The sequence below is a fragment of the Pezoporus wallicus genome, unplaced genomic scaffold (genome assembly GCF_028554395.1).
Source record: "Pezoporus wallicus isolate ANWC-B61680 ecotype Strahan unplaced genomic scaffold, APGP_CSIRO_Pwel_v1 contig_7227, whole genome shotgun sequence".
In the NCBI taxonomy this organism is placed as follows: domain Eukaryota; kingdom Metazoa; phylum Chordata; class Aves; order Psittaciformes; family Psittacidae; genus Pezoporus; species Pezoporus wallicus.
Window position 1 is genome coordinate 1,624,447 of NW_026637191.1, and position 119,572 is coordinate 1,744,018.

General features: G+C 41.9%; 5 protein-coding genes and 1 non-coding gene across 15 annotated transcripts; 3 read left to right on the forward strand and 3 right to left on the reverse strand.

Moving 5' to 3' along the window:
- Positions 1–3,184: 3,184 nt before the first annotated feature.
- MIS18BP1 (MIS18 binding protein 1) lies at positions 3,185–23,878 on the forward strand. The gene is made up of 16 exons (XM_057403846.1): positions 3,185–3,737; positions 4,459–4,572; positions 5,525–6,033; positions 7,807–7,883; positions 9,756–9,886; positions 12,729–12,819; positions 13,027–13,190; positions 14,362–14,522; positions 15,219–15,327; positions 16,720–17,584; positions 18,335–18,495; positions 19,506–19,648; positions 22,017–22,165; positions 22,797–22,878; positions 23,476–23,530; positions 23,725–23,878. The coding sequence occupies exons 1-16, from the start codon at positions 3,185–3,187 to the stop codon at positions 23,820–23,822; spliced, it is 3,462 nt and encodes a 1,153-aa protein (XP_057259829.1). The 3' UTR covers positions 23,823–23,878.
- A 27-nt stretch (positions 23,879–23,905) lies between these two features.
- FANCM (FA complementation group M) lies at positions 23,906–98,469 on the reverse strand. Of its 6 annotated transcripts, none has more exons than XM_057403840.1 (23): positions 97,887–98,468; positions 96,970–97,142; positions 95,837–95,914; positions 94,998–95,156; positions 72,812–72,943; positions 71,628–71,760; positions 69,862–69,984; positions 69,278–69,379; positions 64,675–64,868; positions 63,794–64,000; positions 59,253–59,487; positions 53,851–54,008; positions 53,249–53,401; positions 38,229–40,164; positions 35,820–35,899; positions 35,645–35,710; positions 34,994–35,128; positions 31,370–31,526; positions 30,277–30,383; positions 28,310–28,870; positions 27,262–27,646; positions 25,469–25,760; positions 23,906–24,060 (listed from the first exon to the last, which is right to left on the reverse strand). In XM_057403840.1, the coding sequence occupies exons 1-23, from the start codon at positions 98,338–98,340 to the stop codon at positions 23,994–23,996; spliced, it is 6,087 nt and encodes a 2,028-aa protein (XP_057259823.1). In that variant the 5' UTR covers positions 98,341–98,468; the 3' UTR covers positions 23,906–23,993. The 6 variants fall into 6 exon arrangements, 5 of the variants coding, with proteins under 5 accessions (XP_057259823.1, XP_057259825.1, XP_057259822.1 ...); XM_057403842.1 differs by lacking the exon at positions 23,906–24,060 and adding an exon at positions 24,745–25,001 and having other exon boundaries at positions 98,049–98,468; XM_057403839.1 differs by lacking the exon at positions 23,906–24,060 and adding an exon at positions 24,745–25,001.
- On the forward strand, positions 80,197–89,455 carry LOC130596343 (heme-binding protein 2-like). Its single transcript, XM_057403844.1, has 5 exons — positions 80,197–80,465; positions 85,960–86,051; positions 87,156–87,297; positions 88,595–88,778; positions 89,216–89,455. The coding sequence occupies exons 1-5, from the start codon at positions 80,237–80,239 to the stop codon at positions 89,385–89,387; spliced, it is 819 nt and encodes a 272-aa protein (XP_057259827.1). The 5' UTR covers positions 80,197–80,236; the 3' UTR covers positions 89,388–89,455.
- An 88-nt stretch (positions 98,470–98,557) lies between the features above and the next one.
- Positions 98,558–103,223, forward strand: FKBP3 (FKBP prolyl isomerase 3). Its single transcript, XM_057403853.1, has 7 exons — positions 98,558–98,712; positions 98,795–98,896; positions 98,977–99,084; positions 99,469–99,604; positions 100,536–100,603; positions 102,455–102,552; positions 102,989–103,223. The coding sequence occupies exons 1-7, from the start codon at positions 98,602–98,604 to the stop codon at positions 103,041–103,043; spliced, it is 678 nt and encodes a 225-aa protein (XP_057259836.1). The 5' UTR covers positions 98,558–98,601; the 3' UTR covers positions 103,044–103,223.
- A 398-nt stretch (positions 103,224–103,621) lies between these two features.
- On the reverse strand, positions 103,622–118,967 carry PRPF39 (pre-mRNA processing factor 39). 5 transcript variants are annotated; one of them, XM_057403847.1, is made up of 14 exons: positions 118,851–118,967; positions 115,943–116,309; positions 115,546–115,671; positions 114,787–114,905; positions 113,845–114,012; positions 112,989–113,154; positions 112,250–112,357; positions 109,972–110,136; positions 109,529–109,655; positions 109,168–109,436; positions 108,361–108,545; positions 106,956–107,030; positions 106,228–106,348; positions 103,622–104,416 (listed from the first exon to the last, which is right to left on the reverse strand). In XM_057403847.1, exons 2-14 carry the CDS (start codon positions 116,282–116,284, stop codon positions 104,366–104,368), a joined length of 2,022 nt encoding a protein of 673 aa, XP_057259830.1. In that variant the 5' UTR covers positions 116,285–116,309; positions 118,851–118,967; the 3' UTR covers positions 103,622–104,365. The 5 variants fall into 5 exon arrangements, with proteins under 5 accessions (XP_057259830.1, XP_057259832.1, XP_057259834.1 ...); XM_057403849.1 differs by lacking the exon at positions 118,851–118,967 and adding an exon at positions 115,033–115,195 and having other exon boundaries at positions 115,299–115,671; positions 115,943–115,965; XM_057403851.1 differs by lacking the exons at positions 115,943–116,309; positions 118,851–118,967 and adding exons at positions 115,033–115,195; positions 115,299–115,367.
- Positions 109,005–109,091, reverse strand: LOC130596354 (small nucleolar RNA SNORD127). The gene has a single exon (XR_008971509.1). It is a non-coding gene; the product is annotated as a small nucleolar RNA SNORD127 (small nucleolar RNA).
- Positions 118,968–119,572: the final 605 nt, after the last annotated feature.

Below are 119,572 nucleotides of genomic sequence, written 5' to 3' on the forward strand. Positions count from 1 at the left end.
CATCTGTTAAAATGACCCCCCCAAAAAAGAGAAATCCTCAAGTATTTCCTGGAAAAACAAACGTGACGAAACATGCACCCCTCAGCCAAACAGCATGCAAAGTGTGCATTTTGGGTTCTTTCCAGTTTAAACCCACACTACAGATCTGGCTCTGAGGTTACTGGGCTTTGCAATCTACAACACACTTGACTTGGAATTGTGCAGCTGCTGCCAAAATAGCTTATATGAGACCCATCAGGAGAATGGCATTTTAGATCTTCACTGGAAACTAAACAGAGGCAGAAAGTCTGAAAATAATACCTCAGAAATCTCTTTATAATGCAATCATGATCTGTCCTGTGGTGAATCCTTTTCTCCATGAAGACTGGCATCAGCAGTCTCCAAGAGAACCACCTATCAGAATGCCAGTTTTCAGGTCCTTTCTCATAATTGCTGAGATTTAAATAGATGTATTCTAATTGGCAAAATACCAGGGTCTGCTTTTAAGGCCACAGCACAAACACCTGACAAGGTTACCAGGTAGCCTGCACTTAGAGGTGTGGCTTTAAGCTACAGAACATACACTTTCTGCCTCCAGCAGAGCAAGCTCTTCTGCGTACACTGCTGCTGCTCCAAGTATCCGATATCACGCTACCCAACAAACACCAAATTAGTTCTTTTTATTTTAACAGCTTTCTGTACTTAGTCTGGATTATTCTTTAATCTCTATATAATCAACCTGTTCTTTCTTTTATGGAGCTAAGGATTACCAATTATCCAAGAAATGCTATTTATGAAGCTCCATTGTTTCTGGTACCATGCACAAAAGAGGACTTGCTTTGCCCTATTAACAAAGCTTATAAGAAGTATGGGCATTGACAACTCTCTGAGCTATACCCCCAAATCTCACAAACCTCTCATACCAGAAAGAAGGAACTACCACTTACAAAATTTCTTGAGGATCCCATTTTCCACCCCCCATGCCCTTCCCCCAAGAGGATGCTTGTGCAAGTAACTGGAACAAAATAAATTTTCTTTGCTTTTGATTACTCTGGTGAAAGTTGATAACTATTTAATATATTATTGTAGCAGTAAGATATCATTAGAGATATGGATTAAATGTGGGCTGCTTCTCAAGAAGAACTGAACCATTACACTTCAACGCACACCATTAGAAGCTGACAGCATTACAGGGCATCAAACCAATTGCTTTTTCTTTGGCCTACCAGCACTGTGCTGGCTGGGCTGAGACCATGCTGGCTGTAAGGACAGTCAATTTTATACCAACTACCAACAGAAACACAACTAATGCAGAACAGAAAACACAGCCTTTTCTTGGCATTTCCATTTTAATCTTTTCCCCGCTCTTCTTTCATTTTCCTTTCTGCCACCTCCAGCCTGATTACTTCCCTCAGGCAGCCTGGCTCCACAAACTGCCATGGAAGGACCGGCACAGGAAGCCAAGGCCAGCAGCAGATACCACAAGAGCTGGTCCATCCTGAAGAGAATCCCTCTGTGACTGAACATCTTGTGGAACGCCTGCTCTTGGACCCCACGCATCCCGACACCACTGTGTAACAGGCAGTACTCGCCCAGCTCATTCACTCACAGATCTCAGTCTCCATAGCAGATGCTTTCTTTTGTTGAGGAGCATTTCAGAAGAACACAAAGCCCTCACAAAAAGGCTTCGTCGAGACCAACTCTTACAAAACATTCTGCTAACTGTACTACTTTCTTTACAGCTCAGGACACCGCTGCTCCCCAGAGGCACGCTTACCTTTGGCTCTTAACGCTGACAACTGCTCACCTAGGTTCTTCTCCTCAACATACGAATTCTTAAGATTTGGGTAGCAGCAAGCACAGGATCATTGTCTGATATATAATCTTGGCTACTAATTAGCATCTGCATTTCCTGTAAGAAGCCCAAACACTTGAATTATTAAAAAAAAAAGTCACAAAACACCAAAGAGAACCCCAAAATATCCACCATTACTAGGCTTTTTGATGTAGCTACTTTTTATTAGCAGGCATTTTGTAAATTACAGTAAATACCAAGGTAATTTCTTACACAAAATTGAACTTCTGGTAAGGCACTGGCACAGGGTGCCCAGAGAAGCAGTGGCTGCCCCATCCCTGGCAGTGTTCAAGGCCAGGTTGGAAAGGGCTTGGAGCAACCTGGTCTAGTGGAAGGTGTCCCTGCCCGTGGCAGGGGGCTGGAACTGGATGAGCTTTAAGGTCCTTTCCAACCCAAATCCTTCTGTGATTCGAAAACTACCTACAGGGGCTAATCTTTAATCAGGCTCACCTGATTCCACAAACTATTAACCATGCTTTCTTATTAGCTGGAACAGCCAGGCTGCTGGGTGAAGATGTTGATTCATTATGCATTTCCCACTTGAAGTACCTAACTCTACCACTTACTCTTTCTGCCAAGAGAGAACACAGCTTGTTTTCAGAGCTCCAATTACACTGAAGCTAACGGCTATAGACCGGAATCATTGCTGTCTTTGAGAGCATCTGCACGTAGTTACAGCTCGGGTCCCCCCGCAGACCAGATCCCAGCAGCGAGCCCGGAACTGCGCTCTCACCGTTACTCTCCCTCCTGCATTTCACCCTACCCCTGGCTGCGCTCTGCCCGCTGCCCCATCCCGCCGGGCCCGAAGAACTGGGGCCCTCCGGCCCGTGCCGAGCCGCCTGCGCTGCCCGCCGCTCTGCCGCGAGCCCATCAGCCTTCCGAGGCGGGCTCATCCTCCCGACACGGAGGTGCCGCGCGTTCTCCGCGTGTGTGCGGCAAACAGGGGCCCGCTCCGCTCGCCCTCTTCCCGCCAGCAGCTCAACCCGGCCCTGAGGCGCAGCCGCCGCACACAGAGCCCTCCTCGCAGGCCGCACGCACCAAGCGGGGCGCACGGACGCCCGGCGCCGGCGCCGCCGCCGTTCCCCTAAGTACAGCGCCGCGACACCCGCGCGGCAGCGCTCCGCCCCGCCCAGCGGGCAGTGACGTTGGGGCCCTCACCACCAATCAGCGCTCGGCGGCTGCACTCAAATTCCCTAACAGCTAAGGCGGGCTCCGCCGCGCGCGCGCTTGGCGCCGCCGGTGCCTGGGGAGGCGCAGGAGCGTTAGAGGCGGCGGGGGAGCAGCGAGAGACTGCGGCTGGGGCCGAGGCGGCCGTGAGGGACTGCGGCGGGACTCGACTCCTGCGGCGGGATGATCGTGACCCCAATCCGCGGCACCGGCGGCGGCTCCGCCCGCAGCCGGGGAGAGCTGCCTTTCCGGTCAGTGCCTCTTAGTAGCGTCCCCGGTATGCTGACCCCCCTGAAGGATCTCCTGCGAGGCCAGGGCTCCCACGGAGCCGCCGCGGAGCCGGCGGGCTGCGGGGAGAGCTGCTCGAGGGGGGCAGCGGCCGGCAGCGTCTTCCATTCCACGCTGCTGGCGGGCAGCGCCTCCGGCGGGCAGATTCTGGGTGTCAACGAGGTCAGCCCCGGCTCCGGTCCCGGGCGGTGGCTGAAGCGACTGGCGTGCGAACCGCCCGCCAGCGAGTCCCCGGTCAAAATCTTCCAGCGGATGAAAGCCGCGACCCGGCAGCAGAACCAGGACTTGGCGCCGCCCGTGGGAAAGGCTCCGCAGAGGGGCTGCGGCAGCGACCTGATCCTGACGCCGATCCAAGCGCAGGAGGGCCGGAGGCAAAAGGGCCATGCCTCTGCAGAAGGCTGGCGGAGGCCCGCCGAGGTGCGCGGTGCGGACATCCAGCCAGGAAAAGGTGCGTCCCGTTGCTGTTCCGAGAAAGCTGTCTCCTGTTTAACCTTTCGTTCGGTATGATCTCTGCATTTAGGTTATGACCCTTCCGGGGGCTGGGAGAAGTACCCAGTGCATGTTTGCAGGTGTAGAAAATATCGGTACCAGTTACTGGCTTTCCCTCAGCTGGTAAAAAAAAGTTTAGATTATGGGCTTCTTAATGCTAAAATGTGCCTGTGGCATAGTTGATTTCGCTTCCCCTTTCTTTAGCTTTGAAGAATCCCTTTCGTGGTATCTTCTCCCTCTTTTAGCTTGACTTTAACTGCTTCCTCTGTTGTGTTTGTGAATGAAAGGGGTCGACCCGTTGCAGTGTCTTGAAAAAACAGAGAATTACACTTTGTAAATGAAAAAGCCAAAGCAAGCAGTTACTTCTGCTACTTTTAAGACTTTATTAATGTGAAACACATCCCGCCTGTAGGGACCTCCAAACTCCCGTTGATCCGTGTGGGTTGGGTTACATCAAGCATACCTCAGGGTGTTTCTAGCATGCAGCTGAGGCAGTATGACAGCTACAATCCCTTGAAAAAAAAGGAAAGGTGGCATTGGTCATCCATCTTAAGAAAGAAAACGTGTTGTATAGTGGAGATTAGTATTTCATGAAGTATTTTTGTTGCTTCCACAGCCCCACATAAGAAAAGGCTTTGTTCCCCAAATTCAGAAATACATTTTTTAATACTGTTTTCCAGAATTACTTTGCACTCACATTCCTGAGCACCAGATCACAAAAGCTGTAGACCCTCTTCTGGAGACCCCTCAGAAATTCTTCTTGCGTATAAAGAAGAAACTGCAGCAGCAAAAAGGTACTTGGTATTGCTCTGAAAACACTTCAAAACTCTCTTTCAGGGTTTTCCCTTCTTGCTTATAATCTCTTGTGCGCTTTGGCAGGGCATCACTCTTTCTTTGTAGTCTGGACACAGTGAAAATGGATGAAGAAACTTGCAGATGGCACTGGGCTTGGTTTAACTGTGGCTTAGGTCTGTGGACTTCTGACCTTAAAGCTTGGCATCGTTAGTCCATTTGAGTGCACGGACTCCGCTAACACAAAAGCCAGCTACCTTCAGGCCCATGATGTGGTTAAGAGTTCTGTAGTGACTAGATATGATAGATACTTTGTCATTTAAATGAGAAACTTGGTGGAAAAAACCCTAAACCTCTTGTTTGTTTGCTCTGCAAGAAATTCTCCTGGTTTTTTTTTCCCCCATGTCGTTACTTGATAACAGCCCTATTTATGCTTCTGTCTGGTAATCCAGTTTGGAAAATGCAGATGAAGAAAATTATGCTTGTCAAAGTCTTAGTAGTGTTCAAAACTGAATTTATCTGAAAGCTCAAACCTGATGCTTGTGGCTCCCAGCCTAACAGAAGCAGGGTTGCAACCCCAGATCTTGTATTCTGGGAAGATGGAAATATTTGAGATTTGGGGTTTTGTGAAATGATTTTTTTGTTCTGCCAGGAGGTTCTATTAAAAAAAAGATACTAAGAATGGTAAAGAGATACTATTAATAGATATGGTGTGCATTCGCTTGGACATGGAACATCTGTAAGTCTTTAACAGCAGGGTATTGGTGTGGCAGTGAGGAAAAGGTAGTTTGAACAACTTCAGAGAAGGCTTCAATTGACACAGGCAGTGCTTTCACAGCTGTTGTAATGCTAATCAATACAGCATCCTCTTATTAAAAATACAGTTAATTTATGACCATGTTTATTAGTTCTCAAATATCACTACTTTCTTTGTTCCTTTTTTTTAATGGGCAGATTCAACACCTTCAAACCCAACCAAGCAGAACATTGCTCCTTCCACAACTACAGAAAAGCCATTAGTCAAATCTGCTTTTCCTGAGCAGCTTGGGAGTGATCCTTCAGAGTACCTGGCGAGTGATAAGGATGGTCAGGATAATTTCATTATGGAAGCAGTGGATGCTGATGATGAAATGTCTCAAGATACAATGATTAATTATGTGAATTTAAACTCTACCCCTTTTAAAAATGGAGATGAGTTAGAAAAAAGGTGGGGAAATGGAGAAGCAAAACGAACTGAACCTCACCAAGGCAGAAGAGGATTGCAGGCAAGTAATAAGCAAGCTGCTCATGGAACAGAAAAGGTGCAGGAGGCTAATTCTCAGAAGCCATCTCAGTGCATATGCAATATTACATGCTCTTCTCCTGAAGTCCACATTCTGCAGAAACAAAAGGCGAAAGAAGGCTCTAAAGTCCCTTTGGATAAACCTCACACAGACCAAGTTGCTGGCAAAACAGACAAAGAGGTAGGAGAACTTAATACTTCAGGGCAACTGATCTATTCTTGTGGGCTGCCTGTAGCTCTGAGTTGTGATTTATTGATTTAATTTTTTTTCTATGTCAAGAATAACAAGCACTCAGGATTCAGAAGAGAATATATGTTATTGTATTAGATCTTACTGGTTGTGGGTTATTTTTTCCCTTTTTTTGTATAAAAGAAGCCTTTTTGTTTTAGTGTTCACAAGCTACAGTATGGGCTGAAAGAGTTTTCCACCTGAAGGAGCCTCCTACATCATCTCTTTAATATGTGAACTGCTGTGTGTTGGTGTGATGGGCATAAAAACGGATCACTGGCCAATTCAGCTCTTGGCTGTCAATGCAAAGCCAAGGAGGAGAGATCATTCCTGGCTGTAGGCTGGGGATGGTTCTTAGTTAATTGAACCTGTACAGCTGGTGAGGAGGTAAAAATCTTGGCTTTCCTACAGGATATCCAAACTTTCATTAAATTAAGCAGGACAAAAATTTTCTAGGAGACTAGTCTGCAGATCTTTTCAATTGAAGACATGCTTGGCAGTATTTGCATCTTGCTGACTTAAGTCTCAAGGGAAGCAGTGGATTTTGAATCATGTTGCATCATCTCTCAGTGACTACCCTAGGAGGCTGGTGGAACCGTACCTTCCCAAGGGCTGAGTTTCCTTTCTTCCCTGGAGAAATCTGTGAAATTGCAGTCCTATTGAAGTTAAGCAGGTTAATTGCTTTGTTCTCCCTCACTTTTGCCAAGCATGTTTGATGTTTCCCTGTATTTTTATTTTTTTAAAGGAGTTTTGATTTAGATAAGACACTGGAACAGGTTGTCCAAAGAAGTGATAAATGCTCCACCCCTACAAGTATGGGGGTTGTGAATGGAGCTTTGTGCAACCAGGTGTACTGGAAGGTGTCCCTGCTCATGGCAAGGGGGTTGGAACTAGATGATCTTTAAGGTCTTTTCCAATCCAAACCATTCTATGATTTGTAGCTAAGTAGATGTTGGAAGAGATGTTGTTATTGGACACGATGGGTCTGAGCATCAGAAGGTGCTGTCTGTAGGGTTAAATCATTGGTAACATCTTCAGTGAGGCCAAGGTTGATGGTACAAGGGCCAGTGTTATTCAAGGCAAGATCAGGAATTGATTAACTGAAGTTGTGAGGAGAAACAGTGATGGTTTCAGATGTTAAAAATTTCCCGGGAGCTTTCTTTAAAACAAAGGAATATGCTTCACAGTTTTCCAAACTGACTCAAGTACAGCTGGCTTTTTACTGCAAAATGAAGGCTTTGCAGCTGTACATATGTCAGGAGTTTGCAGGATTCGATATAGCCGTTTCAATACCGTCTGAAATTTAGCAATAACGTAACTAACAAATACAATTTCATTTTTTCATGGATAATTTTGGGCAGTAATGGAGGACAGATGCCAAAGTGTAAGAGGTGTGGCATAGTGTTGGTATCTTTTGTGAGGAGCTTTCTGGATTTGCTAGAGGTCTTGGCCAATGACTTTGTATTCTGAAAGTCAACATTAAATTACTCAAAGTTTATACAATTTAAATTCCTGTCTTCACTTGTGCATTCAACTTCAGCTTGATTATGCTTCAGTACTTATGTGTATAACTGTGCAGTTTCTCTGGTCCGGAGGATGATGATGCCTAATATCTTGGTTTATGCATGAGTTAATTTCTATTTTGCTAAAGCCTTGGGGATGTTTCATAGCTCAGTCTAATTAAACAGTGATGTAATTATCTTTTTTTTTTTTTTTTAAAAACAGAAAAACATCTGCCTAACCAGCTGGAGAATTAAAGTGATGGATGGTAACACTGCAATCTGTGTTGAAGGAAAACGGAAGTAAGGAATAGTTTTTTAATTTAAATGCAAGGTAAAACATGCTGATGTGCTTTCAGCATCTGGGCTAGAAAGGTTGTGCTACCTTTCCCTGGCTTGAATAGCTGCTGGTTTGAGACTTGTATTCCTGAAGTATCTTGCTAACTGTTGGAAGCACTTCCACAGGTTTTTGCTGCTTTCCCCCCAGCCACAGGGAACATGGCCCTTTGCTGCATCTGAACCCTTGTGGCAGTGCTGGCAGCTCTTACTCTATCTTATAATCATAGCTGTCTAGCTTCTGGTTAAGCACATTGAACCCGCTTGCTCAGAGACTGCAGGATGGCAGAGCTGTGCATGAGGGATGAGTGGCTGCGCAGCTGGCTGCTGAGGAGTGCTGAGAGAAGGAGCCATGGTTGTCCTGGAGCTGTGCCTTCATGGAACTTATTGTTAGGCTTTGGTAAATACAAAGTGATGTTATCGCTTAAACTTCTTTATTAAGGAAGAAACTGATTTCATTTATGGCTGCCAGAGGTAGAGTGCCTATATTCAGGAAACTGTGGGTTAAATAATTATTTCAAAGTCCAGTCCCAAGTCAGTCAGAGAGCTTAAGAGGAATAAATGTGTTTGGTAGATCCCCCAAACTGGTGTTTATTTGGTGTCTTATGAACTTCTATTTCATTTCACAAAAATTGTGTTTTGTGGCTGCTTTAAGTCAAACTTGGTGTGGACTGCCATCAGCCAGGTATCCCCTCCATATTATTTGTGATGGCACCACTACTCCTACAGCAGCACCTGTTCCATCTGAAAACTGACGCTCTGGGGGTTTTTGTTATGGTTTTGGTCAGATTGTATTCAAACAGCTGGAAAACAAGTGTCAACAACAAAGAGTTTTAGTTTGCAATAAAGTTTAAAGACACTGAAAAATGAGGAAAGAGTATTCTACTCTTTCTGTAGTCAGTAACTATTTAACACTTATCTACTGAAAACTCAGAACTTAACAGCAGTAGCACTGTCAAAGGAAGCAATTCTATGGGCTTACTGAGGATGTTGGGAGGCTGCATGCCCTATGGTAGGGTTTGCAGCAGGAATTGACATTTGTTTCATGACTATCTGAAAACAACAGATCCTCTCACCCTACACCCTTGACTACTAGCAACATCTCTCTTTTCATCTGTGTGGGTTGTATCCGATGCATGCTGCTTACACATATTTCTTTCACTTACTTCACAGACTCCCTGAATTGGCTTGTGACAGGTTATGCAGTTGCATATTTTCACTGTCATCTTGGGTTTCAGTGTCTAATATTGTTCTGTAGTTTGATCTGTTGGTTACTGTTGCAAAAGTAGGCTTAAAAATACTCCCCAAAAATACCTCAAAACCCCCAAAATACAGATTTTTCTACTTTAAGTCTGATTTTTATTTCTCATGGAGAAGTCCCTTAATAGTTTCTAAACAGCTCTAATTTTTGTACATATTAGGGCTCCTTCTTCTGCTGTTCTTGTCTTTAAATGGGAAGGTCAGAAATAAATACAATATTCCTGGGGAAAATACGCATTTGAGCTGTTCTGTAATTTGCGTAATGGTATCACTGCAACAATGAGCTGGATGGAGAGAGCCCTTTAGTTCATTCTGCTTCTGCAGCCTAATGCTAAGCCCATATTCTGTGACTCACATTTGCAGTAGTGGACATGTTTGTTCTGTCTCCTGTCCAAGTATTAGACAAGGTCAGAACTGTTTCTCTTCCAAGTTAACAAGAGAAAACCTAGCACAGTGTCTGTATTGCTCATTACCTATGTTGCACTGCCAGTCTTATGTGGAATATTAATAGTCTAGATTTAAATTATTTCTTCTATAAAAACAATGTTTTATTTCTGTTCTTCATGTTATCTGTCTTAGAGATATGAAAGATGTGGTTTGGCATAGTGGTGCCATTATTGAACGCGTAGCACGCAACCAAGTTAAAACATCAACTGGCAGTATCTACTTGCTACAGGGAAAAATTAATTCAGCTTTGATGAGAAAAGAAGGTAAGAAGATGATTGTAACATTACAAACTGAGAAGAGCTTTAGATTTATGACTGAACATACTACTGCAGCGAATGTTTTGTCTTGCCCTGCTAATTGGGCTCGGTGGGAATTCAGCACATGCTGGGAAGTAACTCCACCAAGAGTTCTGAACACTATTGTTAATGGTAGCTGACAGCTTTAGGGTGCTGCAGTTATAGACAGGGCTCTCAGGGCATGAAGTTGGCTAATAAGTACGTTCTTCTAAAGAAGCTGGTTTTGCTAAGATAGACTTTATGTAATTTTAGTCAATATTTTGGCATTTAAATAGCACTAAGACATTCAAGTAGGGATTGTTAGACACTGGTGAGATTACTCCGGTGCTTGTGTTCTGTCTGTGACTTACTAGTCAGTAAATAATGACTTGTTCTGCAATGATACATGGTATTTCTGTTTGCAGGCAGTTCTGATGTCAGCGCTTTATAATGTAGTAAACTGACCCACCTTTAGGGTCTGAGTGGTACGTTACACCAAATCCAGCTAAGCGTCCTGCTCTAGATTGTTTTGAAGCCTTTGGAATGTTAAAGGAAACTTAATCTATACATAAAGTTAGGTCAGGCTTTACTCTTCTTGCTTCACATGCATCCTCTGTCATGTTCACTAGTAATTGAGCTGCCATATTAGTGCTTACAGGCAGCTCTGGGAATGTAAACATTGTCCATCTCATAGATGGAGTAAAGGTGTGCCTTGTGTGTGTGATCACACTCTTTAAAGGAGTGCATATGCACTCTTTGGTCTTTTGGTCCAAGCACTAGGCATCCAGAGATGTCTGTGGCTTTAATATTTTTCTTCTCACTTGCCTTACTGGGGTGCTTTCTGATAAATACCTGAATTGGCTGCTGTCTGACTTGATATTTTTTTTTTATTAGTTCTTCTGCTAAATACTTGTATTTGGTTTTATTTCAATATTTTGGGAAGGTAAAGTGTAAGCAATAGACTACTGAGCAGAGTGCTCAAGTACCACAGAGATTTCCTAAGCCTATGTGGTAATTGACTGCTGGGTCAATTCCTCTGATCTTTGGACTTACTGAAAATTGCCCTTCCTTCTCAGCTTCCCCTTTGTCTCCTAACATACCGAACAAACAAAACCCTTGTGGGGCTTGTGTGGAAAATATTCTGGAAATACTCTGAACAGATTCAGTATGGATATATGAATCAGAAGTTAAAGACAAGCTAACGTGGGTAGAGAGGAGAAGAAATGTTGCAGCTAAAGCCTAACGTGAGGATTTCCCTAAACGGGCAGTGCTGGCAGCCAGGAGAGGCTGGAGGGGGAAACAGTGGAACCATCAGTCTGTGAACAAAGCTTCTTCCCTGTGGAAAACATTTGACTGATGTACACCGAGATGGCATGTGACTCTTCGAAGCACTGAAATCATTAATGAAACATGTTGCAGTAACAGCACTAGCTAGGCACTTGCCTACTTCTGCCTCATTATTCAAAGTGCTGTTGACAATCTGGTGTTCCAGGTGTGCTCCCAAATCTGTCCGCTGGTCACTGTTGATGAAAACATGTGAGGGACAGCACAGGCTATTATCTGTCCATGCTCCGTTCCAGGAAAGATGTTGTCTGTGGCTGATATCTCACAGTCTGCCCCACAGCGGGGTTGAGGTACATAACCTCTGTGGTAATCACTCCATTCCAGGCTGTGCTTCTACAATGGCACTTGCTGTGCTTTGCCTAGAGCCTGTCCTGATCTTCAGGAAATGTTTTATCCAGTCTGTGTAAAGACCAAACCAATGTGCTGCTCTTAAGGGGCTGAAGGATGAAATAACTAGCATGTAACACCTCACAGGAAGCCTGCTTTGATACCTGTAGGCCTGAAAGGTGGCTGATACAAAGCTTTTTAAGAAAGTTGTTGTTTCTCAAGTCCCTTGAAATTAAGGAATGTGGCATTTGGCATTCATATAGGGTAAACCAACAGAAACTAGTATTGTGTGGGATTGATGGATGTATAGTGAGATATTGAGGCAGACATCTACACAGGTCATATGGATGAAGTAATAACTCACAATGGTGAAAGACTACTATGGCAGGGCCTGTACACTTTGGGCCTCCAGAAAGACTTCTGGGAAGATTAGTAAGGATAAAAAGTATTGATGTGATGAGAAGGAGGAGCCTCTGTGGGTTTAAATAACCATATAAAATGGGAGGAATAAAATGAATTTCATAAGCATGTGGGCTGTGGAGCAGAAAAGAACATGAGCTGGGAAGCAGCAGCTGTCGCCTCATGCTGCTAAGTTTCTCTGGGTGGTAGGGATGAGTGCCGGCCACAAAGCATGTTGTAAGAGCTTTTGAGAGGCCGTTCAAATTATGGCATTCAGTCTTGGTAAATGTAAAATGTTGCACGAGGTGGTGGGGAAGGGATATTTTTACATCTGTCACAGAATGGTTTTATAGTTTAATATGGGAGGGAATGTTAAAGATCAGTTTAGTCCAAACTCTGTGCAAGTCGAAACAGCTAAGATGTAACTGGAGCCTGAAAGCCTCAGGCTTTCTGTGGGACTTGCGGTACTCTGCCAAGAAGCCTTGTGTCAATACAGTGAGATGAACAGGAAAGTGTATGCTCCTGGTACCTGGAAACTCGAGTGCTGTCTCCAGAGACTGACACTTGTAACTAGTGTAATTAGTCAATTCTTGGTTAACTTCTCTATGCTGTTCTCTGCAGCCTGTGTCTCTGGTGTGTTTAAAGACGCAATTTGCTTCTGAGGTACTTACAAAACCATGATTGTATTGGATATTATTGCTACTTTTTGTGATTAAAAGTATTGCTCAGCTATTTTTAATGCTGATTTTATTTCAAACAGGATTTCCCTACCATTTCATCAGAAGATTTACATATGGTTTTTCCCAAAAATGGAAGGAATACATGGAGGAATTTCTTGAGGAAAGAAGAAGGTATTTCTTCGGAGATTCCATTTCATTGCAATGTTCTTTTTAGTATTCATTGAGATTTTGCTTTTTAAGAATACTGTACTAGAGGAGTATAAAAGATTATAGATATGGGCATGAAGACTATGTTCCAGGCACATACTTATTGCTTCTTTGGAAGGATACCCTTTTACCTTTAAGATGTTTTATTATTTCTTTCCTCCAAATCGTTAGGAAAGAACGAAAACAAAATAGTGCTGAGAATGAAGATGAAGAAGGTGACTCAATGGTAGGTGCTGATGTGTTGAAAAATGGAAAAGACTCAACAGGAGGTGTAAAGACACCTGAAGCCAGGAACACCACCTATGAAGTATTACCGAAGAACAGTGAAAACACTTGTGAGTGTTTAATAATCCTGTCTTCAGAAAAAAAGTTGGGGTGCTTTTGAGAGCTATTGTCCCCATCAGAAGATTATCTTGTTAATCGGGCTGTATGGAAGTGTAACAGACTAGTTGGGTGGAGTTTTTTATTTGTGTTCCCTTAGACCACAGTGATCAAAAGTGTCTTCTTATTTCTGGTATGCTGCCATACACCAAGTGAGTCGGGGCTGCCCTCAGGGTTGACCCTGGGAAAGAGCAGCAGCCTGGTTGGTCTGCGGTAGCTGAAGGCAATGACTTCAGAGCCATTTATCCTGACAGCAAACTTGACTGATTTTTTTTCTAGTTGCTATTTTGTATAACGTACTCTCTTCTTGGTCCCTCTGGGGATGCCTGTGGGATTTAATGTCTCTATCACAGCTCCATCCTTGGACTCCTCCCTGCAGTGCCCTTTTCATCTGGGGTAATTTTAAATCATCTCAAGTCCTCGAGCAGGTTTGTTTTATGGCATCTTAATGTTTTTGCCACAGTGGAGATACAGGGAGTGCTAACAGTTGGGTATGGATGGAATTGATTATGGAAGAATTCATATCATTGGCTTTGTTTCCAAGGGAAATGGGTGTAAAGCCATAACCTGTTGATCCTCCTGTTTTTTCCTTTGCCTTGTAATGCAGTCTCAGCTTTGTTCTGGACACAAATAGCTTTTAGGTTAAACTTTGACTTGTTTTTAATGTCCTGTCATAGTTCCAGCAAGACTTTTGCCAAACTTCCTGGTACTATTTGTTAATACTGTAATCAGGTTTTCTTGCTAACACTATAAAAGCATTTTTCTTTTATTTTTTCTCTTGTTGCAGTTAGGATGTGTTCAGTGTGATAACTTTTCTTTATCATTCTACTCCCCTGTATGACTTCTACAGTATTTATAAACTTCTAAACAAAATAAAAAGTTCACAAGAGTAAATTCTATAATTTGTGAGGATTATAAATTCAATCATATTAAGCTGTGCTCAGTGCTAACCTGAGCACTTTTAAAAGGACAACAGAACACTGTCCTAAGTTTTATATTTTCTATGTAGTCAGTGCAAATAGGTTGGTTTAAACGCAACATTGCTGCTATGCTTGTGAAGTCCGCAAAGCTGAATTTTCAATACAATACTGGGGACAAAACTAGATTCCTTGTTTCTCCTTGCAGTTACAACACCAAACCAAAAATCCATAGTGAGTGACCAAGTGTACACTCGGAGTGGCCGTCTTGTTAAACCACCACTGAGTTTTTGGTGTGGGCAACGCGAGTTTGTTGATCAGGAGCTAAATGTTACTATACAATATGGTGGAACTGATTATTTGAGCATGGTAAGACTCTTTTGTTTATTATTTACTTAAATGTATTTTAAATATAATGAATATACTTGGCTAGGTATCTCACAGGAAGAGTCCAGCTCTTACAAGTACCTGAAGAGGCAGGAAAGCTTGAAAGCATTATAGAAATATTTTAAAACAAAAAATAGTCTTAATCTCTGTATTATCAGGTATTGTTGTCTGTAGAATGGAAATCATTGGGAATTACTTCTGGCAAAAGTGTTCTTTTTTGAAAGATAAATTTTTCTGAGAGGAAGTTGCAGATGGACTGGTTTGCTTCATCAGGGTTCACAGGTAAAATGTTTCCAGTAGTACCATAACACAAACTCCCTGCCACAGGGTTGTCAGTGCTGCCATGGTGCACCCCTCACCATGTGGGGTTTCACATCTGTTAGGACCAGATATTTCCTCAGTTCATTAACCACCAACTCAAGCAGTTCTAGGTCTTGAGATATTAATTTGGGGGTTTAGGATATTTAAATTTAAAGGAATCCTGGCTAAGTTGCTTTGGCTGTATGCATTTGCATAAGCATCTGTGTCCTTCACATAGTATTTAGTAGATACCAGTCAATGTAGGTGACTTTTAAATCTACAAGTCCTTGTAAACATTTTGTGTTTTCAGATTTGGTGTCAGTTGGCTTGATATGTAAACTCTTGCAGAAGTTTAGATTAAATTGTTTTATTTTGAAGCTGTATAGTAGTAAAAAATCCCAAAGACAGATGAGCTCCATCTCAAAGAAGAATAAAAGAAAGAAACTAACGAAGGCCACGAAAGAAATGTCAGAAAGACAAAGTAAAGGTAAAAAATGTTTTGTGGGTTTTTTTTTTGTTGTTTTTTTTTTTTTTCCTTTAAAGTTGTTGAATAGAATCAGTGGGATTATGAGTTGGGTGCTGGAGTGGTATGGTGATGTCCTGTTAATGCAAAGCAATTATTTTAGTCTTTTAATGTTTATAGAAGCAGCAGTCAACCAATTACCAAAGTAGTGTAAATGCCCAGTTTTACAGCTCCAAATATAAACCATGTTTGTAAATCATGTTATTTACTAATGGGAACAGACTTCTTACCAGAAACTGGAATGAAAGGATTATGAGTGTTCTGAAGTTCCTGCTCCTGTAGTTTGGATCTGTCAGTGTGACTGTTACATAGCTGGAGAGAACCTGAAGAGAAGCAGAGTTCACCAGTCCTGGGAACTGCTGCTCTGGCTGTACTTTTTAAGTTGGATGAATTTAAAAAAGAAAGCCTATGTAGGCAAAAAAAGTATATTAACAGAGCTTTAAAACATTTAATAGAATTTGGGAAGTAACAGAATCCTGAAAACATTGTAAAATATAAAGCAGAAGTTTCTCTCATAAAGCAACTGTCATGTTCCCTGCAGAAAAGTTCTTTGTGGCACAAGTAAAGTTTTTGGGATGTCAGTGTTTGCTCAACCCCAGCCACTGCATTTTAGCAACATTTTCTGTTTACTATTTTATTCTCTATCTCTTAAAAAACTTCACGATTTAGTGTGAGGTGTCCTTGCCCATGGCAGGGGGGTTGGAACTAGATGATCTTAAGGTCCTTTCCAACCCTAACTATTCTATGATTCCCTTTTGAAGCCTTGATAATCCTAATCCTTTCAGTCATCTGGGGGCAATCTCTCATGAAAATGAACTGGGCAGGTAGAAGATGTCTCCTGTTGGCGAGGAACCCTCCTGCTGCTAGTTGTGCTCCTTCTGAGCAGAGGGACACTTGCTCAGTGCAAATCCAATGCTTATAACCAGTTTTCGGTGATGTGCTCTTTATAAAAGTTGTGTAAATGGCTTTTCAGTTCTTGATTGCCATGCAGTGGACTGGCCTGCTTGCCGGGACATGCTGTCACGTCTGTCTTGTGTACCTTCTTGTTCCTGAAAAACTGAATCCCAGATACATTGGAGTGTATGTGTTAGGGCAGAGGCCTCTACTCAATCCTTCCAAGATGCGTGTATGGGAAAAGAGGTGTGGTGATCTCAGGAAGCTTCACTAGGTGCTGATTTTACTGAGTCATGTTTGATAACACTAGGGGCTACAGCCTGTTATAACAGAAAGCAGTTGGAAGATTTAATGAGCGTGGGTTTCCTGGTATCCTGCAACAGGCTAGTCTTTGCTGGCCTGAGAACACAGTAATGGTTTATGTTACAATGTGTGATGTTATACTGACATCATCTCTTGTAGGGAAAAGCAATGAGAAAGGGGTAAGTTCCAAAAGAGAAGCCAAACCCACTGGGAGCAATACGGCCAGGCACTTTGTTTCAGATGATGATGCGAGTGATAGTGCAGTCAACAGTGCAAAAACTAAACAACAGCTTTCTGCTAAGCTGACTCCTTTAAATGCTGGAGCACTAAACAAACATAGTAGCAGAACCTCAGCAACATCAAAGGAAAACAGAGGAGCGGAACATGGAGAATTGACTATGTATCAGGAGGCTTACAAATACTCTTTAAGGTCAGCCCAACATCGGCAAGATAAGCACTTAACAGAAGAACCGTCAAGCAAAGATGAGGAAGAGGAATCCAGTGAAGATATCCCACTGTCTGTCAAAAGGAAAACTAAACCTTTATTGAAACCAGAGATTCACAACTCTAAACTTTCCTCTAACTGTAGAAGGTCACAGAATGATGCAAACAAGGTGTCCTGTGAGCAAAGGTCAGTAAAACACATGACTAACACCTATAATGTGCTGTTGAGGCAAAGTGTACCCAAATCCAAGGATGGTTCTGATATACTTGAAGAAGAAACAGCTACTAGTTCTAGAACTTCCCACCTGCCTGGTAAGGCAGTGAGGACAAGAGACAGAATCAACCTGCCAAGGTTGATTGAACCTGACACTGAGTCTGAAAGCAGTGAAGAGGAGTTTCATATAAAAGAAAAGGATTTAAAGCTATCTGATAGAAAAACAAACTACAAAGTTTCTAACACTGCCAAGCCTTCAGCAGCAAAATCAAGAGAATCTGAGAGGGGAAAGGTGCAGAAACCTCTACAGCTTTTTCCAAGGGCAGGTGATGCTTGGTCTGAAAAGGAATTACAGAAGCTCTACAGGCAAGTGGTTGTGCTGTCCTCACAAGACAAAGGTTCTCTTGGGCATTGGGAGGTATATGGTGGGGGGGGTGAGTGATCTGCATTTGGGTTTTTAGGATTCACACTGTAGATGTGTGAGCCTAAACCAGCTCCTTCCACAGTGATCAGTGTGAAGTGAGAGGAACACAAGATATTAGGTGAAATTTTGTCAATCTACTCCTCTACCTGTTTTTCAAAAATTGTACTTGTTAAAAGTAATAAGCCTTCCTAGGAGTAAAATTGAAAAAAAGTAGGCGAATAATAAGTGAAAGTGTTCGTATTTATGATTTAGACTGTATGTCAGTGGGAGTGTATTCTCTCCCCTAATGGAATGAAATGTTAAACATGATGTGTTTATGTATTTAAGCTTTGTAAAGGAGAGATTGGCTGCCAGAATGTTTAATTAAAACATCATCCAATTACTTAAACTCTTGGGCAATATTTAATACATACACCAAGTAGTAAAATGACCAGTTTGAGTTTGTTTCTTTTAGATTAGAAACCTGAAAAGGCATGAACTCCTGTCTTGTGGGGGGGAGGCTGCAAATACAGGAGAATAATAGGTAATGGCACCATTACCTTAAATGGTCCCAATAAATCTGCATTCTGAAGAAGATACCAGAGACATCAGTGTCCTTTCCAGGGAGGGCAGCTGGTCTCTGGATGCTTTCCCTGCCAGTGCTGTGCCGGTCCTGCAGTGTGCTGAAGGCTGCGGCTGTGTTCTTTTGGCAGGGCCATTGCCTCATTTCCAAAGCACAAGAATGGCTTCTGGGTGGAGGTCGCCATGGCGGTGGGGTCTCGCTCTGCTGAAGAGTGCCAGCAGAAATATGCAGAACAACAGGAAACAGGTTCCAAAAGGAAGGCCACAGCTTCAGGAAAATCAGAACAGAAAGGTACTGACCTCTTTGGTTTTGGGTATTTTGTCATTTTAAAATAATCTAAAATTCAGTATTTATTATGAAATGACAGATACAGACATAAATGCTCATCAGGGTCTGACAGTGAAGACTGTTATCTTCTGCAGTGTAAAGCTTTGTTGCAGAGCTTGGAGGGCAGCATAAATGACTGCGAAGTAACAAGAAGACAAAGGATGTTCTTAGAATTTTTTCAATTTCTGCATGATGGGAAGTCTTATGGGAAAGACTTGTCACCTATGGGAAAACAGCTGTTTGTACCTTAAGAGATTCTTGGAGGCCTAGTAGATAATGAACTACTTGTAGAGCTCTCAAAAAAAGATAAGGGGCACTTGGATGCACTAAGAGCAACGCAGAGTAAGAACAGCGAGGTTGCGTGCTGGGGTATCTGGCACTGACATGCCTGTTGCTGTTTTGTGTCCAGTTCTGAAGTTAGTAGTTCATGTTTACAGAGAGCAAGTACACTCCAAAGTGAAAGGTGTAAGATCTTCAGTCCAGTTCTTTAATGCAGGGGATAAGTGCCTAGGGAAGGAAAGCTGTTTGATAGCAGCTCCTCTTACTGACAGGATATAAGCGTGTATGCTGAAGCCTGATATGAGCTTTCCATAAACCTTGTGCTGAGGACACTAAATTGATCTCTGTGCAGCAAAGCCTTTGTCTGAGCACTTTAGTCCTCTTGAAACAGGTGACAAGCCTTAGGATCTTTTTCTCTGAAATGCCAACGCATGGATAGTTCTGTTAAAATCATAACAAAATGGCTGAGGTATGACACTTGCAACAGCTATGTAAGGCTCTGGAGTAAGCTTCCACTTAACATATAGTAGAGAAGTTCTTTTTGAAAGCATAAATTGTTTAAGAACTCAAAGGATCATAAAGAAGCTGAGACATTGCCACAGAGGACAGACTGGACTCTTTATCACTAGCATTGATTGTATTCAGTGAATTTTAAAGCGATGTCTTTAGAACAATTACTATTTTGATTTGTGTAGATAAGAAAGAGCCGGTTACAATAACTGCCAAAGTGGGAACACTGAAAAGAAAGAAGCAGATGAGAGATTTCCTGGACCATTTGCCGAAGGACAACCATGACGATGTTTTCACTGCAACACCCTTTCAGAATAGAAAAGTAAAGGTAAATCTGGGAAAAGAGTGTATATATGAGTGTGCTTTTTTGGTTGGTGTTTCGAGAGTGTGTTACAAGTCTGCTGGTTCAGCTCCATTGATCTTGTGAATTTGGGGAAAGAAGTTTATTTACTTAGTTTGTTATTGTAATATTCGAATTGCTGGCAGTGGGAATGTGTGGCTCCTGCAGACAAGCATTGCTGCTGAATGGATGTTTAAATAGGTCTGTGGTGGGGGGGGGGGGACACTTGTGCCTCTGTGTGGGAGGAACTTGTGCTGCTGGAAAGGTTGGCTGTGCAGTGATACTGCTGTCCTGGGAACAGCAGATGCATCCTTGTGCCGCAGAACCAGGGACTTTATAAAGTCAGGCTGATACTGAGCATGAAGTAAGGTAAGATCTTCTTTCTTCCTCTTCCCAGAACATCTAGCATTCAAAAACTCTTGATGCTGCCTGGGAGTGGGTTTCTCTGTGGGAGTTCTGTTATGCTGTTGTCCTGGTCCTTGCCTGTTTACTTCTTCTCTCCTGTTTGGGCTGAAGGAGCTGCCCTGTTTCCTTGGTTAGGTTCAGTTTTAGCATCCAGTGCAGGCTGGGTGTGTTTCCACCTGCTCCATGTGCAGCCCCCAGCTGCACCAAGCACCCAGTGCCACAGCTGGTGAGTGCTACGGTTTGTGATAAGCCTCCACTTCACTGTGGTGAAGTGTGAGTGTGTGCTCTCCCAGAGTCATAGAATAGAATCAACTAGGTTGGAAAAGACTTTTAAGACAAGACTTTTAAGATCATTAAGTCCAACCATTCCTCCAGGACTGCAATGACCACCACTAAACTGTATCGCTGAGGGCCTCATCTACACATTTCTTGAGCAGTTCCAGGGATGACGATTCGCCCACTTCCTTGGGCAGCCTGTTCCAATGCCTGATCACTCTCCCTGTGAAGAAATTTTTCTAATACCCAGTCTAAACCTCCCCTGTCACAGCTTGAGGCTGTTACCTCTTATCTTGACACTTGTTACTTGGGAGAAAAGACCAATCCCCACTTCACTACAACCTCCTTTCAGGTAGTTGTAGAGAGCAATAAGGTTCCCCCTGAGCCTTCTCCAGACTAAACAACCCCTGTTCCCTTAGCCATTCCTCATAAGACTTGTACTCCAGGCCCTTCACCAGCTTCGTTGTCCATCTCTCAATGTTAGTTAATCCTGTTTTCATTTGTAAAGAGAAAGTCACTTAATTAGCAAGAGAACCATTTTTTTTCTCTGTAGGGAATTCTTTACGTATAGTCCATGATGCATCTTTGCTGTTCTCTGCCCCAGCTAGCTCTGCCTATTAAAGCTAGCGCCTCAGCTCCAGACGGACACAACAGTACCTCTGTATCTCCTCATATAGTTGTTTGGTGGTGGATTTTCTTTGTAGCAGCGGTGCATTTCTTATTCTGGAACACATCCATAAGTGGACTAACACTCATGGGGAAGTTAGATTTTAAGCAGTGGTAATTGCATTGCTTTCCATAAGCAGTGCTGTGGAGAAATCCCCCATGGATGAGTATGAGTGGGTTGGCCACAAAAAAGGCCATGCATCCTTGTCTAAGACACCCTGGTTCTGCAGAGGGATTCTACAGGAGACCCCTCTTGTGGCAGAATACAACTTCAGCCAGTTGTTCAGGAGTTCCCCCTTTTTTTTTTTACTTTAATCCTTTCCCTCCAAAATCCATTTTTCCTGGCATGTGCCATGTTTAAAATTAGGAGTCATTTGTGGATGGATTCCTCTTCATGTACAAGGCCAGCTCCTCCTTGAACCTGTACAGCCTCTTTGCACCTGGCAATTTCTGGTGCTACGTTCCAGCAGCTCCTGAGTGGGGGAGCTGTTTTTTATCATCATGTCTACTCTCTGAGCCTTTCCAGTTCTCTCTCTTCAAAATTAAAGAAGTTCACTGACTTATCCTGAAATCCTCCTCCCAAGTAGTGATGGTCAGCTTTGAGTTTGTAATTTTAACCAAAAATTATTTTTGAATGTGTAGTCACAGCCTAAAAGGCCAGGAAAGTGTTGGGCATCAATGAGAGAAGTATTAAGTGCTGGACAGAGGCATTGTGTGGCCACTCTGTCCAGTCCTTGCATACCTGTGTTCTATCTGCTGTGCACATTGCTGGTTTCTGCATCTCCAGATGTCAAAAAAGCAGCTGAAGTAAGCAAGGGAACAGAGCAACTGCCTGTTGAGGAGAGAGTAGAGTCTGGGGCTCTCTGTGGGGAAGAGGGACACCATCATGGTCCATAGTGTTGTGCAGGGCCTGTGGCCTATGGCTGCTGAGCCAGACCTGTGAGGAGCCTTTTCAGCAGACTTCTGTTACAAAGGGCAGGTCATTGATTGGTCTGCTGTGACTTTGTAGTTGCCAACATTCTGGGGAAGCCAAGATGATGACGATGATGCTTTTGCACTTACGGACAACCCAATCACACCTTCCTCAGCTGTTCTCCCTACGGCGAAAACCCCTCAGTGTGACCATATCAGCCCTGGTATGCTGGTACCCATCAACAGGTAGGAGCTCCTGCAGCTGGCTATTCCTCTGCTAATGTCTTCCTTTCTCATTTTCCCCAAGATTGTTTTTTGTCACCCAAGAATATCACTCTTGGAACTTGGACACCAGTTCACTTTCAGATGTGGAGCACACATAGCAAATCCTATGGTCCTTGAGGGATTTGTTTAATGAAAGCCCTTTCCTCTGGCAGTGTGTGCCCTTTAAGCTACTCAACTAAGCATGCGCAGCAAAACCTATGTCAACAATGTGTCCTTTTACTCTTGGAGAAGGCAGTGATTTGGGCTTCAGCCTCAGCAGTGGTTTCTCTGTTCATTTTGAGTCTGACCCTGTTAACCCAGGTGCTTCAGGCTTTTCTGAATCAATCATCTTGAAACTTGCTGTGTGAGTGGTGTTTTATCTAATGGACAAGAAATGAACCTCACCTGGGGAGCTGGTGAAGCTTTGCCTGGTACTTGCATTTAGAGATCTAGCATGTGATCTGATCCAATGCTGCTGTGATATTTAATTGCCCAATGACTGTTTTTAATGGCAGTGCTGAATTAGAGTTGCATGTGTAACATCTTTAACTGTGTCCAGCGGATTCTGTGGTCAGCACAGTGGTGACACTAACTTGCTCAATTACACCTGCAGGAATGATTACGACAAGTACGTGTTCAGAATGCAGAAGAACACGCAGGGCAGCAGAGGCACCTGGGACAATGTCAAGAAGAAGGTGATAAGCCTGGTTTCCTTGAATGCCACCTAGTTTCACCCTAACAATGCAAGGTTTAGCTAAGCAATAGGCAGGAGAATCCCAGGACCACAGACTAGTGTCTATGTGCAAGATGGAAAACAGGAAACTTCCCCTACTTCCTCCCAAACTGCTGGGTTTTGTATCTGCTTTTCTCAGAGAAAAGTTCTTTTTGTTAGAAAAGAGCTATTTATTGTCAAATGCTTTTCAGGATTTGTAATGGTGATCTATAGGTACGTATGAAGTTCCTGTTACTTTTTATTACTGTTCTTCTGTACTGTAGGAAACAGTAATACTCACTTTGTATCAGTTCCTCAGTTTATGTACTTATTCCTTCACTATCCTAAACTTTGTTATTTCTGACTTTTCCATGAAAAGCTGAGATCCCAGAAGCCAAGAAATGTCAGTGATAGAATTTATGGAAGCTGAACAGTTCAAACCTTTAGGTGAAAATGTAGCACAGCAATAGGGCAACTGAATTCCAGCACTGTTCAGAACCTGCGTCAGCAGCCCTGAGGCTGTGCTGCCCATCCCGTGCTGCACTGTGGTCTCACCGGGTCCTTTCTGTCCTTCTGTCAGGCTGGAGGTGTGCTTGGTACGCCAGCATCCCGCAGGACCTTCCCAATCCATACAAGTAAGTAGCTGCCATCATTTCAGGCTCCTTCACCTAACTTTCACATTTCTGCTGGCTTGTTGGGTTTCCCCAATCTGTGTTTAATAATTTTTCTGCAGTCTGTTTCTCATAAGCACCTTTGCTTTTTGGACCTTCTGTAGCTGCTTATTGAGCTTGGGCACACACACTAATTAATAACCCTGTTTTTCTTACAGAAGTGACACAGCCCTCTCTGCCAGGGAAGCTCTTTGTGACGGAGGTAACAGACTCATCAGATGAAGAACAACACGATGATTCCTCTTTTTCTTTTTGATGAACTTTGTGGATTTCATTAGCTCAACACTTACTGTCCTTCTCATATGCAGCAAAGGGTTTTGGCCACCCCTCTTCAGCAGCAGCATTCCTGTGATGGTACAACTTGGCCTGCAGTGGTTTTATGTGTTTTAGCACCAGGCTTGCCTTACTGCCTCTCTCGCACCATGTGTCATTTCCCAGCTGTACACAGTGTCTCTTCTTTGCCCAGGCTCCTCACTGCTGTTGCCCTGTTCCTCCTGAGGGAGGAAAAAATGTACATGGATACCAATTTCTATCAAGTTTTCGTTAGTTGTAAGTTAAAATATGTTCCTGAAATACAATACATGTATAATGGTAACTAACTGGAATTGCTTTTTAATTTCCTCTGCTGAGAGTTTGAATTTTTACATTTCCTTAATGTAATAAAAATGACAAGCTGATTTTACTCACATATGACCTGGACTCCTTTGCACTCCCTGGAAGCTTTACAAGCTGTCTGTCAGTCAGTCTTGTTTATCTTGTTACCCCAGTCTGCAAGTTTTCATCCCCTGTTGTTTTTAAATAGGCATTAATGGCTGATAAACAGCCTGCTACTGGTCTGTTACACCCACACAGGTCATCTGCAATTAGGTTATTTATCTTGGTTCATTTCCCTCACTTCTGCACATGCTCCCAAACGTGATATGAAGACAGAAAACTGTTCCTTTGCTAGGCAGCCACAGTGTGGCAACAAACTGCCGCCTGTCCCACAGCAGCCAGGCTTCACCTGGGGTGTCTACTTCGATCACCACAGTTATTTTAAAAGGAGTTTTAGAGTGATCAGACCCAGATCTGCTCAGAGCCATGTGTGTGGCACAGCTGGCAAGGGTAGGAGGCAGATGGGACACAGCCTTCCATGAAGTAACAATCAGAAGTGGAAGTAGCATGCCAAAAGCCCCCCCTCATTGTTCTGCAAGGATTTATTTACATATTTTACAGTAAATCGGAACTCAGTAAAGTGCAATTAAAAAATAAATGGCCTGGGGCTCCAGAAGGCAACTTCCATTCCCCTCAGCTCCTGGCAGCTGCACCACTTTTCCCTTTGGCACAGAGGTTCTCTGGTAGCATCTGCATGTCAAAACCACAGTGGAGGTAGCGGTAGATCTCCTCGGCCTTCTGCAGGCTGACCTGAGCAGCAGTGGCAATGTCGATGGGAGAGCTGTAAGACACCACAGCAGGACATCTCACCTGTGGCTCTGGAGAGCAGCAGGGCATGCCTGGACAAAAGGGGAAACTGCCAGTGGGGAAGAAGCACCCACTGTGAAGAGAGCAGCAGGAATGCTATGTGCTGCTGGCAGTCACCTCTCCCTGCATTTCTGAGGACTGTGAGCACACCAGGCTAAGGAAGCCAAAGCTGCAGTGAAAACAGGGAATGCCAGGAAGGGAGAAAGGAAAAGGTACAGCAGTAGGAGGGATAGTGGAAGCACAGCCCAATCCACTTGGCTCAGAGACAGAAAAATGCATAAAGAGCAGGACTGATGCAGGGACAGGAAAACTAGGAGCTGGTAGCAACAGAAACATGCAGAAAGAATCCACCTGAACAGCTACACTAGCAGGAGGCCCTGGAGGAGAGAGGAGTGAAGGGGAAGTGAGGCCTCAGCACCTGGTGTACATCGTGGCTGTTACCTGTTGGCCATCTTCTTCACGGAGTCAAAGTAATGGCACATATTGAGAGCAGCAGGGTAGCTGAGGTTGGGAATGCTCAAGTAGAAGTTAAGCATTTCCTTTTTATGACCCTCCAGCTCCACTGGCACACGAATGGCAGCGTGTTTCCTTTGCTCCACCAAAGCCAGGTCTTTCAGCAAACTGGCAGTTTCCTCTTGGCAAGAGCTAAAAAGAATTCGGATGCCAGCCTGGACAAAGGCTGAGAGCATGCTGTCATAGTACTGCGTCCTCTGGAAAAATCGGGAGGTTTCTCCTGCAGAGTAAAAATACAAAAAAACTCAGTGAGATTTAAAGGCTAAATTACTGTGAAAAAAAGAACATGAATTACTTGCAAAGCAAAACGGCTCAAAGATCCCCTGCTTTGAGAACTCGCAACCAAAAACAAGATGAGGAAAAACAATGAAGCAGGAGGGAGCAAAGAGCAGAATTTATTCAGTCTGCCTGAATAGAGTACGTAAAGGTACTCTAAAGGTTGAGTTTAGGAAGTAATACTGAAATTGCAAATTAAATGCCATTAGGAGAAACACATGATAGGTGACTGACCAAGTCAGAAGAGGTTTGGTAAAGCTACAAACATAAGAATGCACTTGAACACTGTCAATAACAAACCAGCAGCGCTCTGGAAACTGTGTCATGATAAAAACTGGGCACAACCAATGAAAATGGATAAGAGCCCCAGCAATGGGGAAATAAAGCAGATCAAGGGCTCATCTCCAACCCCTCTGAGAAGCTACACCACCAATTCTATCATTGTTTTCATATGTGAACTAGTGATAAATTGAAATTGGATTTATGTCACTAAACCAGAGCTGCATCCACAACAATGTGATTTCAAGTAGTGGAGTTTTACTCCACTAGAACATCTGTAATTTAATTGGCGCTGTGAGCTCTAGTTCCCTATTCTGCAAAGCAGGTGCAAGCAAGGCACCTCAGTTATCTTCTACATGGCACTGAGAACAGCAGCGTTAGTAAAATGGTTTGATTCATAATTCGGATTTTAGGATTAAAACAAAGGGCTTGTCCAAACTATACAAATTCAAGAAACAGTCTTGAATTTTCCACAAATGTTTAACCAAGACAGGAAGTGCCTTTGTAACTCTGTTCTGGGCCTTGTGATGCAAGGTGATAGCTCAGCTGCAGCCTTCCCAAAGTAACTCCTTGTAGAAGTGCTGCTCTTTTCTTCTAAAAACTGACTTCATTCAGCTGATTGCCTTTTGCTTGTCCAAGCAGCAGCCAGCATGTGGTTTGGTGTCTCCGATTTGGAGGTAGGGTTATTACACGGTGTAGGTGGTGTGCCCAGACCAGCTGTCATTCTTACTGGGTCTGGACTGTGAGAATGTTCCTTTTCAGTGTGACAGAGAACTCACTTTTCTTGAGTCCACTATTATTTTAGGACAGAGCATGGAAAAAAACTGTGCTTGTTCCTTTATTCTGCTGTTCTCACCTTGGCTGAAATCTGTCTTTAAGTTGGGGGTTTTTGGACTTATTAATATGGTCCGAATTAACTTGCTTTTCCCTGCCTCAGCAACTGGTAAGCAACATATCCGGCTGGATCCAGTGTGCCTCTATTAAATAGCCCTCAAAAGCAAAATTAATTTTAATCTTCAGCTGGTGATCTTATTAATGTAATGCTGCTACAGAGACTACAGTACAGGGTTTCAATCTGCTTTCTTCCTGTGCAATACACAAAGCCAGTGTAGCCAGTGCAAGGCTTGAGCAGACACTGGTGCATCCCCAACCCTTGGAACACCTACCTGGTTTTATCCTGTCCGTTTCCACAACCACACACGTTCTCTCAAACATGCTCTGCAGGCGCTGGATCCTCTGGGTGACTTTAGTCCTGTTCATAGAGTTCAGTAATTCTGACAGAAACATCCTTTCCACCGCCATGCGGTTGCTCACAATGTAATCGCTGCTGCTCAGAGTGCAAACCTGCACCTTCACAGCATGAACTGCCTTCAAGGAGGAAATCACCTCTGCTCCAGAGGAGATCTCACGACTATCTACCAGAACACAGAGTGAGGGCTTTTTCTCCAGAGGGTCTCGTGAAAACAGAGCTGTAGCTGAAGACAGGGTTTTGGAAGCAGAACAAGATGGAACTGAAGTGCTTCTACTGGTGTTCTTCAAAGAACTCGCCACCTGTAAATGATGCAAAACACACTGTATTTCTCAGAAATCACATAAGCATAACACCAAAGAACAACATGCCCATAAAGAAAATATGTTTTTCAAATACTGATGCTTAACAGATACACTTTTTTCTTTTTAATCCAATTATTTGGATTAAAAAGCTTGAATGTCAAAAAAAGTCAGCTTGAATGACAAAAACATGCAGCCTTCACAGAGTCATAGAATCATTTAGGTTGGAAAAGACCTTTAAGATCAGTTCAACTAAACCTGAATCCTGTAAATAATAGAAGTCAGGCAGAAAAGTGTAAGAGGTCAGGAATCCAACCTCAGACTATGAAGGTTGTTCACTTAGGACAGCAAGCAAGTATTTTATAACTACAAAACCCAAATAATTAGTGGACACTTTTTGCAATTTGAAATAGATCCATATTCCTCCATGATTTTTATTACTGACTGCTAGGATACTCTCCAGGTCACCATGTGAGTACAAATGCTTCCTGTATCACAGAAAAGGGAGACTGTGCGAAGCAGTACAAGCAGCATAGTTCTGCTCCTTCACCACACTGCTGACAGCCCTCAGAACAGCAGTGCAATACGCCAGGGTCCCACCAGGGTTGCTTCTTTAGAAAACATGAGGTGAGAGGAAGGCCCTTGCATTGAATTAACACCAACCTCACTGGAAGCCTGGAGATTCTCTTTCCCCAAAGCAGAGCTAGTGATGGCTGGTGAAAAACTCCTGACTTGATGGTCTGGGTGAAAATCCAGCCGTTCAGATACTGAAGCTTTCAAGCCAAGAAGCATCTTGCTTTTATCATCTGTAGAATGATGAACAGTGCTTTCCTCAGCAATTTCTTTGTGCTGCACAGAAAAGACTGAAGGAAATGACTTGGGTAACTTAGCATTTTCCTGTTGTGCCCTGACACAGTCTGTTTTCATAGGCTTTTCATTGCTGACACTTGTTTCTTCCCCACTAGAATCACTGAGAACAATAATTCGGGATAGTTTCTTCTTTTGCATTGGGGCTGAATAGTTCTCTTCCATCCTGGCCTGGTTTACTTTTTGTCTGCGTCGAGTGAGGTACTGTTTTCTTCCATTAGCAAAGTTCTCATTGTTTAGGAGATCAAAATTAATGGACACTTCCTCCTCACTGGATTCACTTTTTTTGCAGGTTTCCTCTTCCTCCTCTACAACACAGAAACTATCTTCTGCATAAGCCTGGTCTTGCTCAGGAATCTGTGGGGATTAAAAACCCAAACCCAGTAAGTTTTGAAATACTGTAATGATTTTGCTCCTCCTCTCCATAAAGCACGTTGCTTATACAATCCATAATGCACACAAGTACTGCGGAGCCTGGGGGCTTCCCCACCTCCCAAACCCTCCCTTGCTCTGCAGTTCCTGAGCTACTTCCCAGAAGGGCTCAACATACCCTTAGCTGAGCCCAAAATGAGCATACACTCAGATTTTGATCAGGCCAAGGATTCATCACCGGAAACCTTTTAATTGTAATATTAATTGTAATATCACCAATGAAGCAAGACTTGCTCACTAGCACTAACACCAAACGAGCTGAATTACAGACAGGAGTATCTCCTTCGCACATGTCTGCACAGGGGGAAGGACACTGAGCCACTGCTCCTGCGCAGGAAGGCTGAGAGAGCTGGGTTTGGTCAGCCTGGAGAAGAGAAGGCTCTGGGGAGACCTTACAGCAGCTTCCTAGTACGTAAAGGGGCTGACAAGAGAGATGAGAGGGGCTTTTCACATGGGCATATAGGAATAGGACAAGGGGGAATAGCTTTAAGATGAAAGAGGGGAGATTTTGATTAGATATTAGGAAGTTCTTCCCTGTGAGGGTGGTGAGTCATTGGCACAGGTTGCCCAGAGAAGCTGTGGCTGCCCCATCCCTGGCAGTGTTCAAGGCCAGGTTGGACAGGGCTTGGAGCAACCTGGTCTGGTGGAAGGAGTCCCTGCCCCTGGCAGGGGTTGGAAGTGGATGGTTCCTTCCAACCCAAACCATTCTGTGTTATTCTATGATCTATTATTTCGGGAGCTAACTTTCTAATTGCTAGACAATTGTTATCTCTTGTCACTACTGCCTGTGTGGCATCAAGAGCACAGGGCAATCTTGTCATACAACCATGTAACATCCAAACTGTTACACCTCCATTTGGGGTTGCTTGTTTCACCAAACTGGGAAGTTGGGTGAGAGCCTCGAAACATCACATGCTGGGTCAGAGGCTTCATCCTTAGGATGTGGCAGTTGACATCCTTTGTGGCAGTGGAAGACAGTGGAGAGGGGGAGATACATTGCCAAACCTGGAAGGACTGTGCTGTCCCACACTGATCAACAATGATCACCTTCAGTGAAAAGACAACTAGGGACTGGGATGCTTTTGCTTCAGACTGATGGACAGCCTCCCTCCAGCTGAAGAACAGGGCGTGTATGCTTCTTATCAAAGCATCAGTGTCTGCACACATTAACTTAAAAACCAAAATGAAGTCAAAACCAAATGAAGTCTTGTGTTAGAACTTATTATTTATCAACTATAGGCTGCAAACTACACTTCAAAGTAGGATTAGAACCTAAATAGAGTCACACACCATAAGAATTTCACAAGGACAGATGTAATTTTGTTTCATACCTGTGAGAAAATCTCCATGGCATTGAATTCCCGATGAACCATTTTGTATCTATTGCCAAGAGCTGGACTACGCACAGATTTCAGGTAAATTCCTTTCATCTCAAAGTCTGCATTAAAACAAGATGATAAAAGAGAATACAGTATTATTAAGGATACATCTTTAATTCATCATTATTACACTGTTTTCTATATTAAGTAATTCCTTTATAGTCTCCCACAAACCTGGAGAATTTGCAATTCTCCAGACAACTCTTAAAATCCTGAAGTGAAGGACTAGGTCTACCCATGGTGCTGTCATGAGGACTGCCACGGAGAAGGTTTTCTCAGCAGGCAGACCCTGGGATGGCCATGGCAGAGACAAGAGTGATATCTGCCACAGGAAACCTCAGTCATTCAGTTTTCCACATTGCAAGTCTCTCCCAGAATAAACACAACTTATTTCAGAGACTGTATGGGAAAGGGATGAGTGTTTTGAAATCCACACAGGGTCTTACAGGGAACAATTCACAATTTCAGTGGAGGGAGGAATTTCTTAGCAACATCTGGGAATCTTAAACGGTAATAAGATGATTCCATCATGCAAATATCTCAAGGAAAGACAAGGTTCGTAACCACAGGGTAAGTAAAGCATCTCAGCCAGAAAGCAGCATTATCTTCTCAGCTCTGTCAGTACCAACACTGTAATGTTATCTATTGTTATTTCATACCATATTTTAGGTTTCTCTTTAACAGAACACCTGAGAGGCTCAGAAATTTCTATGTGAACTGGCAAATTATGTTCAGTCACAATGGCACGGGGGGGGGGGGGGGGGTGAGGTTTAGTGAGGGTGATCTCCTGCCCAACAATCCTCAAAGAACTGATTCCAGCCTGCCCAAAGCTATCACATAGTAGAGACTCCAGTGAAGAACTTACTACATAAGAAACCTATGAGAATAAAAGAAGACAAGGTACAAACATATAATGGAAAGCGTCTGATTTACCACAGCTGAGGAGGTTACTGCTAATTAGCTGACTGAATGTCTATGCCTATCACACACCACTTTTTAAGCAACACCCCTGATCTTAAAAGCATAAAGAGCTTTTCTCATTTACCATTTAACACTTGTGTGATTTCTACATCATCATTCAGGAACTGAACAAGTGAAGAGTTCAGCTCATTCTCTGCATCATCAGTCTCATCAGAAGAAACACAGTCTGCATCCTGCTGGGACAGCTCAGCTTCTTCATCTAAAAACTGTCTTGCTGCAGTCTAAAAAAAGAAAAAAAAAAATCAATTTTTAGTTAAAAGCTGGCTCCCAATTAACTAATATTGCCTGTGAGACCTCCGATTAAATCAGCTTATTACTTCACAGCATCAGCTGCTTCGATGCTCACAGATATCAGGCTCCTGGCTTTGAAAAGAGAATCCATAACTGGGAGAGCTGATGTAAAGAACATGAAGTTCTGTCCAACAAAGGACAGCACACAAACATCTGCCTACCAGTGCAGGAGGGTGAAGCTGGTTTCCATTTCAAAGCCCTGGCCAAAGGTAACCACCGTGTGCAGCACTGCCTGCTAGTTAACAGCACAGGCAGTTTACAAACGTAACACGTTGTAGCTGAGCTACTCCAAAATACTAATTTATTTTGTGACTTACAAGTGTAGTTTTACTTGTTTTATTTTCTTTCAAGAATCTGATTTGATTTTGAAGTGCTGCATTACTTTGAACACAGGTCCTCTAAAAACTTCAGATACAGATTTCACACTGGTTTGCTCTTTTCTGTTTATGACTTGGGATTATTTCATAAATTCATAAAACAATGCAACTCATTGAAAAAATGCTTGTCTTTCAGGGAAGATGAGGCACTTCACATGTGAACTGCAGCCCAGGAGACAGGATATAAACCTTGGTACCTAATTCCATCAAAACTAGACAACAAAACGCTCAATAGAATGCACATGGAAACAAAACGAATTCAGGAAGATGTTTTGTTAGAGAGACTTTATATTCAGCTAACAAATTTTTCTGTTACGATTTCAGCTATAAAGTACTAAAATAAAACATGAAAAAGAAACCCCAAACCATTATGTATCCTAATTACTCCAAAGGAATAATTCTTTGCCTTCAAAATACTTTGAATATAAAGCAAAGCTGTGAATTTTAGTTTAGTACATGGAAGACTGGCGTAAATTGTGCTACAGTGACACCTCTGATTTTCAGTTTTTCCAAGTTTTAATTATTTGCTTACACCAATTAACTAGCCTGAACGACAACCATTATTACTAACTCCTTTTCTAGAACAGTTTTGACTATTCTGAAACACACTGGAGGTCACCTGTTTACAGGAAAGAACTCTCAATGTTATTGCCAACTAGTCTTAATCCTTCTTACTTGTGAAGGACTACAGAGGGGACAAACCCTGCAGTGTGAAAAGCCCTGTGGCACCAGAAAAGCACTGTGACACCAGAAACTGAGAGTCATGAGTATGATCACACCTGGGAAACAAGTTACCACATTCTTCTATTATTTATTGAACCTCTGAATTCAGTGCCAGTCACTATTTTAGTCACCTAGGGCTTCTCATAATCTCTGTTATTTTAACTGCAGATCTCTCCTGCATTTACAACTCCATTACCTGAACTTCTGACAAAACACTGTAACTGGTGTTGGACTGATCAGAATGATTTTGATGTCTTGAACCTTCTGTGGATCTGGAATTCTGATACGTTCATCACTGTTGTTTAGGTAAGGCAATATGCCTTCATATATCATAAAGAAGAGATTCAGAGCAGCCCTGTGGAGAAGGACTTGGGGGTGTTGGTTGATGAGAAAATGAACATGGGCTGGCTTCAGTGTGCGCCTGCAGCCCAGAAAGCCAACCGTATCCTGGGCTGCATCAAAAGGAGAGTGATCAGCAGGTCGAAGGAGGTGATCCTGCCCCTCTACTCTGCTCTCGTGAGACTTCACCTGGAGTATTGTGTGCAGTTCTGGTGTCCTCAACATAAAAAGGACATGGAACTGCTGGAACAAGTCCAGAGAAGGGCCACGAGGATGATCAGGGGACTGGAGCACCTCCCGTATGAAGACAGGCTGAGGAAGTTGGGGGTGTTCAGCCTGGAGAAGAGAAGGCTGCGTGGAGACCTCATAGCAGCCTTCAGTATCTGAAGGGGGCCTATAGGGATGCTGGGGAGGGACTCTTCATCAGGGACTGTAGTGAAAGGACAAGGGGTAACGGGTTAAAACTTAAACAGGGGAAGTTTAGATTGGATATAAGGAGGAAGTTCTTTCCTGTTAGGGTGGTGAGGCACTGGAATAGGTTGCCCAGGGAGGTTGTGAATGCTCCATCCCTGGCAGTGTTCAAGACCAGGTTGGACGAGGCCTTGGGTGATATGATTTAGCGTGAGGTGTCCCTGCCCATGGCAGGGGGTTTGGAACTAGATGATCTAAAGGTCCTTTCCAACCCTAATTATTCTATGATTCTATGATCATCTTACCTAAACATCGGTATGCTTAGGTAAGATGATACATGAAGGCAGAGTAGAACTTTTTAAGTATACAAGGCTCTTTTTCCATGAACCTTTTGGGCTCACATTAAAAATACGTTTAAATAAAATTGCAAAATGGACTTTTCATCTACCTCTTTCTTTGTATTCCAGAATATAAAATACTGATGCTATAGGGAAGTCTCCATAATGAAGATTAGCTTTAAAACATTAAAAATATCCAACATAATGTGCCCCAGAGCCCTGATTACGGTAATTTTTTGCCCAGCAGAACCACATCTATGCATATTTAAGAGCTATTATAGGATTCTGTCCTACATCCTCTCCTGCATCCAGTCCTGTGGCAGTGACAGATTAAAGTGTAAAGCACTAAGTTAAGGTTCAAGCTTTGGGTCGAGGGACCATCTCTGTCTTAATGTATCCAAAGGTGAAAACCACTAGAGTAGGTGGCAAATCCATATGATTAAGTATCCTAATAGTCTAAATTCTGGTCAAGAACCTGAGCTTCCCGAGTTTGACTACTCTTTGAGTTCTACTTGCAATGTAGATTGTTATTTTGCTTTTGATTATTATGCAGATTCTTCTGAAAGTCAGGCAATGGATGTGAGGGTTAAGACCCTTTGTCTAGTGTTTCAAGATTTCACATCAAATGTTTGTAAGAAGCTTGTGTAAAACAGCTCTGAGCCTTGATCCCCCTAAACAATGTCTTAAAACCAAACAACTGCCCAACTGCATGCATACTATGATACAGTTTTATCGTGAGATCCTACAAAGGCCATAAAATAGACAGAAGCTCCATTTTTTAGGCCATAAAATACATATGAGCTCCAGAATGAGTCACCCAATGACATGTTAAATTCTCACCTTAAGTATCGCAAAATCAGTGCTCAACATTTCTGCCATTTTCATATTTTGTTTTGTTGTCTTTTTTTTTTTAAAGTTTAAATATAGACAAATTAGAAAATATTTTAAATTAATTCTTGCAGTTCAGACATGAAGCAGAATTTCACTATGTCTCCTTCTGTCTCTTTTTTTGTTTTGGTCGGTAACATGAAGTGCTGCTTGTGTTCAAAGACCAATTCTTCTGACTCAGACTTTGTAACTTTGCCAACGTGCACATACCTCCACAGACATATATAAGACAGCGCGTAGCCATTATCTACGTTGCAATTTAAACACAAACCACTTCAAATACAACCTTCAGCATATTAAGAGAGACTTAATGCCACAGACCTTCTTTGTGAAACTGCTCTTGACCTTTGGCCGTTTTGTACTTCTCAGCTGGTTTTTGTTAGAGGCTGTGGAGTTATTTACGGTCCTGTGCAAGTTCTTGTGAAAATCCATGCTGTCATCACTGGACATGTCTGACTAGAGGAACATTTCACAAACACCTCAGTAAATAAAGACTAAAGCAAGCAATACTTTGATTACACAATCATCCTTTGACAACTGGGGGTTTTAAGCAATACCTAATTTTTAGGTGGCTGATCTGCTATGGCAAAATAATGCAATCATGCTAATCACCTTAATAAAGACAAAAGGAACAGAAAAACCAGGTTAATTGGAAGAAAAAACAGGTCAAATGTGACATGAATTGTTATTTTTTTTCCTCAAAGCTTTGCAGCAAAGGTTGCTTTACTGCCTTCCACAAATGGAGAGGCACAGCTCTCCTGCCTATAACAGTATTTCACTGCCAAAAACCACCTACAAAGTCATCTTTGGAGACCTTGAGAAAGAATTGAAGGAAGGCAAGCAATTACATTCTAATACTCATTAGGACAAATGGTATAAAATATTTTTATAAGAACACTTGCCTAGTGATTGAGAAAGTAAATGTTTAAATATATACTCCAGAAATGAGCCTGCATTACTTCTCGCCCTTACCATGTTACGTGGGTGCCGACGTTTTCTCGCGCAAATTGGTGATTCAAAGTCACTGTCATTCATAACCTGTGTAAACAGAAACAAGTACAATTGCAACGGGGGGTTTGGGTTTGGTGTTTGATTTGGCATCTTGCTTCTCTTTTTATTTTCTTTTTTTTCTTTTGCTAAGACTCACATCAGGAGACTTCAAAACATTCTTTTTTCTCCTGTTTTTCCTCTGGAAAACTATCTCTTCTTCACTCTCACTGCTGATTCCTACAGAAAAAAATAGTAAACAGCATTCACAAGAAAATGCATTGTTCAGAACGCAGGATTTCTATAACTGAGCAATCAAAATCAAAATCTGTCTCTCTTAAAGAAGTACCTGCAAAGGAGATTACTTATTGATTTATGTGGCAAATATTGTTCTCTTTAGCCTTGTTAATCAAAATAAATAACCTCCAGCTGAGATATACAATAAATCCTACTTCCCTGGAAAGTCTCCAAGTGAAAGTGATTATCCAAGGCAGTACAAACACAGGAAAAGGTGTCTTGAAAATAAGAGCAAAAGCCCTTTAAAACTGAGTAAGAGTTGCACTTCTGGAAGCATTTTTTAACCCTTTTGAGTCCACTGAACAAGACCAGAGCTCACAGAAAAGTCCTCTTTCCAATTCCTTTTCAAATGACTGCAGCCTCTTTGGTTTTACAAAGGACTGCTTTTATAAAAGCCAAGATCTTCCTTTGTGCACAACAAAGCTCCAGTTCTGATGGAGAGACCCTGGATTTAGTGCAATAGATACACTGCCTGTTTAACATCCTTCCCACCCCAAAGCAGGCTTGATGCTACTTGCACCTACAGCATTCTGTCTTATTTTTCTGTTTCTTCAGGCGTATAGCAAGATAGGGAGGGAAAGAGAGCTGGTTCTGACTGAATCACTCAAAGTTTTAATTTCTTTAAGGAAAAGTACAAAATACCCAAACTTTTCACTTCTACAATAACATATATAAAAAATAGTAACTATAATAACTATCCATTTCAACAACATACATTGCCTGGAGAGGTTTTCAAGACCTGACTGCACCAAGCTCTCTAACTCAGTGCCTGCCAGGCCACACCTGGAATACTATGCTCAGTTTTGGTCCCTGCCCTGCCCCCCTATAAAAAAGATGCGGACAGGCTGGAGAGGGCCCAGAGAAGGGCCACAGAGATGTTCCAAGGACTGGGAAACTGTTTGAGGAAGGGCCAAGAGAGGTGGGCTTGTTCAGCTTGGAGAAAACAAGGCTCAGGGGAGATATGATCACTACATTCCAGTATTTAAAGGGTGGCTACAAAGAGGATGGAGACTTCCTTTTACAAGGAGCCATATGGAAAAGATGAGGGATAATGGGCACAGGTTAGTCCCGGGGAGATTCTAACTGGACACAAGAGAAAAATTTTTCACACTGGGAACAATCAGCCATTGGAATAATCTCCCTGGGGAAGCGGTGGATTCCCCAACACTGGATACTGTTAACATTTGACTGGACAGGGTGTTGGGATATCTAGTCTACGTCACGCTTTGACAGAAAGGTTGGACCAGATTCCAGCCTTGAGGTTCCTTCCATCCTGGGGTTTTATGAAACAACCTGATCCAAGTTCACTATTAACCCTGCAACTCTAAAACAGCAATTTGTTTCTTTTTGTAGTTTCAGGGTTTTGTGTGGGTTTGTTTTAAATTTATTATTCTTGCTTATTAAATCAATTACAATTTTTAAATTCAACAAACTAACATAGTCATTCGAAGGTGTGATGATGATTCAGGAAGAAAGGTGGCATTCAACAATCAATCAACTTCAGAAAATACATTATCAGACAAATTCAAAGAGAAGGAGATGATGTTTTTACCACCAAAAGGACTGTTTCTGCTTTGTTTCAATGTCTAAGGACAATAACAAAGCCATTCAAAACACCTCTATGTGCCTTATGAATCAGACCAAGTACCATTATGTCTCAATTATTTTGAAAGCAATTCAAGTTTGTTAAGAGAGAAATACAACAAAGGGTGTGAATATGATCTGTAAGTGACCTACAAGTGAAGAATGACAGACACTTATATATTGGCAATACCTGAATATGTAATACTTTTTTTTTATGGTATGTTGGTCCTAAACCAGAGAAAGACAAAAGTGGGGGAGAAGAGGGAGGAAATAAAAATAGAATAGAGCCTACAAACAGTCAATATCTTTAAGACAATCCTGGCTTGTGCTGAAGTTATAATCAGAAAATTTTGAATACAAGTCAATTGTCAACAAAACAGAACTCAGTAGCTTTGACTCCTCAGGAACAACGATAGGAAATTATGAAGGCATGGATTTGGGGATCAGAGTACAACAGATCCAGGTGATTACAAATCAGATACTGAGAATATTAAGAAACGGCTTTAGAGGCAGCTAAAGTGGAAAGTCTCCCCACTGACCCAACTTCTTGTATTTAGAACAATTTACATTATTCCCTTTCCCTTTCATCCTTCCCACCTTAGTCATAAAACTAAATTGAGGATCCAAAAACTATTGGATTCTATTAATTTAAACATGAAAGTACTAACAGTACCCTTGAAATCCCTACCTTCAGCAGGAGACACATGTGAACTAGGAATGTTGGTGTGGTTGAGGTTTTCAGTTCTTCCCAAATGGGAATGAAATGCATCCACAGCTGAACTCCCAAAGTTCTGCTTACATAGGCTTTTATTTGCTTTATCTGTAAGAGACCCCTCTGCAATTTCTTCCCTGGCACTAGAGAAGACATTCAGAGCAATTCTTCTGTTAGCTTTAATATTCATAACCTTTCTACGTGGGGTAGAAAGTGCAGGAGCTGAAGCTTTGGGTGATCCACTTCTTTCACCTCCTGACTCCAGGAAAGGCACCACAGCAGAAGCACCCCCAGCTCCTTCTCTGCCATTCAAGCTCCTACTCTGGAATGGCAATGGTGTGGAAGCATCTCTTTTCTCGAGACCTTTGCAATCCCACTCTGGCGATGTCTCAAGTTTGGCGCTATCATTCAGTAGTTTTTTTTTCTCTTCAGTGGATTTAACATCTGTATGACTCCGTAAGGCACCATTCGATTTTCTGGTATTATCAGTATCTATATTTTCTTCAAACATTTGATTCTCACACTCTTCAATGGAAAATCCCAAATCAAAATTAACAGAAAATAGTTCTTGAGAACAGTCATAAAGATCATCGTTATTCAGAGACTGCTCACTCACACTAACATCACCTAGCATTTCCATGGCTGTGGTTTTACTGCTTCTCAGCTGCTCCTCACAGGTTGTATCAGTGCTCCTGCAGCACACCTTGGAAGAAAACCACTTAGAGCCCTGCTCTGCAACTGGCCCAATAGCACTCTCACCTGAATCTGACCTGACTAAATGCTTATTGCTTGTAGAAAAACTTCTATTATTTGTGTCATAAAGGTGTTCATCTTCAAATAAATGTATACTCTTCTCTTCATCCACTACTACTTTTTGCTTGTCAAGTTCAATATCTTCTTTTTGAGCAAAATACTGATTCTCTTGAATTTCAGTGAATTCTTCGTTGTCAAATAGACTATGAAAGCTGTCATTCCAGTGAAGTTCCTCTTTGGCTTTAACAACAGTGGTCTCAGAAGATGACACAGTTTTTGAAAAACAGGTACTTAAAGAGCCACACAATTCACTGGTGACCCTCTCTTCAGAATTTTCAAGGTGCAGCAGTGTATAATTACCTTCTGAGGGTGCAGGGAAGCCTTTGGACTGCAGTCTTGCTGAATAACTATCAGAAATAGCTTTTTGAAACGGACGTATTATTTCTTCATTTCTCACCACATTTTCAAAATCATAAACTTTATTCAAAGAGGGAGGAGATTGTGATAAAAGCCTTTTCACATTGGAACATGCTTGTTTTAACCAAGAAGGCTCCTCAAGTGGTCTCACAAGTGCAAATGAATCCACATAGGATTCTGGAAGATAAAATAAGTCAGAGGACACAGGTGATTTCTCAGCTGTGAAGCTACTGTAACTCAGATCTGTGTGGTTTGTCTCCAGGGACCTACAAGCTTTATCTACAGTTTTGTTTTCATTCATTGCTGCACTTTCATCAATTACAGTACTGTCACTGTTGTCACATAGGTCAATAAATCCATTTAAGTCAAATGTCACCTCTAGTTCCTTATCCTCTTGACTGCCCTGGTCAGCATTTTCAACCACAGCAAGCCTTCCTGCTGAGTAAGAAGCGGAAGTATTAGTATCTGTAGTTAACACAGGCACTTCCAGATTAGATCTGGAAGTTCCTTTTGGAGTCTTTGGCTTTGTTATTTTAAATGTGGTGAAGAATTCACTCTCATTATCATCTGTATCAGGTAAAAATGGTTTTACTTTTGATCTGTGTGCCACCTCTTTTCTAGATGAGCATGCCTTCTGATCAGATGTGGAGCTGGTCACGAAGGGATGATTTTTATTCCTTTGAACATTAACATCTTCAATATGTAAGTGAGGCTGAATCTCCAATTCATAGTGGCAATCTCCCTGGTGACAAACACAGTATAATATTTACTATAAACAGATACAGGCTTACAAGGAGTCATCATAAGGATATTGAAAACAAGTGACAAAGGTTTTCTTACTCCTACAGGTTATTAGAAAGGAGGGAGGAAAAAAAATAAAAATTGTGTTTTGTTTTTTATTTAAAGTCACAACTTGCAAATACAACATTTGCTGGCAGTAACTGCAAATCCATGCTTGGGTTGTCAAGCCTAAATATGTTTTAGAAAGACTGAAGGACACCATGTGTAAATAAAGATGGCTTTTAACAGAGCACCAACACACAATATTCAGTACTGGACGACTGTGCCGTGCACAGACCTAAGATGCAGTTCTCGGAACATTAACAGCAAGCAACTTCACTAATGAAATGTGCAAGGTACTGTGTCCTCAGAGAGGCTTTACCAGCTGTACTTCTGGGAGGACTAGCAAATAGAGGAAGGTGCTTTGAGCAGAAGAAACCCTTATTCAAGCACAAATAAGCCTGGAGTTCTCCATTCTCTTTCTACTATCATGTCTAATTTGGCCATTGCCATTGATGGCCCATTAAGAACTTCTCACTTACATACTCTGAACTTATTTTTCTTCCCCATGCATGCTTATTAATCTTCTGTTCAACACTGACCTAGGCAACTAGCTTTTTTCAAAATACACTTGAAAAAAGCACAATAGACTTTGACATCATTCCCAGTTAGGTATCCATACAAGGACTGTCTGGATTGAAAAGATATTTTATTTACTTATTGTCCTTCTCTCTTTTAAATTAAGATCTCAGAATGAAGGCATGCAGTAGATAAAGCATACCATCCAGTATTAACAGTGTTTTTTCACTCTCAATAATAATAACAGTTAAACAAATTGCTATTTAAATTTGATCACTAACTTCATACATGCCACCAAAAGGATGTTTTGGGGTCAAGGATACAGCTGTTTCCAAGTCCCGTTTACAGCAATGCCACTTGTGTCTCGGTGACAATGTGTGCAGTCTGTGTGTGATCAGCACCAGAGTTGTCCAGCAGGGGAAGGAAGTTCAGCTGCTAGAGACTCATCTTTAAAGGGCTCTCAAACACCTACTCCGTATGTCACTACAGAAGATGCTACTCACCTGCTACATACTTAGTGCCTATGCTTAGGCTATCCATTTATAAACGCATCCAAAGTAACTAAAAGTAAAGATTTTTAAAAGAGATCTCCAAGGAGATCCTCACAGTATACCAGCTGACTTATAAGAAGTCTGAAAACCAAAATAGCAAAGAAAACAATGCTATAAGAGCTTAAAGGATGAGTTCCATACATGTGGTTTCTAAATAGTTTCCCTCATGCTCAGTCAAAATACAGCATCAAGATAGGAAGGCTTTGGAGGAAATCAAAGAGGAGTAACCAATAATAACCAACACAACTTGGTCTAATTAACTTCACAAATGTAATCTGAGGAGATTACACATTTGGTTGACAGGATAACGGCATTAATAATGATATGTAAGTAAGGACTGAATGTTGTGCAACATTTCAATTAAAGCATGCAAGCACTGTAAGAACACTATATATATTAAATGGATTAAAGACTGATTAGCTGTCAAACCACTAAACCTTATAAAAAGAGAGTAGGTGATGTTCTTGCCCACCCAATACTTTTAAGAGATGCACTGCAGATTATTCATGGCCCTAAATTGTTCTGCATTTTTTTAAGTAACCCAACATAAAGCAACACAAAACTCATCAAACATGAAGGAAAAGAAGAGGGCTTTGAGTACATAAAAGGACAATTCAAATCACAACTGAACCAGAGGCAAAGCAGATAAGAGCAAATCTTATGCTGGGCCTCCCAACATAAAAAGGACATGGACCTGTTGCAGCAAGTCCTGAGGGGGCCATGAAGATGGCTGGAGCACCTTTCCTATGGAGACAGGCTAAGAGAGCTGGGGTTGTTCAGCCTGGAGAAGAGAGGGCCCTGGGGAGAACTTAGAGCAGCTTCCAGTGCCTAAAGGGGATAAGAAGAAAGATGGAGAGCAGCTTCTGACAAGGACATGCAGGGATAGGACAAGGGGGAATGGCTTTAAACTGACAGAGGGGAGATTTACATTAGATATCAGGAACAAGACAGATTTCTTTAGAGACCAGCAAGAAAAAAAAACATTGAGGTGCTCTCATGCAGACCATCCTCCAGCTTTCTGACAAGCCTTCAGAAAGTCCCTGCCAAAACCTTTAAAGAAACTTAGAGAGAGCAAAACAGGAAATTTTTTTCATGGATAAATAAATGAGTGCAACACAGAAAACAGGAGGAACGAGGAGTTCTTCCACTGAAGAATTTCATTAGGCCACTGTATATACCCACGATTACGTTCTAACTTGACAGGGGAAAAGGAAAACAAAAGTCTAGTAGAGCTGCTGTGTGTCAGGACAACAGTCCAGAAGACAAATTTAGCATCTAGGACGAACTCCAGTAACCTGATTTCAAGCTTACATGGAGTTACATAACTGTTCTAGTTCAACTTAGTCATTCAACATACTTTCTCCCAAACAAAATACTTTCTCCCAGTGAGCTTAGTTAATACTGATAGAGTGAAAGGTCAGAATTATAATTATCACATTTTAGCCTGAATGTTACAAATTGCAGAATCTTACATTTCCTGATCAGCTCTTCTATAGCCTAGCAAGCTCCAGTGTGTACCAGCTACTCAGCAACTAGGTCATGCAAGAATAGAAAAACAGGCATCTCTTATGGTACTAAATCAATGACCTTGCTTAGAATTACTGTTCAGCTTAAAAAGCAATAGGGTTTTTTAGTATCAAAAAATAAAAATGAAAAAGTAAACAAGATATTAAAATTTTTATTTTGAATATATTAATATACATATAAATGCGCACATACAGAAGCATATTCTGTTTTCAAGCATTTTAAATTAAGGCAACTACCAAAATTAAAATTAACCTCTCTCCTCATAAGCTGCTTTGCATGTACATTTTCTAATGAGATTCAGATGTCTGCCAAAACCCTGGTGATTTTGCTATTTAGAAATGAAAAGCTAAGTCTATAAACACATACAATATAGATTTTTAACAATTAGAATTTCTTTACTTGAAAGCTTGATTGAAATGGAGGTAAAACTGCTGAGCCTCAAATATTCACAGCCATGACCATTCTCCCCTACTCCCCACAAATGCTTTTTTAATGTTTACAAATATGTCCTAGGCTATAACCATTGCTTTTAATATACTGGATACATTAACACATACTTGCTAAGGAAGCTAAGCTGCACTTCAACTGCATTGGAAGACTTCTGGAGGATAGAGAAATCGAAGTGTGCAGTCCTCCTCCAGCTCCTCTCACTCCTACAAAGAGAGCTTCTGCCTTTGGAGGAATCTTGCTCACTTGCCTACAAACTGGGTTGTAGGCACTAAAGTACTGTGTTCCTCTGTGAAGTGGTTTAACATCAAAGTGTGTACTACAAAGTATTTATCAGTGCCCAGTAGTAAGACTGAAGCACAAGAATGCAAGATGACAAACACAGCTGCTGGACACAGGCTGCTTTAACCCAGCATGTTTCATGAGACCAAAAATTGAGAAAAGCATAGAAATAAAGAAAAGACAGAACTCTCCTTCCCCAAAACACATCCCTGTGCCCACCTAGGCCACTTCATGTGAACTTACACTGGCTAGACATCTCATCTACACCAATAACTGTAAGAGCAATGGATGAGCTTTCACTATACACAAGATATGGGCATACAACATATTGTGGATCTCATACAATGCTTTCTGTTTTATTTTATATTCCTTTCTTACTGACTTCTGAAATTCTAATCAATTTTTTGAGCAACAGTGATCACTAATGTTTGCACAGAAGTACCTACAACAACTTTTTCCTGGCTAAGGCAGCTTTCTCCTTCCTTCAACTTTGAACTTACTGGGACAGAATTTAATTCACCAGCTTTTTAGATCTTGCTCACAGGCTATTTCTTTAGAAAATTTTGTCATTCTTTATGACCATCTTTTACTATCAAAATAATTTTCCATTCCTGTAAAAATTACTACTTCCCCAAACCACTTACAAACAGGTTAAACATTTTGATGCTTATGTGATTTCACTGCTTACCTACCAGCCATCTGAGTACAGGTCACTGTTTATACCTTTCAGGAATGGGTTAATGAATAGAATAATCCATCCATCCTATTCCATGATGGCTTAGTTTCCAGAAGATACTCTAGGGGAAGGACGACTGTCAAAAACCTTTTTTGGAAGTTCAAGTGCATTCTATTAGATGACATTTCAAAATGTGTGGAGCTGATTCACAAAAGAAGTTTAAGGGCCACAGAAACCACAATTTCCATCTACAAAAGCAGTAATATTTCTCTTCCTAACACATCACATTATTGATGTATCTACTAATTATATTGCTTTTTTGCTTTCAGGCAGTTTGCCTGGAATGAATCACAAACAATCTCATGCAGCCACCCAACACCTTTCTTCAACCCCCAAGTCAGTGTCTGATACCTTGTACTCCTGACACCCAGGCTGATCTATGCAGCTGACAACTCTTGAAGAACCACCATCTGCTCCTGCCTAGCAGCAACTGGCTACTATTCCTCTATCTGCTTGTTCTTACCCTGCTGATGCTCTAAAATTTGAGAGAGTGTCTGACTATAGCAAACAGCTACACAACAAAAACACTCGAAAGATCCCTGTAGATTTATTAGCAAAACATGGGCTATGTACCCCAGTAATTACAAGAATGGCAGTCATTAAAGAGGCTAGGATGTTATAATGTAAGGAGTGCTTGTTCAAGAACATCTGAAGTGTCAGAAAATAAATTAATCTATGGTTTAGTAACTGCTTATTTTACAAAAATTCCTGGATAGAAGTGATAGCTAGTGAGTACTAGAGGTGTCTGACCTGGTAACTGCAGATTATTCCGTTATTTGACATTACAGATAGGTGAAAGCTGACATTTCCTATTTGACTTCCTTAGCTTTGGATGTCCCCATGCTAAGGGTTATAAAAATGTACAGAAGGAGGAGGGAACCCACCACATTACAGAGAGATATAGAGCAAGAACCTGGGTACCACTATGTAATTTCCATGAAAATACGAACAGCAAAACATCCCTGAATCCCAGTGACTATTTCTTAAACTTACTGCATTTCCATGCCAATACTAAAAATACAAGCAGTAACAGCTAGATCCAAGCAGATAGCAGGACTGCTGCACCTAAAAGCAGTTTTTCAACTACAGTAACAGTTCAGTGTTCTAAATAAACATGATTGCCACCAATGCATTATTATTATAATATTAAAAACAATTTTAAAATACTATCCCTCTCTCAAAACATAAAGACATATGGTGTAGAGTAGCTCCTGCAAGAGTTCCAAGACTATAAAATGCTGGCTTATACATGGTACCCTTATTGTAAAAGCTTGCCAAATCAGTCTTCTGTAAAAGCTTAAAAGAACAACCAGCCCATTATTCTCATCCATAAATATGTTGATGCTTTGTGAAAAGCAGCATACAACTATTTTACATCCAGAAAACTAAATGCAAAATACCTGTACACAGGCAGACACCCCTAAGCAAATCAAATAACAATAGAGCAAACCCAAGAGAAGTCAACAGTAGCACAAATTGATATGTACTCTGGCTGACTGCAAGGAGGGAGGTGGGGAGTGGACACCTTAGCAATAAAACCCCACAAAGGCAGGCAGCTGTATACGAGGGTGTTAGATACACCACACCACAGAATCCACACCAAGTTTCTCTTGTCCATAGATTTAAGTTGGCAACCCTATATCACATACTTAATATTTCCTGTGGTTTCCATAAAATGTAATATTATGCCATGTTTCTCAGAAAACTGAGATCACTCAGCCTGGGAGGAAGGAGTATTTCTGGCTGGTGTGACTGAACCCTGTGGCACTAGGGCCATTGGAGGCTTTCATGAGGTGCTGTACAGGAACACTGAGTCACCATTAAACACAGCAGCTACTCAACACAGCTAAGCCCTTCCAGGTGCCACACAATCGGCTCAATGCCCTTGTCCCTTGCACATGGCTGACACCCCAAAATACTTTGCCTAATTACTCTTACTTCTCTGTTCCCGCTGTGAGTACAAAACCCTGCAGGATCATTAAAAACAGAAAGCATCTGCAATTAAAGGTCTGAACAATCTAACACAGGTCTCAATTAGCGTTCGAACTCAAATCACTTGTCAACAAGATCAGAAGATCAATACAGCACAAAGAAACTATTTTAATTGGAAAGCTGAGACTTCTGGTCTTTCAGGTTCTCCCTGACAGCCTTGCCATCTAAGAAGAAACATCTTTCATGCTTCGAAGCATGTTCCTGTTGGGTTTTGCTGGAATAAAGAACAAGCTAGGCCACCTCTGCACCACTTTCTTTTGAGAATCCCAAGAGAGAGTATTTGCTTTGATTATCTGCTCTCAGATGTTTAAGCCAGATTCAGTGTCCCACAGTCCAAGCCAGCAGTTCCACAGATAAATTAGTCCACCTGTCATAAACACCTTACCTAAATGCTATTTCCTGGCTTAAATTACCCCTGAAAAAATGCACTTGCCTTTAATATTTCATTTTACTTATCCTCAGAAGCCTGCACAAATGTCATTTCAATAACAACAACTACTTTGCCCTGACCTTGTTTACAAGCAGTCTGATTTAATTTTCAAAAATGCCTAAAAGCTATTGAATTATTTTGCATAAGGACAACTTGATTTGTTACCATGTTACACAGAAAATCCCTCCTCATAGCTAGTACAAAATCCAACCCCATCTGCCCAATTCTTGTTGCTGTAGCAATAAAGCCGCACAGGCATTAAAGGCTTTTCTGTCATGGATGTGCTTATCACAGGGTTCATGTTTGGGATTTTTTGTACTTTTTTATTTTCTTTTGATTGTGCCAATTTCCTAAAATTATTAAGAAAATATAAATACAATATGTATATAAAAAATATGAGCATTTTCACTTTATCTATTTAAAAATATCTAAGCCTTTAAAATTACCTTTTATCTATTATGCAAAACACAACTGCATAGGACGCTGCTTAGTGTCACTAAATGAGTACAAGGAAAGGGAAGCTGCACATCAGTGAATTCCTGAGCCTGCTTTTGTAATAGAAAACACCCACAAGGAAAACACAAATACCTCCTGAGTTGGCTCGTATAAAGTTATTACGAATATCTAAATAAGATTCTTCCCAAGAAGTAATTAGTTTCATCAGAAACTTCCAGATCATTTGCTTATTCCTAGTAAAACAATGATTTGCCTAATTTTATATTTTTATCCCTCACTAAGAAAATAACCAACAGAACTGTGGTTTGAGGTTCAATATCTTATTTATTTAAAGAAATAGCTTGAATTTTCTTAAATCCCTCTGCTGTTAAGAACTATAAATTAACATTGGACAGATTAGCATGGTATATTTGTCAATAGAACACTTCTAGCAGGAACCTGGATGCACAGCGCATTTATGCAAATCGCTGGATTCACTGCTAAACCAACTACTCCTTGCACCCACTTATTTTCATACACGAATGACATTTTAGGAAGTTTTTAGAGGCTTAATTTCTGCTAAAGGTAAATTTTTCAGAGGCTACAGTAATATCCCCTTACGCTATCCTACTGTTTAATGACGATGCTTTCTACAATTTCAAACCACATCTAAACGCTACGGTAAAGCAAAGCTTCTGAAAGTTTACACTTCCTATAGAATTCAATTTCTATAGAAAAAAATCTTCACCAAGAATGCCTAGGTCAAAGTAGTCTGTAAAAAAATCAAACCTGAATGAGGAAGACCCCAATCTGTGTATAGGCAGTACATGTAACTCTGCTGGGGCAACATTAATCCAGCACAGCAGAAGCACACTAAGCTAGGTCAGAGGCAGAAGCAGCCTTCTCCCTGGTCTGCCTGTGCTTTGAGCAAGAGCAATGGGTCAGTGGGGTCTCACTGGGAAATGGAGCAGGACACTAAACAGAGTTAAATTAAAATCCAGCAGGAAAACATGACTTGAAACCTCATGGTTTTCACAGTCTTAAGCTGAACTACTCATGAAAAGAAAAGTGGCAAAAAGCCTGGGGAGCCAGTGTTATATAGCCCTGCACTTGCAAATACAGGCAGATACGGATGTGAACGTGTTGGATTGAAACCAGAGTCGTCCATAAAGATACTCGGAGGGCTGGAGCACATCTCCTACAGAGAGAGGCTGAGAGAGCTGAGGTTGCTCAGCATGGAGATGAGAAGGCTCCAGGGAGACCTTAGAGCAGTCTTCCAGTACATAAAGGGGCCAATGAGAAAGCTGGAGAGGGACTTTCACAAGGGCATGTAGAATTATGACAAGGGGGAATGGATTTAAACTGGAAGAAGAGAGATTTAGATTAGGTATATGGAAGAAATCCTTTCTGTGAGGGTGGTGAAGCACTGGCACAGGTTGCCCAGAGAAGCTGTGGCTGCCCCATCCCTGGCAGTGTTCAAAGCCAGGTTGGAGAGGGCTTTGAGCACCCTGGTCCAGTGGAAGGTGTCTCTGACCATGGCAGAGGGGTTGGAACTGGATGATCTCTTAGATCCCTTTGAATCCAAACTATTCTGTGATTCCATGATCTTTCTGTCAGGGGAATTTCACCCTTACAGCTACTAACACATATACACAGCATCAGACTCAGGAACAGAGTTGAGACATACCCACCTAAATAAACATTACATATGTGTGTAAAAGTCAAAATGTTATGTACAAAACTCCAAGTTCCTTTAATTTTGCTCTACTTTTGCATTTTTAATCAATATTTTCTTCTAAGAACAAGCACTCTATAGTATGAAAAAGAATCAGCGTAGTAGCTACTGTTAAAGTAAACCATCCATGCCTCCCCATAGGTGTGGCTATGGGCAATGGAGCATAATGAGGTTTTGGCAAAGCTTGCTTCATTTTAGAAAGATCCTGACAAACAATTTTATATGCATTAGTGTTGGGAATACTATATCACAGGGAAAATTAAATGTGTGAAATCAGAATGCTACATGAATGTGTAATGTCTTTGAAATTTAAGTTTAAAGTACAAACTTCAAATCAAACTAGTAAGAACACATTCCAGTTTTCATGAGAATATCCCCAAAACATGCAGAACCCATAAGGATCAAGAATTCAAGACTGGCTTTCATGAAGATGTAACCTGCTTTGTGGCAAGAGAAGTGCAGTTTACCTTGACTTTAGCAAAGTTTCTGGCACAGTCTCATAGCTACACTTGTGAGATGTGGTTAAATAAGTCAACAACTGGCTGGACCTCTGTGATTAAAATGGTCTGAGGACTGGTATGAAGTCCAGCCAGTGGCTGGTTGCTAGGAGCGCTTCACAAAGGTTTTGAGTGCTTAACGTTTTTATTACTGATAGTGATTATAGTACAGAGTGCACCTCCAGTAAGTTTGCAGATGATACCAGGTGAGGGGAAGCATGGTTGAGGGCAGGGCTGTGGTCCAGAGGGTCCTCAGCAGGAAGACAGAAGCCTCACAACAGAAAAATGAGACAGCAGTGTGCCCTTGTGGCAACAAAGATGAGCACACTCAGGCTCCATCAGCAATACAGCTGCCAGCAGGACAAGGGAAGGGATTATTCTCCTCTCTTCATCATCTCTGAGACCATACCTGGAGAGCTTAGTCTAGGTTTGGGCTCTCAGTACAGTGTTCAATGCCAGGTTGGACAGAGCCTTGAGCAACACGGTATAGGGTGAGTCCCTGCTCATGGCTGGGAGTTAGAACTAGATGACCTTAAGGTCCTTTCTAACCCTAACTACTCTATGATTCTACAAAATATCTTAGACTGGATCAAGTCCAGCAGAAGCAGCCAAAATTGCCACAAGGCTGGAGCACGAGGATGTCCAAGGAAGACAACGGAACTCTGTTCAGTCATAAGAGAAGATCTTACTACCTAGCTTCATCTCATTTAAAAGCAGAGTGAAGGCAGAGCCAGACTTCCCAGAGGTATGCTGAGTTAATGCACACAACACAAAACAAGAGAAATTTCCATTAGATATTAGGAGAAATTTTTCTGCCATGTGGGTGATCAAATGCTGAACCAGGGGTCCAGAGAAGTGGTGGGATTCCAGCTCTGGAGATCCCAAAGACTTGACTTGTCAAGGCCCCAGCTGCCTGACCTACACAGGTCATGGACTGGATCATAGCTCTCAGGTCCAAACTGAACTGCTCTGTGGTAATAGTGATGGCCTTCAAATAACCATTGACTAACAGAAATGTTTTAGAACAGATTTTTTTAGAAAAGAAGATATTTTATAATGAAAGTTTCTATGGTCTGATTCAGTCTATAATTATACTCATTTTTCTCTGTATGACTTTTCTGATTCACCAGAATTGAAGCTGTAAGAAGACTGAATTAAGAGATGACTGGTGGTTACAGGAAACCAAAACTACCTCCCCACACTCACATATGCTCTCCCATTAGCAGTATGGAAGATTATTCTCTGCAAATTGCAGGGCAACAAATTTTTGCTGGTGTAATCTGTATGATGAGTTAGGACTGCCACTGCACAGCAACTGCTCCAAGGTAATTACACTGTAAAAATAACATACATCATTCACTTTCGTTCCCTTTGGTGCATTTCAGTGGGAACATATCTTGCCTTGGGAAGACTGCCTGTGCATTTCCAAGAAGTCAAGGATGACTTAAGAAAATATTAATAACATTTGCAAACAAAAAATCCCCCGTCCATGCTGACAAAATAGATGAAGACATGTTGCATCGTTGTTTTTTGTGAAACGATTATGGTGAAACTTTGATGTCTTTGCACCTTGACAATTTTTATTTAGATAAGAAAGAAGCCAACAACTGAAGATTAAAAAGTGGGTGTCAGTGCTGATTACAGCTTCTATCTTGTCAACCATGTCAGATTACTGCTAGTGCTGTTTTTTCCTGGAAGGATTCAACAGGCTGGAGTGATGTGTCATGTTGCAACCTCTCTTACTCAGTGGAGTCATTACAAGGTGACTGTGGTATGCCAGTGACATCCCAATTATAATTTCTCTAACAGATGAAAAAGTTCAGCATCTCCACCTATGACTAGTTAAGACCGACCAGAGAAAGCTGGCAGGAAATCAATCCAGATAATGTCTGAAACTCTGAGCTGGGAGGCAGTGGAACAAAAATAACAGGCAGTCCCAGTCTTTCGACTGTGAAAGCATTACCTACAATATATCACAATTAAATTGATGTTTAGCTGTTACATTAGAAATAGTGAAAGGCAACTGCTTATCACTTGTTATCAATTAATAGGTGCACCCCTTCTTTTCTGACACAGATCTTCCAGCAGTTTGCACTGCTGTTTGAACGCTCTCTGCAGCACTGCAGCAGGCTATAAGCAGGACTGCCCTGCAGTACTCAGGATGAGACCTTGTGCGCTACTGTGGCACATCAGCAGGAATTCTGAGCAAAGAGCTACACAGAGAACACAGCACCAACACATCCTGCTTGTGCTTGCTGGCCATTACTGAAGCTAAGCAAAACGTAAGGTGATGACCACAGTGTGAAAAGCCATAGTCTTGGGCCTCCCCATAGTTTTGGGATGGAACAACCTCTCTATTCACTGCACAGCAGAGAGAAGAGGTAGGTGAGCTGAGCTGAGCTGTCTCACTCCCATGAGGGACAGTAAGTAGACCTACCTCTGTAAAAGTTCTGTAAATGCTTCCTTGTGAAAGTAAGCATTTGATATTCTGCTTTGCTTATAATTAATGGCACTTACTTTGGCAGAGTTTGGGGGAGAAGACTGAAGACTTGCTTGGTGACTAACATATTTGGTCTGTAAATTATTTTAAGGTGATGGATGTTGGTTTAGCATCTATAACCCTGAAGGTGCTTGGGAACCTGAACAGACTTCTGATATTAATGCAGTTTCACAAAAGGAACTTAAGTTACAATTACTTCAAGTGCCTGATTTGGTGGTGGGGAGGGGAAGTCCTCAATTAGAAGAGCAATTCTATATTTTGTAATGATTGCTTTACCTCTTGACTTCTCAGTTCTCCATAGCTGAACTGTCCCCAAAGTCCTTGCTCTGGCAGTATGTTCTTGACCCTAGCTTGGGAACACAGACTCTCAAAGAAGTCAAGAATGCCACTGTTCTGTGATGAAGCAGAGAAGCTTATCTTAGCTCTGAAAGTTTTATTTACAACCTTCCATTAATACACTTCCCTAGCGAGAAGTACAACTACAATGTCGCTATTCTCTTCCTTGATTAGTCTTGTTATTCAGGAAACTGGCAGCTTAGCAACAGCTCCTGATGACCTAAAAAAATTCTACACACTAAAAAGCAGTATTTGTGGCACACAGAAGAGACAAACTGGAGGAAGAAAAGAGCGTGGTGAACAACTAAAGTCTTCAGGCACTGTCAACAGATCCAATCTCTACACACATTTTCTTGCCTGTATCTTTCACTACAAAGGCATATCTGCTATCTGTAACTGTTAGTAAACAAAATTCTCATCTCCCACATGGTTTTCATCCATGTTTGTTTGACTGCTCTCCTCATCCTTTAATTCTTAGAAGCACTTAGGTTTTTAACTAAAGCTTTCAAAGAAAACAAACCAAAAAGCATCAAACCACAACTATGTTCAAACATACAATACATTCCTGAAATATTTTTATGGAGTGCATTTGATGTACATACAGGATACAAAATTATTTCCAATTCCCATTACACTCTAGAATAGTTTTAATAGCCTTGGTGACTTCACTCCTTGACATATGTAGTTTTTTTATTTAATGTCCTTTGTTAAAAATTGATACTTGGATCCATTAAAGAAGGGATGATGTGGGGTTTTTACTGTTTTGAAATAACTTCTGTGGAAAAAATTAGGAATAACAGAATACCACTGGGAGATATTTCAAGCCAAAATTAAATACACATTATTCACTTCACAATTACTAACTTAGTCCCACACAAATACTTCCCCACTTTTTGTTTCAGTTGACTAGACAGAACTAGAGCATTCATTTCTTAAATATTCTAATTATGCATTAAAGACTCATGCATGTTTACAGCCAGCCAAATGTAAAACCCTTACCTGTTCATGTCTCATCAGTTCTATCATTTCCATAACACTGATAAAATGGTAACAACGATCCGAATGATCAACCACACATGTAGGAAAAGGACGACTCTGCCAAATTCTCCATTCAGATAAGGAAAGTTCACGCGTAGCCTCCTCTTTGGGCTTCTGCAGTTTGAAATTAAGATGGGTTAGGAGATTTTAATAGGAAACTTTTTCACAAAACCATTTCCACCTCTCTGAATCAGAAAAGAGCTTGTAAAGCTTGAGGTTTTCTTTCAGTAACTCTTCTACACTTCAGTAAACAAGGGAATGAAAAAGTGTTGATACAATACCATCACAAATACAGCATCCTGCATGAAATTCATAAAAAAAGGAACAAAAGTTTAATGGATACTGAAAGACTTCTTAATGTATTTTTTTTTTAATTTACAGATCTAACCTCAAAACCCCATTTCAAACATTTAATCCTAAATTCTTAGCCTCAAAAATTTACATATAATTCTGAAAATTACATTTTAATATAGACCTCCTTCAGCTTCAGGGTTAATTCTGTTACTTAGAGTATCCTTTAGGCTTCATGTCAAAGGAAACCTCACATTTCAGTTAAAACTCACTGGTATTTCTTCCAGGCTTTCTAAGGTTTCAAACTGAACTTGAGGTAAGACTGGTTCCTTTATTCCATCACTTTCCTTAATCCTGTAAAGTCTGTCCCATATTTCATATTCCTCAGACGACAGAGACCAGTTCTCATGACAATGCATTTGCTTTTGGCCTATGCGGGGAAAAATAACAAAAGAAAAATGTTACCTGCTTTAAGAAAAAGAGTACATAGAATAAAAAGAACTTTGTATGACACCAGTCAAAAGAAAAAAAAATACCTTTTCTGTGCAACAAGCAAAACCAGATACAGATAATCTGACGTCAGAAACAAGTATCAACACAGTGTTGCATGTTTTATGTGTTCTAATTTTGATAAATTTATCTATTAAGTGATTGTTTTGGGGGCAGGCATCATATAAGCAAAGATCTAGACAGACAGATTTAAATAGATATGTCGAATACATAGGCACTGAAGACAGTGCAGCAAACAGGTAAAACACATGGCTCGAATTTCTAAACATGTGTTTATACAGGAAAGCAACATTAATTTGTTGTGGCAAAAACATTTGTTAGTCATTAGGGCAGAAACAAAAAGAGTACCAAAATTCCCCAGGAGCAGGGAAAGAAAAAAACAAATCTCACGAGTTTTATTTAGACTCATATGTGCAAGTGGGAGTATAGGTAAAACCAAGATAAGTGATCATATGGAAGCTGCAGACAAGGGTCTGAGCAAGTACATTCCAACAATGATGAGGAAATGAAGTAATTTTTGGCAGTCTCACAACAAGCCTTGATACCACCACTATCCAGAAAATGACAAACCCCTCAAAACAGCCATCAGTGTGAATAGCAAAGGACTGTCCAAAGAATCAGTGTTAAGAGCAACTAAGAATGTGACTGCATTCAGCCCAGATGTATGAAGCTTGGAGTAAAATAATGAAATTAATTTTAAGTCACTCTGCTGACAGGATTTGGGATCAATCTGAAGCCAACACCCAATTCTGAATTAATGTCACGTAAAAGGAATTGGCCCGTACCTCTCAACCCTCTCAAGTTACAGTTGCCAGAGACTGTGTATCCACAGGATAGCATGACAATGTTTATTAGAGACTCAGAAACAGAACCCTGAGAGTTCAGAGTACTAGGTTTAAGTCCTGCTCAGAAAAAGACTTTCACTGCTGGAAAAAACTAACCAACACTGAAGTTCTATTAAGGCCATCATTAAATAAACAACAATAAAACCAAACACTAAAAAAACCAAACAAACCCAGAAGATCAATATTGCTACTAGGATGATTTTGACTCAAGTCTAGGAGATAGTACACTCCTTTATAGCTAACACACTGTTCAAGGACCTGGTAGAGGAAAAAAGAGACATGAAGAAAATGAAAATTAAGAATGCTTATCAGAAAATAGCCTTTCCTATTGTTTGTAAGGACAGTTAAGTATAAGGTCTGCTCCAGCAGTTAATATTCAGCACCCACACACCAAGACAGAGTATGTCAATCTTGGATTAGCCTGGATATCTGGACAGTATCACCTGGACAAGGTAGAAAATAAAGGCCAAAAAAAAGTCCACAGTTGTAAACAAAAACTAACACCCTTGACCAGTTCAAAGCGACTTCTGCTGCTTCACTTATCTTAAGAGAAGAGATTCAGAGCAGCCCTGCAGAGAAGGACTTGGGGGTGTTGGTTGATGAGAAAATGAACATGAGCAGGCTTCAGTGTGTGCTCACAGCCCAGAAAGCCAACCGTACCCTGGGCTGCATCAAAAGGAGCATGACCAGCAGGTCGAAGGAGGTGACCCTACTCCTCTACTCTGCTCTTGTGAGACCTCACCTGGAGTACTGTGTGCAGTTCTGGTGTCCTCAACATAAGAAAGGACATGGAACTGCTGGAACAAGTCCAGAGAAGGGCCACGAGGATGATCAGGGGACTGGGGCACCTCCTGTATGAAGATAGGCTGAGAAAGTTGGGGCTGTTCAGCGTGGAGAAGAGAAGGCTGCGTGGAGACCTCATAGCAGCCTTCCAGTATCTGAAGGGGGCTATAGGGATGCTGGGGAGGGACTCTTCATTAGGGACTGTAGTGAAAGGGCAAGGGATAACGGGTTAAAACTTAAACAGGGGGAGTTTAGATTGGATATAAGGAGGAAATTCTTTCCTGTTAGGGTGGTGAGGCACTGGAATAGGCTGCTCAGGAGGCTGTGAATGCTCCATCCCTGGCAGTGTTCAAGACCAGGTTGGACGAGGCCTTGGGTGATAAGGTTTAGTGTGAGGTGTCCCTGCCCATGGCAGGGGGGGTGGAACTAGATGATCTTAAGGTCCTTTCCAACCCTAACTATTCTATGATTCTATGATCTTCACAACCAAGAAGCAAAAAGATGGCCTACCAAGGAACCAACAATGTATTTTCAAACAGCAAGTTTTTAGGTAGTTAAAAACAGAGAGTAGAGGAAAAGCTTTTGAGACAAACAGATCTGATTTGGGTTCTGTCTTACTCTTAAGGACAGATGGTAATCCAGACAGTGTATCAAAACTTTCCCAACTGCTGCCATCCAGACATGTTCAAGGAAACACCAAGAACAACAGATAGCTTCAGTTCTGTGTTACAGCACTAGAGGACAAGAACTTTTGACGAAAACAACGGGATCCTGCGATAGCCACAGTGCAACACTATACAGGCATGAATACCTCCAGCAGCTGGCAAAATTCAGTAACAGGTTATTTCTCAAAAGCTCTGGGCTTTCTGCTTCTTTTTCTGAGCCAAGCAAGTATTTCTGGCTGTCAAGAAAAAAAGACAGTACATGAAGAAAGCACAACAGATCTCCCTGAGGGGAATGGAAAGAAATTCCCCTGGCTGGTGAAGCAGACAAGCAATGTGGTCAAGCAGGTTAATGCCTAAATTACAGGTTGCTCAACTTTTCCCTTCACTAGAAACAGTAATTTCTTGCAGAGCAGAGAAAGATATTTGGCTAAAGTAAGAAAAGCAGGGACTGAACTCTACTTTAAAACTCTTTCAGTCACATAACCTAGTTGCTGTTACACAGGGAGGGAAACTAAAGCAGAGCTCACACTGAAGGAAAATGATGTTTAAGCAAACTGTTCTGCAAGTTCTCACACATTTTAACTTTTTTAACCCTCGCCATTGTTGCTCTACTCAAATGAGGAAACACATTATAAGGTCTGACAGGACTGAGGTTGTACATCAAGTGAAACCTAACAAAAAAGAAGAGACCGGGACCAGAGACAGGCAGAGAACTTACAATAATGCTAAAAATGATTATCCAGACTTCCAGCACTTTCACCTTTTCAGTTATATTGTGGGATTTTTGTTCTCATTTTATAAAGAAAAGATGAGCATAAAAACCATGTCCTGTCTCCAAAGATACTTGTCCAGAGATCTTTCCTCCAGTGAGTACAAGCCATTTTAAGTATTAAGTATTCTCTCAAGTGCTTTTTGATTTTACTGCACTTACCAAATATGCTTCATTTTAGCAAGCTCTTTAGAAAAACACAGAGAAAAGAATCTCAGTTTAGAAGAAACAATGTAAGAGGACTGCCAAGTAATGGGATTTTTGTTTTTGTTGCTGTACTCTTTACAGAAAAGCTCCTACAAGTGAAGAACACACTGGGTTAGTGATGGGGCAAGCCAAGAATAATGTGTCCTTCTGGTACTGACAAACAGATACAATTTATGAAAGGGGCTTTGATTGAAGATCAGCTGAACAAGTGAAATGTAAGACAGCATAAATAAAAACCATATACAGCTTATTCAGTACCACTACTTCAATTTTCTAATGTGGAAAAGGGCACTGAAATAAGGAGAGAAGAAAATGCAGAAAAAAAAAAATAAAAAAAATAGAGAGCTTTCTCTTTTTTTTTTTTTTGAGATTTATCTCGAATATCATTAAAACCAGAAACAGACCCTTCATACACTAATGAAGGAGACTTCAACATGAGGCTGGCGCTTAATGATTTACACTCACATAACACGTTTGCAAGATGGGCAGTTGATAGTGTTCACCTTTGGCAGCTGATAGATCTCCACACACAATACGCACTTCTGCTGTGGCAGCTGCCTGCCTCTTTCACACAAAAAGAACCTGGTAATTACAGGCTTGGAAATGCTCAGCAGGAAACATGCTCAGCATATGATTTTTTTTATGTTCTTACTGCCTCTCATTTCTGTTTTCTAGGACAGGCTTATTTTAATTCCATGTTTTCCTTTGTTTGTTTTCTTGCAAGTTGTGTCTGTTTATTCCACCAGTTTTCCTCACTGTCCTCCATCTGGGTTATGCAAAAAACCCAGATAAACATGAAGGCACCAGAGGCATATCAGAGACAGCATGGGCAGGATCACCATCACAACCATGCCACAGCTGTGTCTCCATACATGCATACCTGTGAAGAGCTTGGGCTGAGGATGGCATGGACAGATTGACTTATCAACACTAATTCTTCCCCATTACATTTCTACCCTGCAAAATGGGAGATAGCATGAACCATTTTGGAGGCCAAACGGGAAGTGGATTTTTTTCCTGCATGATTTTGTAGCTTGCTTCCCCTTTTTATGTTGTGATCAGAAGCATTTAAAAACCAGGAACTCTAAAGTCTAACTACTCAGATACCAAAATACAAATTTTCCCAAGGTTTTCAGGAGTTTCAAGAGGTTGCCATTGGTCTTTACAGAAAACACTTAACCAAAGAGATCTGGCATGTGGACTTCTAAGCATTTAAAAAACTTAGCTCTTTCCTCCTATCTTTTAATTTTGTTCCATTTACTGAGCATTTCAGTGCCATGCAACTGCATCAGCAAAAGAACCATTTCTCTTTTTAGATTAATTTTCCTCCAAGGATATGTGCAATGCATAAATATCCTACCCTCGATTTCTCCTTTTCCTCCCCTTAAAATCTTTTAATTTTCAAACATTTCTGCTTTGTTGTGATTTACAAAGGTATAAGACATACTTTTCGTGCATTAAACAAACCCAAACATTAAGCATAACTGTTAAAGCTCAAAACCAGGTTTGGTATATAATTATCACAAAATATTTAAGTGACAATGATACCACCTGGCATAGATACAGCAAAAGTCTTCAGAAGACATCATTTATACTTGCCTCTTCTGTTTTTAGCTAGTTTCTGACCTTCAGTCATTGACTCCATGAGAAGCTCAATAAAGACGAAACACGTCTGATTTGAAGTACAGATATTTAAGGACTGAACTGTGATTTTAGGACATTAAAGGATGAGGAACTGAAGCAGCAGCCAGCACACTATCACAGCTGAAAGGCTACAGCTGACAAAACCAACATTTTTGCTAGAGAACCAAAACTCGCATAAGCACACAGGTTTGATATAATGACATAAGATAGCAGCTTACGCAGTACTTAGGAAAGCGTCATAATCCTCTTACCAGTGACACAGGAAAAGAGAGCAGATTTATGCTGGAGGGAACTAGATCTTCTCTCTTTGGAAAACATTCTTGAACTGCTTGGTTCGTATTTTTCAGCAGTAATAAACATTTTATGCATCTTTGGATTTATGCCTTCTGGAATCATACGTGGGCTATGCTGGTAGAAACGAAGCATTTTGTTCCCTGAAATAGCTTTGTCGATGCTCCTTTTGTTTGACTGGCTTTGATTGTAAGTCTGTAAAAGAGAAGACAAATCATATGCTGTGTGACTGTTTTTCCACATGCCTTAAGCAAAAGTAAAAGAACACCTGAGTGTCTGTGGGGCACCTCATTACTTTATGTTCCCCCATCAAGATGGTTTTTGGTTTTGATTTTGTTCAGGTTTTTTGTTGTTTTTCGTAGAATCATAGAATAGTTAGGGTTGGAAAGGACCTTAAGATCATCTAGTTCCAACTCCCCTGCCATGGGCAGGGACACCTCACGCTAAACCACATCACCCAAGGCCTCGTCCAACCTGGCCTTGAACACTGCCAGGGATGGAGCATTCACAAGCTCCCTGGGCAAACCATTCCAGGGCCTCACTACCCTAACAGGAAAGAATTTCCTCCTTATATCCAATCTAAACTTCCCCTGTTTAAGTTTTAACCCATTACCCCTTGTCCTGCCACTACAGTCCCTAAAGAAGAGTCCCTCTCCAGCATCCCTATAGGCCCCCTTCAGATACTGGAAGGCTGCTATGAGGTCTCCACGCAGCCTTCTCTTCTCCACGCTGAGCAGCCCCAACTTCCTCAGCCTGTCTTCATATGGGAGGTGCTCCAGTCCCCTGATCATCCTCGTGGCCCTTCTCTGGACTTGTTCCAACAGTTCCATGTCCTTTTTATGCTGAGGACACCAGAACTGCACACAATACTCCAGGTGAGGTCTCACGAGAGCAGAGTAGAGGGCAGGATCTCCTCCTTCAACCTGCTGGTCATGCTCCTTTTGATGCAGCCCAGGATACCGTTGGCTTTCTGGGCTGCAGGCGCACACTGCCGGCTCATGTTCATTTTCTCATCAACCAGCACCCCCAAGTCCTTCTCCGCAGGGCTGCTCTGAATCTCTTCTCTGCCTAACCTGTAGCTGTGCCTGGGATTGCTCCAACCCAGGTGGAGGACCTTGCACTTGGCATGGTTAAACTTCATGAGGCTGGCATCAGCCCACCTCACAAGCATGTCAAGGTCCCTCTGGATGGCATTCCTTCCCTCCAGGGTATTAACCGAACCACACAGCTTGGTGTCATTGGCAAACTGGCTGAGGGCGCACTCAATCCCACTGTCCATGTCAGTGACGAAGATGTTGAACAAGACCGGTCCCAACACCGATCCCTGAGGGACGCCACTCGTTACTGGTCTCCAGCCAGACCAGTTTTTGGTTTTGTTTTATTCTCTTCCCTAAACACAACTAAATAAAATACAATGCAAGGCCCTGACAGCCAACAGTACAGTTGCTTCTTCTGTGAATATCATCAGTTAGGTCAGCATATCTGCTGGTTTAAGTTCTTGAACTTGAAGTTCAAGACCTGCTGGACGACTCCACATTATGGTAACCAAAGCAGAGAGGGCAAAAGAACTGAAGGACATAGAAGAAAACAACAAAGCAACGAGGTTGGATTGAAAATCTGGCAACAAATACATTAAAATATAGCTACTAATTTCCTTTTTTTTTTTTTCTTTTTGAAGAGCTTCCATACTCAAATATCTCAGTCAAATTCTATTTGAATTATCACGGGTTTGTGCCTAGGGAAAAAAATTACAGCAAATATACAAAAAAGCGAGGAAGTACCAAAGAACAGCAATTGTTCTTTAAGTTCCAAACAATACAAAGTATAAAACAACATACAGCTTTTCATGCTCTGTAAATAGATCAGAAGTAGCCACAGCACCTGAGAGAAAGGAAACACAGCCCTTGCCTTGGGGAATGTACACTCTGCATCAGATATAAGGATGATGTAAATTAGATTACATAAGAAACAAGGAAAGGAGGTCAAGGAAAAAAAAAGCATAAGATTATTTGTTGAAGTCATATGTGCTCCAAATCCTTTCAATTACACTCTATTTTTATTGCACAACAGAGACACCAAGAAAAAGATGGAGAAACTAGGGGAAGAAACTGGTCCCCCCTCTGAAAGTGTCTCCCAGCACCACCCTGGGTATTTCTTGTCCTAATACTCTTGTCGAAGTCTCTCTGACAGGTCGCCAATGGGTTTGGTATGCCCAGTCAGTCTGCCTAAGTTCTTTGAGTATGACAGTATGGCAGCTATGTTCTTTTGAGAGATGATCTTTGGAAGCTGGAATTAGAGAAGGACACAAAAAGATGCTCTCTGACTAAAAGAGGTTAACAGCTAGCTCTAATGAACCATCCTTCAGGCATTCCAATAGATGTCTTTTTAGTCCTAGGAAAGGCAAAAGGGTCTTTTTTTTCTTTTTTTTGGCGGGGGGGGGGGGGGGGGGGGAGGAGGGATGTATTACCTAGTGCATTACTTAAGAGAATTGCTACTGTGCTGTACAGACCGTATGTTTCCTTTTCCTTTGTTTCGGGGAATGTCAGCTGGGCCCAAGAGGAGCCTGAGAGGCTGTGAAGTTCCTATGCCTCTGAGCTCTTCCCTTCCTACCAGTTCAAATAAGCAGCTAACAGCTCTCTTCCAGGCTGATGTACATACACCTGAGCTTTCACAAGATGTAAAAAACACCCGAATCAAATGCAGCATATCTCAGAATACAGCTGAGGTAGAAGGTTCATAAGCTGACAGCTCAGGGAAGCAGGGTGCCACTGTGTGATGTGCAGTGCGTGGCTGAGACACAATGAGCTTCCGCACAGGATGGCTGAACCAGGTGCAGAAATGCAGGGACCAGAGCAGAGTAATAAACACTTCTGTAACAGAAATTCTTGTCAAGCCTCAAACTTCCAGACCTGCATTTGTCAAATTTTTCCAATAAAATGTCTTCAAAAGCTTTATAATTGAAGTGGTTTGATTTAAAACAAACAAATTCTCATGAATTAACATGAAACCATCAATCACTTGGCTGCAAATTATATGACAGGGAAGAATCTCCACATTGACAGATCTGAAACATGACTCCATCAAATAAACAAAAACAAAAAGGAAAAAAAAAAAACCACCAAAAAACCCCAATCACAAACCTCCCCCAAAACGCAAGCAAAACCAGTCAACCAACCAAAGCCAATATTGTTCAGCAGCTACATTTATTTCACGATCTCAAAAAAAAAAAAACAAACAAAAAACAAACCACAAAAACTTCCACCTAGCCTAAAATTACTAACCTACCTAGGCTAAGGTTCTGCTTCAAAGATTTCTGAGAAAATCTGAAGAGCCCAATAATCCAACTACTTAAGCCAAATTCCAAGGTATTTAAGGGGCTATTTTAATATCCCAGTACAGGGCAGAGCTTTCAGTAGCAACCTGTCTTCATACGCAGCATCGGAAAACACCTATTTACAAATACCATTCATTTTTTGACTTTTCATCCCTTCAAAGCAACTTTTCTTTTCCCCTCAGGCAGGACTCTTTGGACACTCATTTAGAACTAAATCCCTGCTGCCTACACATTTAAACCACAGGCAAATAGAGACTAGAATAAATTAAATAAAAGCAAGACTCTGAAATCTGGGGTTTACAACTAGCTTACACAGACCTCAGACTTCTCTGTCATGAAACCTGATCCAACTCAGAACTGACCTCACTAATAAAAACCAGCAAAGAACAAAATCAGCCTGCAGCCAGAACAGTGAGGTGCACTCTAAAAGTGCCTTGCATTCAAACAGGCATTGCATGACAAAGCTGTAAAGATGCAGGTTCATATTCCTCTGCAATCACCCTCTCCAGAGCTATGTCAGCAAGGATTGCCTCCTCCTACCTAAACCCTGCCCTGCCTGCTTCGCTGGGTCAGGCTGCAAGATGAAGCTGGGCAGCAGCCTGGTACAGCTGAAGATCGATTCCCGCAGTTCACAATTCAAGGCTTAGACTTCCACTGGTACATTGATTTCCCAAGGGGCAGCCTGCACTCAGAGATGATTAATTATACTCCAAGTTGAGTGCTGAGGTTCAGGAATTTAGCAAAAGTAGATTTCCACTTAAGCTGATCTCTTCAGACCTCAGATGCTGCAAGTCTGCTACCACTAAGTACTTGTCTAAAAGCATAGCGTCATCAGCAGTTCAGGGCGAGACGCTTCCAGCCCTCCTGTGCTCAAAGCTCATCTCTATCTTTTCCACATGTCACACTGCACCCTTGGCAAAACCCCTGTATATTCTGAGTTTCATTTTATCATTTACAAAATAAGCATTACTAAGAACAAAGGCTTGAAGCCCTTCACACTGAGGAAGTGCACATGTTTTTAGAATAGTGTGGACTATTACTTCCCTATAGGACAGTTAAAATGTTGCTAGGAGTGGTCAGGATTGCTGTGGGGCTTAATGCACACTGTAGATTTTCCTGGAACAGGCTATTTTGTTTTCCCCAGTGAGAAGCAAGCTACACACTCACCCGTTCCTCCCGTCCCTCAGCGAGGATGACCACAATCCTGCCTTGCCGCCTGCGCCCCGTTCGGCCCATCCTCTGCACAAGGCGGACTGGGCTTTTCTGAGCGTCAAAGCAGATGATGAGATCAACTTCTCCAATGTCTAAGCCTTCTTCCCCAACACAGGTAGAGACCAGAGTGTTATACCCACCTTCACGAAAGCGTTTCACCACCTGAACAAACAATTAAAATTAGATTTAGCAGGAGAGACAGAAAGCCCTTTATACACACTTTGCAATCACAGAATCAATATTTCTAGCTTGAGACAGAAGTTTAAAAAATTAACTTATATTTTAAAACTGCAAAGCTTGGCGTTTCTGGATTTGTCGCATGCTGATGTTAACATCAACGTATCAGTTCTTCAGTTCTAAAATAAAGGAAAAAAAGCACACCTTATTCCAATTCCAACCATGGCATCCTTCTAAAATTGATCTTCCCAACTTTGCAGTTAAATATTTGGGTTGATTGTTTTTTCTTTGGTTATAGGGGTTTTTGTTTTGTTACTTTTTATTTTTCTAGATCAAAATTTATGGATGTATCTTATTTTTTCTACCTAAAAAAAAAAAATAATCCCCAAGTATGAGTATTTCTCTAGCTTCTCAAATACATGAAAGTTAGCAGTTACTAATACAATGTAATACAGAAAGTATTTCTATTTCTACATTCTGTTCAGTGAGTAGAATTTTGGAAACTCTGAAGGCAATTGAACTACACAGAAAGTCACTAATGATACTTTAAAGTTCAGTCACAGCCATACTATCTCTATTGATACTAATGTAGTAATTTACACATTTAATATGCGTATCTTTATCACTATTTCCTAATACAAGTCTCATCTTTTCTTTACCTCAAGTTGTTCCTTCTGTGTGAAGCCTTTTGTGCTCTTGCCTGTGGAGTGGCCAACAAACGTCATCACTCGAACCACCGGACAGAGCCGGGAAAGCATTTCTGCAATTTCTTGCACACTGTCCCGAAATGATGAGAAGATCATCACTCTGGTACCCACAGCATCCACAGATGGGCTTCCAGTCGTCACTTGGTCTAGTTCATTTAAAAAAGCCAAAAAAGCATTTTTATACACAATTTTAAAATAATCATAGAATCATAGAATAGTTAGGCTTGGAAAGGACCTTAAGATCATGAAGTTCCAAACCCTCTGCCATGGGCAGGGACACCTCACACAACACCATGCCACCCAAGGATTCGTCCAACCTGGCCCTGAACACTGCCAGGGATGGAGCATTCACAAGCTCCCTGGGCAACCTATTCCAGTGCCTCACTACCCTAACAGGAAAGAATTTCCTCCTTATATCCAATCTAAACTTCCCCTGTTTAAGTTTTAACCCATTACCCCTTGTCCTGCCACTACAGTCCCTAAAGAAGAGTCCTTCCCCAGCATTCCTATAGGCCCCCTTCAGATACTGGAAGGCTGCTATGAGGTCTCCATGCAGCCTTCTCTTCTCCAGGCTCAACACCCCCAACTTCCTCAGCCTATCTTCATACAGGAGGTGCTCCAGTCCCCTGATCATCCTCGTGGCCCTTCTCTGGACTTGTTCCAACAGTTCCATGTCCTTTTTATGTTGAGGACACCAGAACTGCACGCAATACTCCAAATGAGGTCTCACGAGAGCAGAGTAGAGGGGCAGGATCACCTCCTTTGACCTGCTGGTCACCCTCCTTTTGATGCAGCCCAGGATGTGGTTGGCTTTCTGGGCTGCAAGCACACACTGCCTGCTCATGTTCATTTTCTCATCAACCAACACCCCCAAGTCCTTCTCCGCACGGCTGCTCTGAATCTCTTCTCTGCCCAACCTGTAGCTGTGCCTGGGATTGCTCCGACCCAGGTGTAGGACCTTGCACTTGGCATGGTTAAACTTCATGAGGTTGGCATCAGCCCACCTCACAAGCATGTCAAGGTCCCTCTGGATGGCATTCCTTCCCTCCAGCGTATCAACCGAACCACACAGCTTGGTGTCATCAGCAAACTTGCTGAGGGCGCACTCAATCCCACTGTCCATGTCAGCAACAAAGATGTTGAACAAAACCGGTCCCAACACCGATCCCTGAGGGACAGCACTCGTTACTGGTCTCCAGCCAAACATTGAGCCATTGACCACAACTCTTTGTGTGTGGCCATCCAGCCAGTTGTTTATCCACCGAGAGGTCCATCCATCAAATTGATGTCTCTCCAATTTAGAGACAAGCACGCCATCCAGGAGAACCTGCTCCAAGATTTTGCCAGGCACAGAGGTGAGACTGACTGGTCTGTAATTCCCTGGGTCATCCATTTTCCCCTTCCAGTTGTCGGGAACTTACCTGACTGCCACGATTTCTCAAATATGATGGCCAGTGGCTTAGCAACTTCATTTACCAGCTCCTTCAGGACCCACGGATGGATTTCATCAGGTCCCATGGACTTGTGTACATTCAGGTTTTCAAGATGCTCTTGAACCAGATCCTCTCCTACAGCGGGCCCAAGGTCATCATTCTCACAGTCCCTGCATCTGCCTTCCAAGACTTGGGTTTTGTGGTCAGAGCCTTTGCCAGTGAAGACCGAGGCAAAGAAGTCATTCAGAACCTCAGCCTTCTCCAAATCCTGTGTAGCCAGTTCTCCCGAGAGCTTCCTGAGGGGGCCCACGCTGCCCCTAGTCTGTCTTTTATTTGCAATGTACCTACAGAATCCCTTCCTGTTAGTTTAATTCTACCTGGGCCTTAGCTTTCCTAACCTGGTCCCTAGCCTCCTGGACAACATCCCTGTACTCTTCCCAGGCCGCCTGTCCTTGCTTCCACCTTTTATAAGCCTCTTTTTTCCTTTGACTTTTTCTCATCAGCTCTTTATCCATCCAAGGAGGTCTCCTGGCCCTCCTGCTGCACTTCCTTCTACTTGGGAATCATAGAAACACAGAATCATAGAACAGTTAGGGTTGGAAAGGACCTTCAGATCATCAGCCCCACCCTCGCTGCCATGGGCAGGGACAGCTTCCACCAGACCGGGTTGTTCAAAGACACGTCCAACCTGGCCTTGAACACTGCCAGGGATGGACCAGCCACAGCTTCTCCGGACAACCTGTCCCAGTCCCTCACCATCCTCACAGGAAAGAATTTTGTCCTTATATATAACCTAAATCGCCCCTGTTTTAGTTTGAACTCTTTAACCCTTGTTCTATCACTACAGTCCCTGATGAATTGTTCCTAGAGTCCCTCTCCAGTATCCTTGTAGCCCCCCTTCAGACACTGCAAGGCTGCTATGAGGTCTCCATGCAGCCTTCTCTTCTCCAGGCTGAACAGCTCCAACTGTCTCAACCTGTCTTCATACAGGAGGTGCTCGAGCCCCCTGATCATCCTCATGATCCTCCTCTGGACTTGTTCCAACAGTTCCACATCCTTTTTATGTTGAAGACACCAGAACTGCACACAATACTCCAGGTGAGGTCTCACAAGAGCAGAGCAGAGGGCCAGGATCACCTCCTTCGACCTGCTGGTCATGCTGCTGCTGATGTGGCCAAGGACTTGGTTGGCTTTCTGGGCTTTGAGCACACACTGCTGGCTAATGTTGAGCTTCCCATTAACCAACGCCCTCAAGTCCTTCTTTGCAGGGCTGCTCTGAATCACTTCTCCACCCAACCTGCAGCTTTGCCTGGGTTGGGCACAAAAGTACAGGTTTTGCTCAAATGGTATCATCAGAGGTGCTGTGACAGAGTGACTAAGAAGGCAAATAGAGAAGTTCACAGTGCCTCACTATTTCTGTCTGGTGCCCAGTGCATTTGGGTTGAACATGCATAAGCTTAGTTACTAGAATGCCTGCAACTCTGATCAGACTGTGAATTGTAAAGTGCTTTCTGGCCTTGCTTTAGACACAAAGATATCAGGACTGTTTGTTTGTATTTGCTTTAAATTTAACTGCATACATCTAGAAAACCGTGGTCAGAACATTGCCTTGTATTCCCTATGGCCTTGCCTTGCATATTAGTTATGAGGATGAAAGAGGTTACAGGGATCAGAAAGAAGGAGAAGAAAAACCTGACATACCTAGCTCAAGGTATGACGCAATATGCTACCTTAGCTCCCCCATTATGCTATAAAAGTTGATGTATTTCTTCCTGCAGTTACTGTAATTTTGTATTTGGAACAGTAAAGATTTATAGTTCATGCCTCCTCACATCTGAGGTTCATGCACACAGACACAAAAAACAAAACTGAAATATTTGTTACTTATTACCTGTTAATAATACTGAGACATGTCTGACCAACATTGCAAGGAAAAAGCATACCTGATGGGATTCAATGACAGCAAAATCCATGCTACCAAAAGAAGATGGAAGAGTATTAAATATGAAACTCAGTTAAAGTAACTCCAGCACAGAACACAGAATTTGAGGCAACAGCTTAGAAACATGGTAGGGAGGCAGAACAGAGACAGGGCAGACAGAAAGAAATATGAATGGGAAGAAAGGATGGGGAAGAAGAAAGTAATTGGAATAAATACATTTGGACATATTCTAAGGTAACAAAAGCAGAAATGAGGAAACTTGAAGCTGCCTACTAGCACGTAGAAGTCATTTAAAGTGTATTCTAACAATCAAGCATCTGAGATAGGGGGAAAAAAAAACGAAATAAAACCAAAACAAACACACACCCAAACCCTCACAAAACAAACAGACACCAAAACCAAACCGACAAATAAAAAAAACCAACCCCAAAACAAAACAGAAGGGTGGGTCAGAAATTATCAGAACTTCACAGAGTACAACAATCCAAACAGACAAGGGAAAAAGTGAAGAAGTTGCAAAACAAATTTATAGGTACTGCTGCCATCGTTCCACAAGCAATAGCTGGATCAAGAAGCTGAAAAGATGTTTCAGCAACAGCTGAAGCTTTCTAAAACTACAGACATCTGAATGATTTGAATTCTTTGCTTCACAATTTCATACTAAGGTATGACATATTTTTGTTCTCCCTTTCAGTCAAGATGAACACAAATGAAAAACAGACAAATGTAATCAAAGGTTTTAAACTTCAAAAGAGTGCCTCAGTTTGTTATGCTTGGCAACAAGGCTGGATATCAGAACTTTTATCCTTAAGATCTATAAACATGTTGCATCATAACTTTTCAGGAGGCGGTGGCAGCACTGAGCAAAGTTTCCAGAAAAAATTAAATGACTATGGAAATCATGAGACATAGTAGCATTAGGAATGAGTTTACTTCCACTGTTTTACTAAGCTGTTAGAACAGTTTGCATGAAATGAATAGGGATAACTTACAGAATGTTTTTCTTAAAGAAATGTCATGGTATAGTTCTTCTCAAGAGAACTTCTCCACACAGAAGATACACAAACATACAAAACAAAGAAGCACTTGAAAAAATTAGAAAATAAATCAGTAGGAAATTGCTAGTTTTCATCCACAGGTTCAACTGTTCAGATACTTTTTCCCGAGTTGTTGTACTTACCAGAACATCCCTTTTTCCAGGATTTGAAATGTTCTATTACAATTTCCTCCAATTTTTTCAGTTTTGGATGGCTATAGATAAATTCTTTTTTATTTGCGAACACTGAAAAGGAAATAAAGCCATTAAAGATGTAACTAAACCTGCAACAAGTATGAAGGCTTAGTGAACTTCATTTCTGAGTCAGACGTAGAAATTCCTGCCACTAGTTCTTATTGCATTCCCTAAGCATATTAGTAAACTACTCATGAAGCACATTTGTTAAACCAATTTTCTGAGAAAGTGTGGCTATTCTTATTATAGCCGCACTGCAAAAGATGCGTTGTCAAACAGTACTATTTTAACCTTTCATCTTAAATCAAATTTAAAACTTCAAACATAGTAAACTAAAACCACCAAAAGAAGATGGATACATGGATGGACACTTGGATACAAGTCTGGGGAAAACAACCTAGAATATAGAATACTAGCTGAAAATATCACAGCAAATGCATTCCTGTGTCTACAAACTATGTAGAGGTTAGAGGTATCTACTGTTTCATTTAAACAGAATGTAAATAGTCTCCCTCTGAAAGGGAAATACTGACCTGTTTTATTCTTGTAAATATTTCCATTCGCTGAAGATTTGTCTGAAAACATGTCTCTGAGCTGCTGATAAAGCTTCATGAAGTCCTCATTACGACCAAGTTCATTCTTTGTGCGGGTTAACCCTTTGTAAAAAGTTGAAATAATTTAGTATTTAATCTCCAGAGTGAATATATTTTTTCTATTCAAAAGAGAAGCTTTCTCAAAAGCAGCAAGCTCCTTTCACGTTAGCTTTAGAAAATAACATTTTTTGGCACCAATTTTTTTTTTTTTTCCAGGGAAGACCACCAGTACAGAATTTAAACATGAAATTAACATGAAAACATTAACTTAAGCATGAAAAATGTAGGTATAGACAGAAGCCTAATCCTACTACTGGGACCAGGTAAACTAAAAAGTGTTACATCAACCATTTAGCACTAGAAAAATCATACAATCCACAGTGAGGCCAGTGATGCACTGGCACAGGTTGCCCAGAGAAGTTGTGGCTGCCCCATCCCTGGCAGTGTTCAAGGCCAAGCTGGACGGAGCTTGCAGCAAACTGGTCTAATGGTAAGTGAGCTTGCCCATCGCAGGTGGGTTGCAACTGGATCGTCTTTGAACTCCCTTCCAACCTAAATCATCTTTTGAGACTATGAAATGCTGCCAGATACCCAAGAGCTTAGTTTACCCAAAGCTTAAATTCAGAAGTTTCTTGAATTATTTTATGTCAATGTTAAAAAGAATTTCATCCTGCTTAGACCAGAAACCAAACTTAGTAGGACACCAGTATAGAAGACCCACTTATTAGAACTATTTTCCAACAGTCACCTTTCAGTTGCAGAGAGCGATTTTAAGGAATCTCAGAAACTAGGAAATTTGTTGTAGGCAAATTAGCTTTTTTAAGTTACCACACAGTTACACAGTGAAGTATAAATCAAAATGAAGCAAGAAATCAGACAGCCACAGCATGGGCTAATCTAAATAGCTGGAACCTTCCCCTTCCACACTCAGTGTTTAAAAGAAACTTGCAGTTGGACTGACATTGCCATGTTGAAATTCATCCCCTTGAAAAAGGTATCAGTACCAAACCAGGTCTTCCAGGGAGCAATGACAACCCAACAGGTCTAAAAAAGACGGTGGAGAGTTGCAAAAGACTCACAATAGTCAGTGATAGAATTACGAAAATAAACTGAGGCCAGAACAGAAAGTACCTTTGCATCATTGTATGAATTCATGCTGTACCCACATCTGGAATAGTACACACAGTTTTCGTTTGAGAAAATAAGAAGAGGTACAGAAAAAGATCACAACAACTTTATTTTTTGCTTAGTGAACATGGAAGATGTTGCACATCTGGGACAGAAATATCTGGTGTGATGTGACTAAATCTGTAGTCTTCCAGCAAAGATGCTTAAAACTCATGCATACATGAGTTTTGCTGCAGGGGGATGAATTGCTTTACAAGACCAAACAATTTCTCAGTTTAATTGTTTAATGGTTATTCTCTATCTCGCCAGAGATATTACTGGTACTTCCTCCAAGTCCAGTTTGTGCCTTTTTTTTTTTTTTCCAGAAATGCTGCCATAAAAATACATTTACTATCTCAAATGTACTCTGACATTGTGCTAACACATTTCCTATGGGGATGAATGGGAACAAAACATCAATCACATTGGCAACCCACCTGTTGTATAAGCTGTTTTGTGCAAACCTAGCCATGCAGATGAGGTAAATTAAATGAGAAGGACTGGAAACAAAAGAAAGGATATTTCAAAAGACAACTCACCTTTTGATCCATCCATAATTCCACAAAGGTAGATAAATAAAGACCGTACTCCCATTTGTAGTAGCAGCTCATAACCATGATATAAACTGATACAAAGTGCAAAGTCTCCTTCAATTATGCCTTGATGTACTCCCTGTGAAAAAAAAAGACTCATCATTAAATCAGGAAGTCAATAAGCAGCAATAATCATACCACAATTCTCCTGAAAAAAATGACTGACATCTGAAAAATAGAGCCAAAGCACAAACTAATGCAGAGAGAACAGTCATAGCATCATAGAATGGTTTGGTGGAAGGGACCTTAAATATCACCTAGCTCCAGTCCCCTGCCACAGGCTGGGACACCTTCCACTAGACCAGGTTGCCCAAAGCCCTGTCCAACCTGGCCTTGAACACTGCCAGGGATGGGGCAGCCACAATTTCTCTGGACAACCAGTGCCAGGGCCTCACCACCCTCATGGAAAGAGTTTTTCCCTAATGTCTAACCTAAATCTACACTCTTTCAGCTTAAAGACATTCCAAAACCTTCAGAAAAAACATTACACAATTCTTTATAATCAATGAATACAATCTTTTCCCACCTCCAAAATGATCTCCACAATACCTGTATTATCTTCCAAGACTAGCTCATTACTTTCCAGTGTAACAACACTGAAAATCTGACAGCTGAAGCACCCATCAGTATTTGGCAAAACCAGAAATTTCTGACACAACTACCAAGGCTACAGAATTTCAGTCAGAAAAGCTGGCTTGTCTACTTCAAAGTGTATTTCCCAATGTTCTTTTTAAAGCACTCTTTTTTCTTTTTTACTTTTATTTATTTTTTAAGTAATACTCTTTAAATTTGAAAAATCTGAACACTCTTGAACAAACAATTTACAGAAAAATGGGAGCAGCAATGTAGTTTTGTACGGAAAAGTTTAAACTTGGCAGTCAGTAACTACTTAAGAAAGTAATTACTTAAGTTCTCAAAACAATTTCAGTTTGGAAATGGAGTTCTTTACCTTTTCCTTAACTCCACTGAATTAGCATGAAGAAATGTGGAAAAAGTAGGCATATTTTGTTGTATATTTTATTTGAGAGCTAAAACCAGAATGTTACAAAGGAAATCTAACTTAAAACATTCAATGAAAATTTGCACACTATTTATTCATTACTTTAGTAACATGAAATAAAGAGATTTACCGCACTTTGTGAAGAAGGGTTTTTTCTGTATTGATCTCTTGCTAGAATTATCTGGTACTTTGTAAGGCTGGGAATATTCCGCCTTGCTAAAACTCCTATTCTAATCAGGCGTCCAGCAAATGTTTCTAGTACCTGCAAACAAAACACAGAAGAACACAAAAGATACGAAGGAATGCATATTTAGCCCATTGAAGGAGTTTTATTTTTAAAGATCTTACACAACAGAACACAAGCAGCAGCTCATTTATTTTATTTAAAACACAGAGGTTTTCAAAACAAACTGCACTGGTTTCTGAAAAATGTGTTACTGTACCAGATGACACCCGGTGTCCCTGTACCTCACTGTAACATTCTCCAGTATCAGGAGGTTTCTAGGATAGTTTACAAAATTCTTCTAAGAGCCGTAGAACTATCACAGCTCGGTTTCCTAAATAAGGATTTGTGCCCTCTAATCTACAGATAAATATGCTCCTGCCCCTAAGATAACCCTGCATCAATCAAATAACTGAGAAGTGGAAGCACACACTGTGCTTCTGTAATCGCACAAGTACCGACAAAGCAGGGAGGCACCAAAATGAGATGGGCAGCCAGCTACTGAGCTCCTGCTGCAGGTGGCTCTTAGACTGGCAACCCTAACTACAATGGCACTGGTGTCAAGAAAACCTGCACTGAGCTTTGAGAAGTTTAAATTATCATAGGCAAAGGACTAGTCAACAGGTTAGAAAGTTGTGTGGGGAAGGGACAGGAGTCAGGAGAGCTGAGCAGAGAGGACTAAGCGCCCAACAGCAGCAAACCCTGTTTCCTTTGGAAACCACACCAAAAGACAATTTGCTTTTATACATCACATGTACCCGCTTTCCACATGGGTGAAACAAGGAAACTGACCTGCACTAATTCATCTTAATCCTGTTTTTCCTTTTTGTTTCTCCGCCTTAGGTGGTCAGGATTTTTTTCACAGACCTAGTTTTGCATGACTGCTAACTCTGTAATAATTGGAGTAATCAGATTTGTTCTACAAAAATTGCTTACAATCTGTTGGCCCACTTGGCTAGTAGCCCCAAAAACATCTTGGTGCACAACAAGAAGCTTTTTCAAAGGCAGTCTTGACATAGTTTGACAGCAGATGGCTCCCCATAGCTGCTTACATCCAATGCATTTCCCAAGTTTTCTGGGTATTTTAATACCGGTTCAGCTGAACTGCTCAAAGGCTATAGCATAACAGATGCCTAATCCGTTTACTGCTGTTCTTCCAGCCCAGTGACAACCAAGTCCAACTGAAGCAATAAAAACAGGTCTAACTTTCAGGCCTCAAACAATACTGACCTAAGTAGGTCTTCAGCTTGCAAAGACAAAATAACAGGAAAATAAAGCCAACTGTGAAAGTGCAGTGTGTTTATACACGAAGTGACAACACTCTGTTTGTCCTCTTCCCCCATATGCTGGGTTATTAGAGCCTGTCAGGATGCACAAACATTACAAATAACCACATTCTACTCATACCCTCTCAGTGTAGCAGCAGCTTACTTTGTGTCCTGTGCCTATGTGGCATTAAGTGGAAAATACTGTGAAAAGGGTGGGGAGAAGGGATAATTGCCATCATCAATTACCCCAGCATTAATGCCCCAAAGAACCAAAAAGCAAAGAGAACTTTGGAATAGTGAAAGAAAACTTGTGAAAGCACCAGCCAAACTGGGGAAACAATGTGCTGGGGAATTTCCACAATGCCCCCAGCTCCATGCCAGCAGGACTTTGGAAAACAGCTAGCTGAAGTCAGCAGGCTAAGCTGATTATAACAGATAAAGGCTGATGAGAAATAACAGAAACAAAGCCTAAATTATGAATGCTTTGGTGTGTCTCAGGTTGCTCCTCTTCTCTACTCTGGGCCTCCCGACTGGCAAATTCCTGCTGTTGCTGAGAGGAGCCCAGCTCAGCTCACTGCTCCTGGCTGAAGGGGATGGGAGATGCCCACGGGAGCAACGTCAAAGGCAGGATGATGCTGAGGATCACTGCCCACCCCATGCATGCCGGGACAGTCGTCGTCAGACCTGCTGCAGGGGCTGAACATCCATCTGCAGCTGAAGTGCCCCCGGGCACTTCCAACCACCTTGATCCCCAGGAAGCCTGGTGATGGCCTCAGGCAGCTCCCCAGGCAAAGCAAAGCAGTCCCCAAGCACCCCTTCTAATTAAGACTAATGGATTAATTAGACCAAATAAAGCACTTGTACCACCACCAATAAGCAGACACAAATTGGAAACCACAATATTGCTGGGAAATTTCCAGAGGAAAAAAAAAAAAGAAATCTTTTCTTAAAACAGAGTCAAAAACTTTCACTGAGCCACTTGGAAATCTAAATGCACAATAACTTTATTTCTCATACTTGGTTTAGTGTTAAGAATTTGAAATTCAAAAGTTCATCTTTTACCAGTTTATTATGTTGTTTTTAAATCTGGCCTGTATCTGAAAAGTCATTTTAAAAAGGCAGAGATGGAAATACCTATGCCAGCTTATAAAAAAAAGTCATTTAATATAAACAAAAAAAGGTTAACCATGCAAGGGATAACTTAGTGCTCTTTATTTTAATGGGATACCACTGACATAGCTCTCTAACCTCCCATCAAACCCTAAAGAGCTAGACATGAGCACAACTGAAATGCTGAAGATGAAGCTTAAACTATGCCTCAAGTAGTGGAAATGGATCCAGTCTCTGAACGCAAAGATGTTTCTCTAGAAAAGAAATTAATGTTTTCATCGAAAAGTAATGGCCACATAAGTATAATGCTCCAGACCTGGTTTATTATTTCTTGTACTTGTTGCATAGCTTTTTTAAAAAAGAAATTTCCATTACATGTACTTTTCTGTTTCATCCCTTGACCTAGTTTATAATATGTAAGAAAATTACATTGTCACTGTTCACTCAGTGTACAGCCCTGTCTGATTTAATCATCTTCTGCAAAACAAACCAAGGAAGACTATTATGAAAGACAGCAGGATCCAGTCACCTGGAGCTTCAAAACTAATAAGGAACAGCAAACATAACCTACTTAGGGGAGATACAGAAACAAGCGCTGCTCAGAGTGATTGCATTTATCTTGCCTCCATACCTTTATTTTTAATTAAAAAGATAATACTTCTGGAAAGTCTGCTCACTTTTTCCAAAACATTCAAGTCTTATGTTACCTATTTAAAAACAGAAATGTAGAATTCATTTAAATTAATTGCTTAGTAGGACTCAAGGCTTATCTCTAGTTCTCAGAGTTCAAAAAACTGACAGATTTACTACCAATATATAAAAGACACCTGGTAGAGTTATCCCATACTGCACTAAACTTGCAAGAACATAAGGGGGTTTGCTGAATATCTTCCATAGCAAATCACACTGTTTTTTTGAAACTTGTACCTGAGATTAGCTTAGGACCTGCTGTTTGGAGCTACATTAGCTGAGGAGCACCATGTGTATTACAAGCACAACTGGCAGGGCAAAGAACTGTTGCTGTTTCAGCTACACCTCACCAAAAACTGCTGTTAATTGGCACAATAAAAAACAAAGGCTCTAAACAAATGACCCAGACTAATTATTTCACTGCAGGTTTGCAAGTATTCTGTACCAAAGACAAAAAAGAAATCTGCCAGGCATAAACAACCGTTTTATTTCAAAGTGGGGGAGCAGGATGAGAGAAAACAGCCTCTACGTAGACTGTTCCTTCGCAAAACAAAGACTCAGAAGGTCCACTTCTGTCCACAGGAAAGGCAAAGTGCCAGGAAACTTTCTGAGTGCTCCGACTGGCAGATCTGACATGGGGTTCATACAGTCACACTGTACGTAAAAAGAGCTGCCATTTTCTTCACCTCCTTCCCCCGCTCTCCCAGCCAACCAGCTCCAGTGTTTTCAATGCCCAAATAGGCCACAGACCCCTTCCAAATGAGCTGGACAAGGTGCAGAATTGGTGTGGAAGAAAATCAGAATCACCGACTGTTTTGAATTGGAAGGAACCCTAAAACTCATCTAGTGCCAACCCCCAGCCATGCACAGAGACACCTTCCACTAGACCAGGCTGCCTAAAGCCCTGTCCAACCTGGCCTTGAGCACTACCAGGGTTGGGGGAGCCACAGGTTCTCTGGGCAACCTGTGCCAGTGCCTCACCACCCTTCATAGGGAAGAAATTCTTCCTGGTACCTAATGCAAATCTCCCTTCTTTTATCTTAAAGCCATTACCCCTTGTCCTGTTATTATAGGCCCTTGTAGAAAGTCCCTTTCCAGATTTCCTGTTGCACCCTTTAGGTACTGGAAGGCTGCTAAAATGGAACTGGTCTGTGCATTGGTGAGGTAATGTCAGACCTATAGCTGTATGGGAACGTCAACATGCCCACTGGTCTGACTTAACAGAGGACCATTAAAACCAGGAGTAAGGAAATACTTTCCTCACAGGGAAGAGCTTCTTCCTTATATCTAACCTAAGCTTCCCCTGTTTCAGTTTGAACCCATTACCCCTTGGCCCTAGCGCTACAGTCCCTCATGAAGAGTCCCTCCCTGGCATCCTTAAACTCACTTTAAACAACAGGGAGGAAAGTGCTGTTTTGTGTGAGCATTCATTCTATTGACACTTTCTTACCTTTCCAACGACAAAAATAAAGTATCAGGGACACAGCAGGGTACACCAGTTTTAAGCAGATACTGGAACTCTCCCAAACCAATACTGATCAACCTAGTAATGATCTCAGTGCCTTTGAAAGTTTTGTTGCTAAGTTTATATTCACTTCTTCATCCTTCACAGTCTTTCCACTCCCCAGGGAGCTGTTCACACTGAAGATACATGGCTCTTCCCTAGAAGCTGGCACTTATCAAAAAGATACGATAGTTTGGCTTCTTCTAGCATCTGCTTTCTCTTATTACAACATTTTTCACTTCTTAGAAGTTACAGAAAAAGCAGGCTTGCACTTTTTACCTTTCAACTAATTTCACTGAGAATATTTTTACTCTTTAACTTGCAAAGTTGTAAGAAGGAAGTGTTTTTTTCTACATCCATCTGCCACTCAGGAAATGTCATCACTTTGCACAGCACAGAAAGCATCGTACTGAGGATGTTTCATATCCTCAATTTGCAAGGCTGAGTATTTGTTTTTCTTTTATGTTCAGCAATAGAACCTGCCAGGAAAGCACAAAGAATACCAAACTACCAAAACCATATTATGTCAAGAGTGACTATCAGCCAACAGTCACACATGAAATTACAATAGCAAATGGCTTTGTTCAACTCCTGTAACAGTTACTCTGTTATCTGAGCTGAGAGAACATCTTCTTCAGTACTCTATCAAACACAGCCCTTTGCCTGTAATTACTAAGCATATCACAAACCAAAGGCAAACAAAATACACACACACAAAGATCTACTGTGCCAGTAGATCTTTAAAGCATGATCTGAAGCTCCCACCAGTCTCTTTTGCACAGGTAGCCAGTCAAAACTTGGTGGCATTTCTCACAAATAGAGAAATTTAGCTGTGATTTTAGACAATTCTTCTGGTTGTTGTTTTTTTTCCTGAGTTTTTTCCCCCATCTCCACAACAAGGCTTAGCAATCCTCTCAACAGAAATAATTAGCAACTATCCATTTGCACAATTACTGCTTGAACAAATGAGGTGAGGCTGTTTTCTATGAGAAAGTGCCAGAATTATTTCTGCAGGACAGGCAGCAGAAGAGCCTCTACAGGTTGGCCTCAAAAGGCCAGCTCTTCTCAAAAAACAGTTTCCTGGAAGAAATCACCCAGAGCCAGGGTGCCCTTACTTGGTAGTAATAATCCAACTTCCAAAATTGCATGAAAAATACCTTTCCCACAAAAGTGAAGCCACTGTTTGCACTGTACCAACGTGTGATTAGACATTACCTGTGACACGGATTGATTCCCATTGTGCCTTCCTTCAAGGTACCTACCCATGGCCATGTAGCTGCTCCACAAGGGAAGTTCAAGGAACTTCCTTTTGCAAGGAAAACCAGGTAACTGTCAGAAAATACAGTGCTTCAGCATGATTTCAATGAATCCTGCAATTCTGTACACTAGGTAGTTGACCTTGAAATCAAATCATAACCCAACCAAACCCTAAAGCATTATTGCCAACATTTGGCAAGGATTTGCCTTCTCAGTGAATTTCAGATCAGAGAAGCGCCTGTGATGCTGACAGACTGCCCACAGATAAGAAGCCAAGCATCCTTGCAGTAGAACTATCTGCTTCACCTGCTGCACCCAGAGCATCCCACTTTTCTGCAAAACATACCCACATGCTAAATCCACTAGGTTAAGACTGTTCTCTCAAGATGTTCCGACTGGTAGTTGCTCCTGTATTTCTCAAAGAAACAACAGTCCTTGGCTGGTCAGCTTTGACTAACAGAAGAAACACTTCATAGGAACGGCAGGATTTCAACCTGTATTGTCAGAAGTGTGCAGTCAGGACTTGCACAGCTCTGGCTTCTGGGGCAATTAACACTTCATTTTCACACCAGGATCAGGCTCGGGGAACCTCAGCTGAAAGATACTGGTCAGAAAAGAAAATAAAAGTGGAGGGGGAGAGATTAAGGATCACATCACAGTTATACCCCTAACCCTTGGTATCCTCCTGCAAGCATCTCACTAGTGGACATGAGAGGACTATTTTCCTATTATCCTAAAATTCTAAAAGCTCAGAGGTTCCCTTTTCCTGCCTGCCCACTTATTTCACATGAAAGTTGTAATGAAAGACAACTACAAATAGAATTACAGACTCCACATAGAGCCCTGATTCAAATTCAGATCCTACTTTAATTGTCATAGCCATCCACAGGACAGGTCTGCTCATGCCCCTCTTTCTCAGAGAGGTTTGCCTCAGCAATGGCAAAATCATGTAGCGCTCGACTTCCAATAATGAAATGACCCATGGCTTTTGCACTCCAGGCTGAAGCCAGTTTGGTATGACCTCGCAGACACTCCCAAAGTGAAAAACTTGTATTTCAAGCTTTATTTGAAAACATTAAAAGAAAGTCACAATAAAGAAGGACTAACAGGACCTGATGAGCAGCAGGGAGAAAAAGATGATGAAGAAAATAGCTAAGAAAGAGACTTAACAGCGAAAAAACATACGAAACAAACTTCGAGATCTACACTGCTTGGATCCTACAACACCAAGGGCGAACCTACAGAGCATCAGGCTGGCTGGCAAAGTCGCGCTGGCAGTGCCGTGCTCTGCCAGCCCGCGCGGGAGGGCAGTGCGGGGCCAGCGTACCTCCCTCCGTCCATCCCTCCCTCGGCGGGGGCCGCCCCAGCGCGTGTCAGTGCTCCCCGCCCGCCCGCAAATCCCAGGGCAGGGAGAGCCCTTCATAAGGCGGCACGGCGGCGGCAGCGCGTCCAGGCCAGCCCGGACCAGCCCAGCTCGCTCCGCTCCCCTCCTGGCCCGGCGCGATGGAGACGGGAGGGTGCCGCATGGGCACCGCGGAGCCGGGCGCCCCAGCGATGATCACGCTGGAGGACCTGGACGGGATGGCGGAGGAGAGCGCCGACTCGGCGTACCACAGCAACGGCAGCAGCCCGGACGAGGAGGCGGCAGAGCGCATGGAGGACGAGGAGCAGGAGCGGCTGCTGAGCTACTGGCAGAGTGTGGGCAGGGGGCACCAGGTGGACGTGCCCCGCGGTAAGAGACGTCCGGGCCGCGCCGCGGTCGGGCCGGGCTAAACCGCTTACGCCCTCAGCAGCCGGCGGGGCTTTAGGGGTATTAGGGAGGCGGGATTTCTGAGTTTACCTGCCGATACCGTAACCTTCCCGGCTATTCCTGACCTTCAGCCGCTGGGTGTCCCCCTCTAGCCCCGTGCGAAACGCTCCTAGGCGGGAGCCCCGCGGCCGTTGCGCGGGGCACCGGACGGCAGTGGTGGAGCCTCTGCCAGCCTCCCCGATCGCCGCAGACCAGGGGAAGCTTGTCCTCGGGGCCGGCACCCTGCTGGTGGCCCCAGAGAGCTGTGGGGAAGGGCCGGGAGCAGCGCGGGGCAGCCGGGCACGGCTGGTACAGGGGGATGCGCGATCCCCCCGGGGAGGGCCAGGACTGAGGGAGATGACTATCCCACTGCAGGTCTGTACGCTTCCGAGGCATAAAGTCTGAGCAAAGCTTTGCGCGGAGCAATTCGAGAGGCTTTTCCGAGAGAAGTAGATGTAGTAGGTGACTGACCTATTTATACTTAAAAGAACTGATGTGAGATTTTAGTCTGAATATTTAAATGACTACCTACAAAACCATTCTTCTTAATATTTAATCACTACCCGAAAAAGCATTAATTATTAAATTGACTACATGCAAAAACATTCTTAAGAGTATCTCCTGCACCTCTCCAAAACGTTAGTTCCAAAAGTTAGTTGGACCACTTTATCTTCGAGGTCCTTTCCAACCTCAATCTATGATTTTATGATTACTGAGTTTTTTAAAGATGATTGAACTGAAAGACAGTGCAGAGTAAACAAGTAAAAGGATTGACCTAGCTTTCTGACAGTAAGCCTCCCAGGCTTGTCTAATTCGGAAATGGTTTACTTTCAATTTAAGAAAAACTTAAGAATCTGAAAGCCTGTAACCAGTCAGATAACTTACAACAAGCAGCAGAGTAACTGGAAACTTAGCTCACTGGGAGTCCTGTGAGTTTCCAAGTTACCTTGTGTCCTGCCCAGAAGCAAGAGGTCGGTTTTCAGCATCTCCCCTGTTCACCTTCTCAGAGGCCAGGAAGCAGTAAAGCCTTGAGCAACGTACTACTACATATGACCACCGTGAAACAACTGTTACTCAAAAAGTTTTTCTATATCCCAACATAACAAAGAGGGTACAGCCTCCTCTTCAGTCATGCCTAGAAGCCTTATCTTCTCTTTCTAATGTTTTAACAATGAAAATTAACACCCCATCAGGTACTAAAAGAAAGTCTGAACAGAGTTCACTGGCTTGCCCTGCTCTCCCTGCCCCCTGAGGAGGGGTCTTGGGCTGCCCCACAACAGTGGTGTCACCCCATGGAGTTCAAATACACACCCCAACAGCTGTGGGTTTGCATGTGACCAGTGCATCAAACCTGACAGCTTCACCTTCTAGGAAAGGAGAGGGGCTCCTAATTTAATGCACAGATAGGCACTAAGCTGCTCCTCAAGAGCAGCTTTGTGTATAAGAAAACCAAATTCCTTCCCATAGAACGATCTGATATTCCAATACATGAAACGAGGGATTGAAATTCCCAGTATCTATTAGACAAGATCTGAACTCTAGAAAACACATCAGAAGTAATATTTTATCACATTTTAGTTACTGTATTATAAAAGGTTTACTTTGTAATGCTAAGCAATCTTTACAAAAATCTAAACAGATTTTCCTTCAGCCTCTGTTCAGGGCTGCATGTGAAGAGCTGGTTACATCTCAAGTGAAACTAATCTGGCAAACCCTTAGGCTGTTCACATGTTCCAGTCAAAGTTCAAGTAATTTGTTAGTATCTCTGTTTAGCATCCAGTCAGCTGTAGTGTAGTTGAGCCTCAGGGAACAGAGAGGCAATAGGACTTTTCAGGGGAGAAATCCTCCCTGGCACTCAGGAGCAGGCAGCCACTCTGGACTAGTGTGCCCCAACCAAGCTGCTGGACTCACAATAAGAAAATACAAGAAATCTACTTGGCTATTGACTGCCAGTCTGGTAACTGCAGACTCACATCCTGTTGTTAACGTCTCAAGTGCTGCATCTCCTGTAGTCTAGTGGTGAAGTCTGCAAAACAGGAACACTGCCAACCCTCTCATCAATAGTTCCACACTGCCACAGGCTTTTATACCCAATTCATTCAACAGCATACCTTTCAAAAAGGTGACTTGCTTTGTAGCTTGTTAGCACCTTTTACAGTTAACAGCAACACTGCAAGCATTCTAAAAAAATAAAAACCTAAGCCTTTGGGAGATGTGAACAACAAGAATCTATATGGCTGCCATTGCAATTTAACTCTGCTAACAGGATCTTAATCCTGTTAAGACTGACCAACCTATGCCAAACCTTGCAACAAAAAGGTAAAAAAAAAAAACAAAGGGTGCAGAAAGGTATAACCTAACTTTCTTGGCTTGAAAACTCCATTTTATGTATGTAGAGTATGCAGAAAACATACTACAGTGGTTACTTTTAAATTCCTTAACTCTAGTTTCTACACAAGAACATTCATTAACAAACAAGCTCAGGGAAGTTGCTGCAGGAAACGTGCATGGAAGGAACGGAGTCTCCCCCCCTGGGTCACTGCACTGAAATCCAGCCCCAAGCCTGCCGCCACACGCACCTCTTTCTCTCCAAGGTGCAGTTCTAGCAATTCTCTTCAGCATGAAGATTTTGGTTCTCTGCATTACAAAGGCTGTCTTCTTCTCTAGAATCACAAAGTTCTGTATGAACTTTGTACATTATGTACATTATTAAGGGCACATCTGACAAGTACATCTCATATCAGTCAGACTCCCAGCAGGTCCAATTAGACATCAATTAAGATACGCCACAATTTAAACACTGCTCAGTCTTGCTGCTATGAACGTGTCTTGTCAAGCATGCCTCACCTATATATATCCCTTTGTAAAGATTTGCCTCATTCGTAATACCCATAGTAGCAACTGTCATTACAAGTTTGAAATGTAATTAAATCAAGCCTTCACCTACCTACATGGCTACAACTCCCCTTGCCTTTTTAGTCACACCAGTATTCAAGTTTGCAAGCGGGGACTGACAGATGACATGTAACCAAGCAGCTCATTTGCTTTTGGGCAGTATAATCTCAAGTATTTTGCAGGTTAAAATATTTCTAATCCAAATACTATACTGTTGTGCCTGACAGACACGGATTCGCCAACTGAAGAATAAAACTCCTGAAAGGACTTTAACTGTAATCCCCCTATCCCATGCATTAATATGGAAGAAAAAAGGAAAAATATAACACCTCCCCATATTTATTGGTAAAGGAATATGAAAATAGAGTTAATTGTTCTAGAATCCTAAAGTGTTTACTAGTTCTCTGCAGAAAATTCAGTGCTGAAGTCTAACCTACTTTCAACTTTCAGTTATTACTTACATTTTAGTCAGTTATTACTTACATTTTAAAACTTTCCCAATGACTTAAAAAAAAAATAAAATTAACTGAAGTGCAGCTTTCTCCCCTTTATTAAAAGGATCTTTACTACTCCAAATTGTCTTAATGCTAAAACCCCTGCACTGAATGCCAGGGGATGTAGGTTTGATTACCAGCTCAGCTACAAATATATTAAGCAACCAGGTTAATTCTACTGCATCTTAATTCTCTTCTCTGAAACATGGATAAGGCTTTCTTCCTCCAACATCCTGCCTTTTCCACTGAAAACACGGAGGCAGTTAAAACACCTAAGAGAAAGGCTCTTATTTCATTGAATGTATGTCCAATATATATCACAGAAATTCACCTCCGCACTTTCAAACACTACACATGAAGATTCAAATTTCTAATCCTCTATCAAAGTACACAAATGTCTGTATTACTTCAACTTTGACAAACAAGGGACTAACTCTTCTAGAAGAGAGGCTTTCCATTCTTAAGACTAACCTTATATTCAGAGTTTCAATGCCTGTCTGTTAGGGATCAACTTTTAAGCAGAATTTGTTTCTGAGTTGCAGCTAGAATTGATGTCAGGGCAACCATAGTTGCAAATACACTAACCCAATCATATTTAAATGACAAAACTAGAAGTACTAGAATAGGCTAGTATCATCTATGCAAGTATAATATACTTGCCCCTTCTATCCATGTGAGTTTGGCTGGGAAATGTAACGGTTAATACAGACAGAAGCATTGCTAGCGTGACTACACCTGGGAACAGGAGAGATTTGCTCCTTCATTTCTTATAAAGCGTGAGAATCTTTCGAAAAGTCACTGCACATTTCAGCTCCATCCCAGTACTGGTAAGGGAGCATGCAGGTGCTTAGATTTCTTCAGTAACAGTCAACAATTAATACTCTCCTTTACCTAATGATCCGCCACCAAAATGTGCACATTCAGACCACAGGTGACAATACATGTCAGACTGTGCTCTTGAGTCCTTCTTGCTCCAAGGAGCAAGACACCAGGCAACAGCAAGCATAAGTAGCATGCAAAGCAGTGTCCTTATGAGCCAAATAATGTTGCATCCCATTTTATCTTTACCAATGCTTTATGGTGACTGTGACTATTTGAGAATTTTGAACCGCTCTATGTTCTTCTGTTACATGCAATGGAACCTGACAAAAAGAACACTGAAACTTGTTTTGCTCTACTCCCACCTTTATACAAGTTATGCTTCAATTTTTCTAGAATGTTAATATTTATTCTAAGTCAACAGTCTTCTGTCCCTTCCAAACAGAAATAAAACCTTTCATCTAATGTATTTGGTGTCTAATCAGACAGTACGTAGGCATAAAACTAATTTGTAACAAAAAGCAAGTAATACAAATCTACGTTCTATTTTTTTTTTTTAAGCATTCACGTATCTTTTTAAGATACGGTTCTTCAATGAAGTATACATTGAGGAATTTCAACAGGACACTTCTCCCCTCCCTCATCTACAGTTTCTGCACTTCAACCCCCCCCCCCCCCCTTCACTTCCTCCCCACCAGTGTGAGCACATCAGGTCTTCCCAGCCCCTCCTATGCTTCATCCTGCCCTAACCAGTTGGGTGGCCCTCCACTGAAGTGACACCAGATGATTAATGATGAAATGTGCATAATACCAAATGCTGAAGTAAAATACTGGGCATAAAACACCATGTGGAAATGCAGCCTCCACAGTAGTATTTCTTTGAACGTGTGAATGAGAGCAGCAAACTCAATTTACTTCCTCATGTGGATACACATGAATCCAACACTGAAAGAGTTTCTGAAATGGGCAGCATCATCTGCACAGATCCAGAAAACCAGTCACTGCCAAAAGCTTTCCATGGATGCCTGTATAATTGCAATAAATGAGGAGTGGGAGAGTGAATCTGTTCCTAATAGCACAGAAACAGAAGCCAGTTAACCTTTTCTATCAAAATTGAACTGAAATTGTTACAAAGTCTCCTGAAGTTTAGCTAAGAGAAAGAATGGAATGCATTTCATCCTTATTTCTCCAGCCTGATGACTGAAATCAGAAATGTTATTTTGTTGCAGAAATGGCAGAGCCAATTCAGCAGCTGACTAGAAATAACAATCCCCAGGAGAGACAGACTATCCCATTTACTCTGATCCAGCGCAAAGAAAAGGTACTGCTTCCCTCCCCAGCAGAAGTTTTTCCAGCGTTTTCAGTATGCATATCTAGTTTCCAAAAGTATGTTTCTTTATAAAGTTACTTTAACCATTTAGGATGTTTAAAATCATAAGTGCAAAGCATTCTAACTCTTGGGAAAGCCAGAAGATAGTCAGGAATTACAGTACTTGTGACATTTTCTAAATAACTGAACCAAAAGACACCTCATATTTTTATATTCCTGTTTCCTTCATTTAAATCAATACATTTGCTTCTTTACACATTCATGTTAATAAAACATTAGCAAAAAGTACTTGAAAAAGATAAATATCTGAATTTAAAACCAAGCACGTACTTTTGCATGATGGGTTATAACCAAACAAAGCAGCAATTTGTCAACCCATCTTACCAAAACAATCTTATCCTCTAATGAAAACAGAAACTGGTGCCCAGCAAATTTTTTACCTCTCAGGAAGTATGCAAACAAGTGTCTATCCTTAAATACATGACAAAACAAGAAAACCTTTACTAACCATATATCAAGTTTTCTTGTCACATTTATTGTAAATAAATCCATGTAATGCAAATTTATAAATATCTCTATTTGATTGAGTGTATTTTATCTAAACAGTTTGGGACTCCTGACTGCTGCAATTAAATTCATGCAGGACAACACTATAAGTCCAAAAGATGACAGTTCCTTATATTAAAGGAGAACTGCCTAGAAGTATGTTGAAATAAATTCTGGACCAAAATCAGCAGTATCTCCCCTCTCAATGTGTATGAGAAAGACTTAAAATTCACATCTTCCTTTCAAGATCGTTTCACTGACAATTGAAAAAAGATGCAGTTACTCTTGTAAGAGACACACACTGCATTAGTTTTGGATGCACACTTATGCCAGCTTGTAGCTCGAAATGAAGCACAAGCAAACTGTTAAAAAGTATGCACTTAAGGTAGAGGCTGGCATAGACTTAAAATCATACTCATGATGGTCATACACCTAGAGAAGCAGATGTCTTGATGCTGTAAGTAAAGCACTGAAATACTAGTTGATTTTTATTTGCTCAGGGGGTTAGATTATTAACTTCAATTAAAAATTATCTTACTGTGTTTGCAGCTTGGAGATCTGCTTTATGAAAAACGTCAGTATGGAAAAGCCAAATGGGCTTGTATAAAAATGAAAGAGAAACAGTACGAACAGAGCATATGCCTTGGATTCATGAAGCTGATGAGATACATTTGTGAGCAGAACTCTTCAGGTAACTAGTACCACAATTCCACATTCATGTTAAAATGTTATGTTTATGCACTACCTCCTCCTAATCTGGGAGACTTTTATGTGCTTTTTCTAAATACCCCATCCTGTATATTGGGACAGTTCCCTGTAACAGCCTCTGCAGCAGAGTCTTAACCAAAGGGCTGCTCCCTCTGCGTACAGACAAGAAGCAAACATATGTGGGAAACCATCCCTGTTTCTAGGGTATTGCCACCACCACAACTGTCTGGGAATTGTCACTGGCTATTTCTGTAGGCTGTCAGCTATAAATTAGGTCTTTGTTATGGAATTTTAGTGGGTTAGTTTTCCCATCAGTGCTGAAATCGTCTATTCTAAGAACGTATTCAGAGCATAAGACAAAATAGACCATAATATTTTGCATCCTTATTTTACTTTATGATTCTCCAACTGTGCGTGTCTGAGTGGACACCAAAAAAGCATGTGGTTGCAGCCTGTTTTCAAAAAAATAACCCAGTTTTAACTCAAGTACTTTAAAACAATAGCAAGTCCACCATGTCTTTGATAGCTTGTGCCTGCATGACAAACATGCACCTAGTTTCCAATCTGTCTTAATCTAGTTTCAGCTTCCAGACATCACTTTTTTCCCCATTCTCCAGTTGATTCAGAAGTTTTGCAACACACAGTGGTTTGTTCTGTAATAGTACATGTGCTGTAATCAAGTCAACCCTTTATCCTCTTTCCAAGAAACCAGAAATACCGATCACACAAGCTCTTCCTTAGTTAGGTATTTCCCCCACTCTCCCCATTCTTTTAACACTTTGATATGGATTAAAAGTAATTTTGGCAACAGAACATTGCAGTTTTGTTCTCAAACTGTGTACAGAAGCAAAGTTCCCACTCCTAGTCATCACTGCTATTGCACAGGCAAAACAGTCAACCTTCTCTTACAGCTTTGCAAAAATACAACAACATTTTTAGGTAACTGCAAATCCTAAATGAATTCACAATGCAGCCCCCTCATCTTACTTCCTATGTTGTTCTTTGCTCGGAAATATTTAAAATGCAACACAAGGTCAGTTTACAAGATAAACACAACCATCTCCTGAGGGAGAAACAAGTCAAACTCCCTGACTTACATGAAGACAGGAATGTTCACAAAATACTACTTTCTATACACACAGGCACACATATTTGCACATGTAGGTTTTTTACATCTATATACACACAAACTACAAAGCATAATAAAATGCTTGTTTCAAGTTAGAATACACAACTCCATTTTCTAAAACATCCTACTAAATTCCTGTCTGTCTCCTCAGGACTGTACTTGGGGATAACAATACCCATTGTGACCATAGTTCATACAAACGAATCTCAATCTGAGATGAGACAGTCAGTGACAGTAGCATACTACCTGCCCGAACTGCTGCAGGATGAGCCACCTCATCCTTTTGACTCTGACATAATCATTGAAGAATGGCCTTCTACTATCGTTTATAGTAGGTAAGAAACATTTTAATTTTGTTATAGTAAAATCAGTAAAGAGATGCAGTTTTCAATTTGGGCACATTACATCTTCTCAGTCAAGTTCTAAAAGCTAACAAACAGTAAAACTTGGCTTTCAGTAATTGTTAAAAGCTGCCTGCTTTATGAAACAGGGATATTCAGGAATTAATGGTTACCAGCTTACTTGATAAAACAATGCATATGTAAATGTGAGCTATAACAGCATGTCAAAACACAGACTACTCTGCATAACTGGGAACAAAGCACCTGAGGTATCACTGAAATTTTAAGAAAAAGCTGTTTGCTGTTCAAGATCAGCAACAGTTAAGTAGTATCACGTGTAAAACGTGACTAATTTAGAACAGACATTCCTATACCCTGGAAAAAAAACTGTGGATTTTAAAAAGAACTTGATATCCAGTTGATTGTTACAGGAGCTTCAGAGGAATCACCAATGAAGACTCTATAATGAGAGAAATAAACCTGTTGGCGGAAATTCTGGAGAGCCCTGAGTTATGCTTGCAGGATACATTCATCATTGCAGGATACACAAATCCAGCTGCTGCCAATCGGCACAATGAGATATGGTTCCTTCAGAGACCATAGCCTCCCATTCCTGATGCTTGTCAGTCACAAGATTCAACTCCGATTTACTGGCAGAATCTTACAGGTGAATTACAGGAGACTAAATATCAAACCCTCAAAGATTTTACAATGTGTTTTTTAGCCAGGTTAGCAAGGTAATCACTCCAACCTGATAATTCAACAGAGGTAAACACCCAAAACACACACACTTTCCCATGTCTGCTTTTACAGTTTTTACACTATTTTTATGGAGATCTGTAGCACTTTAGAAGCTAGTTCACCTTATTGTTTTGTCTTTTTTTTTTTTGTCTTTTTTTTTTACAAGATAAGGGAGGCAGAGACCTCTCTCCTTATCAATTTCTAGTATCCCTAGACTGCTTGGGGCTTGGGACAGCCCTCGGGAGCCCTTGGCCTGCTGTGGGCACCTGGTACTGCATCAGCTGCACAGAGACCCTGCTGGGGCTGCTCATGGGACACATGAAAGCCACCTCATATGTGTAGGCTCTGCTTTGGAAAAAGAGCATTCAGGTCTTCATTTCAGAAGAGAACTACCAGGTTTAGACCACTGGGATTAAACCAAGGACTAAGAGTAGGCCAGTACTGACTGCTCTGAATGTCTTCATCTGTGAAGCAGATATTCTTAATGCTTACCTCAAAAAGCATTCAACCAAAGTACTTTTAATCTTGAGATGAGACTGAGGTAGCAGAATAGCCCTAATACTCATTAAAGATTTGATAGCAAAGGTTACAGGTTACCTTAATCACACACTCAGAGTAATCTCACTACTGTATCTGGCATTCTTAAATAGAAAGTGGTTATTCCTATCACTTCAGTTTTCTGAACACTTTCTTCTTGCAATTTTGCTGAATGTTAAAACACTGCAGCTGAAGTAACTTGTTCCGTACTTTTTGTGTTCTTCTAGCCATTCCACACTATTAATGTTATAAATAACATAGTATTTCACAGAATCACACGTGAAATTCCCAGTCATTGACCTGATCCAGAAGAGAGGCCAGTGCTGCTGGCACAGCAGGCTGCCCAGGGCCTCACAATTTGATTTTGAGTATCTCCAGGGACAAGGAGCCCATAACCCCACTGGGCCCTGTGTTCCAGTATTTGACCACCCTCACTGTGAAACTCTTTTTTTTATTTCTGATAGCTAAATTTCTTGTGTCACAGCTTGTTTCTTTTACCCTTCATCCATATGGTAATTCTTCAAGTAGACAACTGCTAGTCTAGCACACTGTGACTGCGAGATAAGCTCACGAAGTCCTACATACATCAGAAGGTCTGAAAGCAGCATTTGTGCTTTGCTGTTTACTACAGTTACAGAACACCTCTTAAACTTCAGAGTCAGGGTAACAATCAGTTTTGCTCTCAGAAAACCTTTTTTAATGTCTCCCCTTGCAGATATGATGGTAGAGTTTAATCTTCACACTTCACAAAAGTAAACATCTTTTTATATAAAAAAGTTAGTACAGCATCAGAATTATTTGCCAATTACAGGATTTAGGCTTTAAATAGAGCTTTTGTGTTCTTCAGTTACAACATACAAAACAACAACCAGAGCCAGTGTCTGCCAGCCTATGGTAGAGTTAATTGGCAAACAAACAGGATTTATGTAGTCCATTATGAGGAAGGTCTCAATAACTTTAAGTCTCCTGGTTCCACAAGGCACTCTGCTGCACAAAATTGGCTTTATGCTTAACCTAAACCCACTGGCAGAGCAGCAGGATCATAGAGTGCTGGCTGGCCCTGGCTGAGCACCCCTAAGCCTGACCAAGGTTCCCTCCAGTGGCTGCTGCCCACGGAGTCCTCAGGAAGACAACAAGGAGAAGGGAGGGCATGGACTGGGATGGATAGAGAGAAGAGCCTTAGTTTTAATGCAAACAAACTGAAAGTCTTCGTGGGGAAAGAAAATTATTTTTAAAAAGCAATCATCACCACCATCTTCTGAAGGTCTGCTATCCCTGATTGTCCAGATACCCTGCACTAGCCCAGCACAAACACTTGTATGGCCACAAATCAACTGGATGATAAACTGATGGGGGGAGGGGATCACAAAAATATTTGTGGGTTTGGGACCTTTCTTATTCCAAACAGAAAGCTCTCATATCTGGTCTGCCAGGTGACAGCACAAAAGCTGTGCCAGTTGTGGCCACAACTAGGAATCACTTTGTCTGATGTGCCAATTTAAATGCACGTCAAAGTATTTCCTTCTTAAGGACAAGGCAATGAAGGTACTTGTCATGTCTTTTATCCCTCTCAATTTATCCAAGATACAGGATCATAGCTGGGGGAGGGGGAAAGATATTTAATAACAAAACAAAAAAACTCAAAACAAAGAAAAAAAAACAAACAAAAAAAAACGAAAACCACCCAAAAATTAAAAACCAACCCACCCCCCCAAAAAACCCAGACTTCCTTTTCACGATCTTAAATTATTTCCTGCTTGATTTTTATTTATTTTGCTTTTTATTTTTAACATTTCCTCAGATTGTTGGAAATTCCAGACAGTATTGACATGAAAGCTAATAAGTTAATGGAAAACAACAAGTTTTTTTAAAACTGATTTGCACAGATAGTCCAGGGAGCCATCAAATAACAGGTTTTGTTTTGCCCTTGGCCCCTCACCCCAAGGATTTTTTTAAGAGCAAATTAAAACGATTTTCACCTTTGACAATATTTTATGGCAAATTAAAGAGTTTCTGCAATTTGATTGCTTTCGCCAGTTAGAGAAATCATTTTAATGCTTTGGCACAGCAAACATCAAATAGTCACTGAAGTAGCTGAATCACCTCTCACACTGATACAGTACATACATGCAGTACTAGGCTGTATCTAGTTTACATTTTAAGCATGTACCGCAAAAAGCGTAAGCATTTACTGTATTTTATGTCTCTTTCCATAGTCAATCTTCACCTAAATACTGCTTTGACTCAGCTAGCTGTGGCTATGTTATAGGTACATTCTTGTTAGTCCAATATAAAAATAAGGTATTTATCTGAATGTGCTGATATCCTAACTGCAGCAAAGTGTTCAATGTTATTTTATGTAAAACTGTGAATTACTAGATAGTATTGATTTTGATTTACGTTAGATGGCTTCTGCCGCTGATAAAGAACCAATTAATCTCAAGTTTGAAGATACACTGTATGGATATGAAACATTGTACCAACTTCTGTAACCGGCCCTCCTCACAAGCAGGGGCACAGTGAATTGCAGTTTCTAACTGACACACAATAAAGTTTACTTAACAGTTAATCCAGTGACTGCCAAGGAAAATTTACTATTACTCAAAACCAACATTTCAGAAAGTTTAAAAATGTCATATCAAGCACGATTATCTAACTCCTGTTATCAGTATAGGTCTTGCTACCCACCTGTGGCTCTACTTTGTAAGCCATTAGTTACTGGATTGTCATTTTTAATTTGAAGTTATTAGATTGACACCATTCAAAAGAGATAATAAAACAGAATTCACTCATTTTTTGAAGACTAAATGATATAGCCTTAACAGACAAATGTTGTCCTGCATACTGTGTATTTTTCAAACAAGCTTAGTGCCTAAAAAGTTTATTCCAGCTATTGTGATACTCAGGGCCTTGCTTATTGTATGTATACAAATATAAATGTGGTTTTTTCTCTGGCATTGTTGCATTGTGGTGTTTTACACTGTCCTCCTTTTTCACTGGAATGTCATCTTGTTTACTGTTACTGTTTGTCAAAATTAAAGATAATCTTATTGTGCAGAGCACACCTGGCTTTCATTTTTGTAACAGACACACAAGTATACGTCTTTCCTTTGACTAGCAGCAGTCACAAATTGCTACTTTGATTTTACAAAGGCTGTTTAAGCCCCAAATTTGAAATGGTCACTCTAAGACACCCCCCCCCCCCAAAATTAATTAACTTTAAAACCCCCATGCATTCTTTGAAATAAAGATGTACAGTTGGAGCTATGCATTTACAAGCTGTAGCCAGCAGGTCTGCTAGCAAACTTGCTACTCCTCACTGCAGAAGCCATCTGCAACCTGATTTTTGTCAAGCATCAAGCACAGCCTCCCACAGTCCTTACTGCAGCACAGACTAGGGTAGGATTGGTTTCAGAATCACACAGAAACCAAGCAGTACTGAAAGAGTGATGTACGTATTTGAGTTTCCTCCGAGATCCTGATCCCATTCAGAACATGCTTCACAGCCGATTCTCTTGTCAAGGGACAAGGATAACGCAACATGTACTTGATGAATATGTAACTTAAGTGCAGGGCATCGCCCAGGTCCATCGCTGTGCTGCAGGAAACTGCACAACTACAGAAATTGAAGTACAGAAGCCATGTTGCTGAGGTCTCTAAGGCTAAGGCTTGGCTTATCCTCAAAAACTGGAAATGGCTGGGCTACCATCTTTTGACGCCCTCTGTGCTGTCACAAGTTGTATTTTCTAGGTAAAGCAGTAGCAATACAAATGTAAATACCAGATCAAAGAAAGGAAACAGAAACCACTGAAGCCACAATGTCAATTTAGTCAGCATCTGTCTGTACTCCTCAATTAGACCAGCTTAGCCAAACCTACCTGCTTATTTCAGCATAAATCTCACAGCATAAAACACCTCAAATGAAATCCCTGCACTCAGTACAAGCATTCAGAGGCACCTATAGTGATAAAAACTATCTTTAAAGGTTTTCTATTTTATCAGTGGAACTTCCTCATTTAAATGACTGGTTTGAAAACAGCTGACCTAAATCAACCTAGAAAATGAACAAACAAGTTTGTCTTCCAATGGTCTTCACAAACTACATCAAAATCATTTAACTTTAACCAAAAGCATACTCCAAGGTCACTGTCTGACACTAACCCAATCCTACTTTTTTAATGTTTCTTACAAAAAAGAAAAACAAACAACCCAAAAAGCAAAACAAAACCCAAACAAACAAACAAAACCCCAAACATAAATTTTGAACTTCTCAAAGTAGTATCTTATGTAGCACCATCTGTCTACCAATACCTTACCATGATGACAAAGACCATTAAGTCATCATTGAATGGCCAACAGTTCTAGCCCCTGCTAATCTGTCCTAAAGTTGGACATTACCTACTGGTAAAAAAGAAAAAAATTAATCTCAAGAGAAAAATAAATAAAAACCCAAGACCAAAAAAAACAAACAAAAAATCAAGGAGAACTAGGTACCCTTACAGGTGAACTAAAGATCTACAGAATATTCTTAATCAGAGAAAATGCTTCAGTCAATATAGAGTTTTCACAAGGCTACTCTCAACATCTTAATCCTACTAAACTCAGCCAAATTGAGAAACCCCCAGTTTAGGTTTCATTTTAATTTTGAAAGGACTCCTGAAAGAGGATGAGAAAGCTAATTCTAATGTAAGTTTTCCACCAGGGCTTTTTAAGTTATTGCAAGGTAATAGGTATCACTGGTACAAAGTGACACAGGAGCTGCTATAGTTGCAATCATGGATTTTTTTCTTTAACTTATAGTCAAAGGTGAATTGCCTCAGAAAGTAGTACTTTTAAAACTTATTGGTAATCTAAACAGAGATGCTAAAATAGGAAGGGAGATTATATATTTAAAGACACTGCCCATTTAACAACAAAAGAAGTGCAACAACTCACGTGGATGTAAGCATTCTGAATTCCTACCAATTCTTCACCAAGTGGAACAACAATTTTCTCAACCTGCCGCTCATGAGAATAAGGCTGAATCTCTGGAGAATCTTCAGCACAAAGCTCTATCTGAGCAATGAGTAAGTTGGAAATAACTTGCTGCACAGCCTGTTTGGGAAGCCACACAAAAAAAAAGACCATATTTACTAAACACTCCAACAATGCATGTTAGTATCACAGGAAAGCAATTACTGCCATATTTCAGTAGGCCTTGAATACAATTGTAAGGAAAAGGTAGCTCCTGCCTAGAGATGGAAATATGAAAGACTCTCCACTTAAAGATCTCAAACAGTACACAAAGAGCCAATATGGCGAGTTCATAAATGCAAAAAGCATGCTATGGCATGAGGGCTGGAGGGGCAGACCTCTCTCTTTGGCTTCAGGTGCATCATAAAACACCTGATGAAAAATAACCTGGAGCTAGAAGCTTAAACTCAATTTGGATGATCATCTGCCTTTGACTGAAAACCTAACCTTTACATTTATTTTTACCCAATATATCTCACCAAACAGAATACAAAAGCCATTTTGCATTGAGAGTATGTTATTTTGGTTCAACTAGGTTTGTAGGCTTAAAAAGGTATTATTCCCTTTTAGAAAGGTCAGGAAATAAATAAAGCCTATAATATGAAAAGGTGAACCCTTAACAACTAACAGCTTGTAAGGAGAGTAAGTTTTTATGTGGAATTCTAACAGACTTCCGCATCCCAGTTTAATACCAAACTGGTATTAGACACAGCTTCTACTGAAACTTCTTTATTTCGACAATGCAAGTAGGTCTGACTCACCTTTGTGTCGCTGCCTGGTGTGGCACTTAAGGCCAAGATCCGAAACTGATTTGTGTATTTGCTTAGTTCCCTTACAACCTAAGAAAGTGAAAGTTGCTGTCAATATCCTTGGAGGATATTATTGGCCTATACAAACTATACCAATGAGAATACCCACAAAGTAGAAAAAAAATAATAAAATGTTCCAAATAGTGTACATCTAAAGTCAAATGGGAAGCACAAAGTGTTCAGTTTATAACTGTTTTATCCAAGAACACTTAATCTTGATGAAGTGTGTTACCCCAGTCCCATTCAGCAGAACACCCTTGGTTAAGACATGAAATTATTTTTCACTTATTTCGCAAAAAGATTAACAGCATGCTGACTCAAGAGGGCTGCCAAAAGTAAATCATGGATAATTAGTTCTGGGAAATCCAAACAGAGACTGGATGACAACCACCATGCCAACCAGCGTTCAGTTGAGTCTCACTTGAAAATCTTGCATTAGCAGCTGGGAAAATGGTGAAATATTCCTTAGACTTCCCATGTTCTTGCTCTATAACCCTCCCCAAGACCTGGGACAAGTACAATAGCTGCTGAGCATTCAACACAACAATATTTCCTTCCTATTTCATGTTCCCATACAGCTGAACTCTGTCGGTGCCATTAGTGAACAGCGTGCCTCCGACCAGCCACCCTGTGTGGCACAGGTTGTAGAAAACCCAAAGAGCTACAAATAATGGAACACAGCATAAAAGATACAAAGAAGTGAACAGGGACTAAAGAGGAATTCAATTTGTGCTGATAGTTGTGCTGAAAATCATGCAAACACACAGATAAAGCAGAACTGCCAACTTCATAGCCATGGGGACTGACAAGGGGGGACAGAAGATTTTTCTCACCTATATCCAAGACAGCACAAAAGTTAATGAATAGAAGTCTTGGCTCTGTATTAGAGGGTGATTAACATAACAGTAAAGTATTTTAAGAAAAGATTTTTATATAGTATTTTGAAGCAAAATAACATATAAACTTAAATTATTTGAAAATTAAAATGCCACAGTTCTGAAAAACAATATAAGAAAATTGCAATGCTGCCAAACACAAAATTTTCCACCATTCAAAGTTAAACAAGCACTAAAAACCTGTGTTACCTGACAGTAGGCGTGATTTCCAAGGGCTTTGTGAGCTTCATCAATAACTAAACATTTAATCTCCACAGCAGGACAAGTCCCACGAGAAAGATCATTCACCATTATTTGAGGCGTAAGGAAAAAGACTCTCTTGGCAGTCCATAGATCCCTCCGACTGAGAGCCTGGGTACCTCCTGGAAATTTAAGAAATAATGTTAGCAACAGTTCTGCTGAGAACAAGCCATGGCCTGAGAGGACAGCAGAGGGCTGACAGACACATGTCAGCTTTGGGAAATGAGTGCTTTTTAAAATAGCAAGCACCTTAATGCTAGTCCTATTTTCAGGGAAAAAAAAAAAAAAGATGGATACAATGACTAGGATTTTTTTTTTTTTTATTAAAGGACTAAATTCAGAACCACAGAAAACAAGGCAAGGAGGCTCAAGACAGCCCGCAGCCACCTGCAGTTTATACTTGATCTACACCACCTTTGAGAAAGGTTTGCACTTAACAATAGGTTATTTTAAGCCATTAAGGTGATTACTTCACTAAGCAATAAACTGCAGTGTATGGTGCTTGCAAAAACTTTAAGAAAAAAAAAAAAAGCCGTTCTTCCTTGGCTTCATAGAAAGCGTATTTCCTGCGCATTCACACCTCTGTCCAAGGCACTGCGAACCACAGGGCGGCACACCAGAGCTCCAGAAAAAACGTTCCAACACTTCATCATGTTGGTAATAGTATCCTGGGGCTTTAACTGTTGCAAAACCTAAAGTTAATGCCTTAAAAATCTTCTGAACCTAAAAAAAGACCTATTTTCCTCCACTGGGGCTTTTCACACTGTTTGCCCTTGCCTCTAAGCTAAGAAGCCTCGATGTTTGCCGCCTCGCCGAGGACGTAGCTCCCCGGAGCAAGCCCGTCCCGGTCCCTGCTGCCGCCCTACCTGTCATCTCCGCCATGTGCCGGGCCGGGATGCCCATAACGCGGGCGCAGGCCTCCATCTGCTGAGCCACCAACGGCTTCGTAGGGGCGAGGAACAGCACCTTGCCGGAGGGGAACCAGCGATAGAAGTTGTACATGACGACGGCGGCCACGAAGGTCTTACCCAGCCCGGTGGGCAGACAGACCAGCGTGTTCCCCAGCAAGGCGGCGCGGGCCATGCGCACCTGGTAGCCGCGCACTGGATAGTTCGTGGGATAGATCCAAATGGACCCCGCGGCCGCACAGAAACCCGCCACAGGACTCGTGTCCGGGTCTGCCGCCGCAGCCGCCGCCGCCAACAGCAGGTCATCGTCTGCATCTGCTGCTTCCTCCTCTTCCTTCTCCTTCTTATCCGGCGCCTTCCCGCCCGCCACCCACCAGGCCCGAGGTAAAGTGCACTGCCGCCCGCCGCTCATCCTCCTTCAGGGCGCCGCCGCCAGGAGCGGCTCCCGCCCACTCGGAGGTAACGCTCGCTGAAGTACAACACCCGCCATCTTCTCAGCGCCACCGCTTGAAAAGCCCTCGGGAGCCACCACGGGAACAAGCAGGCGGACAGGAGGGCAGTGAACCGGGGGTTAAGGCTCCCCTCGGTCCCGTCTCCCGCCCGTGCGGCCGCTCCCGCGGGGCTGACGGGAAGGCGGGCGGTGCTTGAGGGGGAGGTGGTGGCGGGCGGGAAAATGGCGGCGACGGCGGGTCCGGCGCAGCCCTGGAGCGCTGAGGAGCTGCGGAGTGAGTCGCTGCCCAAGAAGGATATTATCAAGTTCCTTCAGGAGCATGCCGCCCAGGCGGTAAGGGCGGGAAGGGGGTTGGTGGTGGTGATGTGTGTGTGCAGAGGGGTGCCTCTCCGCTGCTCAACGGCGTATCTTGCAGTTCCTGGCGGAGCACAAGCTGCTGGGGCAGGTGAAGAACGTGGCGAAGACGGCGAATAAGGAGCAGCTCATCGCGGCCTATATGCAGCTTTTCAACACTCGGGTACGGGGCCGCGGCGGCGGGACTGGGGGCCGGGACTCGGGCGGTGGGTGACGGTTGCCGCCCCTCTTCATCTCCTCTAGCGGTTCAAGGGCACGGACGGCGCGGAGAAGGCGGCGGAAAAGGCAAAGCCCACTAAGGCGGAGGAGGCCAAGGGGAAAGCAGCGAAGTCTGAAGAGGCCGTGGAAGAGGTCGGTGCGGCACCTCTGTTTTGCGTTGCTTTGGGGATTGTGTGGGGCGGCCAAATCATCTAGGTGTTCAAAAACCTTGTTACAGCAAGAAGTCTGGTGTTTGTATCAAGCCTTAGCCTTGTAAACCTTCTGTAGCTTAAATTAGCAATGGGCCCTTCTCCCAGATGTGCATTTCTTGCACAGCTTCAGTCTTTGCTGAAAACTGTATCAATGCTGATATATTTGTGCCCAAGTATGACTGCCCCACAATAGTACCTGAACATGCCATTTGCTGACATTGCATGTGTTCATTTGGTGCTTCATCTAAGTGGTGGTTCAGTTTTGAGTGTGGTTACTCTGAGCCTAGTTAATGCACCAGTCATAACTCTCTTTTTATAAACTTAGGGGCCACCAAAGTATACAAAATCAATTTTAAAGAAGGGTGATAAGACCAACTTTCCGAAGAAAGGAGACACGGTTCACTGCTGGTATACAGGAAAGCTACAGGATGGAACAGTCTTCGATACCAATATTCAAACAAGTAAGGTCATATATATACTGTTTGGCTTTTGTTGTAAATGCATGCAGAGGAAATTAGCCATTTGTGTGTGGTAGGAGTCCTGATGAGCTGCTTTTACCATCATCCTGTTGAGCTGAGTGGGGCTGGCCCTACAGCCACTCCTGATTTTCCATGAGGCAATGCAGGGCAGTATTTTGGGACTGGCTGGTGTCAAGTGACATTGCTGCATCTTGCCAGACCTCACGCTTGGCATTCTCCAGGCCACAGATAATGTGAAATGCACAGCTATAATCGGAAGAAAGATGGCTCCTGCTTGGGAATTTCCCCTACCTATGGAACTTGACCACCATCAGTATAGTTACCTTCTCTAAATAGCCACATCGTGGTGTACTCCTGTAATAAACCTTTAAACATGGAGGCACTGTAACAAGAGTGATATGAGACAGTACAGTGATTTGAAGTAGTCTGTGGAGAAGTCTGCTGGTATTTTTGTAACAGTTTGTAGATCAGAGGATTAAGGGATATGAAATCCTGCAATACTAGAAGTGCTTTTCCAGCAGTGATACGCAACACTGAGTGGAACAGCAGGGCTATCACTGGAACACTGAGTCATTGCAAATGTTGTATGATGTTGTACGTTTCCTGTAGTTATTTTTGCTTCACTAATATGTTTATGACTTGTATCATCAATTTCAGAAATTCACAAATGAGTCTTTGAGGTTTCCTGGATCAGTATTCAAAAGATGCTCAACAGCTTCAGATCTTGGTGCAACTTCAACATTTAATGTTTTTGGTGCACAGTACTACATTTTCCCCATAATATCTGATAGTGGGCTAAAAATAATATTATAATTAGATATTTGTACAAAGCATGATCCTAACTCTAATTTTAGACAGTAGAGTGTTTGCTGGTGTGATGTTAAAGCAAATGGATGCAAAACTTGTCTTTCAGGTTCAAAGAAGAAAAAAGCAGCTAAACCTTTAAGTTTCAAGGTTGGCGTAGGAAAAGTAATCAGAGGTGTAAGTAAAACATTAATGACTCCCTCAGAATTCTGTGAGGTTTATGATCAGGCTGCATGTTTTGAGCTGCTGTCTTTGATTCTGGTGGAGGTAAATGGCAAGGTGAAAGCATTGCTGACCACAGGATGTAATATTTACTGTTTACGGGTGCTTTCATCCATCAGCAGTGTCATTCCTCTCACAAAGTGGTGTGTGGGGAACAGTGTAACAACTGCATGTTCTCAGGACAAGCACAGTCTCTTGCACATGCCTGCAGTGCTTTGCACAATAGAAAAGGCTGCAGGTTCCTGGGTGTCCCATCGATCACTGTGCATTCATAGAGTCATAGAATCATAGAAAGGTTTGAGTTGGAAGGTACTTTAAAGATCGCCCAGTTCCAACCCCCTGCCATGGGCAGGGACACCTTCCACTAGACCAGGTTGCTCAAAGCCCCATTTAACCTAGTGTTGAACACTGCCAGGGATGGGGCAGCTTCTCTGGGCAACGTGTGCCAGGGCCTCAACACCCCCATAGTAAAGAACTTCCTAGTATCTGATCTAAATCTCCCCTCCATCAGTTTAAAGCCATTCTCCCATGTCCTGTCCCTAAAGGCCCTTGTAAAAAGCCCCTCTCCAGATTTCCTGGCAGCCTCTTTAGACACTGAAGTTGCTCCAGTGTCTCCCCAGAGCCTCTTCCAGGCTGAACAACCCCAGATCTCTGCCTTTCTCATTCTGTGTGCTTTAGTCTGTCAGAACATTGTTTCTTCTCATCGTTTTTTTTTTTTTGTGTGTGTGTCTATTTGCCTCAGGGCCTCTTCACACTTGCTTCAGTTCATCCCTTAACTCTGAACTGAATTCTGAAACTCCAGACTCTAGTTGCTGTCATGCACTGAAATGAATTGCAGTTTTGACGCTTTAACTCCTCTGCCGTGGCCAGCACTAAGTGCTAAAGCAGCGCAGGTAGAAGCTGCATGAGGAGGGGTATCTAGGTAGACCAAAAGCACTCAGTAGAAGAGTGTTTTGCACACCCTGTTAGCTTACAACTTGTAAGTTCACACCAGTGTCCATGACTTCGAGTGTCCAGGAGGTTCTGACTTACGTGCAAAGCAAATGAGGTGCTTAAATCTGGCAGCAGCTGCTGCTGTGTGGTGAAATCAGTGTCTGCCTGCACAAGGTAATGACATAGGAAGGATCTTGTCCTTACCTGACTTTAAGAACAAAACAGACCCAACCCAACATAATCTTCCATGTTGCTGCTGGGCAGGGAAGAGGCCTTTAGGGGTGACAGGAGTGTACTGGGAGGGGAAAATGTCCCTGGGCCTTGTGGCCAGCACTGCAGCAGCAGTTGCCTGGGTTTTGCTGCAGTCCTTTGGCATAGTGCTTGTGTCTGTGTGGGTGCCAGGTACCTTCTTTCAGCTGTTACCAGACATGGGCAGCAACTGTTTGTTGTGAAATGCTGATACAGTGCCACAATGAATACAGGCTTTTGACAGCACAGGTGGGTCACAGAGAGGGACAAGCACAGAAATGAAACCAGTCTTTATACATCAGCCTTAAATAAACACTGTTGATGCAGCAGAATGGTGCAGAAACATGGGGCACAGAGACAAGCCCCTTGGTATTGTGTGCGTGGTGGTCTGGTGGGAAACGCATTCTGAAACTGGAAATGCTTCCCTAGCAACAAGCATCATCATGACAATGTAAAGGCATGACTAAATGGAATGTGAAACTGCCCAACAGTGCACACTGGGGTGGGCTGGGGGTTGCAGAGAACAGTGTGGTGTTGCACAAGTATGTGTGAGCAGACTGGAAGAGCATATGGAATATGGTAGTTCTGTGGTTGGTCTGAGCTTGTTCTGGTTTTGTTTTTCAGTGGGATGAAGCCCTCTTAACAATGAGTAAAGGAGAGAAGGCTCAGCTGGAGATTGAACCTGAGTGGGCATATGGCAAGAAAGGCCAACCTGATGCCAAGTATCCTTCCACAGCCGACTTGGGAGCACTTGGTGCAGTCAGGCACTTAACAGAGAGAGATACAATCAGCAGCATTTACTTGTTACTTGTAGCAGGCTTAGAATGTTAACAGCCTGAAGAAACTCAAGTGCACTTAATAGATGGGGAAGGAACAGGCCTGTAGGGAGCCCTGCAATGGAGAAATGAAGGCAACACTCAGGCAGCTCAGATGAGATGCAGCTGCTCCTCTTCTGAGGAACAGGCAAAAGGAGCAGCACAGCCTCACGAACTGGGACTGCACATCCCGTAACAGCTCACATCAGACAGCAGCTGTGGTTCTGTAAGGATTCCACATTAGAATTTACCATGAGGTGGTAAGTCATTCACCAGTGAGTGATGCCTATAGAGGGGGCAGGGTGTGAGGTTGTTTTTAAGCTTCCTTAATGTGTGCAAACAGGATTCCACCAAATGCAAAACTTTTCTTCGAGGTGGAACTGGTGGATATCGAATGAAACGAAGCATTTCCGTTGCTGTTGGGAACCTGTTTACGATCAAGAAAGCTTCTGTCAATGCTCTTGCAACCCCTGGATACAGTTACAGCTGTGGCCTTGTACTTGAAATCATGTTTGTTGTCCCTGCCCCCAGTGCTGTACAGTAACATACCACTAAAGAAAACATAGTTTGTACATGCACGTGCCCTCACGGTTTTGTGTGTATGTTCACCTTGTAATTTCCTTCTGTTACTTGGGAGGGGGGAATTGCACAGATCTCCAGCAAACTGTTACAGGACAAGCACTCCCACCTCAAACTGGCACCTATGGTTTTATTATCCCTCCTAGGGCTGAGCAGCCTGTTACAGAGGAGCATGCGCTTCAAGACCCTGCTCAGGCCTTCAGCCATACACTTCCCCTCACCTTTGGTGAAGCTGCTGCATTTCACAGAAGCACTTGGCCAACAATTTTAGTTAACCTAAATAAGAAGGAAACATTTACATCCCAGGCATTTGTTTGAACAGGAGAGGGGTGGAACTGAGACTCGAGTTCTTACTCCTGGCTTGAATGAGGCAATCAAAGAAAGCTCAGAGGACTACTGAATTCCTTGCTTTTATTATAAAAATGGGAATGATCACTTTGATCAAAATGAAAAAAAGTTTGCTCACACTGTGTACATGAAAAACTCTAAATACAAAAATCATCCCAAACACAGTTTGTGCTTTTTAAAAAAGAATGCAACATCATTTTGCACTGCATTTTAATTGTTGACCCCCCATATGGAATAGAAAATACGTACCGCAGCTTGCAAAGGCTGCCAGTGTCATCAAAGTTTCAATCTTAACACCACAAAGAAAGCAGTCTGGGTTGGCTCATGGGCACAGAGAAGGTGTTGTGATAGAAGTAGGTCATTACATATGGCTGGAGAGCAGAGCAGGAGAGGAGTGCTGTGCACCTGAGCTGCTGCATCCTGCAGCAGCTAACGTGGCACGATAGCCTTGGGGGAAACCCAACCAAAGCAAAACCCCTACAGCTTTACTGGTTAAATCCACAGCATCGTCCTGAGACCAAAAAAAAATCTTCAGATACCTCCATAAATTAGTGCAGGGAATTAAAAAAACAAAACAAATGCATTTATGGTAAACTACAGTTGTACAGAGATACCATTTATCAGTTACCAGCACACAGATCTTGCTTCACACATACCCTGGGAACACCAGCTCACTTCACATGCAGAAGACCAAAAAGCAGGTATTACAACAGTTCTTTCACATCCCTAATTTAGAAAAATATAACTTCTTTGTATTCCATCTTTGTTGAAACTGCAGCATTCACTCTTCGGATCAAGTCGCATGATAGTACTGTCCGTAATTCCACGCGTTCTGGTAATTGTACTGAGAAAAAAAACCAAGAACAGGATAGTGTAAGTCAGATTGCCTATGCTCCACACGGAATCCCCAGTGAGCAGCTGGCTACCATTCCAGAAAGGAATGTTATATTGCAGTGGCCAGCATGGTCACCATGTCACAGCCACCATAGTGAGGTCTCTGCACAGAGAGGTCCTGCACACAGCTGATGCCTCAGGCTGGCTTGGAAGGCAGAAGAACACCAAGGGGTGCTCCCCTGCAGCACAAGGCCCATCAACTCCCAACCACCCTGACCCCCTGCTGCAAGGCATCTTTGTGAAACAAGTGGTTGCAGTCACAAGGCCAGGGCCAGACTTGTACCAAGGGCCAGCATGGAGGGAGTACTGCTGTCCCTCATGGTTTCAGTCACTTAATAAAGACTCAAATGATGAGTCTTCCAGTACAGGAGAAGTCAGGGGCTCCCTCTTGTTCCTCAGATATACCCCTTGGTACCTGCTCTGCAGCTCCCTGTCACTTCCCTGTCAACAAGACTTCATAAAAGGCAGGGAAAAAAGAGAGAGCAGGTGGCAAGTGATGCAGGAACAGCCTGTGTTCTAGCTCCACATCCCCCATCACAGCATGTCCAGCAGAGTGGGAGTGGCTGAAGTGCCCCAACACCACTCCCTCACACTGAACCCAGCCATCTGCAGCCAGCAGAGACTGTCACCAAGATGGTTCCCATGGCTACACTGCCATGAACTGTGCCCAGGCAGCGCAGCCTTCTGGGGACAGCAAGAACACATGCCTCTGCTATTCTCAAGCAGACTGTAAAATGCACAGCAGGCAGACAGTGATGAAGTTACTGTCTCAACCACAGGACGCAGACCACCAGCACTATCAGCCTGCCGCTCCTACCATTCTGAGTTTGGAAACTTGCAGCAGTTCTCCAGGCCCAGTGCTGGGCAGTCTTCCCATGCTGAGGGGGTGAGGCACCTTTCACTGCCTGACTTGGAAAGAACACTTAACCTTGACACAGGCAATTTTAAATCACAGTTACACAATGGCTGGGTCACGTCCCACCTGCAAATGCTGTTCTCACTGGCTTGGCAGGCTCCTTACAGCCTGAACAACAGTTTTCATTAAAATGCTTGAGGAAAAGCGTCAGCCAGACTCTCAGTTACTCACAACTCAAAAGGATTAACATTATAAGCCTGCATTGCTCTCATCCCAGCTGAGAGGGCACCAGCAGCACCCACCTTCACCTTGCACAGAAAGACAAGGCTCTACAGCCTGCCCCTTGGACAGAACCACACCATCAGTCTAGAAGGAAGCAGGACACATGCTGGAGGCTGCTGCTCCCGCAAAAGGAGGAAATCAAGGTGTGGTACTACCAATTCCCTCTTTAAGCCTCTCAAGGGGACAAAACAACGTCATGCAATAGCAGACCCACGGGCCAAGCTGTTGAATGGACTGATTCTCTATGGACACCATAGCAGTGCAATGGAACCCATACCAAGACATTATGGGAACTACTAGTTAGAGAAGTTAACTACCAAAACACACAGTTAACTGGAATCCCAAAGTGAGTTTCCTGGGCAAAGCGTTTTGCCCTCAGCCAGCAACATCCCTAACAGCTGTAATACATCCCTTCACGTGAAGGGCTGGCACCAAGCTGCTCCTCCTGCTGCACAAGGAGAAATACCTTACAGTCGTGTAACAGGCTACAGGGGAATCAACAAAAACAGAAGCTAAATTTCTACTCCAAGCTTCTAACACTGGGCCACAGAGTCACATGGAAAAGCACAACGTGTGCATACAGAACATGCACGCTGAGCACAGCACCAAAAGTGCGCACCCACCTGGTACCAGGCATTGTAGTTGTATGCTGCCTGATTGACTTGCATGTCTCCATCCATCATCTGTGCCGATGAAAGTGTTGGATCATCTGTTAGCATTTTCTTTTCATCTGGCTCCTCTGACCTGTGAATTTAATACACACTTGTAAATGGCACCTTAGATTAAATGCTGAGCTTCTGGGTGAGAAATGTTGTAATGGATGAAGTTAAGCAATATTTTCAGATGTGGTGCCCTGTCTAAACAGGGAAGCAGAATTTGATTTAGAGAAAGACAGTAGTATATTGTGCTTCAGAACAATAGTTTTGGTTTTTAACTGTTCTGGTGAATCCAATGGGACAGCAGAAGCATGTTTCTGCTTAAAGACTGAGTTATTTTTCCCAGTATTGTTTACCTTTCCTGAGAAACAATTCAGAAGTTACTTTCCAATAAATCCATTTCCAAATATTGAAGCCAACAGTACAGCCCTATTTAGTGTATCTTAAGTGATTAAAAAAATATAGTGGTTTTGCTCTAGCAAGCAGTAGCTTTAAAGCTAAAAAAAAAAAAAGTGTGTATATATATATCATAGACTAAAGAAAAATATAATTTCCAAGACTGTTCTCTGAACTATTTTTCAGCCATCTCCAAAGTGCTTTGTACCAGCTACAGCTCAGTGTAGTCTATGTCCCAGCTACCCTGGACTGCATCAGCTATTGATCCAGCTTACACCGCAGGTGAGCAGACTGCCTACCCGTTCTCCGCTCTCCTTTTCAAAGAATCCTGCTCCTTGAGAAGGGCCTGATGTTCATCATAAGCATCCAGAAGCCTGATGAGGCAAAAAGGAACAGAGCTTTGCTCACCGTTTTCATGCAAATATTTAAACCATTTTAAAACATCTACCTGAAGCTGTAAAAATGCAAAACAATTCTAAATCAAACTGAATCATAATCAATTCTTTATCAGTGATCCACCACAGAGATGGGAAAGCCAAAAACCTTTATTTGACTCCCCAGTGCATAGTGTTTTCTGTTAGCTCAGGAATCCCCAACTTGCTTGGCTTTTATCACACTTCATGTGGTTTTTATAAAGTTCCCCTTTATAATGAAGTTTTCTTAAAATTATGTGTGATACGGCTGCTCCTTCCAGCACCTGCATTCCCTCAGGTGCATGTTGATGCTAAATCTTGGTGCTGCTGTGGATGGCAATCAACATTTCTTTAAGTACTGGAAATCAGTATTACACAAAATTATTACAATTCCAAAGCAGCACCAGTAGCCTTTTGCCAAACAACATGGGAAGAATGTATATTCTGTGCAGCACAAAAGAGTGCTAGCTAAAATCCCCGCTAATAGCAAAGTATCATTTCCCAAAATAGGAAATACAATTCCATCTGCTGCAGACCAGTTTAGGAAAACTGCTGCTTCTGTTCGTATTGCTCTTGGTGGAAACAGTTTTTTGTGTTTATTCTGTGCTCTACTATTATTTGGGAACTGAAAACTTTGTTTTGTTTTTGTCTATCCAGGATCCCAGGCTGGCTGCCATGCCAGTTAGAATGGTCAGAGTCAGCAGGAACTAAGGATAGCTATTGTTAAAAGCACACAAAGCAGAAAAACTAACTCGTGGTTAGCTCTTCCAAGTTATTCAGCAGCGTGTAAATAAAAACAAGAGCTTGTTTTGCAATAGAGAATTAAGAGGAAAAAAGTGTATCCAGTATTTAATTCAAAAGTTGCAGTTCTAGTACCTGATCCCCCACATAAGCACATAGCATTGTTAATCCTTCTGAACACAGAACAATCACATCAATGTGGTTTTGGAAACCTCGAGCAGCAGCTCACAGGGTGTAGAACATCAAATCACACCCTTGTCATAAAACATGTTCCCTTGGAAGAGCACCCTCCTCTAAGACTTAGCAAAACCACAGTAGGAAGTTACAGGCATTACAGTATCCCAGGAAAAAAAAAAAAAAGGATAATTTTCTGAAAAGAGATTCCAGATTAAAAAAGGAATTTGGTTTTGAAAAGCTGCTATCCCTCAACAAAGAGCTGACAGCACACAGGAACCACCTAAAGGATGCTACTGATCCAACCCTTCCCTATCCCTTCCACAAGTGCTCTTTGGGTGACCCTAATCTGGCTGTTGCACAGATCACATCTTACTTCTTTACATCGGAACCAAAATCTTCAAGGAATTCCACTTTTCGCTGAGAAAACGTAATCCTCATTTTTATAGACAAGGCGCCATTGACAGCTTTATCAAAGCAGCTCAAGATGTTTTCTTCATTCTGCTTGAGATCGCCGCTGTACTCCATCTCAAGCAAGTTGAGGTACAGCTTTGTATTTTCCTGTGCAAAAAATGCATTAGAAGTTGCAGAGCTGTCAGATTTGGTATTTGACACTGTATCTACATCTACCAGATGAAGAGCAGAATGTTTAAACCACAAATGTTAAGCTAGAATAGTCAACAAGTTTTTCTTTTTACATGGGTCATCTTTGACCTGGTTTGTGTCATAAACAGAAGTGACACTTCAAAGACATGTTTCACAGTGTGACACTACAAAGACAGATGTCACACTTTGCTAAGAGTAAGCTAATAGTATTCAGAGTGCCAAATGTTTCTGTGGTTACACAAAACGGTCTGCAAGTACTGCCTACATGATCCATTCAGTTCACCTTAAGGTGTGAACACGCCTATATTTGAGCTTGTGGAAAGGAAAACTGAAAGTATGAAGCACTTCTGATTCTGATCACAATGCTTCCGATTAAAAAAAAATGCAAACTTCCAGATCTGCAAGCTGCAAGTATGGCAACATCAGGTTAGAGGGACTGTTGTCTCCATGTAGTAAGGGAACACCACATCCAGGTACAAACTCCTGTCATCATTGTTGCCATGGTTCAGAAAGAGAGAAAAATACCATGATCTATTTTTTTGGGGTGTTTTTAAGACAGCAAAGAGGAAACACATACTTTGTCCACTTCTATGGCTTCTGACAGCACTTTTCTTGCCTTTGGAAGATTTTTCTGTACTTTGAAGAGGTGTCGAGCTAATTTGATGGCATAAAATGACGATTCACTAACTGATTTGGCATTTCTAACAGCTTCTTCAAGCAGGTGTTCAGCATCTTCCATGTTTCCATGTCTGCGTTCTAAGCTCACTCTTCGCAAGCGAATCATTGCTAGCCCTAGAATACACTCTTCAAAGGTTTTCAAGATTCTTCTTGCTTCGTCGATGTTGCCTAAAACACCGGTGAAGATGCTTTAAGATATGAGACATCCACAGCCTCTTAAAAACAGAATCCCTCCCAGGAAAAATGACTGCTGCTCTCACCTTGCTGTTCCTCAAAGGCAGCCCACAGCATATGAACCATTGGTTTCTTAGGAAGATGTATAGTGCAAGCCCTGCTGTAGACATGCCTCACGCCTTCAATACTATGATTCTCCATGTATTTGGCATACTATAGTTGAAAACAGAGCAGAGATTGGGAAATTTAAAGCTTATAGTTGTCTTAAGAACATGACAGAACGATAAAATTCTTTTGTTTAAACCCATTCAGCACCTTTATGGAACCACTAGACTAGTTTCTGTAAGGAAGGACGTAGAGAGGCAACGAAGTTGGCATATGCAGCAGTCAAATCTGGTTGCAAGCAGACCATCTCCTAATGCAACAGATATAGTTATATATGAACAACGTTCCACAAGAGTACAAAAGGTTAGTCACTAGATCAATGTATGCCATCGGCAGGAGATGGGTGGTAAACCCCTTCCCTTACCTTAATCCAGAAGTCCTCATAGAGGGCACATGAAATAACACATCTTTCAAAGAGGACCACAACTCTCTCATGAGTGCCATTTTCTATCTCAAATTCTAAGTACTCTTTCCAGTTTTTCAGCTGAATTTTCTCCAGAGGTTTTACGTGAAAGTAAGGCCTCTTTATCTGCAAGAGTCACAGCATGGCAACTTGTGACTAATAAGCACACCATCGAGTTGTGTTAAAAAAAACAAATAGCCACAACACCATTCAAGTAATGGTATTTAAATAAACGGGACATCATTATCTATTCACATAAGTCTGCTGGGGTTACCCAAGTACCGATCAAGATATTTTGCCAACAATTACACTCTGTGCTTGTACCTTGGCTTTTCTAGGAAGATTTTTGAGTGCAAGTGTGTACAGAACTGAGGAAGAACTCACCACAGTTCAGTCCTTGCAAACCTGTGGTGACAACAATTGCTATTGGTCACATACACATATACATACAACTGAAGTACTTACTGTTGTACTAGCGCATAGCCTACAAATTAAATGCAAAATTTGGTTGAGACTAAGAGAAGAAAGAGCACTGAACTGAACTTCACATTAATTATGTACATGAAACTGGTTATTCCAAGACTGTGCATTTTCTGATGCCCACAAGAGGACCTGGGTGGGACAGAGTTCAGCATAGCAAAGTAAAACACTGCTTTGAAGTAACCACAGCAAAGCATCCTTCCAGAGATCTTGTGCTTTTTCTCTTCTTCACCTTTAATTTTACCTGATCATTTCTCTCCTGTACTGCAATATCTCCGATACAAATAAATGAGAATGGATAAAGAACTTAAGGTAATCAAGGAGTAACATTCAATTCTTCAAGGCCAACTGAAATTTAAAGCCAATCACCCCCACCACACCCCTCACTGAGCTCTGTAAGAGAGCCCAATACTCTTTTTCCACTTTGGCAGATTCACAGGCACATTGTTCCCACTAAAATAACAGTAAAACTGGTCTAAGCGGCCTCCATCATTTATGCAATATCCTGTTGCTTAATAACCTCATTTCTGTCCATTACAAAGACTTCTTTATATTTCAAACTCCTCCTCGATCTGAAGAGCAGATATACTCTCTTGATAGAGAAAGCATTGATTCTAGTCAGCAGAGGAGAGGACACCCTCTTTCTGGCATATTTTCTGCAACACGTCCACAGTTTCATCGTTCTTCCATATGCCAATCATCTGTAGCTACGGTTTCTCTTAGTCAAGACCTTACTCACATAACCATTTTCCACACATCTGCATACCTGAGCCTTGCGTACTCTAGGGACGCACCTCCCGAGACAGGTACCTGTACAACAGCAACCCTGTGACACAAAGGGCTGTAACAGCCCTTCAGGCTGCTGTGGACAGGAAGGGCAAACTGCCACCACCCCCACCAAGGCATGCCTTGTCCTCTGCTACAGTACTGCTACTGGTCACGTACCATGCTTTCAAGTTTACATCAAACACTGTTAAGATATGGCTGGACAGAGTGGTGAGACACTTAAGCCTACGTCATGCTTTGCTAGAAAAGCCGGACCTTATGATCCATGTCCCTTCCATGACACCTGTGGCTTACAAGGCATCTGTACAATGTACTCTTTAAAAACAAAAGTGAACTTAAAGCAAGAACCATGTTATGCAACATGATATTCGCCAGGAAGTAAAAAATTAAAAAAAGACTGAGAACTAAAAACTCAGGGTGATTTTCAAAAGTAACCAAACTTCATCCTACATAGAAAAAATTCTGTATGTGAAATGACCAAACAATTAATTACTGTTAACACATTAAAAACAGGAGCTGCACATTATGATTGCCGATTTTGGAAAACCTAACTGATTTCAGGTTTAAGACTGCTATGTTAAAATAGAAAACCACACAAACTTTGTTCTCCTTTTAGGACAGGCTTACCTTTTCAATGAGAATCATCTTCTTGCCCTTAATCTGCATCACCCCAGATGCATAAGGCAGCACTCAATCAACACAGTCTTTCATGCATGTATAAAGGCCACTTACTAATCACCACACCATCCTGTCTCTCTCCAAATACCACTTAAAGATTTTTAAGCCGTCACGTGACAGAGTTGACCTCACAAGTTGCCTTTTCACAAGAAAAATGGCAGAGAAGTGAAACTTGGTCTTTGTTCAAAGCCCACAAGAGTTTAGATTGTGTGACCTGTTACTCAAAATTCCTAGCTCCCAGGCCTCTGTTCAGAGCTCTTGTGCACACTGCCTTACACAGGAAAAACAAACTTACCGCTTCTTCAAACGTCCACCTCTTACTGACTTCATGTTCATTGTGGTTAAACATTTCTTGATGAATCTCAATGATCCTGTGCCTCATGTTTTCTATCTCAGTGATCAGCTAAAACATAATTTTTAAAAAGATAACTCAGGTAGACACCATATCACCTTTGTAAATGCATTTCATGATGACAGAAATATGCAGAAATTAAAACTATCACAGATGCATTACACTCTACCCTGAAGACAGGATGGGACACTGCCCCCAGCACAGCTCTGCTGAACAGGGTTTCTATCTGAAGCTTTGCTCCTATGCCACAGATGATTGAGATCAGAGATTAATTTGGATCCCAGTCAAACTTAGTGCCAGTATGTGTTTGTTTTCAGTCAGCAATTCCCTTGGATAGTCAAGTGTTCATACGCCCATGAAGGCTCTGACCTGCAGAGAACATTGCTGATGAGGAGCTTTCTTAGACCACAGTTTCTAATCTCTTAATCTGGAAGAATTAATTAATTCCTAAAATTTTGCACATCACTTATTTCACTTCTAAATTCAATTTCTTTAATGCCTATGAAAACACTGGAAAGGTGAATCCTGTAAGAAAGTACTTATCACACAAGCCAAAGAGCAGTGATAAGCAGAACTATGGAAACATCTCAGCTACAGATATGCTAAATTCTCTGCAAACAAACTTGTCTTTCAGGCACACAGTAAGGAACAGAACACCAGTGAACACCCCCTGCACCTGTACCTTGGCAGGGTCAGTTATGTCTTCAGCACCAGAGGGCAGGTCATCACCAGGCTGCGCGTCCTCCCCGCTGTGGCCATTCACAGACGCTAATTCTCTACGCAGCTGAACAAACTGCTCAGTAGTCAGAAAGTCTCGAGGCAAGTTGTTCTGTATGTGTTCTTTAAACCTAAGAACAGTTAGAAACAAGTCAAGTTTCATACTGCAACATTCTGATTTACCAGAGCACAGTAACAAGTCCTAGTGGGATTTTGCATTACTTTATCAATCTAGAGCCACGCCAAGAATGCAACTTCTGACAACACATACACACAAAATGCAACTTCTATCACCTATCAGAATTCAAAATTCAAAGAGAAATGGAAGGATGATGAACTGCAGTGACAAAGACAAATCACCTGCCATGTAAAATTAATGGCTAAGGACAATCCAGAGATACTTTACTTCCAAACACAAAAGATCTGTGGCAACTATGGGAAAGACTAGTACATAATATAACTAAGGTTTCCCGTTTCCTCTTAACCAGTCCATTAATAATGCAGAATTCCCGTCTAAAACTTAACCAAGTATTTCTCTCTTGTCAATTAGTTTCAGGAGAGCACTGCATAAGGAATTAAAGTTCAAAAGTGCTCATTCTGATTTTTCAATCACATCCTCTGCTCTTCCTCAGCAGCATTTGTGAATTTATCTAAAACCTAATTCCTACAATGTGGATGAGTACTTTGAAGCACTTAAATAAGTACATGAACTTAAGTAACTATTTCAAGTTCCTGTTCCGAGTGAGCATTTCCACGCTTACAGAAGTAGATTAGTGTATACTTAAGAAATGCACAGCATTAAATCTTTGTTTTCTCTTTACCTCTGGAAGTGATGACTGTACAGCTGCGTTGGAATTCCAAGGATGCGGTCATAGATGGATGTAACTTCCCTTAAGTTTCCCTGTTCATTTTCCCAGTTTATATACATTTCCCACAGTCTGTCAGAACGGAAGTCTGTCCCGGCAGCTAAGACTGCATGTTCATAGGCGCTGAAAAACAAAATAATTTTACAGTTGTTTCTGGATGCAGTGACAGAACAAGGAAGAAAACTTCTAGCTCTTCCTTAAAGATTATGAGCAGCATCCTCTTTTACTTGCAACCACACTTATAGATATTATTTAAATTCTTCAAAGTATTTTCTAGACATCTGTAGCAAGATCTCCGCAAAGTTTGTACTCATTGCTTTTTAACTCAAGCACTACCACAACAGAATAAAGGCAACACAAAAAGCTACTCGCAGGAATGCAAGACATTAGGGAAATACACAACCTTTACCACTTTTGTCAAGATTCTAAAGGCCTTACTTGAGAAGTTTAATACACAAAAGTCATACATCAATCATGTTGCTAGAAGCTTCAATTAAAGATCAAATAAGGTCTGAGATCAAACCTCAGTCCATCTTACTCTAACGAGGACCAATGCCAGCAACAGATGAGGTCAGACACATTCTAGCCATACCTTGAAAACCTCCAAGTAACTGAATTCCAAAAATTCTATGGAGAACCTGCTCCAGATCCCCATAGAATACTGCACAAAGCATTTCCTAATGACTAGTCTGAAACTCTCAAGTCGCAACTTCTAACCCTGGTACCACATTGTATTGTCCACCCATTCTTAGGGAATATTGCTTCATCATCTACTAAAAGTCCTTACAGTAATGGCAGTAACTACCTTGACCCTCATCTTAAACATATGAATCTGATTATACTGCTACATAACATACATACAGGCTTCCTGAATTACTTAGTCTGTGTCCAACTTACCCTCGAATTGTACTGCTCGTTTCAGGATCAGCAGGGTCCAAAGTCTCCTTTAAGAAGTTTATATAATGTATCCAAAGATCAACACTAAGAGGAATTGCCTGAAGCCCTCTGCGATAAACCTATGAAGAGAACATGAACTGTACTTCAAATACGTAATGGTGTCCTAATAGAGAGGCAACACTGTGTTATCCGGTGAACCTTAGAAATACTAATTACTGGAATTTTGTTTAAATAATCTACCATTACCATTTGGGTGGAGGTTGGATAGAACATGGCAATGTTCTGATCTCCACGTGCAGAGTCTTGATCTTCAAAGCGCAGCGGTCCCTGCATTCTGACCAGGTTGTGTGGGCAGGCTTTGGGGTACAGACCATAGGGCACAGACCCATTAGAGCATCATTGACAGCGTCTGACCAAAAATGCAATAAGATGCAGCAATTGTGACCAGCAAACCAACTATATTGTTTCGAAAATGAATAATAAATGTAAGTGACAGAAAAGCCCTGCCCTACTTGTTAAGCTGCAGTGTAATACAGAGGCTTGCACTGCAAAGCTTGACAAACTGTAGAGGTTTAACGCACCTGCCAACAAAGAGAGAAAACATTAGCTACAAATGCCACAGATGTGACAAGTGCAAACAAAATCCCTACAAACCTGGCCACAGATGGCAGGTACTGGCAGCCAAATGACTTGCAGTAGGTTAGTCATTGTTTGGCTAACAGGACCAATGGCAATAGCTGCACCCAGCTACCTACATACCTCGTCAGACTGCTTAACGTTGTCATGTCGCTTCTCAAGGTCTGCATACTTTTTCCAATATCCATAGCAATATGGATAATGTGTGAAAAACCTGTCAAATGCTTTCCTGGCAGCTGGTAAGTGGTTCTGCAAGAAATACACAATAAAAGCAATGAATCCTTTCCTTTAAAAACCCTTTATGTTATTCTGAAAACAATTACTACTTTAACATTTTCTTAAAAGCAATAGTTTTTATTGTGTGATCTCTTCTGACAACACTGACAAGGGCAACTTCTTCAAACAGTACCCATGAAAGCCTGATGTACAGCTCTAGACTGGTCGCTGGAATATCTGTGACTTGTTTGGGTTTTCTTTGTTTATTTCTTGAAGGCTAAGGAGAATAGGGTGCTATACTAACCTCCTGCTCTACGTACTGTAGTAGATATACCCATCCTGTGAAATCCTGGGGATTGTCCTCTACTACTTTCCAGAACTTGTCAAAATCTGGAGGAAAGCCAGCCTCAATATCTGTTGTCTGTAAACTTTCGATATCAGGAATTTCACTCTCCTGCATGTTGTCTGCATTCAGGCCAGGGGAACTATCAGGTGATTGTTCCATCTCAGTGACACCTATAATTTCTGTACTGAAGTCCATCTGCTGTTCTTCTGTTGCTGTTTCGGTGCTATTGTCTGTGTTCTCATTGCTTACAGTTGGTTTCTCCTCCTCTGTATTTTCTGTGTTGTTCTCCATAGCTGACATTACTGCTGTTTAGTAGTACTAGATCCTGCAGAAACAAAAAGATTCAGTATTCCTGCAGCAAAGATTCAAGTAGAACTTGGGCTTGAATTACCACCTAAGAGTCTCCCAAGTGCTTCAGGCATTCATGTATTTCACCACAAACCCCCAGCAACTGGATCTGCTTCTCACATGAGCCTTATTCACAAATAAGATAATTTACAATTAATAGCAATCCTACATTTTAACATCTGCACATACAAATCTTTGTGGGTTTTCTAAAAACCTGTCACAAGTTGCTACGGAGGTATAAAAGTGAACCAACCCAGCTTTCCTATGCAAGTTGAACAGTTTATTCCATACAGAGAATTACATTCAAATTTATTCAATTATCCTACTTAATACAAATTAATAATTTCTTTGCAAAAGACATGTATGTTTAACTGTTCCCTCAAAGCCAAGCTGAACCAGATTACATGGTAACTCTGCAAAGAAAAGAATTCTTGTCCTCACTCAGTCCATACGTAAGATGCCTAAATAAGCTAACCAGCAGAGGGCCACACACAGTGTTCAGGCTAGCCCCTGACACTAGTCACTCACCCCCATGCAACACTTACTCATCAGGTGCTTCCTCCTGCCCCTCAGGACAGACTCCATCTTCCTCCCACTCTTTATTTTGATCTTCCTGCCAAACGCTGCTGCCCAGCCCTCCCCTCCTCCGCAAACACCAGTCCAGCCTCACTGCCCAAAGCCTGGCCACAAGGCACTCCACTGGACCTTCTCCACATTCAAGACAGACCATAATGACCTATGGGTTAAAGGTAATGCAGCACCTGCATAGAATACAGTAGCTTTGAGCTGTGAATCTATTTTGGATGAAGAACAGCATGAGACTATCAGCCTCAAACGCACTGTAGCAACTGCCACTCCTATTTCCCTTCAGTTCTCAGAGCAGAAGCAGGTAAGTTTGACATTTAAAAGTCCCCACCCCACTCTGCATTGCCACAAATCTTTCTCACTGAAAGCCTAAAAAGAGAACAAACCGTTTGCTTTCACTTCAGTGAGTACAATGATAGGTCATCAGTAATGTAACAGGAGCAAAATTCTTGACAGGAAGGAAAAACTTCTCTACTCTATCTTTAGCAGCTTCAGTGCATGAGATAAAGAGTTCATGCTGCCCTAGTTCACCAAGCCGAGTTACCTTGGTGTAGTGTTAAAAAGTCCACATGGTCCACTCTGGGAGTTTTCTAAAAACTGTTTTTTTAAAAGTAACTATTTCTGTTCTCCATCGTATATATCACCTGGTAATCCTAAACACATAATTTCTTTCCTTTAACATAAACAGTTCATAAGTTTGCAACTTCATGTTGTAACTGCAGATCGCTGCATCTGCATCACTGAAAAGAGCCGCTACTATTCAGAGCTCATCTGTAAAGATGATAAAATCAGGGTGTCAGAAGCATGTGCTATACAAACAGCAGCCCCAACTCCTGAAAAAAATATACTTTAAAGGATATTTACAGCTCTAAATTTTTGAGAAAAACACAATTGTTTTTAAACATGCAATAATGCACAACCTAAAATTATTCTGGTATTTGACAGACGTTTTCTCCCTCTAGCCGATTCAGATGTATTCCAGCTTAAAAACCTACCCCCCCAAATTCATCCTGTCTTCACATTAGGGGGAAAGTAAAAAAAAAAAAGACAAAGGATGGTACTAGACTACCTCTGGATATGAGGCTTCAAACAAAATGTTAACGTCTGCTTCGCAGTTTGCTTCCTACTCAAGGTGCTCTAAACCCATCCCCAGAAACCAAGACATCCCCCAAACTCACTAAGGGTTATAGCTGCCGTGAACAACTGGTTCCTGGAACCAGACGAATGTCCTTGCTCCAGGCAGCTGCGAAAGCAGCAGGCACAAAGCCAACACACGTCAAACACAGACAACCATGGAACACAGTAACTCAATTCCAGGAGTTTTTACATCGCTCGTGCTAAATAACTAAATAAGCATATCAGATAACCACATACCTAATTTTAAATCTTTTATGCCAACATATATTATTTAGCCTGTTTCAACCAAACGTTTATTCTTTGCAATACTGGCATTTATAAACATGAATTAATACAAAACCATCCCGGAAGCCCACAAACTGGCAATCACAAGGAGTTTCCGGCCTCAGCTTACGCCTCCGCCCAGACCAGTGTCACAGCCCTGATAAGGGAGCCGCCTGGAACCTGCTGGCGCTGGGCTGCGCTGCACTGGCACTGCTGCCCCGGACCATTCTGCCCAACCACTAACGTTTCGGTGGCCAAAATCATAGTCACAGCATCACAGAACGGTTTGGGTTGGAAGGGACCTTAAAACTCATTCAGTTCCAACCCTCTGCCACGGGCAGTGACACCTTCCACTAGACCTGCTTGCTCCAAGCCCAGTCCAACTTGGCCTTGAACACTGTCAAGGATGGGGCAGCCACAGCTTCTCTGGGCAATCTGCGCCAGCGTCTCACCACCCTCACAGGGAAAATATAGGAAAAAAAAAAGAAAAAGAAAGTAAAGAGTAAAGAAATACAATGACAACGTAACAAACCGTGAAGCACTTAAAGGCTTTGGGCTGGTCTAATGTTTGTCCAGAGATCTCGCAGTTGTTCCAGCACATAAGGATCATACAGGTTTCCCTAATCACAACGTTCGTTCCGTTAAGCGCCAGCTGCGGGCTGGTTTACTCCAGCGCTCGGCAGTCGCTGGCGAAGTGAACGGCTGAGGCGGCAGCGGGTGCCGCACGCCCGAGCGCGGCCCCACCACATAGCGGCTTCGGCCCAGCACAGGCCCCCGACGTCCGACTCAGCCGCTCGTCGGGGTGGGCGGAGACCAACCCACCGGAGACGAAGGCGGGGACCCAGCCTAACCCCTTCCCTTCCCCCTTGCAAGTCTGGCGCTCCCCGCAGCTGCCCCATTCCCGATCCCCCGGTCCCGGTACCTGCCACAAGACCAGTAACCACCTAGGCCGCCGCACGCTTGCCGCCGCTAGGCCTCAGGAAGAGCCCAGTGCGCGTGCGCCGCGCATGCGCCCACCCTGCCCCTCCCTCCTTTCCTCCCGCCAAATGGCGGTGGTCCGGGCGCTCTCCTTCCCACCTCCCCCCCGTCGGGCACGGAGGCAGCGCCCGGAGCGCTACAGAAATAAATTCTTTTATTTGCATCAGGTTCCCGAGTAAAACGCGACAGTAACGGCGGTGGGGGACGGGTAGGTACCACGGCCTCCGCTCTACCACTGCTTCCGAGGAAAAGGCTCGTTTTCATCACAGCGGGGCC

What these genes read in the sequence shown, in the direction of transcription:
- MIS18BP1 (XM_057403846.1), top strand. Translation starts at nt 3,185, where the DNA reads ATGATCGTGACCCCAATCCGCGGCACCGGCGGCGGCTCCGCCCGCAGC. An exon ending in GGACATCCAGCCAGGAAAAG is followed by an intron (nt 3,738 to 4,458) that starts GTGCGTCCCGTT and finishes ACTGTTTTCCAG; the next exon opens with AATTACTTTGCACTCACATT. An exon ending in AGGAAAATCAGAACAGAAAG is followed by an intron (nt 18,496 to 19,505) that starts GTACTGACCTCT and finishes TGATTTGTGTAG; the next exon opens with ATAAGAAAGAGCCGGTTACA.
- LOC130596343 (XM_057403844.1), top strand. Translation starts at nt 80,237, where the DNA reads ATGGAGACGGGAGGGTGCCGCATGGGCACCGCGGAGCCGGGCGCCCCA. An exon ending in CCAGGTGGACGTGCCCCGCG is followed by an intron (nt 80,466 to 85,959) that starts GTAAGAGACGTC and finishes ATTTTGTTGCAG; the next exon opens with AAATGGCAGAGCCAATTCAG. An exon ending in TCTACTATCGTTTATAGTAG is followed by an intron (nt 88,779 to 89,215) that starts GTAAGAAACATT and finishes TGATTGTTACAG; the next exon opens with GAGCTTCAGAGGAATCACCA.
- FANCM (XM_057403839.1), bottom strand. Translation starts at nt 98,340, where the DNA reads ATGAGCGGCGGGCGGCAGTGCACTTTACCTCGGGCCTGGTGGGTGGCG. An exon ending in AATTATGGATGGATCAAAAG is followed by an intron (nt 69,985 to 71,627) that starts GTGAGTTGTCTT and finishes CTTTTTACAAAG; the next exon opens with GGTTAACCCGCACAAAGAAT. An exon ending in TCTCTTTTCCTGTGTCACTG is followed by an intron (nt 54,009 to 59,252) that starts GTAAGAGGATTA and finishes TTCCCCGCATAG; the next exon opens with GCCAAAAGCAAATGCATTGT.
- FKBP3 (XM_057403853.1), top strand. Translation starts at nt 98,602, where the DNA reads ATGGCGGCGACGGCGGGTCCGGCGCAGCCCTGGAGCGCTGAGGAGCTG. An exon ending in AGGAGCATGCCGCCCAGGCG is followed by an intron (nt 98,713 to 98,794) that starts GTAAGGGCGGGA and finishes CGTATCTTGCAG; the next exon opens with TTCCTGGCGGAGCACAAGCT. An exon ending in CTGAAGAGGCCGTGGAAGAG is followed by an intron (nt 99,085 to 99,468) that starts GTCGGTGCGGCA and finishes TTATAAACTTAG; the next exon opens with GGGCCACCAAAGTATACAAA.
- PRPF39 (XM_057403847.1), bottom strand. Translation starts at nt 116,284, where the DNA reads ATGTCAGCTATGGAGAACAACACAGAAAATACAGAGGAGGAGAAACCA. An exon ending in TTTGGTTCCGATGTAAAGAA is followed by an intron (nt 107,031 to 108,360) that starts GTAAGATGTGAT and finishes TTGCCTCATCAG; the next exon opens with GCTTCTGGATGCTTATGATG. An exon ending in AAAAGGAGAGCGGAGAACGG is followed by an intron (nt 106,349 to 106,955) that starts GTAGGCAGTCTG and finishes TTAAATTCACAG; the next exon opens with GTCAGAGGAGCCAGATGAAA.